This window comes from Budorcas taxicolor, chromosome 25, assembly GCF_023091745.1.
Source record: "Budorcas taxicolor isolate Tak-1 chromosome 25, Takin1.1, whole genome shotgun sequence".
In the NCBI taxonomy this organism is placed as follows: domain Eukaryota; kingdom Metazoa; phylum Chordata; class Mammalia; order Artiodactyla; family Bovidae; genus Budorcas; species Budorcas taxicolor.
Window position 1 is genome coordinate 27,400,700 of NC_068934.1, and position 121,896 is coordinate 27,522,595.

The 121,896-nt window shown below is 38.2% G+C and overlaps 4 protein-coding genes and 4 pseudogenes across 4 annotated transcripts; 4 read left to right on the forward strand and 4 right to left on the reverse strand.

Annotated features, from left to right (window-relative positions):
• Window positions 1-17,669: 17,669 nt before the first annotated feature.
• Window positions 17,670-29,497, forward strand: LOC128069124 (putative olfactory receptor 8G3; annotated as a pseudogene).
• A 13,005-nt stretch (window positions 29,498-42,502) lies between these two features.
• LOC128068700 (putative olfactory receptor 8G2) lies at window positions 42,503-43,450 on the forward strand. Its single transcript, XM_052661868.1, has one exon. It carries the CDS (start codon window positions 42,515-42,517, stop codon window positions 43,448-43,450), a length of 936 nt encoding a protein of 311 aa, XP_052517828.1. The 5' UTR covers window positions 42,503-42,514.
• Window positions 43,451-54,329: 10,879 nt separating this feature from the next.
• LOC128068745 (putative olfactory receptor 8G3) lies at window positions 54,330-55,289 on the forward strand. Its single transcript, XM_052661945.1, has one exon. It carries the CDS (start codon window positions 54,354-54,356, stop codon window positions 55,287-55,289), a length of 936 nt encoding a protein of 311 aa, XP_052517905.1. The 5' UTR covers window positions 54,330-54,353.
• A 13,878-nt stretch (window positions 55,290-69,167) lies between these two features.
• Window positions 69,168-70,142, forward strand: LOC128068877 (putative olfactory receptor 8G3). The gene has a single exon (XM_052662127.1). It carries the CDS (start codon window positions 69,207-69,209, stop codon window positions 70,140-70,142), a length of 936 nt encoding a protein of 311 aa, XP_052518087.1. The 5' UTR covers window positions 69,168-69,206.
• A 15,490-nt stretch (window positions 70,143-85,632) lies between these two features.
• LOC128069125 (olfactory receptor 8B3-like) lies at window positions 85,633-86,551 on the reverse strand (annotated as a pseudogene).
• Window positions 86,552-94,779: 8,228 nt separating this feature from the next.
• Window positions 94,780-95,701, reverse strand: LOC128068740 (olfactory receptor 147-like; annotated as a pseudogene).
• Window positions 95,702-104,513: 8,812 nt separating this feature from the next.
• LOC128069126 (olfactory receptor 147-like) lies at window positions 104,514-105,435 on the reverse strand (annotated as a pseudogene).
• Window positions 105,436-110,507: 5,072 nt separating this feature from the next.
• On the reverse strand, window positions 110,508-120,381 carry LOC128069140 (olfactory receptor 8B3-like). Its single transcript, XM_052662414.1, has 3 exons — window positions 120,368-120,381; window positions 114,990-115,909; window positions 110,508-110,530 (listed from the first exon to the last, which is right to left on the reverse strand). Exons 1-3 carry the CDS (start codon window positions 120,379-120,381, stop codon window positions 110,508-110,510), a joined length of 957 nt encoding a protein of 318 aa, XP_052518374.1.
• Between the last annotated feature and the right edge of the window lie 1,515 nt (window positions 120,382-121,896).

Consider the following 121,896-nt stretch of genomic DNA (forward strand, 5'->3'; position numbering starts at 1 on the left):
GACAAACCAGCAATGAGTTAAGATTACAGCCGCTTAATCGTACCCAGCATTTGTCACACTGGAGACCTTGGGGACGCCCAACTCCAGTCTGGGAGTCCCAGGAGGTCGATCTGCCTTGATCTGTCTATGGATCTGGTCCTCGGAAGCTTGTCACATCTCAACCTGCTCGGGGATCTGCCAGTCTAGGGGTCCTAGGAGGCTGACCTGCCTCGACCTGCCTGGGGATTTAATCTCCAGAAGGCTGTGATGCCTCAGCTTGCCTGGGAATCTGCACCATGACCCTGGGACACCTGGCTCTCAGATTGCAACAGTACTGGGTAGGATAGCTTAAAAAAGACTTACCCCTAAGGAAGTCCACCCATGGAAATAGAAGGAGGCCTATTAGTTTTTTTTCTTTTTTTCTTTTCCTTCCTGTCATGATTGTCTTTCAGATGGGAAATAATCAATCCACTTCCCAACAGATGCTCTTGAGATGCATCCTTGATAACTGGAAGCTATTTAATCCTCAAACTCTATGGAGAAGTTGCTTAAAACCCTTTTGTGTTACTGCATGACCATGGTATCCTCTGGGGGACAAGGAACGCTAGTCTGAGGATAGGAGTTTAAATTACAATACCATCCTGCAGCTAGACTTATTCTGCAAAAGACAAGGGAAATGGAGAGAGCTCCCCTATGTCCAAATTTTCTTCCAACTAAGAGATATGAAGGGACTCTGTTTTAAGTATGGGATTGTTGTCTGCCCTAAAAGTGAGCCTACTAGGCAAATGGTGCTAGGCACAGACAACACAGAGAAGGAAACACCCTGTGAAGGCTCACCTCCCATGGCTCCTGAGTTGGCTGGTGCTCCTTCCTTGTATCCAAATGTGCCCCAGTATACAGGAGCATCTCTTCCACAAAAGCCAACTCAAGTATGTCCCTTAGTTGAAACTGGAGGAGAATTTGGACCAACCAGGTCCATAAGCCTTTCTCCCTTTTAGAACTAGACAGATCAAACAAGACCTGGGAAGCTATACAGATGACCCAGGCAAATGTATAGGTACATTCCAACTGATTATCTTGGCCTTTGACTTGACATGGAAGGACATCATGGTCATATTTAGTTGAACTTTATCTGACCCTGAGCATGCTACGGTCTTAAAGGAAACCCAAAGGTATGCTATGGGACTTTACATGTCAAGCGATAAATATGCAGTGGGGGAAACTGCGGTCCCCTCCTCAGATCCTGATTGAAATTATAATGACCCTGAGCACATCTGGGAAAGGGATCATTTTCTGATCTGTGTAAAGGCAGGACTAAAAGCAGCCTAGCAAAAAGTAATCAGCTACACCTGGGTCTCAGCAGTAACTCAGAGCCCAAAGAGAACCCCATTGCCTTTCTGGAAATGCTAAAAGAGGCCCTTCAAAAGTTTACCAATCTGGACTTAGATTCTTATGAGGGACAGATGACTTTAAAGGACAAATTCCTGTCCCAGTGTGCATCAGACGTCAGGATAAAGTTAAAACAGTTACAGAAGCAGGACCCTGCTGCCCCTTTAGATGAGATGGCCCAGACAGTGGTCCAGTTATATCTTTTATAACAGAGAACATGAGAGGGAGGCCAAGGCCCAGGAAAGGGAGAAAAGAAAAGAGACAAGTCATGCCCAGATGATGGCCGCCTTCCTGGGAAGCCCTATGGCAAACCCCAAGTCCTTAAAGGACAAGGCATGAGGCAAATGACTATTCTGTAGACAGGTGGGAATTGGGCCAAAGAGTGTCCAAAACATGCCAAGTCTCCTAAAACGGCTTGCTACAAATGTCATCAACTGGGACACTGAGCAGCACTCTGCCCTGGGGACCCAAGAGCCTCAAGGTCAAGTGCCAAGCCTTTCCTCAGGATGGTTCAACAGGACTGAAGCAGCCTGCTCCAGCCAGCCTGCCTGTCACAGATAACCATCACGGGGCTGGAGCCATGGGTACAACTGGATATGGCAGGTAGGTCCAAGAATTTCTTGGTTAACCAAGGGGCTACCTACTCTGTCCTGACCTCCTACTCTGGAGCTTTCTCCTCCCAAACCTGTACCATTTTGGGTGCTACAGGAAAAAAAAAAGATTCACCTGAGCACTTTGCTGCTGGGATGGACAAATATTTTCCCACCAGTTTCTGGTGGTCCCTGAGTGTCCTATTCCCCTATTGGGAAAAGATCTTTCCCTGCCTTCGAAATCTTGCAGCTATTGCAGGCCTGATAGAAAATGCTTTAAAACTCTCTTTTTGGGGTAAACTAACTATTTTTACCAGCCACCAAGTGAAACAACTCCTGAATGGGAAAGGCCATTTATGAATGTCTGATCAAAGAATCCTCAGATATCAAGTAGTGCTGGAAAGTCCAGGCCTCATTATACCCCCTTGTGAGGTTCTTAACCCAGCTATCCTCTTGCCTGGTCCTGAGGACTCTCTCCCCTTTCACTCTTGCCTAGAAACCTTGGACCACTGGACAAAACCCTGAGAGGGATTGGAAGATCCTCTGTCCAGTCTTGAGGAAATCTGGTACACTGATAGAAGTATCTTTGTCATGGATGGAAAAGGAAGAGCCAGATATGTAGTAGTCTCATATTTTGAGACCATAGGGGCTAAAACTTTGCCACCAGTTACTTCAGCTCAATTAACTGAGCTCATAGCCCTGACTCGAGCTTTAGAGCTGGGAAAAGGAAAAGGAGTAGCCATTTACACTGACTCCAAGTATGTCTTTCTGGTGCTACATGCACATGGTGGTATTTGGAAAAACGTGGCCACTTGACTACCTGAAGTTCCCCAATCAAATATGGTGATCAAATCCTTAAGCTCTTGGATGCAGTCCATCTGCCCACTGAGGTTTCAGTCTCCCACTGTAAAGGACACCAAAAAGAGAGTATGGAAGTGGCATGAGGGAACCAAGCTGCAGATTAGGCAGCTAAGACAACAGCATTACAGAACAGTGCCCTAGTAGGGGTTGCCACCTTAGTTCTACAGACTAATTTGCCAGAAACTCCTTCATATATTGCAGGTGAGACTCTCAAAGCTAAGAGTGAGGGCTTTCAAGATCATATAGGGTGGTTCCAAAAGGAGGGACTCCTTTTTCTGCCTTGGAAACTCCAATGAAAGTTGGTTAATTCCTTACATGCCACCACTCATTTAAGGGAGAAGGCCCTTTAAAGATTACTAGAAAGGTCCTTCAGAGGACCAGGCCTCCAAACGACTATAAGGCAAGTGATCTCCTCTTGTCCCACTTGCCAATTAAACAACCCCCAAGGAGCTCAAAGACTCCAGCTGCCTCAGCCCATCCAATGACATGGGACCTATTCAGGAGAGGACTGGCAGATGGACTTCACCCAGATGCCAGTTTCTCAAGGGTATAAATACCTATTAGTCATGACAGATACATTCACAGGATGAATTGAAGGTTTTTCCACCCAGATGGAGAAGGAAGGAGGTGGTTAAAAAAAACTGCTCCATGAAATCATTCTGAGATTTGGTCTGCCCAAGTCATTACAAAGTGACAATGGGACATCATTTACTTCTAAGGCCACTCAAGGGGTCTCTAAGGCATTGGGCATTATTTATTATCTCCACTGTGCCCGGAGGCCTCAGTCTGCAGGAAAAGTAGAAAGAGCCAACCAATTCTTAAAATCAGAGATTAAAAAAAAAAAAAAATCCAGGAGACCTCTCTGCAATGCAAGAAAGCTTTAGTAAAGCTCTCCTCCACACCTGTATTGCCCCTAAGGAACAGGTTGGTCTTAGTCTTTATGAGATGCTATATGGGAAACCTTTTGTTTATGTCAATGACCTCTTCCTAGATCCAGAGGCTTAGACCCTCTGGTCTTATATCATGGCCATTGGGCAATTCCAACAGGATATACACTTGTGGGTATCAACCAGGACCCAGAAGATTCTAAAGAGCCACCACTATATGCTCCAGGAACTCAATTCCTAATTAAAGTCTGGAAAGATGGGTCCCTAAAGGCTCAACTCCAGTCCACATGGAAGGGCCCCTACCCTGTAATACTTTCTACCCCCACAGCAGTAAGGGTACCAGGACATGACTCCTGGATTCACTGCTCATGAGTCAAGTTGTAGAAGAAAACAGAAGAGGACACTCAATATACCTGTGAGCCCTGGGAGATCTCAAGTACCTATTCAGGACTGCAAATGAGTGCCATTCTAATAAACACCCCCAAAATTAAGTTTCTGGGGATATGGTTTCTTAGGATAGCTCTAAAGAGCAAACACAGCTGGCCAGGGGTTGTACTCCAAAATAGACAGGAGATAGATCTCCTGATCCCTGAACAAGGAGGGACCTCTATCCTGAATGAGACATGTTGTTTCTGGGTAAATACCTCCAGCTAAGTTAAAGAAAGTCTCACAGTCCTCAAGAAAACATCCAGGTCCTACTGGATCTCAAAGAAGAAGCTGGAGAACTTTCAGGGTGGCTACAATATCTCTTTGGGGGATCCTTTTCCTGTTGAGGGGAATTTGGGGTTGGCTATTGTCTCTACTAATCCCTGTTATCACCGTATTGATGCTGCTTATGATTGCTCTGTGTATTATCAATTATCTAACCCATTTTGTCTCTACCCAGGTCAACAAGCTACAACATGCAGTGCCAGTTCAACAAGGATATATAAAACTACACCTGACCAAGGAAAATATCACTCACTCTTAGGTGGACACCACTCTAAGGACTCTGAGGCTTGAGATTAGCAAGAGGAGGAGGCCCAATTCCCCTCACCATCCCAGTTCAGCAGGAAGTAGCCAGAGAGACCTCAACACCTCTATTCCCAAAGAATTGGGCCTCCCATCTCTTGAGGGGAGAATGTTAGGTAGTTAGAATAGGAAAAAAAAAAAAAAAAAGTCCATAATGGTGGTGGCTAAAAGGCAAAGAAAGGAAAAAGCCTATGAAAATAGAACAAAGGAAGGTCTAAGGACTGGAGTTAGAACCTCAGGTAAAACAAATAGCCCTTCTGGCTAGGCCAATTTATATCGGGGTGGCTCAGGAGGAGTAGAAAAAAAACATAAAAAGAGGAGCCAAATTTGAGCCAGGGGCTTCTCTTCTCTTCGTATCTTTTGGGTCAGCCTGACCCCATGCCTTGAGGATGTATTTTCCTTTCCTTGCCAAATAAAACTGAGCTGTAACACTGGTCCATCCATCACTTCAAATTTTTGCTGTGGTGAGACATAAGAAAGGAAATTACAAACTCCCCTGACAAAGCAAACTTTTCAATATGTGTATAATAATTTGCATTGCCTGGCTGCATCTAAATATCCAGCCTCTATTTTCCTCTTCAGCCCAAAATTACGAAGCTATTTGCCACTTCTCCAAAAGAAAATGCTGTCAAAATTTGATGTCTTTGGAGATGTTGTTACAAGTCTGAAATGCAATTCATTTCTATTTCATCTGCTAAAGTTCTACAAAAAGTCTGACCTAATTCCAACAAGATGACTTAAATTGTTTCCTTTGTTCTCTAACTTTATATCATAAATACCCTAATGCTACAGAGATTACATTATATTGTGTTTTCTAAGCTCCTTGGGCATTGTGGCTATATTTCTGATTTCTGTGTGTAATTCATATGTACTGGGTTCACAGAAGGAATTCATCAGTTGAGGGAAGAAGAATTGCGCCCACATGATCAAGTACTATGGATGTTGACAATAAACAGTGTATTTCAAAATTTTCACATAGTTAAATTAAAAATTAAGTTCAGTCCAGTTACTTAGTCGGGTCCAAATATTGTGACGCCATGGACTGCAGCACGCCAGGCTTTCCTGTCCATCACCAACACCCGGAGTTTACTCAAACTCATGTCCATTGAGTCAGTGATGACATCCAACCATCTCACCTATGTCGTCCCCTTCTCCTCCTCCTTTCAATCTTTCCCAGCATCAGGGCCTTTTCAAATGAGTCAGCTCTTTGCATCCGGTGGCCAAAGTATTGGAGTTTCAGCTTCAACATCAGTCCTTCCAATGAACACTCAGGACTGATCTCCCTCAGGATGGACTTGTTGGATCTCCTTGCAGTCCAAGGGATTCTCAAGAATCTTCTCCAACAACACCGTTCAAAACCATCAATTCTTTGGTGCTCAGCTTTTTTATAGTCCAACTCTCACATGCATACATAACTACTGGAAAAATTATAGCCTTGACTAGACGGACCTCTGTTGGCAAAGTAATGTCTCTGCTTTTTAATATGCTGTATAGGTTGGTCATAAATTTCCTTCCAAGGAGTAAGTGTCCTTTAATTTCATGGCTGCAGTCACCATCTGCAGTGATTTTGGAGCCCCCCAAAATAAAGTCTGTCACTGTTTCCACTGTTTCCCCATCTATTTCCCATGAAGTGATGGGACCAGATGCCATGATCTTCGTTTTCTGAATGTAGAGCTTTAAGCCAACTTTTTCACTCTCCTCTTTAACTTTCATTAAGTGGCTCTTTAGTTCTTCTTCACTTTCTGCCATAAGGGTGGTGTCATTTGCATATCTGAGGTTAGTGATATTTCTCCTGGTAATCTTGATTTCAGCTTATGCTTCTTCCAGCCCAGCATTTCTCATGATGTACTCTGCATATAAGTTAAATAAGCAGGGTGACACTATACAGCCTTGACGTACTCCTTTTCCTATTTAGAACCAGTCTGTTGTTCCATGTTCAGTTCTAACTGTTGCTTCCTGACCTGCATACAGATTTCTCAAGAGGCAGGTCAGGTGGTCTGGTATTCCCATCTCTTTCAGAATTTTCCACAGTTTGTTGTGATCCACACAGTCAAAGGCTTTGGCATAGTCAGTAAAGCAGAAATAGATGTTTTTCTGGAATTCTCTTGCTTTTTTGATGATCCAGTGGATGTTGGCAATTTGATCTCTGGTTCCTCTGCCTTTTCTCACAGCAACTTGAACATTTGGAAGTTTACAGTTCATGTATTGCTAAAGCCAGTGTAAAACTGAGTAGAATAAGAAGTACCACAAAATATGGTCATTTCAAATATATAATGAAATACCTTAAAGTTCACCCAAGAGAACACCAACCTAATAAACATAGATGGTTAATTTATTCATTTTTAAATATAGCAATGTGATATGATACTGTTTTACATCTAGTCTGTTTCAGTTCAGTTCAGTTCAGTCACTCAGTCACGTCTGACTCTTTGCAACCCCATGAACTGTAGCATGCCAGGCCTCCCTGTCTGTCACCAACTCCCAGAGTCCACCCAAACCCATGTCCATTGAGTCAATGATTTAAATAATTAAACTACATATTAACAAGCTATATATTAACTCTGCTGCTTTTGATAAGTGTAGAAGGTAATGGCAACCCACTCCAGTACTCTTGCCTGGAATGGCCCATGGACGGAGGAGCCTGGAAGGCTGCAGTTCATGGGGTCGCTGAGCGTCGGATACGACTGAGCGACTTCACTTTCACTTTTCACTTTCATGCATTGGAGAAGGAAATGGCAACCCACTCCAGTGTTCTTGCCTGGAGAATCCCACGGACAGGGGAGCCTGGTGGGCTGCCATCTATGGGGTCGCACAGAGTCAGACACGACTGAAGTGACTTAGCAGCAGCAGCAGCTTTTGGTAAGTAATCTGTATGAACTCATCTACAGGTAAACTTTATTGATTCATTCAATAAGTGTTTTCTGAGTATCAATTCTATATCCTGCATAGTGATAGGAGTTGGGCTGATGAGTCAGGTAAGACATTGATCCTGCCCCAAAGTAGTTTATTGCAATGACACATAAATACACAGTATTTTAAGAGAGTACCAAAGAGGGATATTTATTGCAAAATCGACAAGATGTCAGGAAAAACTTCCAATGCGGAAAGAAACATTAAATGGAATGTTAAGCAGAGACATAAGAATTAGTTCTGAAACCAAAATAGTTAAGGGATTAAGGAACAGAATTAGCAAAAGCACAGAGCTATAGATAAAAATAGCTCAATTTATTCACAGGCTAAACTTATTGGCTTAAAACATTTTTACATCCTCTGGAAAAACAATTTTATAATATAAATCAAGATAAATATGTTCCTATACAGTTGACTCAAAAAATCACGGGTTTGAACTGCCTATGTTGGCTTATATGGTTTTTTTTTCTTCCAGTAATAACTTACTAGGGTACTATATGACCTGAGGCTGGTTTATGAGAATGGAAGACTGATCGTAAAGTCACACCTGGATTTTTCAACTTCTCATGAGTCAGTATCCCTAACCTCTGGCATTGTGCAAGAGTCAACTATACTTTTGTCCAGTGAGCCTAATGTTGAGTGCATGTGGCAAAGACTATAGAGCAGAAATGCTGGAAAGTTCCCAATGTACAAATGTAACAAAACCATTTAGAAGCACAAAACAGGAACCATCAGTCAGTCCATTGCATCTAGGCAAGAAGACATTTTAGTTTCATATGCTGTTTCACAACTCCCCCACATTCTCCCCACTTCACTGTCGAGACGAATATAACTCGCCCTTGGAATTGACCTTCCAGGTCCAAGACTATCACCTGAGTGATCATCACTTTGAAGGCAAATGCTTAGATGCTTGAGGCATCTAGATTCATAGCACAGTGGACCTATCTTCCTTATTATTTTCATGGTCTTACATTTGATGAATCATTTCATCAATTTCTCCCTCTTCTACTGAACCAGCACTATCCAATAAAATTTTTGGAAATAAGTCTGATGTTCAATATTTGCCTTCTCCAATACAGTAACCATGGGCTAGGTGTGACTACTGAGTAATTAAAATAACAGAAAAAATGAATTTTAAATTTGATGTACTTTAGTTACATTTTGAATGGCTCACAAGAATAGTGGCTACCATGTTTGGGAGCTCAGAAGAGCACTAGACAGCAATCCTTCTATATTTAATTTGTTCACCATTATAATCTCAGCCCCAAATTATTTATAATGTCTTCATAAAACTTTCTATTCAGTTTTCCCATAGATTAAGTGAGAACAATTCCAGTATATATAAAACAAATGAGGATAAAGAGTACTTGAAATGCTATTTGACACAAAGTAAGTGATATGAGCTTCCCAGGTAGCTCGGCTGGTGAAGAATATGCCTGCAATGCAAGAGACCCTAGTTCAATTCCTGGGTCAGGAATTTCCTCTGTAAAAGGGATAGCTACCTACTCCAGTATTATTGAGCTTCCCTTGTGGCTCAGATGGTAAAGAATCCATCTGCAATGTGAGAGACCTGGGTTTGGTCCCTGGGTTGGAAAGATCCTATAGAGGAGGGCATGGCAACCAACTCCAGAATTCTTGCATGGAGAATCCTCATGGACAGTGGAGCCTTGGGGCTACATTCCATGGGGCAGCAAACAGTTGGACACAACTGAGTGATGAAGCACAGCACAAGTGCTATATAATTGTTTGCTATATATATGCATTAACTTCTATTGTAGACATATTTAAAAACATGCAGTTTGTATCTCTGAGTTTTTGTCCTAACACCTACTATGGTGTGTTGCATGTCTGCTGAATGAATAAATTATTGACTGTTTTAAAATAAATGTAATATATTAAATGCAATTATTTTATGATTGAACTGAACAGCAACTTACTATCATGATAAGCATGGGGAAATTAACTAATATTTCTGTGTCTCAGCTTCTTAACTTTTTAAGTATTACATTTTTGTTAGGTTTAATCATATAAAATTGCTACCTGATTCAACCTAATATTCAGGGTTTCCCTGGTGGCTCAAATGGTAAAGAATCTGTCTGCAATGCAGGAGACCTGGGTTCAATCCCTGGGTCAGGAAGATCCTCTGGAGAAGGGAATGGCTATGCACTCCAGTATTCTTGCCTGGAGAATCCATGGACAGAGGAGTCTGTGAGGCTATAGCCCATGGGGTCTCAAAGAATTGGAAATGACTGAACAACTAATACTTCAATTTTTCAACCTAAAATTATCTTCCACATTGAGCTATAATGAGAATTGAATGAGTTAGCAAATGTAACAAGAATAATATTAAATGTAGTGCATCGTAAGTTCTCAGTACATCCTGGCTATAAATAGTGGACTTCAGTTCAGTTCAGATCAGTCGCTCAGTCATGTCCAACTCTCTGCAACCTCATGGACTGCAGCATGCCAGACTTCCCTGTCCATCACCAACTCCTAGAGTTTACTCAAACTCACGTCCATTGAGTCGGAGATGCCATCCAACCATCTCACCTATGTCGTCCCCTTCTCCCGCCTTCAATCTTTCCCAGCATCAGGGTCTTTTCTAATGAGTCAGTTCTTCACATCAGGTGGCCAAAGTACTGGAGTTACAGCTTCAATATCAGTCCTTTTAATGAATATTCAGGACTGATTTCCTTTAGAATGGACTGGTTGGATCTCCTTGCAGTCCAAGGGACTCTCAAGAGCCTTCTCCAACACCACCATTCAAAACCATCAATTCTTCGGCACTCAGCTTTCTTCATAGTCCAACTCTTACATCCATACATGACTACTGGAAAAACCATAGCCTTGGCTAGACGGACGTCTGTTGGCAAAGTAAAATCTCTGCTTTTTAATATGCTGTCTAGGTTGGTCATAACTTTCCTTCCAAGGAGTAAGCATCTTTTAATTTCATGGCTGTAGTCACCATCTGCAGTGATTTTTGAGCCCCCCAAAATAAAGTCTGACACTGTTTCCACTGTTTCCCCATCTATTTCCCATAAAGTGATGGGACCAGATGCCACGACCTTAGTTTTCTGAATGTTGAACTTTGAGCCAATTTTTTCATTCCCCTCTTTCACTTTCATCAAGAAGTTCTTTAGTTCTTCACTTTCTGCCACAAAGGTGGTATTATCTGCATATCTGAGGTTATTGATATTTCTCCCACCAATCTCGATTCCAGCTTGTGCTTCATCCAGCCTAGCATTTCTCATGATGTACTCTGTATATAAGTTAAATAAGCATGGTGACAATAAAAGCATACAGCTTTCATGTACTCCTTTCCCAATTTGGAACCAGTCTGTTGTTCCATGTCCAGTTCTAACTGTTACTTCCTCTCCTGCATACAGATTTCTCAAGAGGCAGGTCAGGTGTCCGGTATTCCCATTTCTTTTAGAATTTTCCACAGTTTATTGTGATCCACATAGTTAAAGGCTTTGGCATAGTCAGTGAAGCAGAAATAGATGTGTTTCTGGAACTCTCTTGCTTTTGCAATAATCCAACAGATGTTGGCAATTTGATCTCCGGTTCCTCTGCCTTTTCTAAAACTAGTTTGTACATCTGGAAGTTCATGGTTCATGTACTGTTGAAGCCTGGCTTGGAGAATTTTGAGCATTAGTGTGTGAGATGAGTGAAATTGTGCAGTAGTTTGAGCATTCTTTGGCATTGCCTTTCTTTGGGATTGGAATGAAAACTGACCTTTTCCAGTCCTGTGGCCACTGCTGAGTTTTCCAAATTTGCTGGCATATTGAGTGCACTACTTTCACAGCATCATCTTTCAGGATTTGAAATAGCTCAACTGGAATTCCATCACCTCCACTGGCTTTGTTCATAGTGATGCTTCCTAAGGCCCACTTGACTTCATATTCCAGGATGTCTGGCTCTAGTTGAGTGATCACACCATCGTGATTTTCTGGGTCATGAAGATCTTTTTTGTATAGTGCTTCTGTGTATTATTGCCACCTCTTCTTAATATCTCCTGCTTCTGTTAGGCCCATGTCATTTCTGTCCTTTATCGAGCCCATCTTTGCATGAAAGTATCCCTAATTTTTTTGAAGAGATCTCTAGTCTTTCCCATTCTATTGTTTTCCTCTATTTCTTTGCACTGATCACTAGGAAGGTTTTCTTATCTCTCCTTGCTGTTCTTTGGAACTCTGCACTTAAATGGGTATATCTTTCCTTTCCTCTTTTACTTTCCACTTCTCTTCTTTTCACAGCTATTTGTAAGGCCTTCTCAGACAGCCATTTTGCTTCTTTGCATAGTGGACTTCTGTACATAAAAATAAAGTGTTTGAAAACTACATAGAGCACCTACAACTAATGGCTGACACATTACCTACTGTGCTAATGAGGCATTTACTACTAATAATAGATACAGCTAAGTATTTCCCCAAACCTCAAGTAAACAGAATAAGATTGAAATCATGACTTCAAATATTTCAGAAATTATATTCATATAGGAAGTTGTTTTCAAAGACTGCCTAAAGCAATGTCTGCAGGCTTTTATTTCTAGCCCTTAAACTAATGACTGTTTACTGTCTCAACATTGAGAATATTATACACAAGAGAGCTGATGATATTATCAGCAATGAATGAAAAAAGCAGATTTTAATTGTTTCTATACTCCAATAGCTCATCCCTGATGAAAGAAAATCTTGAGGGAGTTTCCAATAGCTTCCAACATGTTTTTGATATTATTAATACCTCTTATATATTGAAACCTTAGATAAGAGGATATCACTTTGTCAAGTGTCTCTGGTAGAATTATGAGGAAGCTACAATAAGGAGTCATGACTCTTCATTCAGAGTATCTCTACTAACAACTCAGGAATCAAGATTTGAATTTGAACACCGAGTAAAAGAGAGCATAGGAACTTCTATTTTGAACAGCCCCTACCTTCATCATTGAGATTTCCCTTACAGAGTACTTGTTCTAAAGCAGACATACATCCCAGTCTAAGGTTTCCAAGAAAAGGGTGAGTATCTGAACTCCATCTGTTCCAGAATTTTTTAATCTGAGAATATTAGAGTCTAACCTCTTCACACCATTACAGAGATTTCCTGAAAATGGTTGATAATCTAAAAATGGCTGCTCACTTCTTAATGCCTCTGAAGGCAGAAAACTATCTTTTTCATAATTCAACCTATATTATATTCAGACCATTTAATGGTTAGACAGCCTTGCTATTGAAACAGGTATCTTATGGGCTGCAGCTCTGTCCTTTAAGGTAACATACAATAAATCTAATTCCAACTCATGTTATTAGTTGTGTAGATACTTGGAGTAAATTATTTTTCTCCAAATATTGTTGTCTTGGATAATTACAACTTGAAATTCACCATCATAAATTATAGCCCCCAGAACTAAGCACAATTTATCAGATGTATTCCTTTTTTCTTGTGTGATTATCACTGCCTTAAATTTGGGTGTTATGTTCTTTTTAATGAATTCATTGGCAGTTTGAAGCATTTTCTCTTGATCAAGATGTTTTGAACACAGATTGGTTAGGCCAGTGCTTCCCAATTTTGAAAGTTTTTTTGCAGACCTGGCTTATTTCTACTTATTTCCTTCCAGATTCAGTTTGTCTCTTTTTTTGTGGGGGGGTGGGGGTGGTTGCATTGACCCCTACCTTGGGTTAGCACCATAGTCACCATGTTCTGGAGGATCTGTTTAATCATTTATCACATTGTCTGGTCTGCCCCCTCCACACTCTTTAGACTGTAAAACTCTGAAGAGCAGGGATTCTATCTTATTTATCTCTATATCCTAAATGTCCACAGCAAATTGTATTTACAGACTATTAAATTCTTTATAATATCAAAGGCTATCAGATCTACAGGCTAATAGTATCTTCTAGAATCATTATCATCACAAAAGTGTCTGTTATTCTTCTCTATGTTAACATCATCTACAAATTTCATAATGATTTCTTTTATAGTATTATCAGAGTTATAAGTAGAATATTTTTTCAATATAGGACTAAGTATACAATACCATGGAATAATTCTCAAAATAATATCTCAAAGTGCAAGTTCCACTTTTTTATTATTTTTTTAAAAATTTATTTTTACTTTATTTTACTTTACAATACTGTATTGGTTTTGCCATACATTGACATGAATCCGCCATGGGTGTACATGAGTTCCCAAACATGAACCCCCCTCCCACCTCCCACCCCATATCATCTCTCTGGATCATCCCTGTGCACCAGCCCTAAGCATCCTGTATCTTGTATCAAACATAGACTGGTGATTCGTTTCTTACATGATAGTATACATGTTTCAATGCCATTCTCCCACATCATCCCACCCTCTCCCTCTCCCTCAGAGTCCAAAAGTCCATTCTATACATCTGTGTCTCTTTTGCTGTCTTGCATACAGGATCATCATTACCATCTTTCTAAATTCCATATATATGTGTTAGTATACTGTATTGGTGTTTTTCTTTCTGGCTTACTTTACTCTGTATAATCGGCTCCAGTTTCATCCATCTCATTAGAATTGACTCAAATATAAGCAAGGTGAAAAGACAGCCTTCTGAGTGGGAGAAAATAATAGCAAATGAAACAACTGACAAACAACTAATCTCAAAAATATACAAGCAACTTATGCAGCTCAAGTCCAGAAAAATAAACGACCCAATCAAAAAATGGGCCAAAGAACTAAATAGACATTTCTCCAAAGAAGACATACGAATGGCTAACAAACACATGAAAAGATGCTCAGCATCACTCATTATCAGAGAAATGCAAATCAAGACCACAATGAGGTACCATTTCACACCAGTCAGAATGGCTGCGATCCAAAAGTCTGCAAGCAATAAATGCTCGAGAGGGTGTGGAGAAAAGGGAACCCTCTTACACTGTTGGTGGGAATGCAAACTAGTATAGCCACTATGGAGAACAGTGTGGAGATTCCTTAAAAAATTGCAAATAGAACTGCCTTATGACCCAGCAATCCTACTGCTGGGCATACACACTGAGGAAACCAGAATTGAAAGAGACACATGTACCCTAATGTTCATTGCAGCACTGTTTATAATAGCCAGGACATGGAAACAACCTAGATGTCCATTAGCAGATGAATGGATAAGAAAGCTGTGGTACATATGCACTTTTTAAAAAATATAAATAATTTATTTTAATTGGAGGCTAATTACTTTACAATATTGTGTTGGTTTTGCCATACATCAACATGAATTCACCACAGGTATACATGTGTTCCCCATCCTGAATCCCCCTCCTTCCTCCCTCCCCATACCTTCCCTCTGGGTCATCTCAGTGCACCAGCCCCAAGCATCCAGTATCATGCATCGAACCTGGACTGGTGATTCATTTCATATATGATATTATACATGTTTCAATGCCACTTTTTAAAAATATAAATTTGTATCTAAAAAGGTAAACAGTTTTACCTGCTGTTATCACTAAATTCTAGAAAAATAGCTTAAAAAAATCACAATTTGCAGTGTCCTGCTAGCTAAAGACTAAGAGGACCTTACTTCTGAAATGACAGTCTTCATAATCAGGACTGAAATTTATGCCTATGAATGAAAAATGTCAATAACAAGTGGGTGGCAGAAGTAAATGTTCATATCATGATTATAGGTTTTTTTGCTCTTATGCTCTTTGTATCTAGCATATGTTTTATGCATACTTTGATTTTGAGATAGTATTTCCAGAAGATATCCGTATTGACTCAAATCCTTAATTACCACTTTTATTTCATATGGCTATGTCAATGTTTTCAATCTGTACTATTAGGAGGTCATTATCCAGATTTATATTGAAGAACCACAGTCAAGGCTAACAAATCAACTGCTTCTGAATTTGTTAATAGCCTCTTCATTTATCTACTGGGCATAATACACTCATAAGGTTGCTGGGACACCATTTATAAAATGCCTTGGACAGCCAATGGTATGCTCTGAATAAATAGTAATCATTTTTGGTACACCAATAATCTCTGATGATACCTCTTGGGTCTCTTTTGAAGTCATCGCACTCTGCTGGGCATGGAATCATCAGCTTTCTTCCAAACCCATATCCCAGAGATGGAAAAATGTAAACATTCTTCCTGCTTTGGTTTCTTGTGTTTATGGGGGAGTGCTTTGGTTTGAAGGTGAGTTTGAAGGTGAGTGCAAAGACACCAAAACCACACCCATACTGTTGTTATAGCCTAGTTCAGTTCAGTTTAGTCACTCAGTTGTGTCCGACTCTTTGCGACCCCATGAATCACAGCAGGCCAGGCCTCCCTGTCCATCACCAGCTCCCGGAGTTCACTCAAACTCATGTCCATCGAGGCAGTGATGCCATCCAGCCATCTCATCCTCTGTCATCCCCTTCTCCTCCTGCCCCTAATCCCTCCTAGCATCAGAGTCTTTTCCAATGAGTCATCTTTTCACATGAGGTGTCCAAAGTACTGGAGCTTCAGCTTTAGCATCATTCCTTCTAAAGAAATCCCAGGGTTGATCTCCTTCAGAATGGACTGGTTGGATCTCCTTGCAGTCCAAGGGACTCTCAAGAGTCTTCTCCAACACCACAGTTCAAAAGCAGCAATTCTTTGGCGCTCAGCCTTCTTCACAGTCCAGCTCTCACATCCATACATGACCATTGGAAAAACCATAGCCTTGACTAGACAGACCTTTGCTGGCAAAGTAACATCTCTGCTTTTTAAATATGCTATCTAGGTTGGTCTTAGCTTTTCTTCCAAGGAGTAAGCGTCTTTTAATTTCATGGCTGCAATCACCGTCTGCAGTGATTTTGGAGCCCAAAAAAATAAAGTCTGACACTGTTTCCACTGTTTCCCCATCTATTTCCATGAAGTGATGGGACCAGATGCCATGATCTTCGTTTTCTGAATGTTGAGCTTTAAGCCAACTTTTTCACTCTCCTCTTTCACTTTCATCAACAGGCTTTTTAGTTCCTCTTCACTTTCTGCCATAAGGGTGGTGTCATCTGCATATCTGAGGTTATTGATATTTCTCCCGGCAATCTTGACTCCAGCTTGTGCTTCTTCCAGTCCAGTGTTTCTCATGATGTACTCTGCATATAAGTTAAATAAGCAGGGTGACAATATACAGCCTTGACATACTCCTTTTCCTATTTGGAACCAGTCTTTTGTTCCATGTCCAGTTCTAACTGTTGCCCCTGACCTGCATACAGATTTCTCAAGAGGCAGGTCAGGTGGTCTGGTATTCCCATGTCTTTCAGAATTTTCCACAGTTTATTGTGATCCACACAGTCAAAGGGTTTGGCATAGTCAAAAAAGCAGAAGTAGATATTTTTCTGGAACTCTCTTGCTTTTTCCATGATCCAGCGGATGTTGGCAATTTGATCTCTGGTTCCTCTGCCTTTTCTAAAACCAGCTTGAACATCAGGAAGTTCACGGTTCATGTATTGCTGAAGCCTGGCTTGGAGAATTTTGAGCATTACTTTACTAGCGTGTGAGATGAGTGCAATTGTGTGGTATTTTGAGCATTAGTAAGGAAAATAGTTGAGAATAATACAATTACTTTTTGTAGATTTATGAATCCTCTGTTAATTTATTAGAGAAAGCACGCACTACTCTTAAATATTCTCAGTGAAATAAAAATACAATGCCATTTTACACGAATATTATTAAGACATACATAAAGAACATGGGAAGAAAGAAAAAGTCCTCAGAGGTCTCAATAGTACTGCTCACTCTGATTTTAAAAATCTATGAGTTGGTGTTTTCTCTTAAAATGTTACGGAGTATCTTAATTACAAATTTCATGAAGTTTGTATATTTTTCCTCTGGTTCAACTAGGATCATTGTTTGTCTCAGAGGAGCAGGAGAGACTCAGGAGACCCCTGCATCATGAATCTCTTTTGATGAGGGATCAAACAATGATCTTCCCAGAATTGCTCTCCCCAGTACCCACTCACAGGAGCACACGTGCCCACAGACACTCACACACATGCACACATGGGCATAAAATCTGCTCATTTTCTCTTTCAACATAGGACTGATTGAGAAGATAATGGGCCCTGGAAATCACTCCTTAATGACTGAGTTCATTCTTGCTGGGCTTACAGAACAGCCACAACTCCAGCTGCCCCTTTTCCTCCTCTTCCTAGGAATCTATGTGGTCATGGTGATGGGGAACCTGGGCATGATCACACTGACTGGGTTCAGTTCACACCTGCACACCCCCATATACTATTTCTTCACCAGCTTATCCTTTATTGATCTCTGTCAGTCCACTGTCATTACCCCCAAAATGCTGGTGAACTTTATGACAGAGAAGAATGTTATCTCCTATCCTGAATGGATGACTCAATTTTATTTCTTCATCATTTTTGCTATTTCAGAAAGTGACATGCTGGCTGCAATGGCATATGACCACTATGTTGCCATCTGCAACCCCTTGCTTTACAATGTCACCGTGTCTTATCACATCTGCTTATAAACTTATGGGAGTTTATATTTTGGGCATCACTGGATCCACAATTCATGCAGGATTTATGTTGAGACTCCTTTTCTGCAAGAACAATGTGGTTAATCATTATTTCTGTGATCTCTTCCCACTCTTGGAGCTATCCTGTTCCAGCATCTATGTTAATGAATTATTGGTTATATTATTAAGTGCATTTAACATTTTAATTTCTGCCTTAGTTAGTTTGCTTCCTACATCTTCATCATCTCCAGCATCCTCCAAATCCACTCCAAGGAGGGCAGGTCCAAAGCCTTCAGCACCTGCAGCTCTCACATCTCAGCTGTTGCTATTTTCTATGGATCTACTGCATTCATGTACCTGAAGCCATAATCAGTCAGCTCTACGGACCAAGGGAAAGTATCCTCTGTGTTTTACATCATCACTGTGCCCATGCTAACGCCCCTGATCTACCCTCTATGAAATAGGGATGTCAGATTTGCACTGAAAATAATCCTAGACTGTGCAAAACATATATGAACAGAAACAATAGCATGATGGCATATCAGTTATTTGGACTGCCAAGAAATCCCAATTCATAATTATTTAGAATATATTTAATAGAAAAAACTCTATCCTTAATTGATCCCTTTGTAATAGGTGTTAATAACTTGTTTTCCAACAAATATATTATTCAAACTCTAAGAGGTGAATTCTTTGATGATTAGGTCAGAATAAGAAATAGAGAAGATAATTTGAAATTAATAAAAATTCCAAGATGTTGCAGCTAATGTTCCCTAGTTCTGAATCCATTAGGAGACCCATTCAAATTTGTATGTCTCTCTGTTGTTGTTCAGTTACTCAGTCGTGTCCAGCTCTTTGTGACCCCCAAGGACTGCAGCATGCCAGGCTTCTCTGTCCTTCACCATCTCCTGGAGTTTGCTCAGACTCGTGTCCATTGAGTTGGCAATGCCATCCAACCATTGACCATCTTGTCCTCTGTCATCCCCTTCTCCTCCTTACTTCAATCTCTCCCAACATCAGGGTCTTTTCCAATGAGTTGACTCTTTGCCTCAGGTGGCCAAAGTATGTTTCTCTGAGTTTACTCCAGTTTTATTTTCATATTATGTTTCATTATGTTAAGTGTTAGACCTCTTTAGTCCGAAGTTTCAAATTTCATGAGGTCTATAACTGTGATTTTGTAATTCTTTTATTCCAGTTTAAACATCATTGAGTGGTAAAATTCTTTCTTTTTAAAAAATTTAAATTTATTTATTTTAATTGGAGGCTAATTACTTTACAATATTGTATTGGTTTTGCCATACATCAACATGAATCCGCCACGGGTGTACACATGTTCCCCATCCTGAACCCCCCTCCCACCTCCCTTCCTGTACCATCCCTCTGGGGCTGGTGCTCTGGGATGACCTAGAGGGATGGTAAAATTCTTTCTAAACTCAACATTCAAAAAACTAAGATCTTGGCTACTGGTGCCATCACTTCATGGCAAATAGATAAGGAACAAGTGGAAACAGTGACAAATTTTATTTTCTTGGGCTCCAAAATCCATGTGGACAGTGACTGTGGCCGCAAAATTAATAGATACTTGTGCCTTGAAAGAAAAGCTATGATTAATCTAGACAGGAGACTACCCAGAGGGATGGTACAGGGAGGGAGGAGGGAGGGAAGTTCAGGATGGGGAACACGTGTATACCTGTGGCGGATTCATGTTGTTGTATGGCAAAACCAATACAATATTGTAAAGTAATTAACCTCCAATTAAAATAAATAAATTTATATTAAAAAAGAAGCATATATCACACATACATCTCTATATTTTTCCTCACCATTTCCCTTTTAGGAGTAGAGGAAAATAAAGTCATCAGTTTCCTAGCTAGTCTTTTTGGGGTGCCAATATCCAGCTGATGCAGACCACACATTAAATATTTTGAATATTAATATTAATATGTGTCAAGTCTTATGAATACATCCTAATGTCTAAATAGAATTAGCAAAGATCAATGAGAATAAAAAGTTTCAAATCTGACACACAAAGGTTTGCCCTTCTGATTTTCTACTTACTCCTTGTGGGCAATTACTTTAGAAAATTCCTTTAGTGTATGTCTTTAAAACTTCCTAAAGTTTGAACTTCAAATTAGCTTGACAGAGAAGTCCTTGGAGCTCAAACAAAATCTATCACATCCTTGTTTACAATACATAATCTTACAAAAGCAAGGTACCACATATATTAAACACTGGTGAGTCAATGGGGAAAAGAGAAATTTTGATTATTTCTGAAGAGTTGATACTTGTGAGACAAGATTTTAGTGGGAGATCATTATCATTATTTGTTCCTCATCAGACTCTTAACATCAGTACCAGAGAGTATAAAATCATCATTCATATCAACCAACCTTAACAGAAGGCTGCCAACATGTTCAGAGGTCAGGACTAATGATTCACAACAGAGGCTATTAGATCCTGACCCTCAACAACAAGGAGTCATGCAAGGTGAGGACTCAGCAGAATCACGAGAATAATTTTTTCCTTCAGAAAACTGGGGGAGAAAAATACAAGGTACTGATATCTTGGAAAGCAGCCATTCTGTGTCTGAATCCCAACCTTAACTATTAAAATTTAGAGTCCTTTAATTTGGCTTACTCCCACAGCACTTAGAGATATTCATAGTTATTTATCTATCTCTACCTGTCATCATTCTAATATTCACACTTCCTCATGAACAGAGATTTCCTCATTCATCTACTTGTTCCTGCTAATAAAATGATGGCAAAGGTTTCCTTGTTTACTCGCTTCAACTCAGGCAGTGTAAGCATTTCATTCACTTGTGTTTAGTCTGTAACTTATCTCCAAATTTCTTTCAATATTTTTATTAAAAGCGCATGTTTATGGTATTTGTTGTAAGTCAGGAACTGTGCCAATTACTGTATTGAGTTTACAGTCTAATACAAAAGAAAATCAACTAAAAATAAACATAATAAGTATATACTATTAAGAGTGTACTTACTGTAATCATAAGAAACACATTCATAGGCACAAAGAATAAGATCTTTTTGACTGTTACACTATTGAAGCCCTTAACTAAAGGGCCTTAACCATCAAATAGATTTCTTAGGATAAGGAGAACAGAATGAGAGAAAAGTTAAAGAAATATGATGAATCATAAATGAAAACCTCATTTTTTAAATTAAAATAACATAATGTGATATCTGTTGAAACATGAAAATAAAACACTTTTGTTTTTATTAGGTGATATATATCTTCACATAACAAAGAAAATCATTGTTTATTTGGAGACTATGGAAAATACCCATAATTTAGGAAGTTAATATTTGATTAAAATTTTTCAAATCTCTCATTTATTGTTTTTAATTGTGTAGAAATTGTGCTAAAGAAAGGAAAAAATTGAACTATGCCATAATTAATGGATGAGAATGTTGGCTAAGTAAAAGACAAAGATTAGAAAAATGAGAATATTGTTTAAGCAAGATAAAACAGAAAAACACAAGGAACTGACATTTTGGAGAGCAGGAGGGTTGTGTCTGAATCCTTGTGGCTCCCTCCTACAGCACTCAGAGATGCATATATTTCTTTATTTATCTCTATCTGTCATCAGTCTAATATTTACACTCAATGGAGACCCCAATGTTCATTGCTGCAGTATTCACAATAGCAAGGCCGTGGAAGCAACCTAGACTTCCATCAATAGATGAATGGATAAAGAAGCTGTGATACATTTATACAATGGAATATTACTCAGCCATAAAAAGAATACATTGGAATCAGTTCTTATGAGGTGGAAGAACCTGGAGCCTATTATACAGAGTGAAGTAAGTCAGAAAGAAAAACACCAATATGGCATATTAATGCAAATATATTGAATCTAGAAAGATGGTACTGATGATCCTATTTGCAGGGCAGCAGGGAGAGGCAGAGTTAGAGAACAGACTTGTGGACACAGTGGGGGAAGAGGAGGGTGGTATGAATTGAGAGAGTTACATGGAAACATACACATTACCATATGGAAAATAGATAGCTAGTGGGAATTTGCTGTTATGATGCAGGGGGCTCAAATATGGAGCTGTGTGACAACTTAAAAGAGGTGGAATGGGGTGGGTGGGAGAGAAGGCCAAGAGGGAGAGGATATATGTATACCTATGGCTGATTCATGTTGATGTATGGCAGAAACCACCACAATACTGTAAATCAATTATCCTCCAATTAAACATAAATAAATTTGTTTTTAATGCAGGGAAAAAAATTGTCATTGTTTAGTTCTTACCAGGAACCAGGAACTGTGCTACGCAACATGTAGGCAACAATTAATTTAGTTATCAAATGAAGCAGATATTTAAGTTTTTGCTTTTCAGAGAGTTAAAGAGTAGAACGGATTATCCCTAGGTCACACATCAATCATGAGGTTGAATTAAAGTTTTAGTTCATTACTGTCTAACTTAGTATCATAAACAATAAGAATTAAGAAATCATAAATTTGGGAACTGGAATAAATGTTAAAGAGAATTGGATTCAACCAGGTGCTTGTATCTTTGAACAATATTTGCTAAGCCACTGACCATTCAAGCTGACCACAACATTTTGACTATAAGATCATGTTGTGTCTGATGATTGGAATGTTAAACCTTTGCTGTGAAATCAAATATTTCTCTCTACAGTTTCAAACAGTTAATTTTACTTTAATCTCTTAAGACATACAAAGATATACCTCTAAAATAAGTCAATACATTTAACACTGAGATGACTGTCATATTCAGTTTTGCTCTGCTAAAAATATCTTCAGCTATTTCAGCCATTCTAAAATCACATATTTCTAGATCATTTTTTCTGAAGCTGTCTAATTTTTCCCTATCACATAAAGTATTTTACCTCAAATTGAGCACACTAATCCAACTGTTGCTTAAGCATTAAGTAAGAACATGAGTTTTCATTTTCTGCAATATAATAATTTTCTTTGTAAATTTAAACTAAAAACACATTGGTCTTAAAAAAATACTAACTAGTTAATGTAACTGTTATTGGTTAATGTAACCCATTGGTCTTTAAAAAATCACTAGCTAACTAATGTTGCCTAAAATTTCTACTTGTATTTTGCATATGCTCTACAAATTCATATCCCGACCATCTTTGAATTCTATGAAGAACGTATGCAAAAATGATTATTTTAAAAAAACATATTATAAATGACCCTTAGTGTTTGTCTTCAAAAAACATTATTATATTTTGGAAATATGAATAATTATCTGACTACCAGTACTTCAGCCATGAAGCTCGAATTGCCCAAACTATTCCTAGTGTACTGCTTCTGGGGTCAGAGTGGTGGAATATATGACTTAAATTTATGCCATTAGTTTATGTTCTCTTAGAGCTTTCAAATTAGAAATAGGAGGGGAATTGGTGGGACTTGGAAAAGCTGTTGAGATATAAATATGATGGCAGCTAAGCAGTTGTGTTTCTGAACTCCTGGTTCATGGTCTGGGCTGGAAGAAGGTGAGCACTAAAGCAACAGATATCAGGGGGAATGAAGCTGATAGTTGCCCAGTATTTCTGCAATTATAGGGCTTCCCTGGTAGCTCAGCTAGTAAAGAATCTGCCTGTAATGTGAAAGACCCCAGTTTGAGCCCTGGGTTGGGAAGATCCCCTGGATAAAGGATAAGCTACCCATTCCAGTATTCTTGGGCTTCCCTTGTGACTCAGCTGGTAAAGAATCTGCCCACAATGTGGGAGACCTGGGTTCTATCCATGGGTTGGGAAGATCCCAACCCAACTCCAAGATTCCCTTGAAGAAGGGAAAGGCTACCCACTCAAGTATTCTGGCCTGGAGAACTCAATGGACTGTATAGTCCATGGGGTCACAAAGAGCTGGGCATGACTGAGTGGCTTTCACTTTCATTTTTCTGAAATTCTGATTGGGTTTTCTGTAAGAAATATCTCAGACTAATACAATGACTTTTCATGGCCTTACATAACCTTTGTTTACAAAGTACAGAAAGTATACACTGCTATCACTTATTCTGAGTGAAATGAAAATACTGGCCATTTGACATGCATTATATTAATATAGACACATCGGGTATGAAAGGAAAAGACAAAGTCCTCGGAAATGAGTAGAATTGAAAAATCCAGAATTTGTATCTTCTTTTAAAATGTTATTAGATATCGATTATAATTTTCTTGAAGTCTATAATTTCTATTCTGGTACAACCAAAATCATTGTTTTTCAAGAGACCCCCACATTATGAACTTCCTCTGTTGAGGGGTAAAGTAATGATCTCTCCAGAATTACTCTCCCTCACACATACACATGTACAAACACACACACAGAGGAACAAAAAAGTACACTCATCTTCTCTTTTTATACACGAACCTCGGAGAGGATTATGGACCCTGGAAATCAGTCCTCAGTGATTGAGTTCATTCTCGCTGGGCTCACAGAAAAGCCATGACTCAAGCTACCACTTTTCCTCCTCTTTCTAGGAATCTATGTGGTCACGGTGGTGGGGAACCTGGGCATGATCGCATTGAAAGGGCTCAGTTCTCACCTGCACACTCCCATGTACTATTTCCTCAGCAGTTTGTTCTTTATTGACCTCTGTCAGTCCACTGTCATTACCCTCAAAATGCTGGTGAGCTTTGTGACAGAGAAGAAGACTATCTCCTACCCAGCATGTATGACTCAACTCTTTTTCTTCCTTGTTTTGGTTATATCAGAATGTCATATGTTGGCTGTAATGGCATAGGACCACTATCTTACCATCTGTAACCCCTTAATTTACAACATCTTCATGTCTTACCACATCTGCTTCCACCTCACAGTAGGACTTTATATTTTGGACTTAATTTGGTCTACGATCCATACAGATTTTTATGCTGAGACTCCTTTTCTGCAAGAACAAGGTTCAGTTAAGTTGTGTTCAGTCGCTCAGTCATGTCTGACTCTGTAACCCCATGAACTGCAGCACTCCAGGCTTACCTGTCCAAAACCAACTCCTGGAGCTTACTCAAACTCATGTCCATCAAGTTGGTGATGCCATCCAACCATCTCATCCTCTGTAATCCCCTTCTCCTCCAGTCTTCAATCTTTCCCACCATCAGCGTCTTTTTCAATAAGTCAGTTCTTCGCATCAGGTGCCCATAGTATTGGATTTCAGCTTCAGCATCAGTCCTTCCAATGAATATTCAGGATTGATTTCCTTTAGAATGGATTGATTGGAACTCCTTGCAAACCAAGGGACTCTCGAGTCTTCTCCAACACCACAGTTCAAAAGCACCAATTCTTCAGCACTCAGCTTTCTTTGGTCCAACTCTTACATCCATACATGACTACTGGAAAAACCATAGCTTTGACTAGATGGACCTTGGCAAAGAAATGTCTCTTCTTTTAAATATGCTGCCTAGGTTGGTCATAGCTTTTCTTCCAAGGAGCACGTATCTTTTAATTTCATGGCTTCAGTCACCATCTGCAGTGATTTTTGGATCCCAGGAAAATAAAGTCTCTCATTGTATCCATTATTTCCCCATCTATTTGCCATGAAATGATGGGACTGGATGTCATGATCTTAGTTTTCTGAATCGTTGAGTTTTAAGCCAACATTTTCACTCTCTTTTTTCACTTTCATCAAGAAGCTCTTTAGTTCTTCTTTGCTTTCTGCCATAAGGGTGGTGTCATCTGCATATCTGAGGTGATTGGTATTTCTCCCAGCAATCTAGATTTCAGCTTGTGATTCATCCAGCTCAGCATTTCTCATGATGTATTCTGCATATAAGTTAAATAAGCAGGGTGGCAATATATAGCCTTGACGTACTTCTTTCCGAATTTGGAACCAGTCTGTGGTTCTATGTCCAGTTCTAACTGTTGCTTCTTGACTTGCATACAGATTTTTCAGGAGGCAAGTTAGGTGGTCTGGTATTCTCATGCCTTGAAGGATTTTCTACAGTTTGTGGAAGGCTTTGGCACACACAGTCAAAGGCTTTGGCATAGTCAGTAAAGCAGAAGTAGATGTTTTTCTGGGACTCTCTTGCTTTTTTCAATGATCCAACAGATGTTGCCAATTTGATCTCTGGTTCCTCTGCCTTTTCTACATTCAGCTTGAACATCTAGAAATTCACAGTTCATGTACTGTTGAAGCCTGGCTTGGAGAACTTTGAGCATTACTTTGTTAGTGTGTGAAATGAGTGCAATTGTGTGGTAGTTTGAGCATTCTTTGGCATTGCCTTTCTTTGGTGTTAGAATGAAAGCTGACATTTTCCAGTCCTGTGGCCACTGTTGAGTTTCCCAAATTTTCTGGCATATTGATTCCTGCATTTTCACAGCATCATCTTTTAGGGTTTGAAATCGCTCAACTGGAATTCCACCACCTCCACTAGCTTTGTTCATAGTGATGCTTCCTAAGGCCCACTGGACTTCACATTCCAGGATGTCTGGCTCTAGGTGAGTGATCACACCATTGTGGTTATCTAGGTAATGAAGATCTTTTTTGTACAGTTCTTCTGTGTATTCTTGCCACCTCTTCTTAATATCTTCTGCTTCTGTTAGGTCCATACCATTTCTGTCCTTTATTGTGCCCATCTTTGCATGAAGTGTTACCTTGATAGCTCTAACTTTCTTGAAGAGGTCTTTAATCTTTCCCTTGCTATTGTTTTCTTCTATTTCTTTGCATTGATCACTGAGGAAGGCTTTCTTATCTCTCCTTGCTATTCTTTGGAACTCTGAATTCAATTGGGTATATCTTGCCTTTTCTCCTTTGCCTTTTGCATCTTTTCTTTAATCAGCTATTTGTAAAGCCTTCTCAGACAACCATTGTGCCTTTTTGCATTACTTTTTCTTGGGGATGGTCTTGATAACTGCCTTCTGGAAAATGTCTTGAATTTCTGTCCATAGTTCTTCAGGCACTCTGTCTACCAGATCTAATCTCTTGAATCTATTTCTCACTTCCACTGTATAATCATAAGAATTTGATTTAGGTCATACCTGAATGGTCTCAAGGTTTTCCCTACTTTCTTCAATTTAAGTCTGAGTTTGGCAATAAAGGGTTCATGGTCTGAGCTACAGTCAGCTCCCAGTCTTGTTTTTGCTGGCTCTATAGAGCTTCTCCATGCTACAAAGAATATAATGAATCTGATTTTGGTATTGACCATCTGGTGATGTCCATGTATAGAGTCTTCTCTTGTGTTGTTGGAAGAAGGTGTTTGCTATGACATGTGAGTTCTCTTGGCACAACTCTGTTAGCTTTTACCCTGCTTCATTTTGTACTCCAAGGCTAAATTTTCCCATTACTCCAGGTATCTCTACACTTCCTACTTTTGCATGTCTGTCGTCTATAAAGAAGAGGACACCTGTTTGGGGTATTAGTCCTAGATGGTCTTGTAGGTCTTCATAGAACCATTCAACTTCAGCTTCTTCAGCATTACGGGTTGGAGCATAGACTTGGATTACTGTGATATTGAATGGTTTGCCTTGGAGACGAACAGAGATCATTCTGTCGTTTTTGCGATTGCATCCAAGTACTGTATTTCGGACTCTTTTGCTTACTAGATGGCTACTCCATTTCTTCTAAGGGATTCTTACCTATGGTGGTAGATATAATGGTCATCTGAGTTAAATTCACCCATTCCAGCCCATTTTAGTTCGTTGATTCCTAAAATGTTGATGTTCACTCTTGCTGTCTCCTGTTTGACCTCTTTCAATTTGCTTTGATTCGTGGGCCTAACATTCCAGGTTCCTATGCAATATTGCTCTTTACAGCATTGGGCTTTACTTCCATCACAAGCCACGTCCACAACTGGGTGTTGTTTTTGCTTTGGCTCTGCCTCTTCATTCTTTTTGGAGTTAGTTCTCCGCTGATCTCCGATAGCATACTGCTCATCCACTGATCTGGGGAGTTCATCTTTCAGTATCCTATCTTTTTGCCTTTTCATACTGTTCACTGGGTTCTCAAGGCAAGAATACTGAAGTTGTTTACCAGTGACTGCTCCCGTGGACTGCATTTTTGCCAGAACTCTCCACCATGACCCGTTCATCTTGGGTGGCCCTACATGAGATGGCTCATAGTTTCATTGAGTTAGAAATGGCTGTGGTCCATGGGATAAAATTGGTTAGTTTTCTGTGATTGTGGTTTTCATTCTGTCTGCCCTCTGATGGATAAGGATAAAGAGGCTTATGGAAGCTTCCTGTTGGGAGAGACTGACTGAGTGGGAAACTTGGTCTTGTTCTGACTTCAAGATGGCAGACTAGAAGGACGTGCACTAATCTTCTCCTCTGAGAACTCCTAAATTGCAACTCATTGCTGAACAACCTTTGACAGGAGAATTTGAATCCCACAAAAAAGATACCCCATGTCCAAGGGCAAAGGAGAAGCCCCAGCAAGATGATAAGAGGGGTGAAGTCGCATTTAGAATCAACCCCATATCCACCAGAGATGCTTGGAGGGCTCAAACAAACCTTGTGTGCATCAGGACCCAAAGACCCCACAGAGTCTGATCCAGATCTGTATTTGTGTGTCTACTGTGGAGGTAGGGGTCATCATTGGACTGCTGCAGAGGCAGGGGCTCTGAGTGCAGTAGACCTGTGTATGGCATAAGCCCTCTTAGAGGAGTTCACCATTAACCCTGCCATAGAGCCACTGGAACTTACACAGGGCTGAGGAAACAGCCTCTTGAAGGGCACAATCAAAAGCTTTTGTGCACCAGGACCCAGGAGAAAGGAACAGTGGCCTCATAAGAGATTGACACAGACTAGCCTGTGAGTGTCCAAGAGTGTCTGGTGGAGCCATGGGTCGGCAGTGGCCTGCTGCAGGGTAGGGGGCATTGAGTGCAGCTTTGTGTGCATGGGACCATTTGAAGGGGGTCACGATTGTCTTCATTACCTCCACCATAGTTTGGCCTCAGGTCAAATAACAGGCAGGGAACACAGAACTGCCCATCAACAGAAAATTGGATTAAAGATTTACTGAGCATGGCCCTGCCCATCAGAACAAGAACAAAGTGGTTAACCATTACTTCTGTGATCTCTTTCCACTCTTGGAGCTATCCTGTCCCAGCATCTATATCAGTGGATTGTTGGTTCTAGTCTTGAGTGCATTTAACATCCTGACTCCTACCTTAACCATCCTTACATCCTACATCTCCATCCTCTCCAGCATCCTCCAAATCCAGCCACTGAGGGCAGGTCCAAAGCCTTCAGCACCTGCAGCTCTCACATCTCAGCTGTTGCTGTTTTCTTTGGATCTGCAGCATTCATGTACATGCAGCCATCATCTGTGGGCTCCATGGATCAAGGAAAAGTGTCCTCTGTGTTTTATACCTGCTTTTTTCCCCTGCCAAATCCTCTAATTTACAGTCTGCAGAATAAGGGTGGCAAATTTGTTCTGAAGAAAGTTCTGGGAAGAGGAAAATGTGTATGAATAGAATCAGTACCATGATGTCGTAGAAGTCCTTTGGTTTGCTTAGATATGCAGTGTGTTAGATTTACTGTTCAAAGTTTTGGAAATTTATTGGTATGTCTCTATATAATTGACCTCCAAAATTCTCCTCCTGGCTACTTCTTTGAACATAGTTTACAATGATTATATAAGGAGAAATACAATAATAGAATTTTAAAATTTCTTGAATATTAAAGGAGCTTAGTTTTATTTTTAATGATAGTATATCTAGGAAGAACAACAATGCTTATGATGATTATGATGAAAATCACCATATTACTGTATGGTGCATTCATATGTAATAGTAATGCATATTATCAAGATTTATGAAATATAAAGCACTATGCCCAGTATTTTAAATTGATAGCTGTATTTACTACATTCTTTCAGGACAAATTCTTGTATTATTTTCCCTTGGAGAGAAGAAATGGAAGGTTATTTCATTTGTTCATATGTCACAGTCCCCAACATAATAAATGATAGAGTAGACATACTTTTGCACAAGAAGATTGTGAGTAGGTCCAGTGCCTCCCTGAGAATTCCTTTCTGTATATCAAGCACCATCACTTTCCTATAAGACAGTGTTTCTTTCCTCTAGATGTCTACTATGCTATTTTTAGTTTTATTTCCTTTGAGATAATGAAAGTAATAAAAATCTTTCAAACTGTCCTGGTCAAAGCAAAAAATGCAAAAATGGAGATTTATTGCAGCATTTCACAGTAGAGAGTCATTAAAGAGATTCAAATTGTAACTGATATGAATGGATTTATAAAAGCAGCCAAAACAACATTGTCTTATCTTTATACCAATAATGCTATAAGCTATAGCAATTGCTATAAAGCAACTGTTCATGAAAGCCAAAATCCTGCTGTTATATCACTTTTATATGTTGTTTTATATGTTTATATGTTGTTTTATATGTTGTTAATGCTCTTTTGTCCCATAACTTATAGAGTTGCCATTTCATGTTCCCTTGAGTCACTCAGTCATGTCTGACTCTTTGCAATCCTATGGACTGCAGCAAATCAGACTTCCCTGTCTATCACCATCTCCTGGAAGCCTCTCAAACTCATGTTCATTGAGTACGTGATGCCATCAAACCATCTCATCCTCTGTCGTCCACTTTTCCTCCTGCCTTAAGTCTTTTCCACCATCAGGGTCTTTTCCAAGGAGTCAGTTGTTTGCATGAGGTGGCCAAAGTATTGGAGTTTCAGCTTCAGTATCAGTCCTTCCAATGAATATTCATAACTGATTCCGTTTAGGATTGACTGGTTTGATCTCCTTGCAGTCCAAGGGACTCTCAAGAGTCTTCTCCAACACCACAGTTCAAAAGTACCAGTTCTTCAGTGCTTAACTTTCTTTATAGTCCAAGTCTCACATCCATACATGACTGCTGGAAAAACCAAAGGTCTAGATGGACCTTTGTTGACAAAGAAATGTCTCTGCTTTTTAATATGCTGTCTAGATTGGTCATAACTTTTCTTCCAAGGAGCAAGTGTCTTTTAATTTCATGGCTGTAGTCACCATCTGCACTGATTTTGGAGTCCAAGAAAATAAAATCTCTCACTGTTTCCATTGTTTCCCTATCTATTTGCCATGAAGTGAGTGATGGGACTGGATGCCATGATCTTAAGTTTTTGAACTTTGAGATTTAAGCCAGCTTTTTCACTCTCTTATTTCACTTTAATTAAGAGATTTTTAGTTCTTCTTTGCTTTCTGCCATAAGGGTGGTGTCATCTGCATACCTGAAGTGATTGATATTTCTCCCAGTAATCTTGATTCCAGCTTGTGCTTCATCCAGCCCAGCATTTCGCATGATGTACTCCACATATAAGTTAAATAAGCAGGTGACAATATATAGTCTTGATGTATGTTAATGCCCTTATGTCTCATAATTCATAGAGTTGCCATTTCATGCTATGTTCTCTTTAAAACAACTCTTCTTTTCCCTCATACTATTGGTTTTTGATTGTGGGTCTTTATAATTATAAATTCTAATGTTATTCTAAATACTCAGTTATCGTCTCTCTTTTCCTAGTTTAAACCTTCCTATTCATTATTGCCATATCAATGTCCTTTAGATAGTATACTGTCTATTCACCAGATATAACAAATGGCAGTGTTTATTTATAGAATCCAAATATTGGACAAAATATATAATATAACTTTGTTGGTTTTTACTCACTAAGTTCTGTTCAGCTCTTTGCAATCCCATGGACTGTAGCCTGCCAGCCTTCTCTGTCCATGGGGTTTCCCAGGCAGGAATACTGGATTGGGTTACCATTTCCTTCTCCAGAGGATCTTTCCAGAGGATCTTCTCAGTGTATTGGAAGATGCATGTCTCCTGCTTTGGCAGGTGGATTCTTTACTGATGAGCCACCAGGGAAGCCCATAAATATAACTACCTCCTTGTATTTTATTAAACATTCATTCAATATCAGAAAATCATTTTCAAAGAACAATCATATTTATCATTTGACTTAATTTTCATCAGTCATATGGTCACATTTGCTTAGTCATATCTGACTCTTTGCAGCCTCGTGGAATGTAGCCCACCAAGCTTCTCTGTCCATGGAATTTTCCAGGTAAGAATAGTGGGGTGAGGTGCTATTTTTACTTCTGGGGATCTTCCCAAACCCTGATCTCTATCTCCTGCTTTGGCAGGGGGATTCTTTACCCCTAGAGCCACCTGGGAAGCCAGTCATATAAAAGAGGGGAAATGGCTACAGTCACAACTCCTGTCATAGGCATGATTCCTAGTCCAGTGCTTTTCCCAACAAGCACAAATGGATTAACAGAGGACAAATACTAAGGGTCCTGGTGGATAGATCCTTGAACTACCGGGGCTTCAGCTCCTATATAAAACACTGACTAAGTGACAGGAAATGGTCTCACTAGAGAAGAAAAGCCTACGCAGACCCACAAAAACAGGTCATATTTCACATGATATGATCATTCTACCAGGCTTGAAAAGTAAATACCAGACCATTCATGAATTGTGTGTGGATCACTTTAAAACATCACTCTTGTGTGTGTGTGTGTGTGTGTGTGTGTGTGTGTGTGTGTGCGCGAAGGGAGTTACTAAATGTTTTTTTAAATATGGAAGTGACACAGTTTTGAATGTCAATAATATCACTCTTAGGTTGTGTAGAGGACGGATGGAAAGACAAGGCTGAATTCAAGAAAACCACAGTCAGCAGCCACTTTTTTTATTCTAAACAAGATATTGCATGACTGTGATAAACTGATTATTTAGACATGACAGAGTGAAGTGAGTTGAAGGTTCAAGAAACCGTGAGGATAAATGCAAGTGCCTAGCTTACAATAGTAAATAAAAGAATGGATAACAGTGGAACTCTTACGATGAAGCTCACTAACTCTAGAATAGAAGCCATGGCAGAAACGGGTCACATAAGTCAGCATAAAACTGAAACTCTATGACTCTCTGTCTTTATCTTTGTGTCTGTGTTCTCATATATTTATATATACATGATAAATAAATGAATATGTATATATATATTTCTCCTGTCAATACATATACACTGATAGAATTGAAACAATAACTTCCATGAATCTCTGAATAATTTTTATGATCATATAATAATTTATAAAGGCCAGTTTATATTCTTTCCATTTCTGTCTTTACCCAAGCCCCAGCTCTCTTTCTCACTTCTTTTATTCAGCATAATGGAGTAACTGTCAATCACAGACTCCTTTCCTATAAGATACCACCCCAGAAACCTAGAACCCTTAATATCATCCCAGAATCCTTTGGCCACTGCGATTCCAAACCTAAAAGAAATTTTCTGATGTGTGTACATGGAGTCCCTGCTTGAATCTGAAAGAATTATAGTGGGAGAGGGTCGGGAGCCACGTTAGGCATTACTGACAAAATGGAGGCACTGCTCCAGGCCCCCTCTCCTCATTCCCACAGGATCCTGGGATGAAGGAATTAGGCCTTGTAATTCTGACTTGTCTTTTCCTCTCCTCGGCTGAGTTGACTGAAAAGGAATATTAAGGTGCTTATTGTTCTTGAGAGGACTCTGAGAAGGCACAAAGCCTTGTGCAGCTGTGCTCAGAAAACAATTCATAAAGTTAATCATTGACATTTGTTTAAGGACTTTTACAAAAGAGTGTTCCAGGATGAGCACATAGGCCATAGCTTGAGGCCATGGGAGGGATTGATATCTGAAGCCTATTTGTGAGGAGAGTGTTTATGGCAAAGGAGTTTACTGAACTTAGGGCTTAGAAATAATTAAAATAGTTAGCAGTTAGAGATTTAAGGAATGTTGTAAAATTAGCATATTTTACTATAGCTTATAGAAGTTATAAGTTATATAACTTATAGAAGTTAGAAGTTATAGCTTATAGAAGGGCTTCCCTGGTGGCTCAGAGGTTAAAGCATCTGCCTCTAATGCGAGAGACCTGAGTTCAATCCCTGGATTGGGAAGATCCCTTGGAGAAGGAAATGGCAATCCACTCCAGTATTCTTGCCTGGAGAATCCCATGGATGGAGAAGCCTAGTAGATAACAGTCCATGGGGTCGTGAAGGGTCGGACACGACTGAGCGACTTCACCTTCACCTTCACCTATAGAAGTTAGGAATTTTTAGAGATACTATAGCTAGAAGCCTTTTTAAGAGATAGCGACCTCAGGATGTTAGGGGCAAACAGGATTTAGGAACATAAGTAGTAAACTGAGGAATGTAGCATGAGTTACAATGTAATCACAAGTTAACTATAGGACACATTAGAAGAGGTAGATAATAGATGATAAGGCTGATTCCTAGAGAATCCCTGAAGCAGGAACTCTGTTTGAAGAGCAACAGTGATTTATGGAGGTAATAAATCTGGGAGAGGGGGAACTGAAAATGTCAAACCTCTGGCCTAATGTTTTTGTAATAGTATAAAAGAGAATCTTAAACTTGAAATAAACAGGCAGTCCAAAAGAAAAATGAGAGGCTGTCTCATTGCAGACACTGTTCATCTCTTCAGGTTGAACCCTGGCTGCTGGAGTTGGACTCCAGCAGGAGGGATTAAAAATAGGAGATCATATACAACCTTGTTTCTCAGAGTGTTCCATATACTGGCAAGGTAGAAACTGAAAGCTAGTAAAAACTGCATAATCTCAAGTAATATATGAGAGTGGCTAAATCAGAATCTACATTTAAACAAGATCACTAGGCTATTCCTGTGCACACTAAATTTTAATTGTTTTTTAAAATATATCTATTCGCAGATGAAACTTAAGGTTTTGAATCTATGATTTTGAATCAATTCATATGGGGTACAACTTGGTTCAGTTCAGTTCGGTTCAGTTCAGTCTCTCAGTCATGTCTGACTCTTTGCAACCCCATGGACTGCAGCATGCTAGGCCTCCCTGTCTATCACCAACTCCTGGAGTTTACTCAAACTCATGTCCATTGAGTCAGTGATGCCATCCAATCATCTCATCCTCTATCATCCCCTTATTATTGAGGTTTAAAAATATCCCCTGATGATTTAAAATATACAGCCATATTTGAGAAACACTATAAAAGTCAACTGTAAAGTCCTTCAAAAAGGACCAAGCAAATAGATTTAACCACATTTCATAAGAACTTCCTGATGTGTGTTTCCAGTTTAACTTGCTTGACTCTTGTTACAATCCAAGATTATTTCCAATTATTCCAGTTTTGGGGAAAAAATAAAAGTATACAAGAAAGAGACACATGCCCCCCAATGTTCATCGCAGCACTGTTTATAATAGCCAGGACAGGGAAGCAACCTAGATGTCCATCAGCAGATGAATGGATAAGAAAGCTGTGGTACATATACACAATGGAGTATTACTCAGCCATTGAAAAGAATACATTTGAATCAGTTCTGATGAGATGGATGAAACTGGAGACAATTATACAGAGTGAAGGAAGCCAGAAAGAAAAACACCAATACAGTATACTAACACATATATGTGGAATTTAGAAAGATGGTAACGATGATCCTGTATGGGAGACAGCAAAAGAGACACAGATGTGTATAACGGACTTTTGGACTCTGAGGGAGAGGGAGAGGGAGAGGGAGAGGGTGGGATGGTTTGGGAGAATGGCATTGAAACATGCATACTATCATGTAATAAACAAATCACCAGTCTATGTTCAATCCAGGATACAGGATGCTTGGGGATGGTGCACGGGGATGATCCAGAGAGATGATATGGGCTGGGAGGTGGGAGGGGGGTTCATGATTGGGAACTTATGTACACCCGTGCGGATTCATGTCAATGTATGGCAAAACCAATACAGTATTGTAAAGTAAAATAAAGTAAAAATAAAATTTTAAAATAAAAAAAAAGGAAGAAGAAGGAACTTGAAAGATAGGTCCCTAAAAAGAAAATATTTCATTAAATATACAGTTTAACAAGTAGAATTATTTTAAATGAATACCTGAAAAAAATCACATATTTGATTAATATTCTGAACTCTTACCCCACTACCCCAAATTCCAGTTTTATATAGATTTGACGTTTGAATCATTATTTACATTACTAATGTGTGCCTGCCAAGTCGCTTCAGTTGTATCTGACTTTGCAACCCCATAGACTGCAGCCCACCAAGCTCCTCTGTCCATGGGATCCTCCAGGCAAGAATACCTAAGTGGGTTGTGATGCCCTCCTTCATGGAACCTTACCAACCCAGGGATTTAACCCATGTCTGTTACATCTCCTGCCTTGGCAGGCATGTTCTTTATCATTAGTGCCACCTGGGAAGCTCCATGTTACCTGTACATAAGACAAATTAAATATAATTTTTTGCAATGAAGAAATATTTAATTTTTTAACATTTCTAGCCATATTAACAATAAGATGACTTGTCAGGGTATGTCTTGATCTTCTAAAACCTGCTATTCACACTGTTGACACTGAAGGGAAAGCATTGACTAGGAGCTTATAAGAAACAGAATCTCAAATCCCCTTCAGACTTGCTGGAAAGGATCTGCACTAAAAAAAAAAAAAGTCCTCAAGAGACCCTGTGAACTAATCTTTATCATGAATTGTTCAGAATTAACAAAGATTCCCTCTTGAAAGAAAAATTTTAACAGTTTGGGAAATGCCAACTGCAATTGCTTCTTTTCTCAAGAGCTTGTTCCCTGAGAAATGGAAATCCCTGGAGGGTATTTGACTCTGTTTTATTTATTGCCTCTAATATCTAGGACAAACCTCCACAGCACAGCAGTCATAACTTCTTAGGGGACTGTCCCGAGGATGTTTGCTTCACTGAAGCTGTAGAATAGCACACTGAAGACTGAGAATTGGAGATGCTGACTTGCGATGCAGACCAGCTTCAAAAATGGCTCTGACAACAGGGCTGGGCCTGCTCTCCCAGCACGAAGGACAAAAGAATTCTGGGTTCATATTACTCCCAACAAATAGTTAATTCTATTTTCCTCTGAAAGCAGAATGCCAAAGTAAAGAAAAATTGATGTTTAGTTTCCCAGGAGTAAAAAAGGTAAGTGTTTTGATTTCATACTTGTGTTATAAGATTATTAAGTCTGAAAGCCATCATCTTGGGAATTCAGGGCAATGTCTCATGATATCTTAATTCATCCATATTATTATTCATTTCTTCATAAAATATTTTTTTAACCTGCTATGATGTGCCGGATGTATGCTGTTTACTTGGATGCAGAGGACAGTTTAGTCTGATTTGGCCCATCCTCTGGCTTACAGGTTGCACTAGGGGAAAAGAATCCACCTGCCAGTGCAGGAGACAAAATAGGCATGGATTCTATCCCTGAGTTGGGAAGATCCCCTGGAGGAAAGCATGACAACCGACTCCAGTTTTCTTGCCTGGAGAATCCCATGGACAGAAAGCTTGGAGGGCTACTGTCCATAGTGTCGCAAAAAGTTGGACACAACTGAGGAGACTTAGCATGCATGCATTGGCTTACAGTGCAGATCAAATCTTAAAATTGTGGCTCAAAAATGAGTTTTCTGAGCATTCAGTAAGAAGGTCCAATTACTTGAAAGGAATTGGAGGTTCCCATTATGAAACCAAATATAAATGAAATTGAAAAAGAAATAAATATTTACCAGAAAACAAGAGATAAATGAGGTTGGTAAGGCTATTATTTCATGTGACAAGAAGAGCAAATACAGATAGTTTGAGAGAATGTAACCCATCTCAGAAAATGAAAATTTTCTGAAGTAGGAAGTAAAGTTTCTAAACACAAACAGAATCAAATGTGAGCTGAGTCTGGCAAGAAGTAGGGTATATATTCAGACTATCTCAAATGCGGTGGAGGAAATCTTTTCCCCACTGTCTCTGGAAGTGCATCAAATTTTGATGTATGGTTGAGTGTATTCAGTCATTAAGAATAAGTGCCTCACTTATTTCTAAGAATTCAAATTGTTATAATATTTTCCTTTTATTTCACAAAGCATATGTTTTTAGATCTCTCTAATACTGTACATAAATTCTATTTTCTCCTCTTTCTTTCTTTTCTTCTCTATATCTTTGAGATATATGATGATATCTGCTAATTATGCCATTACCTTAAAATATTTTCCAAGTTCAATATGTTTTATTTGCTTTCCATTTTTTCAATGCTCCTCCTTAAAAAGAATACCCCCTGATAGTTGCTCAGTCATATCTGACTCTTTTGCAACCCCATAGACTGTAGCCCATCAGGCTCCTATGTCCATGGGATTCCCAGGCAAGAATGCTGGAGTGGGTTGCCATTTCCTCCCCCAGGGGATCTTTCCAACCCAGGGATAGAACCCAGGTCTCTGCCTTGCAAACAATTTGTTTACTGTCTGAGCACCATGGAAGCCCTCCAGTATTTTCCAAGTTCAATAGTTTTTATTTGCCTTCCATTTAGTCAATGTTTCTCCTTAAAAAAGAATATCTATAACAAAACCCAGAACTACAGATGTAATTTAAGTGTAGCACAGTGCTTCCTAATCTTATGGCACTCTCAGAATATGGTCATATTTGTATGAGGTAGCAGGTTAAGTGGACAAGACAATGTGGCCAGTGGTGACCACCTAGGAGTTTATGGATGTCAGACTCAACCTGACTCCCTCAATGATGAAGACCAAGACCTCAGCACTGTTATAAGCTATTCATGACATTTTAGTTCCATAGAAGATAAAAAAGAAAAATAAAAACCGCCTGACAATTTTCAAAATGGTAAATGGCTTGCAATTTCAGTTAAGTAGAACAAAAAGGGAAGAAAAAAATCTGAAAAACTGATAGTGTTCAACAATTTCAACCTGTTATTAAAAACTTGACCATAAAGGACATCAGGGGCTTCCCTGATAGCTCAGTTGGTAAAGAATCCACTTGCAGTGCAGGAGACCCTGGTTCGATTCCTGGGTCAGGAAGATCCACTAGAGAAGGGATAGGCTACCCACTCCAGTATTCTCACACTCCCCTTGTGACTCAGCTGGTAAAGAATCTGCCCACAATGCAGGAGACCTAGGTTCAATCCCTGGGTTGGGAAGAGCCCCTGGAGAAGGGAAAAGGCTACCCACAGCAGTATTCTGGCCTAGAGAATATAGGCCATGGGGTTGCAAAGAGTCGGACACAACTGAGAGACTTTCATTTACTTTTCAAAGGACACCATAGGTCTAGATTGTGTCACTGGGAACACATCCAGACATTTAAGGTACTTTTTATACTCCAAGAATAGAAAGAGAACAATCATTTTCTAAATCTCTTATGTGGTCAAGAGGTTTTAGAAACAGTTCCAACAAGAACATTACAAACAAGAAAAATTAGAGATCCATCTTTCTTAAAATTATGGAAATTTAATGTTAGCAATTTGAATCTAGCCATACACAAACATCCACATACATATACATCATATGGCACACAGAGAAAGTGAATTTATTTTAGACATACATCAATATTTAAATTCTAAAATGAAATATTTTGTTATAAAAATTTACCTTCCAATACAATATTGTAAAGTAATTAGCCTCCAATTAAAATAAATAAATTTAAATTAAAAAGTTTACCTTCAAGCATTCAACTTAATGTCTAGAATTTGTATTTAATTTATTAATTTCTGAGACTTATCTCTATCACTTTTTTCTACCTACTCAGTCATATCACCTATACATAAGAGATTTATTTCTTCCTTTCCAATCCTTACTTTATTCTGATTGCCTTATTGAATTTGTTAGTATGTTCAGTAAAATAATGAATAGGAATGGAGACAGTAATTATCTTTGTCACTCTCACAGTGCCAGGGGACATATGTCATGTTCCACTATTAAGTTTGTTGCTTGCTACGCCTGTTCTTTAAACAATTTTAGAATTCATGATCTATTCTGCCTTTTCTACAAGGTTATTATTACTATCGGATGTTGTTTCCTTTTCTATCTTTTAGAAGGAAATCTGTAAAATTACTGTTGTTCCTTTCTTAAATTGAAGACCAGTGAAAACATTTGAAATGGTATTCTAGCTTGAATAATGAACCTGCATACAAATAATTTTGTGAAGCACATACAAATAATTTTTTTAAAGTTCTATACAAATAATTTTTTTTAAAGTTCTATGTGCTGTTAATAAGAATACATGTCATAGTATTGCTACATGCAATGGAATTATGCATAAATTACACATTTATACACATTTACAAATCTTGTTGAGATCCTCCTTAATCCTTTCCGATTTTTGTTTGATTTTCTATTTAAATTAATATTATTAATTTATTTTAAAACACATTTTGGTATATTAATATTTTTTCACACTCATAACAAGGTACAACTTTATCAAGATTACTTAAAGAATTCTGTACCCATTCTAAGAATAAATTTCACCTACAGGAGTTTTGATAGTTGCCTACACTGTGCACTGAAAGCAACATCTCAGTAATGACATGAAATGTTTTTAATCATCCTAAAATCTTTTATCATGGCCTTTGCCAGTTATTCTTCCATGCCCCATGCTGTCAGTTATTGGTCTATTTTTATCTCTTTATAGATTAGTCTCCTTTTCTACAACTTTATATAAATGAAAATCTGCATCTTCTCTTCTATGCATATTGGCTCTTTTTACTCAAGATAATATTTTCAAGATTAATCTGCATGTATCTGTGATTTGTTGCAATTTATTGGTGAGTAGTATTCTACTCTGTGTGCATACATATCACAATTCATTTTAGTTGGTTGAATACTTGCCTTATTTCGTGTTTTTGGTTGTTAATAACAAATACTCTATGCTCATTTTTGTACAAGTCATTATGTAGACATATATCTATTTTTATCTTGAGTAAAACACCAAAGATTAGAGTAATTAAATTATGTGTTATCTTGACTTTATAAAAACTGTCAATTTTCCAAATTCGTTGGACAGTTTTATACCTTTTTAAGCTATCTGTATTTGAGACCTCTGGTTGCTTCACATTGTCTCAAAATTTTGGGTTGTAAGTTTTCATTTCTCTTTCTTTTCTTCTCTCTTTTTTTTGTAGATGTGTAGTGTTTTTTCATTCATGTTTTAGTTTAGTTTTCATCTCCCTGATGAATAGTAATTTTAGTATCTTTTCATATGCTTATTAATTATTCTTTTATCTTCTGTGATAGTATTTGTTCAAATAGTTTTCTTATTTTTTAATTTGCTTGTCTTCATATTATTGTCTTTTCAATATTAATTTATATTTTCAGTAACAGTCTGTAGTGAGTGGCTTGCTTTTAATGTTCTAATAATTTCTTCAAACACTTTGAAGAACAATTTTAAATTTGGATATAATAGAATTGATCAATATTGTACAGTTAGCAGGTGTTCTAATACATACTAACTATACAATATTATAGTTTAGTACTTAAACTATAGTTTAAACCATATTTTAGTGTTTTTTCCAGAAGTTTAATAGTTTAGTTTTTTGCTTAGAATTAAGATTCATTTCAATTATATTTTTATTTAGCTGTGAGGTAGAACATTGGGAGTTTGTTTCTTCTTTTTAGTTTTTATTCAAGTGGAAATTATTTTAATATACTTTGATCAATAAACAATAAAATAATCTGTTTATTATTTAATAGAATAGGGAACTGGATCTATTATTCTATATCTTCTAATTTTATGACTGTTTTTATACCCTCTTAGTTAATGAAAGACAAAAATGGCTTAAACATTATAACTGATTTTTCTATGTATTTTGAAGTGTATAATTATCTCTTATTTTTGATTGATAACATATCATAACAATAATTATTACCATTTTCAGAGTGCTAAACCTTGCTAATTAAGTAATTAATTTATTTTACTTTTCCAGGTTTATCAACTGTAAATGATGGGTCAGTAGAAGAACACATACACTTGGACTTTAAGGCATATTCACTTAAGCACTATATTTCTTCTCTCAAGCAAAGACAGAGGCATTTGGACCACAAGCAGGTTAAAGGTGAGACAATTCAGGTATCACATCTGCATAATGAATGTTGTCTGTGTTATTTTAATTCAATAACAATATTAAAAATCTGATAATTTTATGTAGAAACCCAAATTTCTGATTTTCAGAAAAATAATTCTGAAATCTAGTAATAATGTGTCTCTTTTCACCCCTGGCAGAAATCAGTTGCTGGTGAATAAAAGATTTTGCATTTATATGGGATTTGCTCTTCCTAGGTTGATGCTCAATCAGCTTCTGTCATTTTCAATAGGTCTTTTAAATTTTCAAGTCTGCAAACCACTCTTTAGAAAAAACCATTTAAAGATAAATGAAATGTTCAAACTAGGGAGTAATCACTCAAAAACCTAAACTGATAATAAGCCAGAGGCCTGAAATACTTTTAAATTAGATAATTTAATACCTTTAATATAAAGGTGCAAAAACATTTAATTAAGAAAGTATTACTTAGGTAAACTTATCCAGAGTTAAAATTATTCACAGAAACCAAGAGAAAATTCAAATGATTAATTTTCTATGCAATTTACCATTAATAGGGGGCATAGCAAAGTCATGAGTCTAAAAACTGTCCCTTACTCTCTCCTTTTCAGAGACTACCCAGAGAGAAATGCCTGCAGGAAATCACTCCTCAGTGACTGAGTTCATACTTGCTGGGCTCACAGAACAGCCACAACTCCAGCTGCCCCTTTTCTTCCTCTTCCTAGGAATCTATGTGGTCACGGTAGTGGGAAACCTCGGCATGGTCACACTGATAGGGCTCAGTTCTCATCTGCACACCCCCATGTATTATTTCCTCATCAATTTATCCTATATTGACCTCTGTCATTCCACTGTTGTCACCCCTAAAATGCTTGTGAACTTTGTGACAAAGCAGAACATCATTTCCTATCCTGAAAGCATGACTCAGTTGTATTTCTTCATTGTTTTTATTATTGCAGAGTGTCACATGTTGGCTGCAATGGCATATGACCACTATGCTGCCATCTGTAACCCCTTGCTTTACAATGTCACCATGTCTTATCACATCTGCTTCCGCCTCACAGTGGGAGTTTATATTTTGGCCATCATTGGATCCACAGTCCATACAGGATTTATGTTGAGACTCTTTCTCTGCAAGAACAATGTGGTTAACCATTATTTCTGTGATCTCTTCCCACTCTTTGAGCTATCCTGTTCCAACATCTATATCAATGAATTATTGGTCATATTCTTGAGTGCATTTAACCTCCTGACTCCTGCCTTAACTATCCTTGCCTCCTACATTTTTATCCTCTCCAACATCTTCCAAATCCGTTCCAACAAGGGCAGGTCTAAAGCCTTCAGCACCTGCAGTTCCCACCTCTCAGGTGTTGCTACTTTCTATGGATCTCCATCATTCATGTATCTGCAGCCATCATCTGTGAGCTCCATGGACCAAGGGAAAGTGTCCTCTGTGTTTTATACCATCCTTGTGCCCATGCTGAATCCCTTGATTTATAGTCTGCGGAATAAAGATGTCAAGTTTGCTCTGAGGAAAATTCTGGACAGTAGAAAACATTCATGAACTGAATCTGTATCGTGATGTCATAGTAATAATTTGCCGTGAGTTAGATTTGTTATTTAAATATTGATAGTTTCAGCGACACTTCCCCATATAACTCATCTCTAACATTCTCTTCTTGGACACTTCTCCAAAGGTATATTACAAAGATTATGAATGGAGAAATGGAAGAATAAAATAAAATGTTCTTGAGGATTAACAGAGCTTTTGTTTTATTTTTAATGAACTACAATAAAGCAAGAACTACAGCAATGATGATGATGAAGAAAATTATAGTAATATATTTTATTATGTTTCTATTTGTAGAGATGTGGAAGAACCTAGAATCTGTCATATAGAGTGAAGTAAAGCAGAAAGAGAAAAACAAATATCATTTGTTGTAAAGGAAAAACTAACATTGTAAAGCAATTATACTTCAATAAAAATAACAAATAATGAATGATTTATGAAATATAAACACTATGCCCTATCTTCGAATGGGTAACTGTTTACCATATTCTTTCATGGCAAACTCTAGTATAATTGAAGCTTATTTCATTTGAGTAAATGATTGAGTTTTTTGACAGTTTCAATGTGGAAAAATGATTGAGAGGCACTGTGTCACTCAACTGTAAATCTTTTAAAACTAATTGAACCTAATACATTTAATCATATTTTATTTTTTTTTAATTAATTTATTTTTTATTGAAAGATAATTGCTTTACAGAATTTGTCTGTTTTCTGTCAAACCTCAACATGAATCATCCATAGGTATACATATACCCCCCGCCTTTTGAAAATCCCTCCTACTCCCTCCCCATCCCACCCTTCTAGGGTGATACAGAGCCCCTGTTTGAGTTTCCTGAGACATACAGCAAATTCCCATTGACTATCTTACATAAGGTAATATGTTTCCATGTTACTCTTTCCATACATCTCACCTTCTCCCCTCTCCCAATGTCCATAAATCTATTCTCTATGTGTTTCTCCATTGTTGCCATGTAAATAAATTCTTCAGTACCATTTTTCTGGATTCCACATATATGTGTGTTAGAATACAGTATTTATCTTTGTTTCTGATTCACTTCACTCTGTATAATAGGTTCTAAGTTCATCTAACTCATCAAAACTGACTCAAATGTGTTCATTTTTATGGCTGAGTAATATGCCATTGTGTACATGTACCACAACTTCTTTATCCATTCATCTGTTGATGGACAACTAAGCTGCTTCTATGTTCTCATTCAGTTCAGTTCAGTTGCTCAGTCGTGTCCGACACTTTGTGACCCCGTGAATTACAGCACGCCAGGCCTCTCTGTCCATCACCAACTCCTGAAGTTCACTCAGACTCACATCGATCGAGTCGGTGATGCCATCCAGCCATCTCGTCCTCTGTCTTCCCCTTCTCCTCCTGCCGCCAATCCCTCCCAGCATCAGGGTCTTTTCCAATGAGTCAAATCTTCGCATGAGGTGGCCAAAGTATTGGAGTTTCAGCATCAACATCAGTCCTTACAATGAACACCCAGGACTGATCTCGTTTAGAATGGACCGGCTTCCTAATGTGAGTTTCCAATTTATCTTACATCATGCTAAAATCTAAGACTGCTTCCAGTTATTTCAGCTTTGGAAAAAAAGCAAAAATATATTAAAGAAGAAGGATTATGAAATATAATCACCTAATAACAAACTATTTCATTAAATATACAATTTAACAAGTAAAATTATTATTAGTGATATTATTATTAGTTAAATTATTATAATAATACAATTATTATTTTTATTTAAAACCCTCAAATACTGCATCAATATTCTGAATTCTTGCCCCATAATTATAAAATTCAATTATTTATAGATTTCATTTTTTAATCAATTATTTATATCACCTATTTCTATAAAAATTAAATATATTTACTACATAAAAATGATTTAAGTTCATTAGTAAAACTTTCTGGCTTTATTAACAGTAAGGTAAATTGTCAGAATATGCCCCAATACTCTAAATCTGCTATTCGCAGTTTGGACCGTGAATCCACAGCACTGGTAGGAGCTTGTAAGAAATGCAAAATTTCAGATCCGACTTAGACTGGCTGGATCAGGATCTGCATTTTAACAAAATCCTCAGGAGATCCCGTGAACAAATCTTCATCATTAATTGGTAAGTTCAGGATTGACAAATAATACCTTTTGAAAGAAAATGTTGGATAACTGGGGAATGTCACCTGCAATTACCTCTTTTCTCGAGAGTCAGTCTGTTGAGAAATGAAAATCTTTGGGGAGTATTTGACTCCATGTTATTTATTGTCTGGTATATCCAAATCCAGTACAAACCTCATAGTATGGTGATCACAAGAGCTCAGGGGAGAACTGAGAAAGATCAGGATGTTTGCTACCCTGAAGCTGAAGAAACAACACTGAAGACTTAGAATTGGAGATGCTGATCTGTGATGCAGAACAGCTTCAAAAGTGACTCTTAAGCCAAGGCTGTCAGACCTGCTCTCCCAGCAGTAAAGACAGCAGAACGCTGGGTACCTATCACTCCCCACACTAACACTCATGCTATTCTTCCCTGAGAACACATTGTGAAATAGATTTGGCATTGGGATTTCCAGAAACAAAGAAAGGTGAGTGTGTTAATTTTGTACTTGGTATTTGAGACTTCAAATATGAAAGTAATAATCATTGGCATTCAGGCAAATATTCCACAACATCTTCATTCATATAGTTATCAATTTATTCATAAGCCATGTTTTAAAACTTGCTATGATGTGCCAGATGTGGGTTATTCTCTTGGATAGAGAGGAGAATGTCAGATTTGTTCATCATTTGACTTATAGTACAACTGGAGTCTGAAAATGTGCTGTTTAGAAGTGAAAGATTCTTAAGCATGTAGTAAGAAAATAATCAGTTAGAAGGAGTCTAAGGTTTTCTGCTTTTCTGATGGCTCAGGTGGTAAAGAATCTGCTTACAATGCAGAAGACCTGGGATTGAGACTTGGGTTGGGAAGATGCCCTGGAGAAGAAAATGGTGACCCACTCCAGTATTCTTGCCTGGAGAATCCCATGGACAGAGGAGCCTGGTAGAGACCATGGGGTTGCAAAGAGTCAGACATGACTGAGAAGCTAACACTATTGCTACTATGATGACATTAGTTGTCAATGAGATAAGTAAAGAAAACCTGTTTAGCAGATAATAGAGATGAATGAGGTGGTGAGACTTATTTCTTGTAAAAACATGAGCAAGTAAAAATCTAGACAAGCTGAGAGAATTTGACTTATTCCAGATTTGAATGTAAGTTTCTGAAACTGGAAGGAATCAGATGTGAACTGAGTCTGTTTGAGTGTATTCAGTGATTAAGAATAGACTTTTGCTTTGGATGACCCAGAGGGATGGTATGGGGAGGGAGGTGGGAGGGGGGCTCAGGATGGGGAACACGTGTACACCCCTGGCGGATTCATGTTGATGTATGGCAAAACCAATATAATATTGTAAAGTAATTAGCCTCCAATTAAAATAAAGAAATTTTTATTAAAAAAAAGAACTCAAAGGTTTAGAATATTTTCCTTGTATTCTTGGATCTTTCAAATGCCATACATAAAATGTCATTTGTCTCTTTAGAGTCCCTTGAGATATATGATGAAATCTGTTAATTATCCCATCACCCTCAAATATTTTTCAAGTTTTATATGGCCTTTACTTGCATTTTATCTTGTCAATATCTCTCCTTAAAAAGGATATCCATAACTAAACTCCAAACTCCAGAAATAATTAAAATGTAGCACAGCACTTCCTAACCTAACTGCACACATAGAAAATGGTAATTGTGTGAAATGACAGGTTAAGTGAATCAGGCTGCATGTGACTATGATTATCAGTTTAACATATGAGGAAGTATTGGTTCATTCACACTTCCTCATATTTGTGGCTTAGTATTAGAAAATCATGTTATTGGATTTGTTACTGATCATACTCTAGACATTGTGTTTCTCCAAGTGCAATCTGAAACTAATATCATTATTAACCAGTCACTTACTTTGTGAGTTTTATTGAGTTAAAAAAGAATTGATACCTTATTCATTTCAAGTGAATTACACCCAAAGCTATGTCCAGTTTACAAACAATTAGGTCTTTTAAAATCTAAATTTTAAACATAAATACTCTTTGCTTTGCTAAATTTCAACTTGTTTGTTTCAACTGTTTTCAGTGTATCTACTCATTTTTCCAGTTGCTGTCACTCTCAGGGTCTAGGTTGTACAAACTTGAAAGGTTTTGCTGATCACAGAGTCTGCACTAATCAGGGGGCATTGGCAATTTTCAAGCCCAAGCTTCACTGAGAAAAGAAAAATTTGAAAGAAAGAGAGTCTGCGTCCCAACTGCTCTTTTCTAATTGTACTCGTTCCTATCCTCATTAAAAGTCAAATAAGCTAAAGGCCAGTAAGAAGTACCTTTGTCATTTTTAATGTTCAGTGATTTCATCTTATATTCTGATAAATGACTTAAATCTGACATAAACAGAGTTTATGTCATTGCTATATACACTTAGATAGCATATTCAAAACCAGAGACATTACTTTGCCAACAAAGGTCCGTCTAGTCAAGGTTATGGTTTTTCCAGTAGTCATGTATGGATGTGAGAGTTGGACTGTGAAGAAAACTGAGTGCCAAAGAATTGATGCTTTTGAACCATGGTATTGGAGAAGACTCTTGAGAGTCCCTTGGACTGCAAGGAGATCCAACCATCCATTCTGAAGGAGATCAGCCCTGGAATTTCTTTGCAAGGAATGATGCTAAAGCTAAAATTCCAGTACTTTGGTCACCTCATGCAAAGAGTTGACTCATTGGAAAAGACTCTGATGCTGGGAGGAATTGGGGGCAGGAGGAGAAGGGGACGACAGAGGATGAGATGGCTGGATGGCATCACCGATTCGATGGACGTGAGTTTGAGTGACCTCCAGGAGTTGTTGATGGATAGGGAAGCCTGGCGTGCTGCAATTCATGGGGTGGCAAAGAGTCAGACATGGCTGAGCGACTGAACTGAATTCAACTGATATACACCTAATTCTTACATAAGGTGTATAAGGTGGACCTTGGATCAGGACTAATAAATAACAGAAGACATTTTGAAACAAAAATTACAAAATATTCAGCTCCCTTGCTCTGAATCCATTAGGAGACCTGCTCAAATTTGCATGCCCCTCTGAGTCTTCACTCCAATTTTATTTTCATATTATGCTTCTTTATAATGAATATTCAGTTCAGTTCAGTTCAGTTGCTCAGTCGTGTCTGACTCTTTACAACCCCATGAATTGCAGCACGCCAGGCCTCCCTGTCCATCACCAACTCCCGGAGTTCACCCAAACTAATGTGCATCGAGTCGGTGATGCCATCCAGCCATCTCAACCTCTGTCGTTCCCTTCTCTTCCTGCCCCCAATCCCTCCCAGCATCAGGGTCTTTTCCAATGAGTCAGGTCTTCGCATGAGGTGGCCAAAGTATTGGAGTTTCAGCCTCAGCATCAGTCCTTCCAATGAACACCCAGGACTGGTCTCCCTTAGGGTGAACTGGTTGGATCTCCTTGCAGCCCAAGGAACTCTCAAGAGTCTTCTCCAACACCACAGTTCAAAAGCATCAATTCTTCGGTGCTCAGCTTTCTTCACAGTCTAATTCTCACATCCATACATGACCATTGGAAACACAGTAACATTGACTAGATGGACCTTTGTTGGCGAAATAATATCTCTGCTTTTCAATATGTATCTAGCTTGGTTATAACTTTCCTTCCAAGGAGTAAGTGAAACCAATACAGTATTGTAAAGTAAAAAATAAATAAATAAATAAATAAATAAATAAAAATAAGTAAATAATTTCATGGCTGCAATCATCATCTGTGGTGATTTTGGAGCTTAGAAAAATAAAGTCTGACACTGTTTCCACTGTTTCCCCATCTATTTCCCATGAAGTGATGGGACCATATGCCATGATCTTCATTTTCTGAATGTTGAGCTTTAAGCCAACTTTTTTACTCTCCTCTTTCACTTTCAAGAGGCTTTTTAGTTCCTCTTCACTTTCTGCCCTAAGGGTGGTGTCATCTGCATATCTGAGGTTATTGATATTTCTCCCGGCAATCTTGAGTCCAGCTTGTGCTTCTTCCAGCCCAGCGTTTCTCATGATGTACTCTGCATATAAGTTAAATAAGCAGGGTGACAATATACAGCCTTGACCTACTCTTTTTCCTATTTGGAACCAGTTTGTTCCATGTCCAGTTCTAACTGTTGCTTCCTGACCTGCATATAGGTTTCTCAAGAGGCAGGTCAGGTGGTCTGGTACTCCTGTCTCTTTCAGAATTTTCCACAGTTTGTTGTGATCCACACAGTCAAAGGCTTTGGCATAGTCAATAAAGCAGAAATAGATGTTTTCTTGGAATTTTCTTGCTTTTTTGATGATCCAGGCAATTTAATCTCTGGTTCCTCTGCCTTTTCTAAAACCAGCTTGAACATCTGGAATTTCATGGTTCACGTATTCCTGAAGCTTGGCTTGGATAATTTTGAGCCTTCCTTTACTAGTGTGTGAGATGAGTGCAATTGTGCAGTAGTTTGAGCATTTTTTGGCATTGCCTTTCGTTGGGATTGGAATGAAAACTGACCTTTTCCAGTCTTGTGGCCACTGCTGAGTTTTCCAAATTTGCTGGCATATTGAGTGCAGCACTTTCACAGCATCATCTTCCAGGATTTGAAATAGCTCCACTGGAATTCCACCACCTCTACTAGCTTTGTTTGTAGTGATGCTTTAAAGACCACTTGGCTTCACATTCCAGAATGTCTGGCTCTAGATGTGTGATCATACCATGGTTATTATCTTGGTCGTGAAGCTCTTTTTTGTACAGTTCTGTGTATTCTTGCCACCTCTTCTTAGTATCTTCTGCTTCTATTAAGTCCATCATTTCTGTCCTTTATCAAGCCCATCTTTGCATGAAATATTCCCTTGGTATCTCTAATTTTCTTGAAGAGAAAATCTTATATCTTTCCTTTTCTCCTTTGCTCTTGTCTTCTCTCCTTTTCACAGCTATTTGTAAGGCCTCCTCAAACAGCCATTTTCTTTTTTGCATAGACCTCCTTAATATCAAGTTTTGAATTTCATGAGGTTAGTAACTGTGTTTTTGCAATTTTTATACTCTAGACTAACCTTTATTTTGTAGTAAAGTGCTGTTTTAGCACTTTTTGCTAAATTAATGAAGAAAGAATTAAGGAAGAGTGTAGGGAAAGAAGGATGAAAACAAGGAAAGGGAAGAAAGGAGTAAAAAAAATAAAAACATAAAAGGAAAAGAAATGAGAAAAAAATTTCCCAAGTTCTCCGCCTAAAACATGCTGTTACATGAACTTTTTATCACTCACTGGTACCCCAAACTGGCTAATCATCAGAATTACATTGCAGCTTTGCTGGTTTATTTGTTTTATATTATTTTGATTATCAGATGTAATATCTTTAAAATCTTCCAAGATTCTAAAAACTTTTAAGAACATTTTTAAAGATAATGATCAACTAAGAAAAAGATTTTTTAAAAATATAAGCATCAAATATTAGACTAAAAAGGAAGCAGTGTTAATAATTTAACTAAAGTTCAGTTCAGTTTAGTTCAGTTGCTCAGTCATGTCCAACTCTTTCGACCCCATGGACTGCAGCATGCCAGGCTTCCCTGTCCATCACCAACTCCTGGAGTTTACTCAAACTCATGTCCATTGAGTCAGTAATGCCATCTAGCCATCTCATCCTCTGTTGTCCCCTTGTCCTCCTGCGTTCAATCTTTCCCAGCATCAGGGTCTTTTCCAGTGACACAGTTCTTCTCATCAGGTAGCCAAAGTATTGGAGTTTCAGCTTCAGCATCAGTCCTTCCAATGAATATTCAGGACTGATTTCTTTTAGGATGGATTGGTTAGATCTCCTTGCAGTCCAAGGGACTCACAAGAGTCTTCTCTAATACCACACTTCAAAAGCATTCTTCAGCACTCAGCTTTCTTTATAGTCCAAGTCTCACATCCATACATGACTACTGGAAAAACCATAGCTTTGAATAGATGGACCTTTGTTGGCAAAGAAATGTCTCTGCTTTTGAATATGCTGTCTATGTTGGCCATAAGCTTTCCTCCAAGGAGCAAGTGTCTTTTAATTTCATGGCTGCAGTCACCATCTGCAGTGATTTTGGAGGCCCCCCCCCAAATAAAGTGTGTCACTGTTTCCCCATGTATTTGCCATGACATGATGGAACGAGTACCATGATCTTCGTTTTCTGAATGTTGAGTTTTAAGTGACTTTTCCACTCTCTTTTTTCACTTTCATCAAGAAGCTCTTTAGTCCTTCTTCGCTTTCTGCCATAAGGGTGGTGACATCTGCGTATCTGAAAGTGAAAGTGAAGTAGCTCAGTTGTGTCCAACTCTTTGCGACCACATGGACTGTAGCCTACCAGGCTCCTTGGTCCATGGGATTTTCCAGGCAAGAGTACTGGAGTGTGCTGCCATTTCCTTCTCCAAGGGATCTTCCCTACCCAGGGATCAAACCAAGGTCTCCTGCATTGCAGGCAGATGTTTTGCCATCTGAGCTACCAGGGAATATGAGGTTAATAATATTTTTCTGGAAATCTTGATTCCAGCTTGTGCTTCCTCTAGCCCAGTGTTTCTCATGATGTACTCTGCATATAAGTTAAATAAGCAGGGTGACAATATACAGCCTTGACCTACTCCTTTCCCAATTTAGAACCAGTCTGTTGTTCTATGACCAGTTCTAACTGTTGTTTCCTGACCTGCATACAGTTTTTTTCAAGAGGCAGGTCAGGTGGTCTGATATTCCCATCTCTTTCAGAATTTTCCACAACTTATGGTGATCCACGCAGTCAAAGGAGTTGACATAGTCAATAAAGCAGAAGTATATGTTTTTCTGGAACTCTCTTGCTTTTTCAACGATCCAATGGATGTTGGCAGTTTGATCTCTGGTTCCTCTGCCTTTTCTAAATCCAGGTTGAACATCTGGAAGCTCACAACTCATGTACTGTTGAAGCCTGGCCTGGAGAATTTTGAGCATTACTTTGCTAGTATCTGAGATGACTTTAACTGTGCTAAAGTTTGAGCATTCTTTGATATTGCCTTTCTTTGGGATTGAAACAAAAACTGACATGGATGTCACCAGATGGTCAATAATGAAATCAGACTGATGGAGCCAAAGATGGAGAGGCTGTATACAATCAGCAAAAACAAGACTGGGAGCTGACTGTGGCTCAGATCATGAATGCCTTATTGCCAAATTCAGACTTAAATTTAAGAAGGTAGGGAAAACCCTAGACCATTCAGGTATGATCTAAATCAAATCCTTTATGATTATACAGTGGAAGTGACAAATAGATTCAAGGGATTAAATTTGTTAGTGTGCCTGAACAACTATGGATGGAGGTTCATGACATTGTACAGGAGGCAGTGATCAAGACCATCTCCCAGAAAAAGAAATGCAAAAAGGCAAAATGGCTGTCTGTAAAGGCCTTACAAATAGCTGTGAATAGACGAGAAGCGAAAGGCAAAGGAGAAAAGGAAAGATATAGCCATTTGAATGCAGAGTTCCAAAGAATAGCAGGGAGAGATAAGAAAGCCTTCCTCAGTGATCAGTGCAAAGAAATAGAGGAAAACAATAGAATAAGAAAGACTAGAGATCTCTTTAAGAAAATTAGAGATACCAAGGGAACATTTCATGCAAAGATGGGCACAGTAAAGAACAGAAATGGTATGGATCTAACAGAGGCAGAAGATATTAAGAAGAAGTGGCACGAATACATAGAAGAACTGTGCAAAGAAGATCTTCATGACCCAGATAATCACGATGGTATGATCACTCACTTAGAGCCAGACATTCTGGAATGCGAAGTCAAGTGGGCCTTAGGAAGCATCACTATGAACACAGCTAGTGGAAGCAATGGAGTTCCAGTTGAGCTATTTCAAATCCTGAAAGATGATGTTGTGAAATTTCTGCTCTCAATATGCCAGCAAGTTAACTAAAGTAACAGCATAGACAATAAAATAGAAATTTGATAAAATGTTCATGGTTGATAATTCTGGAAGTACCAAGATTTATGAATTATTTAGAGCTGTAGAGGCAATCTTTTGAAGAATAACCAGAAACAAAAATCATTTCAGAGCTGTTCTAAAGAGATTAATCTATCCCTGAAGTAAAGAATGTTAAGGATGATGATTCAGGACTTGTAGTTTTAATTATGATGTATTTACATTTTTACACTCATTATTTTTATAAATATTGTAATCTCTCTAGGTGACTGTGATGATCAACCATATTGGGGAATCCTGAATCAACAGACATTCTTCGTGTTCGGATATGTTCTTTTACATCTGACTATAAAGTGACCAGCCCACAGAACTCCATGTTACCCACAAGCATATCATGAGATCCAATTCCACTTGACTATGTGAAGTGATGATAAGTTGTGTCTATATCATGTTCATGCTCATAAACTTAAAATCTTGGCCTTGATGTAAAATCCTTCTGACTTGAAATAGGTTGGAATCCAGAAATTTGGAGTAAAGAAGAGCTCTCAAATCAATAGTAGAATTGTTCATTTTGACTGACTTTAAAAGTCCAGAAATCAGTGTTTCTCTTAACCTTATGAAATATCTCAACTATAAAATTCTTGAAGTTTATAATTTCTATTCTAGTTCAACCAGAATCATAGTTGTCCTAGAGTGGCAATAAATGCTGAAGAAATCCCCAGATTATGTATGTCCTCTGATATCCAATAAACAATGATCTCAGCAGGGTTACTCTGCTGCACACACACACACACACATACATAAGTCCAAAAATCTCTCTGTCTCTCACACACCTTAACAGAAAAGTACACTAATTTCCTCATTTTTAAACCTAGAACCTGCTGAGAAGAAAATGAACCCTGGAAATCACTCCTCAGTAACTGACTTCATCCTCGCTGGGTTCACAGAGAAACCAGAGCTCCAGATTCCCCTTCTGGTCTTCTTCCTAGGAATCTACTCAGTCACAGTGGTGGGGAACCTGGGCATGATCACACTGATAGGGCTCAGTTCTCACCTGCACACCCCCATGTACTATTTTCTCACCAATTTGTCCTTTATTGATTTCTGTCTTTCCACTGTCATTACCCCCAAAATGCTGGTGAACTTTGTGACAGAGAAAAATATCATCTCCTACCCAGAGTGTATGACTCAGCTCTATTTCTTTATTGCTTTTATTATTGCAGAATGTTATATGCTGGCTGTAATGGCATATGACCGCTATGTTGCCATTTGTAACCCTTTGCTTTACAATGTCATCATGTCTTATTATAGGTGCTTCCAGCTCACAGTGACAGTTTCTATTTTGTGCATCATTGAATCTGCAATCCACACAGGATTTATGTTTAGACTCTATTTCTGCAAGGCCAAGGTGGTTAACCATTATTTCTGTGATGTCTTCCCACTCTTGGAGCTATCCTGTTCTTGCATTTCCATGAATGAATTACTGGCTCTAGTCCTTAGTGCTTTTAATATCCTGATTCCTGTTTTAACCATCCTTGCTTCCTACATTTTCATCCTCTCTACCATCCTTCAAATTCACTCCACTGAAGGCAGGTCCAAAGCCTTCAGCACATGCAGCTCCCATATCTCAGCTGTTGCGGTTTTCTATGGATCTGCAGCGTTCATGTATCTGAAGCCTTCATCTGTGAGCTCTATGAACCAAGGGAAAGTATCTTCTGTGTTTTATACCTGCATTGTACCCATGCTAAACCCTCTGATCTACAGTCTGCGGAATAAGGATGTCAAATTTGCTCTGAAGAAAATTCTGGAGAGTGGAAAATTTAGATAAACAGACAATGTCATAGTGTCATATAAGAAATATGCCTTTGTATATTTTTGAGATTAGTTGTTTGTCAGTTGTTTCTTTTGCTATTATTTTCTCCCATTCAGAAGGCTGTCTTTTCACCCTGCTTATGTTTTCCTTTGTTGTGCAGAAGCTTTTAATTTTAATTAGATCCCACTTGTTTATTTTTGCTTTTATTTCCAGAATTCTGGGAGGTAGATCATAGAGGATCCTGCTGTGATTTATGTCGGAGAGTTTTTTGCCTATGTTCTCCTCTAGGAGTTTTATAGTTTCTGGTCTTACATTTAGATCTTTAATCCATTTTGAGTTTATTTTCGTGTGTGGTGTTAGAAAGTGATCTAGTTTCATTCTTTTACAAGTGGTTGACCAGTTTTCCCAGCACCACTTGTTAAAAAGATTGTCTTTACTCCATTGTATATTCTTGCCTCCTTTGTCAAAGATAAGGTGTCCATATGTGTGTGGATTTATCTCTGAGCTTTCTATTTTGTTCCATTGATCTATATGTCTGTCTTTGTGCCAGTACCATACTGTCTTGATGACTGTCGCTTTGTAGTAGAGGGGTGGGAGGGGGGTTCATGTTTGGGATCGCATGTACACCCGTGGTGGATTCATGTCAATGTATGGCAAAACCAATACAGTATTGTAAAGTAAAATAAAGTAAAAGTAAAATTAAGAAAAAAAAAGAAATATGCCTTTGGTTTGCTGAGATAGGCAATGTTTTAGTTTTATTGTTCAAATTTTTGGAAACTCAGAATCATTTTCTCATGTAATACCTTTCCCAAATTCTCTCTGGGACACTTCCATTGAAACTGTGTTACAGTAACTATGTATGGAGAAACAACAAGAATAAAGTTACAGATTCTTAAGAATTAAAGAAGCTCCAATACAATATTGCAAAGTAATTAACCTCCAATTAAAATAAATTTATATTAAAAAAAGAGCTCCAGTTTGATTAAAAAAAATGCAAACTATGATGATCATCATAAAATAATAATACATGATTAAGATAGTATAAAATATCAAGCAGAAAGCCCAGCACTTTAAAGTAGATGACTTCATTTAGCATTTACAGTTTTCTCTCAGGGCAAGCCCTAGTACTGTTTTATTTTGAAAGCTGAATAAACTGACACTTATTTAGTTTCAGTAAATGTCCATGTTGCCAAGCATAATAAATGACAAGAATCTGGAATATCTGGCTCCAGGACCTGTGATTTTAGTCAAAATATATTGGCCCCAAGTAAATGTGGGTAAGTCTAAGGCCTTACCAGTTATCTTCTTCTACACTTTAATATAGTGTTTCTTATAAGACTGTGCTGCTTTCTTCTCTCGCTCCAATCCTAGTATCACTTTTGTTTCATTTGATATAATGAAAATAATCGAAATATTTCAAACCTGTCCTGATGAAAGGGAAAAAAAAATCAGTTGGAGAGTTACTGCAGAATCTTATGATAGAGTCTCACTAAAGAGATTAAAATTTCTATGCTCAACACCAACAAGTTTTATAAAAGTGGCCCAACGCATTTTTTTTTCCTTTATACTAGTGCACCCCACTCCAGTATTCTTGCCTGGAAAATCCTATGGATGGAGGAGCCTGGTGGGCTGCAGTCCATGGGGACACTAAGAGTCAGACACGACTGAGCGACTTCACTTTCGCTTTTCACTTTCATTTATTGGAGAAGGAAATGGCAACCCACTCCAGTGTTCTTGCCTGGAGAATCCCAGGGATAGAGGAGCCTGGTGGGGTGCCGTCTATGGGGTCGCACAGAGTTGGACACGACTGAAGTGACTTAGCAGTAGCAGCAGTAATGCTGTATTATTAATGGAACAGCTACTTATAGTAGCCAAAAAACAATAATATACAAACAATTGCCATTTTATGTCAGTTTCATCTTAGAATCATTTTTTCTTTCCTTTCATATGATTCCTTATTTGCTTCTGAGCATTTTGTCATTGGGTTACTATAAATCTGGGTCTTCTCTGGTGCCTCAGTGATAAAGAATCTGCCTGCCAATGCAGGACAAGTGGGTCCAATCCCTGATCCCTTGGAGAAGGAAATGGCAACCCTTCCAGTATTCTAGCCTGGGAAATTCCATGGAAAGAAGAGCTTGGTGGGCTACAGTCCAGGGGCATCAAAATAAAGTCGGGCATGACTTAGAGACTAAGTAACAACAACTATTAATTCTTATGAAATTCTAAATGCACAGCTGTCTTCTGTCTCTTCTCAGTTCAAACCATTGTACTCATTACTGACAGGTCAATGTTCTTTCAGTTCAGTTCATTTCAGTTGCTCAGTTGTGTCCGACTCTTTGCGACCCCACGAATTGCAGCACTCCAGGCCTCTCTGTCCATCACCAACTCCTGGAGTTCACTCAAACTCATGTCCATCGAGGCAGTGATGCCATCCAGCCATCTCATCCTCTGTCGTCCCCTTCTCCTCCTGTCCCCAATCCCTCCCAGCATCAGAGTCTTTTCCAATGAGTCAACTCTTCGCATGAGGTGGCCAAAGTATTGGAGTTTCAGCTTTAGCATCATTCCTTCCAAAGAACACCCAGGACTGATCTCCTTCAGAATGGACTGGTTGGATTTCCTTGCAGTCCAAGAGACTCTCAAGAGTCTTCTCCAACACCACAGCTCAAAAGCATCAATTCTTTGGCACTCAGCTTTCTTCACAGTCCAACTTTCACATCCATACATGACCACTGGAAAAACCATAGCCTTGGCTAGATGGACCTTTGTTGGCAAAGTAATGTCTCTGCTTTTGAATATGCTATCTAGGTTGGTCATAACTTTTCTTCCAAGGAGTAAGCGTCTTTTAATTTCATGGCTACAGTCACCATCTGCAATGATCTTGGAGCCCCCCAAAATAAAGTCTGACACTGTTCTCACTGTTTCCCCATCTATTTCCCATGAAGTGATGGGAGCAGATGCCATGATCTTAGTTCTCTGAATGTTGAACTTTAAGCCAACTTTTTCACTCTCCTCTTTCACTTTCACCAAGAGGCTTTTTAGTTCCTCTTCACTTTCTGCCATAAGGGTGGTGTCATCTGCATATCTGAGGTTATTGATATTTCTCCCGGCATTCTTTGGATAGTGTTTAAACTTATTCACCTGTAGTGTCTAAGTATAGAACAAAAATACATATAACGTAATATTATTTACTACCCTTGTATTTAATTATCCATTCATTCATGGATGTCAGACATTCATCTTCCAAGTACTCTCATATTATTTGCCTTAGTTTTCATCAGTAGTATAAAAGAAGGTAAATGGCTACAATTAAAATTCCTATCCTATCAATTAAAATAAATTTTAAAAAAGATTAAAAAAACTATCATAGTCATAATTCCTACTCTGTTATATATATAATTTAGAATACATATATACATGTATTTATATATGTATATACATATGTACACGTACATATATTCCTTCTAATGAATATTCAGGATTGATTTCCTTGAAGATTTACTGGTTTGATCTCTTTGCAGTCCAAGAGACTCTCAAGAGAGTCTCTCCAACACCACGGTTCAAAAACATCAAGTCTTTGGTGTTAAGCCTTTATGGTCCAACTCTCACATCCATACATGATTACTATAGAAACCAAAGCTTTGACTAGATGGATCTTGGTCAGCAAACTAATATCTCTGCTTTTTAATATGGTGTTTTGTTTGGTCATAGCTTTTCTTCCAAGGAGCAAGTGTCTTTTAATTTCACAGCTGCAGTCACCATCTGCGGTGGTTTTGGAGCCCAAGAAACTAAAGTATGTTGCTATTTCCATTGTTTCCCCATTTATTTGCCATGAAGTGATTGGACAGGATGCCATGGTCTTAGTTTTTTGAATGTTAAGTTTTAAGCCAGGCTTTTCACTCTCCTCTTTCACCCTCATTAAGAGGCTCATTAGTTCCTCTTCTTTTTCTGCCATGAGGGTGGTGTCATCCGCATATCTGAGATTATTGATATTTCTTCCAGCAATGTTGGTTCCAGCTTGTGCTTCATCTGGCTCAGCATTTTGCATGATATACTCTGCATACAAGTTAAATAAGTTGACATATACAGCTTTGAACTTTACCAAACTCCAACTCTCTTTCTTGCTTTTTTTTTACTCAGCACACTGAAGTAGCTGTAAATCATAGTCTGCTCACCTATAAGGTGGAATTCCAGACACACATATTTCCCTTCAAATATCCCAGAATCCTGCAGCCACAGAAAATCCAGTGCTAAAGAAACTGTTTAATGCACAGATGTGGGGCATCTTGCTTGAATCTGAAAGAACTCTAGGGAAGGTGTTCAAAACAAGAGGTCTTCTACCCTTTTTTTTCCCCAAGTGGTCCATAGATGAATAGCAGTGACAAGATCTGAGAGATTTTATCTAAAATGCATAATTTCAAATCCATTTATAAGACTTACTATCAGAATCTGCTTTTGATCAACATCCTTAGGTTATTCCTGTTTACATTAAAGGTTGAGAAGTTTTCAAAAAGTACTGATATTTTACATTATCCTCTAAAAATTTGACTTTATTGACATATGGTGTACCCTGGGTATTGAAAAAAAAAAAAAACCTCCCATGTTTACTTGAAATGAATATTCAAAATTGAGAAACACTAACGCATGCAAGTGTAAACTGATAATAATAATTAAACTGATATGTTTTAACTATAGTATCTTTCCACACTTGAGTGTCCAATTTAATTTGATTCAGTTAAATGTTAGACTATTTCCAGTTTTCTGATTTTGGAACAAAAAATAAAAATATACAAGAAAATACAAAATGGAATATGAAAATAGAAGGAATAAGAAACAAAAGTGCCTAATAAAATGTTTCTTTATATATGTAACCTAGCAACTAGAGTGTTTAATACTGAGGATCTCAAAAATTAATAATTACATCAATATTCTGAATTCTTACACCAAAACTTCAAATCAACTATATATAGGTTTGACTTTTGAATCAATATTTATATTTACTATTTACAATTAAAATAATTGTATTTTTATACATGGTTAATTAATTTTAATTCATTATTTTAAAATCTGTTGTCCTAGTAACATTAAGATAATTAGGGCAGAAATAAATGAAAGAGAAACAAAGGAGACTATAGCAAAAATCAGCAAAACTAAGAGCTGGTTTTTGACTTGTAAAAGAACACTTTCTAACACCATACACAAAAATAAATTCAAAATGGACTAAAGATCTAAATGTAAGACAAGAAACTGTAAAACTCCTAAAGGAGAACATAGGCAAAACACTCTCTGACATACATCACAGCAGGATCCTTTATGACCCACCTCCCAGAATATTGGAAATAAAAGCAAAAATAAACAAAATGGAACCTAATTAAAATTAAAAGCTTCTGCACAACAAAGGAAACTGTAAGCAAGGTGAAAAGACAGCCTTCAGAATGGGAGAAAATAATAGCAAATGAAGCAACTGACAAACAACTAATCTCAAAAATATACAAGCAACTCCTGCAGCTCAATTCCAGAAAAATAAACGATCCAATCAAAAAATGGGCCAAAGAACTAAACAGACATTTCTCCAAAGAAGACATACAGGTGGCTAACAAACACATGAAAAGATGCTCAACGTCACTCATTATCAGAGAAGTGCAAATCAAAAACACAATGAGGTACCATTTCATGCCAGTCAGAATGGCTGTTATCCAAAAATCTACAAGCAGTAAATGCTGGAGAGGGTGTGGAGAAAAGGGAACCCTCCTACACTGTTGGTGGGAATGCAAACTAGTATAGTCATTATGGAGAACAGTGTGGAGATTCCTTAAAAAGCTGGAAATAGAACTGCCTTATGACCCAGCAATCCAACTGCTGGGCATATACACCAAGGAAACCAGAATTGAAAGAGGCACGTGTACCCCAATGTTCATCACAGCACTGTTTATAATAGCCAGGACATGAAAGCAACCTAGATGTCCATCAGCAGATGAATGGATAACAAAGCTGTGGTACATATACACAATGGAGTATTACTCAGCCATTAAAAAGAATACATTTGAATCAGTTCTAATGAGGTGGATGAAACTGGAGCCTGTTATACAGAGTGAAGCAAGCCAGAAAGAAAAACACCAATACAGTATACTAACGCATATATATGGAATTTAGAAAGATGGTAATGAAACCCTGTATGTGAGACAGCAAAAGAGACACAAATGTATAAAACAGTCTTTTGGACTCTGTGGGAGAGGGCAAGGGTGGGATGATTTGGGAGAATGGCACTGAAACTTGTATAATATCATATGTGAAACAAATCGCCAGGCCAGGTTCGATGCATGATACAGGATACTTGGGGCTGGTGCACTTGGATGATGCAGAAGGATGGTATGGGGAGGGAAGAGGTAGGGGGGTTTAGGATGGGGAACACGTGTACACCCGTGGTGAGTTCCTGTCGATGTATGGCAAAACCAATACAATATTGTAAAGTAATTAGCCTCCAATTAAAATAAATAAATTTATATTAGAAGGCTAGTTTTTGGAGAGGATAAATAAAATAGAGAAGCCATTAGCCAGATTCATCAAGAATTAGGAATGAAAATGGAGAAATCACGACAGATAACACAGAAATACAAAGGATCATAACAGACTACTATCAGCAACTATATGCCAATAAAATAGACAACTTGGAAGAAATGGACAAATTCTTAGAAAAGTATAACCTTCCAAAACTGAACCAGGAAGAAATAGAAAATCTTAACAGATCCATCACAAGCACTGGAATCGAAACTGTAACAAAAATCTTCCAACAAACAAAAGCCCAGGACCAGATGGCTTCACAGGTGAATTCTACCAAAAGTTTAAAGAAGAGCTAACACCTATTCTACTCAAACTCTTCCAGAAAATTGCAGAGGAGTGTAAACTGTCAAACTCATTCTATGAGGCCACCATCACCCTAGTACCAAAACCAGACAAAGATGACATACAAAAATGAAAACTATAGGCCAATATCACTGCTGAACATAGACGCAAAATTCTAGCAAACAGAATCCAACAAAATATTAAAAAGATCATACATCTTGACCAAGTGGGCTTTATCCCAGGGTTGCAAAGATTCTTCAATATTTGCAAATCTATCAGTGTGACACACCACATTAACAAATTGAAAGATAAAAACCATATGATTACCTCAATAGATGCAGAGAAAGTCTCTGACAAAATTCGATATCCATTTATGGCAAAAACCCTCCAGAAAGAAGGCAGAGAGGGAACATACCTCAACGTAATAAAAAGCCATATATGATAAACCCACAGCAAATATTATCCTCACTGGTGAAAAATTGAAAGCATTTCCCCTAAAGACAGGAACAAGACAAGGGTGTCCATTCTAACCACTACTATTCAACATAGTTTTGGAAATTTTAGCCACAGCAATCAGAGAAGAAAGAGGAATAAATGAAATCCAGATTGGATAAGAAGTAAAACTCACTGTTTGCATGTGATATGATCCTCTACATAGAAAACCCTCAGGACACCACCAGAAAATTACTGGAGCTAATAAATAAATCTGATTTCAGTGTTTACCATCTGGTAATGTCCATGTATAGAATCTTTTGTGTTGTTGGAAGAGGGTGTTTGCTATGACCAGTGCGTTCTCTTGGCAGAACTCTATTAGCTTTTGCCCTGCTTCATTCTGTACTCCAAGGCCAAATTTGCCTGTTATTCCAGGTGTTTCTTGACTTTCTACTTTTGCATTCCAGTCCCCTATAATGAAAAGGACATCTTTTGGGGGTGTTTGTTCTAAAAGGTCTTGTAGGTCTTCATAGAACAGTTCAAGTTCAGCTTCTTCAGCATTACTTGTTGGGGCATAGACTTGGATTACTGTGATGTTGAACGGTTTGCCTTGGAAAGGAACAGAGATCATTCTGTCATTTTTGAGATTGCATCCAAATACTGCATTTCAGACTCTTTTGTTGACTATGATGGCTACTCCATTTCTTTTAAGGGATTCCTGCCCACAGTAATGGGGCATCTGAGTTAATGGTTATCTGAGTTAAATTCACCCATTCCAGTCCATTTTAGTTCGCTGATTCCTAGAATGTCAATGTTCACTCTTTCCATCTCCTGTTTGACCATTTATAATTTGCCTTGATCCATGGACCTAATAGTCCAGGTTCCTATGCAACAGTGCTTTTATAGCATCAGACCTTGCTTTTGTCACCAGTCCCATCCACAACTGGGTGTTATTTTTGGTTTGGCTCCATCCCTTCATTCTTTCTGGAGTTATTTCTCCACTGATCCCCAGTACGATATCGGGCACCTACCGACCTGCGGAGTTTTTCTTTCAGTGTCCTGTCTTTTTTTTTGCCTTTTCATACTATTCACGGGGTTCTCAAGGCAAGAATACTGAAGTGGTTTGCCATTCCCTTCTCCAGTGGACAACATTCTGTCAGACCTGTCCATCATGACCTGTCCATCTTGGGTGGCCCCACATGGCATGGCTTAGTTTCACTGAGTTAGACAAGGCTGTGGTCCATCCGATCAGATTGGCTAGTTGTCTCTGATTGTGGTTTCAGTCTGTCTACCCTCTGATACCTTCTCTTACCACCTACCGTCTTCCTTGGATTTCTCTTACCTTGGATGTGGGATATCTTTTCATGGCTGCTCCAGCAAAGCTGCTTATTTAACTTATATGCAGAGTACATCATGAGGAACACTGGGCTGGAGGAAGGACTAGCTGGAATCAAGATTGCTGGGAGAAATATCAATAACCTCAGATATGCAGATGACACCACCCTTATGGCAGAAAGTGAAGAGGAACTAAAAAGCCTCTTGATGAAAGTGAAAGAGGAGAGTGAAAAAGTTGGATTAAAGCTCAACGTTCAGAAAATGAAGATCATGGCATCCGGTCCCATCACTTCATGGGAAATAGATGGGGATACAGTGGAAACAGTGTCAGACTAATTTTGGGGGCTCTAAAATCACTTCAGATGGTGACTGCAGCCATGAAATTAAAAGATGCATACTCCTTGGAAGAAAAGTTATGACCAACCTAGATAGCATACTCAAAAGCAGAGACATTACTTTGCTGACTAAGGTCCATCTAGTCAAGGCTATGGTTTTTCCAGTAGTCATGTGTGGATGTGAAAGTTGGACTGTGAAGAAAGCTGAGTGCCGAAGAATTGATGCTTTTGAATTGTGGTGTTGGAGAAGACTCTTGAGAATCTCTTGGACTGCAAGGAGATCCAACCAGTCCATTCTGAAGGAGATCAGTCCTGGGTGTTCTTTGGAAGGAATGATGCTAAAGCTGAAACTCCAATACTTTGGCCACCTCATGTGAAGAGTTGACTCATTGGAAAAAACTCTGATGTTGGGAGGGATTGGGGGCAGGAGGAGAAGGGGACGACCAAGGATGAGATGGCTGGATGGCATCACTGACTCTATGGACGTGAGTCTGAGTGTACTCCGGGAGCTGGTGATGGACAGGGAGGCCTGGTGTGCTGCAATTCATGGGGTCGCAAAGAGTCAGACACGATGGAGTGACTGAACTGAACTGAACATCCCTGTCCCCATCCTGACCATCCTCAGCTCCTTCATTTTCCTAATTTCCAGCATCATCCACATTTGGTCCACAGACGACAGGTCCAAAACCTTCAACACATGCAGCTCGCACATCTCAGCTGTTACTATTTTCCATGGATCTCTAACATTCATGAATCTGCATCCATCATCTGTGAGCTCCATGGACTAAGGGGATGTGTCCTCTGTGTTTCATCCTATTGCTCTGCCCATACTGAATCCCCTGTTCTCCAGCCTCAGGGATACCGATGTCGATGTTGCCGTGACGAAAATCCTTGAGAGAAAGTTTTTGTGACCAGACATAACATAAGCATGCTATTTTAGATCTAGTCTTTTTTTATTACATTGTTGGATGTTTGGTTCTCTTACTTCAAAATCCTTACCAGAGCTTAAAATCTGAGTTAAGAACCCCTTAATGCTTTTTTCAGTTCAGTTCAGTTCAGTTGCTCAGTCTTGTCTGACTCTTTGCGACCCCATGAATCGCAGCACGCCAGGCCTCCCTGTCCATCACCAACTCCTGGAGTTCACGCAAACTCATGTCCATCGAGTCGGTGATGCCATCCAGCCATCTCATCCTCTGTCGTCCCCTTTTCCTCCTGTCCCCAATCCCTCCCAGCATCAGAGTCTTTTCCAATGAGTCAACTGTTCGCATGAGGTGGACAAAGTTTTGGAGTTTCAGCTTTAGCACCAGTCCTTCCAGTGAACACCCAGGATTGATCTCCTTTAGAATGGACTGGTTGGATCTCCCTGTAGGCCAAGGGACTCTCAAGAGTCTTCTCCAACACCACAGTTCAAAAGCATCAATTCTTTGGTGCTCAGCTTTCTTCACAGTCCAACTCTCACATCCATACATGACTACTGGAAAAACCATAGCCCTGACTAGATGGACCTTTGTTGACAAAGTAATGTGTCTGCTTTGGAATATGCTATCTAGGTTGGTCATAACTTCCCTTCCAAGGAGTAAGCATCTTTTAATTTCATGGGTGTAGTCACCATCTGCAGTGATTTTGGAACCCCCCCCCCAATAAAATCTGACACTGTTTCCACTGTTTCCCCATCAAAATCAATTAAATTTATGTTTAAAGAGTTCTTCTAAGATCTGCAATAAAACTGATGATATCCTAAATTATTTCTATACAAAAATTTAGAAGCATGAACTTAAGTAGCTTCTGTCTCAAACCCCAGTTAGGTAATATAACTTGTGAACACCTTATTTCTTAAGTCATTAAATAAAGTCAACAACCCAATATCCTTGAAAGAAAATGCTTGGTTTCAAACATGTAGCATACATGTGTTAAAATATAATATGTATATTTGTTATCTGATGGGGCAACATAACAAATCTGGAGATACAGTGATATCTAAAACTTGAAAACTCCAGTCTAGAATACCATGGTTCCCATACCCAGAACAGAAAAGCACTTCACCTCTATTGACATTGAGGAAATTCTTGCTATGTTGAATTTTACCACATGTAAATTATAGTTCAATAAATTTGGTTTCAAGATAAGGAGAAAATATGACCTATATTGTTGCAGTCAGAGTTGCAGATCTTCCTAGATTGCCTCCTTGAACCAGAACATGATTTTTTTATTACTCTGTACTTTAAGCAAACAATATCTAGTAAACTTTTTTTAATAATAAGTGACATCTATATATTGTTCCTCAATATTTCTTTTATTTATAGAGTTAGTTAAAGTCATCAACTTATGATATTTCTTCAGGAACTATTCATGGGGTTATGCTAATAACCAGTTACATGTTAAAATATTTCAAGTACTACTGTTTTATAAATACATCATGGCACCTAAATACAGTTAATATAGGTCAAAGAGAAAATAATAGTTCAAATATTGCACACAAAGATTTTTTTCCTGATTTTTTATTGATTGCTTGTGTGAAATCACTTTAGAGTGTTACTTTAATGCATGTCTTAAAAATTTCCTAAAATTTTGAATTCTTAGATAGCTTCACATGAAATTCACTGGAGCTCTAATGAGATCTATCACATCCTTGTTTCCAACCAATAATCTAACAAAAACAATAAATTGCAACTATATGACACTATTAAACATCTGAGAGTCCATGGGAGAAAAGGGAATTGCTATTGTAACTTTTCCCAAGAGTTGATACTTGTGGGTTTTATCCTAACTGGAGATCATTAGCATTATTTGTTCCTCATCTGATTCTTAGCATCAATACTCAGAGTATAAATCTCCATTTATATCAACCAACCATTGCAGAGGACCATCGACTTCAACAGAGGTCAGGACCAGTGATTCAAAATTGTTACCACAGACTCTTCTAGGTTATGACCCTACGACAACAAGGAGTCCAGCAAGGTTAGTACTCAGAACTGTCTACCAGCATCACCAGAACCATTTTTTAAATAGAGCAGAAGATGTTTTCGGAGCAAGAGGGATGTATTTGAATCCCAGTCCTGGACTTTAAAAGGTTGGATCTCTATCTCTGTTTTAGCTTCCTCACAGTGCATTAAGAGATGCGAGTAGCTATTTTTCTGTCTCTATCTGTCCTCACTCTACTATCAACACTCCCTGAGGAGCAAAGTTTCCCTTACCATCTCTCTGTCCCCACTGGATAAATGTATGGCCAGTATTTATTTGTTTACTCACTTCAGCTCAGGCAGTGTGAGAGAGCTTCTTTCACTTGTGTTGGAGTCTATGTTAAATTATCACTACAATCCTTTCAATAATTTTATTAAAAATCATATTTATTGATAACTGTATGTAAGATATTGTGCCAAGCATTGCACTGAGTTTACAGTCTAGTACAGAAGAAAAGCCAATAAGTAACTCATAATAATTGATAAAGAATTAAGCATGTTCTAAATGTAAACATAAGAAGGGTATTCCTCAGCACATAGAAAATGGTCTTATTAACTGGGTTTTCATTATTAAAGCCCTTAACTTAAGGACCCTAACTATTGAATAGATTTCATCAGATACACTGGGAATGTGTGAGAGAAGATAAAGAAATATGATGAGTGATAAAAGAAATTCTATCAAATGCTGTTTTGTGTCATCAATAAATCATGTGATACCTGGTGGGATATAAAAATAAAAGATTTTGTTATTGGGTGAAATAAATCATTGAATGACAGACATTTATTCAAATTTTATTTGGCAACCTTGGAAAATATTGTATTTAAGAGATTAATATTTAATAACAATTTCAAATTTCTGTATGGTAATGTATTTAGGTAGAAAGGAGAAACAAGAAAATGTCTTAATGAAAAAAATAAAAAAATCCCAGCCATCATAGAAGGAATGAAAATGCCACTGAGACAAAAGATATAATGGAAAGCAACTCAATAGATTAAAACTAAAATAACATTGACAGAATCCAGTTCTTACCAATGGTATGGGACTGTGGTAAGCACCTCATAGGAATCATTTATCTGAATTTACACAGAAGGTGGATTTTAGCATACCTGTTTTTTCAGAGAGTTGAAGAGTAGACATATTGTCTCAAGAGTCCATAGCAAGAATGGGGTTGAGCTAAGGATTTGATCCCCTATTGTCTAACATAATCAGGATCCATTAGAATGAAGATATTAGAAGTACATTGAATCCAACTACCCATTAGATGTGTCCTAAAGAATATCTGCTATGTACGTGGTTATTCAGTCTGTGCTTCCACTTTTATGACTGTCAGCTCAGGGTGGGTCTGATGATAGGGATGTTTGTCTTTGTTGTAAAAGGTATATTGAGATATAAAATGTCTGCCAAGCAGTTATATTTCTGCCTTCTTGGGTCAAATTCCAGGGAAAAGGAAGCTCAGACATTAAAGCATCAGATCTCAGGTGAAATGAAACTATTTTTCAGATATTTTCAGTTGAGATATTACTAAAGAAGACAATCCCAGCTAATATAACTACTTTCCACAGACTTGTGAATCCTCTCTGCATTAATTATAGAAAGTATACATTACTATTACTTATTATAAATGAAAGGAAAAATCTACACTCTTCGACATGCATGATATTAATATATAAACATAGAAACTTGGAGGAAAGATGAGTACTCAGAAATAATACTAGAACATTCCTTTTGGCTGACTTTAAAAATTCATAAATTCTTGTGTCTCTTAAACATTATGAAGTATCATAATTATAAAGTTCTTAAAGTTTACAATTTCTATTCTAGTTCAACCAGAATGATCGTTTGTCCTACAGTAGCAGGATATACTGGAAAATTCCCTTCATTATGTTTGTCCTTTGATGAGGGATAACGAATCCCTGCAGAATTACTCTCTGCCTCTCACACCCACAAACACACACACACACACACACACACACACACACACACCCTCATTTTCCTTTTTTCTTTAAACTTAGAACCTGCTGAGAAGATAATGGACCCTGGAAATCACTCCTCAGTGACTGAGTTCATTCTTGCTGGGCTCACAGAACGACCACAACTCCAGCTGCCCCTTTTCCTCTTCTTCTTAGGAATCTACGTGGTCACAGTGGTGGGGAACCTGGGCATGATCATACTGATTGGGCTCTGTTCTCTCCTGAACACCCCCATGTATTATTTCCTCAGCAATTTGTCCTTTATTGATCTCTGTCAGCCCACTGTCATTGCTCCCAAAATGCTGGTGAACTTTGTGACAGAGAAGAACATCATCTCCTACCCTGAATGCATAACTCAGCTCTATTTCTTTCTTCTTTTTATAATTGCAGAGAGTTATATGTTGGCTGAAATGGCATATGAACGCTCTGTTGCTATCTGTAACCCCTTGCTCTATAATGCCATCATGTCTAATTATAGGTGCTTCCAGCTCACAGCAACAGGTTATATCTTGTGCTTCATTCATTCGACATTCCATATTTGCCTTATGTTGAGATTCTATTTCTTCAAAGCCAATGTGATTAACCATTATTTCTGTGATGTTTTTCCACTTATGGAGCTATCCTGTTCTAGCATCTATTTCAACAAATTATTGACTCTAGTCCACAGTTCTTTCAACGTCCTGATTCCTGCCTTAACTATTCTTACCTCCTACATCTTTATCCTCTACAAAATCTTCCACATCTACTCCACGAAGGGCAGGTCCAAAGCCTTCAGCACTTGCAGTTCCCACATCTTGGCTGTTGCTGTTTTCTATGGATCTGCAGCATTCATGTACCTGCAGCCATCATCTGTGAGCCCCATGGACCAAGGGAAAGTGTCTTCTGTGTTTTATACCTGCATTGTGCCCATGCTAAATCCTTTAATCTACAGTTTGCAGAATAAGGTTGTCAAGTTGGCCCTGAGGAAAATCCTGTACAGTGGAAAATGTAGATGAATAGATCAGTGTCATGGTCTCATATTGGAAGTAAAAGTTTGCTTCTGCAAGTGCTGAAGGCTTTGGATACACAATGTTTTAGTTTTACTGTTCAAATTTTTGGAAATTCAATGTAATTTCCCCATACAATAATTTCCCCAAATTTTCTGCAGGCTAATTCCTTTGAGTTCGTGTTATATTGACTATATATGGAGAAATATCAAGATTAAAGTCAAAGACTTTGGGGACTGGAGAAAGATGGCGGAGGAATAGGACGGGAAGACCACTTTCTCCCTCACAAATTCCTCAAAAGAACATTTCAACGCTGAGCAAACTCCACAAAACAACTTCTGTAGGCTGGCAGAGGTCATCAGGCATCCAGAAAAGCAGACCATTGTCTTCAAAAACAGGTAGGAAAAAATATAAAAGACGAAAAAGGAGACAAAGGAGGTGGGGAGGGAGCTCCGTCCCGGGAAGGGAAGCCCGTCCCGGGAAGGGAATTTTAAGAAGAGAGGTTTCCAAACACCAGGAAACACTCTCCCTGCTGAGTCAGTGGCGAATCTTGGAAACACAGAGGGCAACATAACAGGAAGGAAAAATAAAGAAATAATTAAGACCAAGAGATTACAAGCCCAACAGTAACTCCCCCAGCGGAAAAGCAGCACAGACGCCTGCATCCGCCATTGGGAAGTGGGGGCAGGGCAGGGACGCGCGGGAGGCGCAGGCTGCAGTGCTTTGTAAGAATCGGGCAGGAATGCCCCACACGCAACCAGAACGATCTAACTTGGGCTAGCAAACCAGACTGTGGGATAGCTACCGCCTGAAAAGCTCGAACATAAGACACTGCCAGGACCGAGCACAGAACAAAGGACGGAACGGAAAAAGCTGGCTGCAGACCATCCCCCACCGGGGACAGGCAGCCAGAGCCGTAAGGACTGGAAAGGGGCAATTGCAGACCCGGAGAGACTTTACTTACCTAACTGCAAGCAGGCCTCTTTGCTAAGACTTCTGGGGGTGCTGGACACTCACAATCTGCCTCACGGGGGACACCAGCGGTCCACCCAGAAAGCTGAGCAGCAGCGGCAGAGAAGGTGACACGCCGCGGCGATCGCGCTCGCCAAACTCCTGAGCTACTCGGACCTGGGAAGGGCACAAAGCGCAGTCCCAGCCGAATCTGTGCCTCTGAGGGCGGCCTGAGCGGCTTGGACCGGGGAAGTGCACGCAGCCTAGGGCCGGCCCCAGACGGTTCCCGGCTGAGCATCGTAGAGCCGGAGCGGTTTGTACGCCGCAAGAAGGGACAAGTCAGGCGGGGCTGAGACACTGTGCACACGACAGTGCTATTTGTTTGCAGCATCCCCCCTCCCCACAGCGCGACTGAACTAGTGAGCCTAAAAAACCAGCAAACAGAAGAAGTTAAACAGAGGGAACCACCTTGGAAGTGATCCCACACGGCCCAAAACATCAGAGAACGGCCAGATATATTTTTAATAATTTTAAAATCATTCCTTTTTTTTTTTTCTTCTTTTTTTTCTAACTATTTTTTTAATTGTTAAGTCTTCTATTTATCCTCTAATTTTTATTTCTATAACCTACTATTACTATTTAAAAAAAAAAAAAGACTTTTTTTTTTTTTTTTTTTTTTTTTAAGGCAAACACCATATATAGCCTTTGGATGGTTGGTGGTTTTTTGTTTTTTTTTTTTTGGTTTGTTTTGTTTTTTTGTTTGTTTGTTTTTTAAATAATTCTTGTGTGTTTTTTTTCTTTCTTCCTTTTTCCTTCTGCTTCTTTTCTTTAATATTGTATTTTTTAAAATCCAACCTCTACTCTAGATTTTTAATCTTTGCTCTTAGGTTTCTGTTGTCAATTTTGTACATTTAAAAACCCAAACTTCACTACCCAAGTTTACCTGAGAGCGAGATTACTGGCTTGACCACTCTCTCCTCCTTTGGACTCTCCTTTTTCTCCACCAGGTGGCCTCTGTCTCTTTTCTCCCCCATCTCTTCTCTATCCAACTCTGTGAATCTCTGTGTGTTCCAGACAGTGGAGAACACCTAAGGAACTGGTTACTGGCAGGATTTGTCTCTCTCCTTCTCATTCCTCTCTCTTATCCTCCTGGTCACCTCTGTCTACTTCCTTCCTCTCCTCTTCCCCGTATAACTCCGTAAATACCTCTGAGCGGTCCAGACTATAGAACACACATAAGGAAGTGACTACTGGCTAGCTTGCTCTCTCCTCTTTTGATCTCACCACATCTAATTCCAGTTACCTCTAACTACCCCCTCCATCTTCTCTTCTCCTTGTAACTCAGTGAACCTCTCTGAGTGTCCCTCAATGTGGAGAAACTTTTCATCTTTAACCTAGATGTTTTATCATCGGTGCTGTATAGATGGAGAAGTCTAGAGGCTACTGTAAAAATAAAACTGAAAACCAGAAGCAGGAGGCTTAAATCCAAAGCCTGAAAACATTAGAGAACTCTTGAATTCAGGGAACATTAAGCAATAGGAGCTCATCAAATGCCTTCATACCTACACCGAAACCAAGCTCCACCCAAGGGCCAACAAGTTCCAAAACAAGACATACCACTCAAATTCTCCAGCAACACAGGAACACTCCCCTGAGCTTCAATATACAGGCAGCTCAAAATTATTCCAAAACCCTTGATGTCTCATAACCCATTACTGGTCACTCCACTGCACTCCAGAGAGAAGAAACCCAGCTCCACCCACCAGAACTCCAACACAAGCCTCCCTAACCAGGAAACCTTGACAAGCCACTGATAGAACCCCACCCACAGTGAGGAAGCTCCATAATAAAGAAAACTCCACAAACTACCAGAATATAAAAAGGCCACCCCAAACCCAGCAATATAACCAAGATGAAGAGACAGAGGAATACTCAGCAGGTAAAGGAACAGGAGAGTTGCCCACCAAACCAAACAAAAGAGGAAGAAGTAGGGAATCTACCTGAGAAGGAATTCCGAATATTGATAGTGAAAATGATCCAAAATCTTGAAATCAAAATGGAATCACAGATAAATAGCCTAGAGACAAGGATTGAGAAGATGCAAGAAAGGTTTAACAAGGACCTAGAAGAAATAAAAAAGAGTCAAAATATAATGAATAACGCAATAAATGAGATCAGAAACACTCTGGAGGCAACAAATAGTAGAATAACGGAGGCAGAAGATAGGATTAGTGAAATAGAAGATAGAATGGTAGAAATAAATGAATCAGAGAGGAAACAAGAAAAACGAATTAAAAGAAATGAGGACAATCTCAGAGACCTCCAGGACGATATGAAATGCTCCAACATTCGAATTATAGGAGTCCCAGAAGAAGAAGACAGAAAGAAAGATCATGAGAAAATCCTTGAGGAGATAATAGTTGAAAACTTCCCTAAAATGGGGAAGGAAATAATCACCCAAGTCCAAGAAACACAGAGAGTTCCAAATAGGATAAACCCAAGGCGAAACACCCCAAGACACATATTAATCAAATTAACAAAGATCAAACACAAAGAACAAATATTAAAAGCAGCAAGGGAAAAACAACAAATAACACACAAGGGGATTCCCATAAGGATAACAGCTGATCTTTCAATAGAAACTCTTCAGGCCAGGAGGGAATGGCAAGACATACTTAAAGTGATGAAAGACAATAACCTACATCCCAGATTACTGTACCCAGCAAGGATCTCATTCAAATACGAAGGAGAAATCAAAAGCTTTACAGAGAAGCAAAAGCTGAGAGAATTCAGCACCACCAAACCAGCTCTCCAACAAATTCTAAAGGATATTCTCTAGACAGGAAACATGAAAAGGGTGTATAAACCCGAACCCAAAACAATAAAGTAAATGATAACGGGATCATACTTATCAATAATTACCTTAAATGTAAATGGGTTGAATGCCCCAACCAAAAGGCAAAGACTGGCCGAATGGATACAAAAACAAGACCCCTCTATATGCTGCTTACAAGAGACCCACTTCAAAACAAGGGACACATACAGACTGAAAGTGAAGGGCTGGAAAAAGATATACCACGCAAATAGAGACCAAAAGAAAGCAGGAGTGGCAATACTCATATCCGATAAAATAGACTTTAAAACAAAGGCTGTGAAAAGAGACAAAGAAGGCCACTACATAATGATCAAAGGATCAATCCAAGAAGAAGATATAACAATTATAAATATATATGCACCCAACATAGGAGCACCGCAATATGTAAGACAAATGCTAACAAGTATGAAAGGGGAAATCAACAATAACACAATAATAGTGGGAGACTTTAATACCCCACTCACACCTATGGACAGATCAACTAAACAGAAAATTAACAAAGAAATGCAAACTTTAAATGATACATTTGATCAATTAGACCTAATTGATATCTATAGGACATTTCACCCCAAAACAATGAATTTCACCTTTTTCTCAAGTGCTCATGGAACCTTCTCCAGGATAGATCACATCCTGGGCCATAAATCTAAACTTGATAAATTCAAAAAAATCGAAATCATTCCAAGCATCTTTTCTGACCATAATGCATTAAGATTAGATCTCAATTACAGGAGAAAAACTACTAAAAATTCCAACATATGGAGGTTGAACAACACACTTCTGAATAACCAACAAATCACAGAAGAAATCAAAAAAGAAATCAAAATATGCATAGAAACTAATGAAAATGAAAACACAACAACCCAAAACCTGTGGGACACTATAAAAGCAGTGCTAAGAGGAAAGTTCATAGCAATACAGGCATACCTCAAGAAACAAGAAAAAAGTCAAATAAATAACCTAACTCTACAACTAAAGCAACTAGAAAAGGAAGAATTGGAGAACCCCAGAGTTAGTAGAAGGAAAGAAATCTTAAAAATTAGGGCAGAAATAAATGCAAAAGAAACAAAAGAGACCATAGCAAAAATCAACAAAGCCAAAAGCTGGTTCTTTGAAAGGATAAATAAAATTGACAAACCATTAGCCAGACTCATCAAGAAGCAAAGAGAGAAAAATCAAATCAATAAAATTAGAAATGAAAATGGAGAGATCACAACAGACAACACAGAAATACAAAGTATCATAAGAGACTACTATCAGCAGTTGTATGCCAATAAAATGGACAACGTGGAAGAAATGGACAAATTCTTAGAAAAGTACAATTTTCCAAAACTGAACCAGGAAGAAATAGAAAATCTTAACAGACCCATCACAAGCACGGAAATTGAAACTGTAATCAGAAATCTTCCAGCAAACAAAAGCCCAGGTCCAGACAGCTTCACAGCTGAATTCTACCAAAAATTTCGAGAAGAGCTAACACCTATCCTACTCAAACTCTTCCAGAAAATTACAGAGGAAGGTAAACTTCCAAACTCATTCTATGAGGCCACCATCACTCTAATACCAAAACCTGACAAAGATGTCACAAAAAAAGAAAACTACAGGCCAATATCACTGATGAACATAGATGCAAAAATCCTCAACAAAATTCTAGCAATCAGAATCCAACAACACATTAAAAAGATCATACACCATGACCAAGTGGGCTTTATCCCAGGGATGCAAGGATTCTTCAATATCTGCAAATCAATCAATGTAATTCACCACATTAACAAATTGAAAAATAAAAACCATATGATTATCTCAATAGATGCAGAGAAGGCCTTTGACAAAATTCAACATCCATTTATGATAAAAACTCTCCAGAAAGCAGGAATAGAAGGAACATACCTCAACATAATAAAAGCTATATATGACAAACCCACGGCAAACATTATCCTCAATGGTGAAAAATTGAAAGCATTTCCCCTAAAGTCAGGAACAAGACAAGGGTGTCCACTTTCACTGCTACTATTCAACATAGTTCTGGAAGTTTTGGCCACAGCAATCAGAGCAGAAAAAGAAATAAAAGGAATCCAAATTGGAAAAGAAGAAGTAAAACTCTCACTGTTTGCAGATGACATGATCCTCTACATAGAAAACCCTAAAGACTCCACCAGAAAATTACTAGAGCTCATCAATGAATATAGTAAAGTTGCAGGATATAAAATCAACACACAGAAATCCCTTGCATTCCTATACACCAATAATGAGAAAGTAGAAAAAGCAATTAAGGAAACAATTCCATTCACCATTGCAACGAAAAGAATAAAATACTTAGGAATATATCTACCCAAAGAAACTAAAGACCTATATACAGAAAACTATAAAACACTGATGAAAGAAATCAAAGAGGACACTAATAGATGGAGAAATATACCATGTTCATGGATCGGAAGAATCAATATAGTGAAAATGAGTATACTACCCAAAGCAATTTACAAATTCAATGCAATCCCTATCAAGCTACCAGCCATATTTTTCACAGAACTAGAACAAATAATTTCAAGATTTGTATGGAAATACAAAAAACCTCGAATTGCCAAAGCAATCTTGAGAAAGAAGAATGGAACTGGAGGAATCAACTTGCCTGACTTCAGGCTCTACTACAAAGCCACAGTCATCAAAACAGTATGGTACTGGCACAAAGACAGACATATAGATCAATGGAACAAAATAGAAAGCCCAGAGATAAATCCACACACATATGGACACCTTATCTTTGACAAAGGAGGCAAGAATATACAATGGAGTAAAGACAATCTCTTTAACAAGTGGTGCTGGGAAAACTGGTCAACCACTTGTAAAAGAATGAAACTAGATCACTTTCTAACACCGCACACAAAAATAAACTCAAAATGGATTAAAGATCTAAATGTAAGACCAGAAACTATAAAACTCCTAGAGGAGAACATAGGCAAAACACTCTCAGACATAAATCACAGCAGGACCCTCTATGATCCACCTCCCAGAATTCTGGAAATAAAAGCAAAAATAATGGGATCTAATTAAAATTAAAAGCTTCTGCACAACAAAGGAAAATATCAGCAAGGTGAAAAGACAGCCTTCTGAATGGGAGAAAATAATAGCAAATGAAGCAACTGACAAACAACTAATCTCAAAAATATACAAGCAACTTATGCAGCTCAATTCCAGAAAAATAAATGACCCAATCAAAAAATGGGCCAAAGAACTAAATAGACATTTCTCCGAAGAAGACATACGGATGGCTAACAAACACATGAAAAGATGCTCAACATCACTCATTATCAGAGAAATGCAAATCAAAACCACAATGAGGTACCACTTCACACCAGTCAGAATGGCTGCGATCCAAAAATCTGCAAGCAATACATGCTGGAGAGGGTGTGGAGAAAAGGGAACCCTCCTACACTGTTGGTGGGAATGCAAACTAGTACAGCCACTATGGAGAACAGTGTGGAGATTCCTTAAAAAATTGCAAATAGAACTCCCTTATGACCCAGCAATCCCACTGCTGGGCATACACACCGAGGAAACCAGAATTGAAAGAGACACATGTACCCCAATGTTCATCGCAGCACTGATTATAATAGCCAGGACATGGAAACAACCTAGATGTCCATCAGCAGATGAATGGATAAGAAAGCTGTGGTACATATACACAATGGAGTATTACTCAGCCGTTAAAAAGAATTCATTTGAATCAGTTCTGATGAGATGGACGAAACTGGAGCCGATTATACAGAGTGAAGTAAGCCAGAAAGAAAAACACCAATACAGTATACTAACACATATATATGGAATTTAGAAAGATGGCAATGACGACCCTGTATGCAAGACAGGAAAAAAGACGCAGCTGTCTATAACGGACTTTTGGACTCTGAGGGAGAGGGAGAGGGTGGGATGATATGGGAGAATGGCATTCTATCATGTATACTATCATGTAAGAATTGAATCGCTAGTCTATGTCTGACGCAGGATACAGCATGCTTGGGGCTGGTGCATGGGGATGACCCACAGAGATGTTATGGGGAGGGAGGTGGAAGGGGGGTTCATGTTTGGGAACACATGTAAGAATTAAAGATTTTAAAATTTAAAAAAAATAAAAATAAAAAAAAAAAATAAAGTCAAAGACTTTGAGAATTCAAGAAGCTCCAGTGTGGTACAAAAAATACAGACAATGACAAGGACAATTATGATGGCGATCATAGAATAATAACATGTTATTATTGAGATAGTATAAAAAAATCAAACACTGTGCCCAGCACTTTATATTAGGTAACTGTCTTTAATATTTATGCTATTCTCTCAAGGCAAGCCCTAGTATTGTTTCCGTTTGAAAGATGAGTCAATTGAAGCTCAGTTTACTTGGAGGAAATGCACACAGTCCCAAACATAATAAAGACAGAGGCTAGAATGTCTGGCTTCAGGAACTGTGATTTTACTCAAAGTAGTATATTGCCTCCAGGTAATTGTGGGTATGTGTAAGGCCTTCTCAGCAATTTTCTTCTACACATTAAGCTTCTACCTTTCCTGTGAGATTGTATTACTTTCGGCTAGATCTCTCCAATGCTATTTTCACTTTCATTTCATTTGATATAATGAAAATAATAAAAATATTTCAAACCTGTGTTGATCAAACAAAAAGACCAAATGGAAAGTTACTGCAGAAACTTATGATAAGATTCATCAACAAGATTCAAATGATCATGTTCAATACCAACAATTTTTATGGAAGCAGACCAACACATTTTTATCTCTATACCATTAATGCTATACTGCTTATATAATAAAGACGAGTTTCCCTGGTGGCTCAGCAGTAAAGAATTCAGCTGCTGATGCGGAAGACTCGGCTTCACTTCTTGGGAGGAGAACATTCTCTGGAGGAGGAAATGACAACCCACTCCAATATTCTTGCCTCGGAAATCTCATGGACAGAGGACCCTGGCAGGCTATAGTTCATGGAGTTGCAAAGAGTCTGACAGGACTTTGCCACTGCTGCTGCTGATTTGCTTCAGTCGTGTCCGACTCTGTGCGACCCCATAGACGGCACCCCACCAGGCTCCCCCATCCCTGGGATTCTCCAGGCAAGAACACTGGAGTGGGTTGCCCTTTCCTTCTCCAATGCATGAAAGTGAAAAGTGAAAGTGAAGTTGCTCAGTCGTGTCTGACTCTTCGTGACCCCATGGACTGAAGCCCACCAGGCTCCTCTGTCCATGGGATTTTCCAGGCAAGAGTACTGGAGTGGGGTGCCATTGCCTTCTCCGGGACTTTGCCACTAAGCTGCAACAAATTTATGTATTAACTACACAGAACAGCCCTAAATTCTGTAAGTTGTATCACTTTCATGCAGTTCATGGTCTTTCGTCATACAAGTTATACATAATTGCCATTTCTTGTCAGTTTTATCTTGGAAACATCTTGCTCATATTGCTCCTTTTTCTGCTTCTGAGAATTTAACATCTGGTAACTATAGATTCACATAAAATTTTAAATATTCAATGGACACATGTCTGAGCAAGCTCTGGGAGATGGTGAAGGACAGGAAGGCCTGGCGTGCTGCAGTCCATGGGGTCACAAAGAGTTCTCTAATTAAAAATAATAAAAAGCCTTATATAATATGGAAAGAGAAGTATCCCCTGTTTACCATTAACTTAAGCATAGTGATATATAACAGACTTCAAGTCTAGGCACTAGGATTGTGCACTGATTTTTCTCTCTCCACAGACTGGTGGAAATTCTTAATTGGGTTGGGAAAGAGGAGACTCTCTTCCCTGGACTGGTCTGGTTAACTTTATATGTGTTCACTTTCCTCTTCTGGTTTCTTCTATGTGACACATTCTGTCCAAAGATTATTTCACATACTTGGGCCTTTCTTTCTTCTCAGTCTTCATATGTGGATGAAGTTAATGTTCAGGAGAGCACTGGTCAATGTTTTATAACCTTATCATGAAATTTAACATAAATTAATATATAAAGTATATGAAAATACTTGCATGCCCTGCAGAAGATGTTTTGATTTCACAAAGCAGAAGATTTGAAGGCCACCTGTGTATGTCTATCTCTGTGTTTGTTTATAGGGAGGTTGTGTAAAAGAGTGGGGGACGGAGTTAATAAAATTAGTAAATTTTCTTTCTGGTTTTTGTAACTACCCAGACAGCCCATGCTTTCACACTGATTTGGGTGGAGGGGAGGGGAGGAAAAAAGTGTTAGTCACTCAGTCATGTCCAACCCTTCAACCCGATGGACTGTAACCTGCCAGGCTCATCTGTCCATGGAATTCTCCAGACAAGAATATTGAAATGGGTTGCCGTTTCCTTCTCCAGGGAATCTTCCCAATCCAGGGATCGAACTCGTTATAATCTGAGTGATCAGGGAGAAGCTCTCCTGTTACACAGACACAGGAGAAACTCTCAGCTTGCCTGTTTAACTCTCAGTAGTACAACTTCAATAGAATTATCCTTTCTCTCATAATTTCTTTAGTGCATAACACAAAAAAGCAAACACTATTTTTTTGGAGCCCCAAAAAATAAAGTCTGACACTGTTTTCACTGGTTCCCCATCTAATCCCATGAAGTGATGGGACCAGATGCCATAATCTTAGTTTTCTGAATGTTGAGTTTTAAGGCAACTTTTTCACTTTCCTCTTTCACTTTTACATGTGTTACACATGTAAACACTCTACCTTGATTCCCTCTTCTTTTTTCAGTGAGGTCCAAACAGACATTTCATGGCTCAGACAGTAAAGAATCTGCCTGCAATGCAGGAGATGCACGTTTGATCCTTGGGTAGGGAAGATCCCTGGAGTAGGGCATGGCAACCCAATCCAGTATTCTTGCCTAGAGAATCTCATGCACAGAGGAGCCTGGCAGGCTATAGTCCATGGGGTCACAAAGAGCTGGACATGACTAAGTGACTAATATGAAGAAATATACAGAGCTTGCGTTGTTAACTGAAAATGAGAACTAAGTTATTTCTTCTAAACTTTTCCAAATGCAAAATTTACAGTGGTATGCAAATTTTAAAATTATTTTGTCCTTCAGTTCAGTCACTCAGTCGTGTCCAACTCTTTGTGACCCCATGAATCTCAGCACGCCAGGCCTCCCTGTCCATCACCAACTTCCGGAGTTCACCCAGACTCATGTGTATCGAGTCAGTGATGCCATCCAGCCATCTCATTCTCTGTCATCCCCTTATCCTGCCCCTAATCCCTCCCAGCATCAGGGTCTTTTCCAATAAGTCAACTCTTCTCATGAGATGGCCAAAGTACTGGAGTTTCAGCTTTAGCATCAGTCCTTCCAATGAACACCCAAGACTGGTCTCCTTTAGGATGGACTGGTTGAATCTCCTTGCAGTTCAAGGGACTCTCAAGAGTCTTCTCCAACACCACAGTTAATACTTTGGTGCTCAGCTTTCTTCACAGTCCAGTTCTCACATCCATACATGACCACTGGAAAAAATATAGCCTTGGCTAGATGGACCTTTGTTGTCAAAGGAATATCTCTGCCTTTTAATATGCTATCTAGGTTGGTCATAACTTTCCTTCCAAGGAGTAAGTGTCTTTTAATTTCATGGCTGCAATCAGCATCTGCAGTGATTTTGGAGCCCCCAAAAATAAAGTCTGACACTGCTTTCACTGGTTCCCCATCTATTTCCCATGAAGTGATGGGACCAGATGCCATAATCTTAGTTTTCTGAATGTTGAGTTTTCAGGCAACTTTTTCACTCTCCTCTTTCACTTTCATCAAGAGGCTTTTTAGTTCCTCTTCACTTTCTGCAATCAGCTTTCTTTAAACTTAGGTTTCATTCTTTCAGATTATTTAAGGTCCTTAAATATACTTCTGCCTCTGAAATATATCTAAATAAGACAATAATAATTACACAATTTGGGGACTTTTGTAGGCATTGCAGAGGTCCATCTATTCCATTATATGTTTTATCACTATTTGAGGTGCCAAAATTTGTTAAAAGATGGCCAAAAATTTTTCATTCAAGAAGCCTCAAAATAAAAATTAAATTTGATTCCTTTTTAGAAACAATAAGCTTTCTTTAAACTTAGGTTTCATTCTTTCAGATTATTTAAGGACCTTCTCTCAAACAGGCAATGATATATATAGACAACACATTATGTACAGGACTGGGTGTGCAAAGGTAAGAAAACCCTTTGCCATATGAAGTATAATGTGTGAAGTGTTTACAGATGCAAAATGGGATATACTAAGCAGTCATTATAGGACCATCTCAGGCACAAAGGAGAAATAAGTATTCTTGTTCAATGAAGGCTAGAGAGAGAGGAAAATCAAATATTTTCTGATTTGTACTTCTAATGACAAGAGACAGATAAGACATCCCCAATGACATTATGTCAGTCTAATGTTGCCTAATTTCATCATCTATAAAACAGTCTTCTATTTCCAGAGAGAAAAACATTCAAAATGACAAAGAAAAAAACTCAGAGATATTACTTTTCTCGTTACTAGTATGCAGTTCAGTTCTGTCGCTCTTTGCGACCCCATGGACTGCAGCACCCCAGGCTTTCTTGTCCATCACCAACTCCTGGAGCTTACTCAAACTCATTTCCATTGTGTCGGTGATGCCATCCAATCATCTCATCCTCTGTTGTTCCCTTCTCCTCCTGCCTTCAATCTTTCCCAGCATCAGGGTCTTTTCAAATGAGTCAATGCTTTGCATCAGGTGGCCAAAGTATTGGAGTTTCAGCTTCAGCATCAGACCTTCCAAGGAATATTTAGGACTGATTTCCTTTTGGATTGACTGGTTGGATCTCCTTGCAGTCCAAGGGACTCTCAAGAGTCTTCTTCAACAACACAGTTCAAAAGCATCAATTCTTTGGTGTTCAGCTTACTTTATAGTCCAACTCTCACATCCATACATGACTACTGGAAAAAACCATAGCTTTGACAAGACAGACTTTTGTTGGCAAAGTAATGTCTATGCTGTCTAGGTTGGTTATAGCTTTTCTTCCAGGGAGCAGGCGTCTTTTAATTTCATGGCTGCAGTTACCATCTGCAGTGATTTTAGAGCCCCCCCCCCCCCCAAAAAAAAAGTCTCTCACTGTTTCCACTATTTCCCCATCTATTGCCATGAAGTGATGGGACCACATGTCATGATATTAGTTTTCTGAATGTTGAGTTTTAAGGCAACTTTTTCACTCTCCTCTTTCACTTTCATCAAGAGGCTCTTTAGTTCTTCGCTTTCTGCCATAAGGGTTGTGTCATCTGCATATCTGAGCTAATTGATATTTCTTCCGGCAATTTTGATTCCAGGTTGTGATACATCCAGCTGGCATTTTGCATGATGTACTCAGCATATTAGTTTAAAAAGCAGGATGACAATATACAGTCTTGATGTACTCTTTTCCCGATTAGGAACCAGTCTATTTTTCCATGTCCATTTCTAACTGTTGCTTCTTGATCAGCATACAGATTTCTCAGGAGGCAGGTCTGGTGGTCTGGTATTCCCATCTCTTTCAAATTTCCTACAGTTTGTTGTGATCCACACAGTCAAAGGCTTTGGCATAGTCAATAAAGCAGAAGTAAATGTTTTTCTAGAACTCTCTTGCTTTTTCAAAGAGCCAACAGATGTTGACAATTTCATCTCTGATTCCTCTGCCTTTTCTAAATCCTGCTTGATCATCTGGAAGTTCACGGTTCACGAACTGTTGAAGCCTTGCTTGGAGAATTTTGAGCATTACTTTGCTAGCATGTGAGATGAGTGCAGTTTTGCAGTAGTCTGAATATTCTTTGATATTGCCTTTCTTTGGGATTGGAACGAAAACTGACCTTGTTTAGCCCTGTGACCACTGCTGATTTTTCCAAATTTGCTGGCATATTGAGTGCAACACTTTCACAGCATCATCTTTTAGTATTTGAAATAGGTCAATTGGAATTCCACTACCCCTACAAGGTTTGTTTGTAGTGATGCTTACTAAGGCCCTCTTGACATCACATTCCAGGATCTCTGCCTCTAAGTGAATGATCACACTACTGCGGTTATCTGAGTCATGAAGATCTTTTTTGTATAGTTCTTTTGTGTATTCTTGCCACCTCTTCTAAATGTCTTCTGCTTCTGTTAGTCCATACAATTTCTGTCCTTTATTGTGCCCATCTTTGCTTGAAATATTCCCTTGATAGCTCCACTTTTCTTGAAGAGATCTCTATTCTTTCCCATTGTTGTTTTCCTCTATTTCTTTGCATCAATAGCTGAGGAAGGCTTTCTTATCTCTTCTTGCTATTCTTTGGAACTCTGCATTCAGATGCTTATATCTTTCCTTTTCTCCTTTGCCTTTAGCTTCTCTTCTTTTCACAGCTACTTGTAAGGCCTACTCAGATAACCATTTTGCCTTTTTGCATTTCTTTTTCTTGGGGATGGCCTTGATCACTGCCTCCTGTATGGTGTCATGAACCTCCATCCATAGTTCTTCAGGCATTCTGTCTATCAGCTCTAAACCCTTGAATCTATTTGTCACTTCCACTGTATAATTTTAAGGTATTTGATTTAGGTCATACTTGAATGGTTTAGTGGTTTTCCCTACTTTCTTCAATTTAAGTCTGAATTTGGCAATAGGGAGATCATGATCTGAGGAACAGTCAGCTCCTGGTCTTGTTTTGGCTGACTGTATAGAGCTTCTGGATCTTTGGCTGCAAAGAATATAATCATTCTGATTTTGGTAGTGACCATCTGGTGATGTCCATGAGTAGCGTTTTCTCTTGTGTTGTTGGAAGAGGGAGAGTTCTCTTGACAAAACTCTATTTGCTTTGCCCTCCTTCATTCCATATTCCAAGGCCAAATTTGCAGGTTAATCCAGATATCTCTTAACTTCCTACATTTCATTCCAGTCCCCTATAATGAAAAGGACATCCTTTTATGGGTGTTAGTTCTAGAAGGTCTTGTAGGTCTTCATTGAACTGTTCAACTTCAGCTTCTTCAGCATTACTGGTTGGGGCATAGACTTGGAGTACTGTGATATTGAATGGTTTGTGTTGGAAATGAACAGAGATCATTTTATTGTTTTTGAGATTGCATCCAAGTACTGCATTTCTGACTGTTTTGTTGACTATGAGGGCTACTGCATTTTTCCTAGTAGATTCTTGCCCACAGTAGTAGATATAATGGTTGTCTGTGTTAAATTCACCCATTCCAGTCCATTTAAGTTTGCTTGTTCCTAAAATATCGATGTTTACTCTTTCCATCTATCTTTTGACCACTTCCAATTTACCTTGATTCGTGGACCTAACATTCGAGGTTCCTATACAATATTGTTCCTTACAGCACCAAACTTTACTTCCATCACCAGTCACATCCACAACTGAGTGTTATTATTTACTTTGGCTCCATCTCTTTATTCTTTCTGGAGTTATTTTTCCACTGTTCTCTGGTATCATGTTGAGCACCTACCGACCTGGGGAGTTCATCTCCCACTTACTAGTATACTAAGTGGGAAAAGAGGAAAGGAAATTGTGCAAATGGTGTGAAAAGAGAGAAGACCTACTCTACAAAAACTGAAAATAAATTGAGAAGGTTCAAATTTTCCTCAACATGGTGAGATAGAAATAAGATTGTCAATAAAATTATTTTAATTAAACACAGAACCTTCCTGCCCTGTGACTAATTGCACAGAGAGATAGTTTCTAATCAAATCGGTCTCCTGCTCGGATTTTTTCTCAGAGCAGTTTTCACATCTTTATTTCTCAAGCTGTAGATTAAGGGATTCATCATGGCAACCACAGTGGTGTGAAAGAGAGAAGAGATCTTTCTCATTCATAGACCCAGCAGAAGATTGTTTGAGATACATAAATATACATGATGCAAAGATCAGAGAAACAGCAATGATGTGGGAACTGCAGTTGTTGAAGACTTTCTTCCTTCTGTGGAGCATATGTGGAGGATGTTGGTGAGGATGAGAGGGTGAGAGACAAAGATGTTGAGATTGGGTGCAATGATGTTAGTGCCTGCCACAGTGAAAAGTTCCAGGTTGTTGATGTAGGTACTTGTGCAGGAGAGCTGGAACAGAGGGTGGATGTCATAGAAGTAATGGTTGATGGTGTTTGCATCTTAGAAGGTCAGTCTCAACATGCATTCAGTGTGAGCAACGGCTCAAGAAAATGCCACCAAATAGGAACCAAGTATAAGGCTGGAACATATTTTAGAGGACATAACAACATTATACAAAAGTGATCACAGATGGCCACATAGTGATCATAGGCCATTGATATCAGCACATAGATCTCAGAAATACAACAACAACAAAACAGAAAAAGTAAAGCTGAACATGCACTCTATGTAAGAAATAATATTCTTCAAAGTTAATCACCATTTTGGGTATAAACACAGAAGAATAACAGAGATCTATGAAGGACAAGTTAAAGAAGAAAAAGTACATGGGGGTGTGTAGGTGTGAACTTATCCCAGTTAGAATTATCAGCCCCAAATTTCCCATCACAATGACCATATACATAACCAGAAATAGGAAAAATAGGGGAAGCTGGAGATCTGGGTGGTCTGTTAATTCCAACAGAGTGAATTCGGTCACAAAAGAGTAATTTCCAATCATTCTTCTCTAAAGGAATCTGTGGACTCATGAGAAATGAGTAGCATTAGAAAACAACTCAGTTCTTCTCATAATATTTCATCCTACAGCAGAGTGTATACACTGGCAATGCATGAGCTTAGACCCTACCTAGACCCATGGAGTTTACCTTTACCATTATCATGATACAGAGTGAAATGGACTTTCACTTTATCAGAGCTTTTGTAAGCTGATATAACAAAGACATCACAAACTTAGCCTACAGTGGGAAGACCACAGGCAAAGATGACACTGGAAAACCAAGGGAGAAGAACTATTGATCAGGACAGGGGTGTATTACTTTCCTCTCAACGTTTCCTCATTCACTTCAACCCTTCCCTCACCAGGAAAATTGGAGGCAGCGTTCCTAGCAACCTGGTGCTAGCTTGCAATGCAGATTAGTCTTGACTGGTAGGAACCAAGAATTCTGCTTCTAATACAAAATGAAGGCACCAGAATCTTCATGAGGTTAAGTTACTTCCCCTGCCAGAGAGTAAAATCTACAAAGGTAGAAGACTGAGAGTTCCGCCTACTTAGGGGAGACTTCCTGATTGATATACTCTTTGAGCCCCTGAATGACTCTGAATATTCTCTGACCAATCCCCTGAAGAGATTTTCCCACAAACTTCACTTGAGCTCAGAAGTACACAAAATGGGAGAGAATGGGCATATTTGCATCCCTGGATTTTCATCTCAAAACAAGGATTATATGCTGTAAATTGAATTCAGAAATTTACCCTCCTTAGTTCAGAAAACCTCAGGGCTGGCCCTCTTGTCAGTGGTCTCTACCCAGTTGATCCTGGAAATTCATTTTCAGATTGTTGAGGCTTAATTCCTTTAATTCTAAGGGAGACAGCCTAGACTTATGTCAACATATTCCTTGGAAATTTTTCCTAACTAATATAAAATCTGATAATTATTTTCAGTCCTTTCAAGCAGCGGGGAGCGGGGGGGTGGGGGGGGGAAGCCTTTTTATTATTATACTTGTTACCTGGTTAGACATAGAAGATTTAATGTGTGTTTAATGATGTGATGCATTTGGTTAAAAATAAGCTAGAAGCTTGTTCAGTCTTTTCTCCAGGGTGTAGATTATATGCACAAATGGGAATAAGGCAATTATATATCTTGGATCATGACTTGTCTTTTGTTTCTTGCAGGCTCACTGCTTTACTCCTCTTCATTTTAGGTATTGTACATCCCTCAGTGTAGATCTGAAGTAAATTCTCATCTCCTCAGTATGCTCATCTCTGAAGGAAAAGCTACTAAATATTTAATTCCCTCTTTATTCCCATTTCCCAAATTTATATATTTTCTGTAAGGCTCTTATTTCCAGGTTTCCTTATTTCTTTATCTGAAAATTTTCAACTCATTTCACTTCTTCTCTCTCTAGAATATCTCTGAAATAATTTGCAATGTTGCATATTCCTTCTATGGGGCTTCCCCAGTGGCTCAGTGGTAAAGAAACTGCCCGCCAATTCAAGAGACACAGGTTTGATCCCTGGGTCAGAAGATCTCCTTGGAAGGAAATGGCAACCTATTCAAGTATTCTTACCTGGGAATCCCCCTATTCGAGTATTCTTATCTGGAAATCCCATGAACAGAGGAGCCTGGTGGCTTACAGTCCATGGTGTCACAAAGAGTCAGACATGGCTTAGCAGTTCAACATTTTCCTTCTATAGTTTATACTCTTAAAAACACTTACTTGAAATTTCTACCTGATTCTCCCACTGGGTCATTATCTCTAACATTTCAAACCTTAAGCTAACCGATGCATTTTTCTTATGGAAATGTTTGTCTTTAGTCAGTTCAGTTTAGTCGCTCAATTGTGTCTCACTCTTTGCGACCCCATGAATCGCAAAGATTCAGCCAGGCCTCTCTGACCATCACCAACTCCCAGAGTTCACTCAAATTCAAGTGCATTGAGTTGGTAGTGCCATCCAGCCATCTCATCCTCTGTCATCCCTTTCTCCTCCTGTCCCCAATCCCTCCCAGCATCAGAGTCTTTTCCAATGAGTCAGTTCTTCACATGAGGTGGCCAAAGTATTGGAGTTTCAGCTTTAGCATCAGTCCTTCCAGTGAACACCCAGGACTGATCTTAAGAATGGACTGGCTGGATCTCCTTGCAGTCCAAGGGACTCTCAAGAGTCTTCTCCAACACCACAGTTCAAAAGCATCAATTCTTCAGTGCTCAGCTGCTAATGTACTATGTATTTACTCTGTCTTCAAGTTGATTCCTGGAGAAGGCAATGGCACCCCACTCCAGTACTCTTGCCTGGAACATTCCATGAACAGAGGAGCCTGGTGGGCTGAAGTCCATAGGGTCGTTGGAAGTCAGACATGACTGAGCAACTTCACTTTCACTTTTCACTTTCCTGCATTGGAGAAGGGAAATGGCAACCCACTCCAGTGTTCTTGCCTGGAGAATCCAGGGACGGGGGAGCCTTGTGGGCTGCTGTCTATGGGGTCACACAGAGCTGGACACGACTGAAGCGAATTAGCAGCAGCAGCAGGAAGTTGGTTCCACCTGACAAACCAATATGTTATACTCATATGGTTCTCCTAATCTGTGTTAATTAAACTGTGTATTTGTATGGAAATCTGCCTTTCTTCAAAATTCATGTCAATCATTTTATGGCCTGGGATGCCAATGTTGTCTCAATGCATGTTGTGGGTGAGGGCCCTGTTGCCATTCTCTGAGTTTTGAGATATTTCCTTTCTTTAATTAGCAAATTGCTAGTAGCTATATAACATCAGGCTAAAGACTAGCAAGGGGTACTCTTTTGCCCCCTTCTGATGTCTATGTCAGAAGCTTTCTCTATCTCTTTTATACTTTAATAAAACTTTATTACACAAAAGCTCTGAGCAATCAAGCCTTGTCTCTGGCCTTGAATTGAATTCTCCTCCAGAGGCCAAGAATCCTCGTGTCTTTTGTGATTCAGCAAGAACCTTTCAGTTCTCCATTACTCACTTGAAAATTCAAGCAATATAACAAAAATATACTTCTCAAAATTATGATTAAATCTTGGTTAAAACTAAATAAGAGATTGAGTCACAGTTACTTTGATGAGAAGCTATAAAAAGACCAGTCTGATTTATGAAGTACTTTGCACAAATTAGCTATTGTTCAAAATTTAACCTTTTCAAACACCTAAAAAAAGAAAATTGGAGAATGTTTACTTTTCTGAGACAATGCAATTGCTTTGGGAAGTTCAACCTATTTTAGAAATATCTATGTGTTTGTATGTGAAAAATAAACATTTATAAGTCTATATACACACATTGCTTACATTTAATGTAAGGAGGGGAAGATTATAATTTTACAATCTCTTATGAGTAGAAAAGCATCAAACTCTAAAAAAAATCTTCAAATTGTTAAAAAAAAAAAGTAGTTTCCCCACTCACAAAACAGTAACTTTTGCCACTAAAATTGAGTGATTTGTTTATTTATTTATTTTCATAGCAACTCCTAAGAGAGGGAAGGAAAAGACCAACAGGCACAGACTTTCTAACGAATAAAAATTAAGAGTATGCCATTTAAAATTTTGGGTTTTTCTGAAATTTTTCCATAGCTCCCTATCTCTTGTTTCGAATCTTTCTAATATATTGTATAATATTTAAATCTACTAGTCTAACTAAATTAGGTAAGAGAAGGTATGATTCATGATGTAGCATTTTGGAAAAGAATCCAATGTAAAGAAAAAATGACTAATTATATGAACAGAGGTTAGAAATGCCCCCCAGGAAACTTCAAAATTGCTTATGTTATTAATATTAAATAAGAGACACTAGGCTCTCTTCAGGGAAATCCTTGTACCAGTCCTGGCTCTCCATCTCAAAGAAAGTCTGATTATACACAGTAAAGATCCCAGTGGAAGTTATGATGTATTAAAAGCTGACTAAGCTGACTGTATTTCTCAGACCCTAAATAAAGATAATCAAGCAGAAAAAGGACCTGTCAATCCATGATTCATATGATCAGTGCTCACTTTTCATGTCCTCTTCAGAACCAAGTGACCATATCTGAGTGCCCTTTCATTTCCTCAAAAAAATTCCATAGCCAGAGATTTCTGAACGGATGAAAGAATGAAAAATAGGATGGAGAAATGTGTCTTAACAAATCCCACAGTGTAACAGTGCATGCGTTATTTGAAAAGTGAGTTAATCTGGGGTTTATGCTATTTAGGATATCAACTACCCTATCAATGAACCACTTACAGGAAAAGTTTCTTGCCTCTGAGATCTGTTAGATTATGACTTCTCCAAACAGTCTACAACATAATAGATGATAGATGAGAAAAAAGAACATTGGGTCTAAAGATCTTTTTCCTAAAGTGGAAAAGAAAGCCTTACTAATTTCATCTGTCCTAAAAGTAACAATCTTCTTCTGAATGAAAACTACCACAGTGTGAAAAATCAATATCTGATAACTCTTCCTGTGAATTAAGGAGGAATGTTATTTGTCTCTGAGTAGGTCCTTGTCAGAGAATGGGGATTTTATCATTTGGAAATGTTTTGGAAGAATTTTAAAATGTTATCAAGATAATCTAAGTAACCAGCTTCCATTGGTGGGAATTTTTGACTTGGATAAGATTTGAAATAATTAAGAAAAAAAAATTCTTTAGGAATTTCCCAGATGAGGGTTCTTAAGAAAAATACTAAAAATCAGATTATGATCCTGGAAATATACACCCAACATTTTTAACTGCAGAAAACTATAATACTAAGGGAGAACAAATTGGCAATTATTTTACAATCTACTTTCACCTCCTCTTATCTCACTCTGAGAAGACTGAGTTCTTTGGAGGAAGTTGATAGGTAAGGAAAACTTTCTAACTCATTCTATGAGGCCACTAAGACCTACTACCAAAGCTAGACAAAGATACGACACACACAAAAAGAAAACTATAGGCCAATATTATTGATGAAAAATAGATGCAAAAATTATCAACACAATCCTAGTAATCTGAATCCAACAATATTTTAAAAAGGTCATACACCATGATCAAGTGGGATTCTTCCCAGGGAAGCAAGGATTTTTCAATATCCACAAATCAGCATTGTGATACACTACATTAACAAACTGAAGAATAAAAACAATATGATCATCTCATTAGATGCACAATAAACTTTTGACAAAGTTCAGCACCCATTTATGATAAAAAAAAAAAAAAAACCTCTCCAGAAAGTGGGCATGGAGGGTACATACCTCAACATAATAAAGGCCACATGCAACAAACTTCTGGCAACCCACTCCAGTATTCCTGCCTGGAAAATTTAATGGACAGAGGAGTCAGTAGGCTACAGTCCATTGGGTCACAAAGAGTAGGACACAACTGATCCACTGTGCAGAGTGACTTAAGCATTTTAGAGTAACAATTTCCCCATATTTTCTCAACAGGAAAGTGATCTAACATCCTAAAAGACAGTCATAACTTGAGCTACTCCCATAATATTTTTTTCAAATTATCATTCTCTAACAGCAATTTGAGGATTTTACATCTTAAAATCCATGACGAAATAGCCAATAGCCATCACAAGCAGAAGTGATTTAGTTTTGCCCATGTCACACACAGTGATGGAAGTTAATGACTTTAGTTTTTTAATTATCAAACCACGCTGGACTGGAAGAAACACAAGCTGGAATCAAGATTGCTGGGAGAAATATCAATAACCTCAGATATGCAGATGACACCACCTTTATGGCAGAAAGTGAAGAGAAACTAAAAAGCCTCTTGATGAAAGTGAAAGAGGAGAGGGAAAAGTTGGCCTAAGGCTCAACATTCAGAAAATGAAGATCATGGCATCCGGTCCCATCACTTCATGGAAAATAGATGGGGAAAGAGTGGAAACAGTGTCAGACTTTATTTTTTTGGACTCCAAAATCACTGCAGATGGTGACTGCAGCCATGAAGTTAAAAGATGCTTACTCCTTGGAAGAAAAGTTATGACCAACCTAGACAGCATATTCAAAAGCAGAGACATTACTTTGCCGACTAAGGTCTGTCTAGTCAAGGCTATGGTTGTTCCAGTGGTCATGTATGGATGTGAGAGTTGCACTGTGAAGGAAGCTGAGCGCCGAAGAATTGATGCTTTTGAACTGTGGTGTTGGAGAAGACTCTTGAGAGTCCCTTGGACTGCAAGGAGATCCAACCAATCCATTCTGAAGGCGATCAGCTCTAGTTTTCTTTGGAAGGGATGATGCTAAAGCTGAAACTCCAATACTTTGTCCACCTCATGTGAAGAGTTGACTCATTGGAAAAGACTCTGATGCTGGGAGGGATTGGGGGCAGGAGAAGAAGGGGACGACCGAGGATGAGATGGCTGGATGGCATCACCGACTCGATGGACATGAGTCTGAGTGAACTCCAGGAGTTGGTGATGGACAGGGAGGCCTGGCGTGCTGTGATTCATGGGGTTGCAAAGAGTCAGACATTGACTGAGCGACTGAACTGAACTGAACTGAAGTTTTTATCCTACCCATAGAAATCCTGTGATCTCCTTCATATTTCTAGGTCTTCAGAAAAAAGAGAATCATTTAAAAGAGGCTTTTATTTAAAAAAATTTATTTCCTAGATTCCTTACCCCTAATTTGAGTTTTAATCACTAATAATTATTTTATCTTCTGAAAAAAGTCCTCTTTTTCCTCATATGTAACCACAACTTTTCTACCTTCATTTCAAAAAACACTACTATTGATTGGTTGCTGTGTATCATAAGTTTATGAAAGCTTTATGGACTAGATAGTTAATGTACTAGATGGAATAAGTAAAAACCCATGTTTAAATATAATTCCTAAGCCTCATGAGAACTCCCCACAAAAACCTCTTATTTGTTGACAATGTGGCTTGTTAAACCTTGGGCTCATGACAGGATTCTGGACTCTTTAATCTCCCATAGCCTTGTTCCTTGCATTAAAAACACTTGCAAGTGTTCCATTTATTTTTCTTTCTTTTTTTTGGAAGAAATAACATCCTTACTTAAGCCAGTCATCTCCCCAATATTCAGATTCATAAGGCCTCCCATTTCCCAACAACAATAATAACAAAATAAACTATTTTCATAAACAAAAAAACAACTAAAAAATACCCATCCTGAGAAAAATTCATGTACCATCCAGGGACAAAACACAGTAAAATTTCAAATTAGAATATTTTCTTCTATGCCATGTTTACCGAAACAAAAATAATGAGATAAAGTATAAGCAAAGTATACTGAGATTAATAGATTTTAAGTCACAAAATTGAATTTAGTCTAGATGTTTTCATTAAAAGATATACAACTGTAATAAAGCAATAACTACTCTGAGCTATACTTCCCCATCCAGGCAGTATATGTTAACAATCTGTTATGTGAAGGACTGGCTGTATAAAAGTAAGAAAATTCTTTGTCAAAAAAGCAAAATGTGTACTGTTAACAAAAGCAAAATTGTTTATACTTAACAATTTTGTTAAGTATTTATGTAACAGTCATTATATAACCTTATACTTAGGGATTAAGTGAAATATATTCTTGCTCAAGGAAGACAGGAAGGAAGAGAAGAGAAAACATTGTCTGATTCATGCTTCCAATGGCAAGTTGTGGATAAGATATCCATGAAGACACAATGTAAATCTCAAGTTCCCCAGTTTGGTCATCAGTAGACCTGTCTGTTATTTCTACAGGGAAAAACATTCAAACTGAAAGAAAAAACAGATTTAATAATTTTTTTGAATAATATTAATAAAGGGGAGAAAGTGGGGAAAGGAAGTTGTGCTAGTGGGCAAGAAAAAAGAGACCTATTCTGTCTGAAAAAGTGGAAATAAATTGAGAGATGACTCAGATATCCTGCCACACGGTAAAAAAGAATTAAGAATATTGTCAATAAAATTACTATGCTGCTGCTGCTAAGTCACTTCAGTCGTGTCCGACTCTTTGTGACCCCATAGACGACAGCCCATCAGGCTCCCCTGTCCCTGGGATTCTCCAGGCAAGAACATTGGAGTGGGTTGCCATTTCCTTCTCCAATGCATGAAAGTGAAAAGTGAAAGTGAAGTCTCTCAGTCGTGTCCGACTCTTTGCGACCCCATGGACTGCAGCCCACCAGGCTCCTCCATCCATGGGATTTGCCAGGCAAGAGTACTGGAGTGGGGTGCCATCGCCTTCTCCAATGATTAAACAAAAAACCTTCCTGCCTTTGACCAACTGTACAGAGAGATACTCTAGTCTATTCAAAATTATCTCCTACTTAGAGTTTTTCTCAAAGCAGTTTTCACAACGTTATTTCTCAAGCTATAGATCAAGTGGTTCATCATGGTAACCGCATTTATATAAAAGATTGAAGAGAACTTTTTCCTCATCCATAGACCCAGCAGAAGATGGTTTGAGATATATAAATGTACATGATCCAAAGAAGAGAGAAATAGCAATGATGTGGGAACTGGGTGCTGAGGGCTTTAGACCTGCCCTCTGTGGACTTGATTTGGAGGAGATTGGTGAGGATGAGACCGTAAGAGACAAAGATTGTGAAACTGGGCACAATGATGTTGATGCCCACCACAATGAAAACTACAAGCTCATTGACATAGGTGCTTGTGCAGCAGAGCTGGAGCAAAGGGTGGACATCACAGAAATAATGGTTGATGGTGTTTGCATCACAGAAGGTCAGTCTCAGCATGTATCCAGTGTGAGCCATGGCACCAGAAAATGCCATCAAGTAGGAACCAAGCATAAGCCTAGAACACACTTTAGGGGACATAACAACATTATACAAAAGTGGGTTACAGATAGCCACATAGTGATCATAGGACATTGATGTCAGCACATAGCATTCAGAAATGACGAAAAACAGAAGTAGAGCTGAGTGATGTACCTCATGTAAGAAGTATTATTCTTCTTTGATGTGAAGTTAATCAGCATCTTGGGTGTAAATACAGAAGAGTAATGCAGATCTATGAAGGGCAAGTTAAAGAGGAAAAAGTACATGGGAGTGTGCAGGTGTGAATTCAGTGCAATTAGGATTATCAATCCCCAATTTCCCAACACAGTGACCATATACATTCATAGAAAGAGGAAGAATAGAGGGAGTTGGAGATCTGGTTGGTCTGTTAATCCCAATAGAATAAATTCAGTCATAAAAGAGTAATTTCCAGGAGCCATTCTTCTCCAAGGGAATCTGTGGACACTGGAGAAAGGGCTACATTAGAGAACAACTTGGCTCCTCCACAGTATCACATCCTACAAAAGAGCACTCTTGTTTTTCTTGTTTAGTCACTGAGTTTTGTCCAATATAGCAAAGTACATCACAAACAGAGGGAAGCCCAGTCCTGTCATATGCAAGCATACCTGCTGGAAAATCCAAGGGGAAGAGGGATGGATTAGGATACCATTGTTCTACTGTCATCTCAACATTTCCTCATTCACTTGAACTCTTCCTTCACCAGGATAACTGGAGGCAGTGACCTTAACAACAGCCTGGTATTTTCTTCTAATGCAGATTAGACCTGATGTGGTAGGAACCAAGAGCACTGTTATAAACCAAGATGAAGGAACCAGAATCTAGGAGAAATATGTTACTCCCCTTGTCACAGAGCAAAAGCCATACAGGTAGGAGAGAGTTACACCTACTTAGAGGAAACTTCCTGACTTAAATGTCATTTCTGTCCCCTCATGTCTCTGAATATTTTCTGATCCCTCTCCAACAGATGCTTCCACTAGTTTCACTTCATTCACAGAACTGGACAAAATGAGAAAGAGTGGGAATATATCAGGTCCCTGGGCTTTCTTCTCAAAAAGGGGAATACATTACTATAAACTGGATTCAGAAACGCACACTCCTTAGTTCAGAAAACCTCAAGGTTGGCCCCCTTATCAGTTGTCTTTACCCAGTTGATACTGGAGATGCAACTTCCAGTTCCTAAGGCTTGATTTCTTTGATTCTCTGATGAGATGGCATCGACATATGCCCTCGAAATCTCCGTGAACTACTATGATCTCTGATAATCGTTTTCAGTCCTTTCACACAGTATAGAAAAATTAAGCCTTTTGTTTTTACACTTGCTGTTTGATTGGACACAGAAGATTTAATGTGAGTGTAATGATGTAATGCATTTGGTTGAAAACAGGCTAGATGCTTGCTGAGTCTTTTCCCCAGGGAGTAGATTAGATGAAAACAGGGAATAAGAATATTGATCCCCATTCATGATCTCTTTTTAGTTCCTTATGGACTCATTCTTTTACTCATTTTTCACTTCACTCTAGGGATTGTGCATCCCTTAGGTGCATCAAAGTATATTCTCAATCTCCCTATTATCTTCACCTCTGAAGGGAAAGTTACTCTATTGCTTCATTCTCTCTTTATGCCCATTTACTAAGTGGACATATTTTCTGCAAGGGTCCTAATTCCAGAGTTCTTTATTTCTTTTTCTAAAATGCTTCAAATGTTGAAGTAACTCATTTCTGCTGTTCTCTCTCATTTCTGAAATTATTGATATTTCTGAAATTATTGGTAATGTTATATATCCTTTCTAGTGTTTATCTTAATATATACCCAACATTTCTACCTGATTCTTCTGCTTGGTCATTTTCTGTAACATTTCAATAACTAAAGTTACCAGTCTTTTCTCATCATAGAAAAGAGCAGGGGCCTATGGAATTAGAGAGTGTTGTCAATCTTGTCTTCCTTCTTCCACTCTTACTAACTACAACACTTGGAACAATTTACTTAATCTCTCCTTTCAAATGTTTAAAATAGGGATGGTAAAGAGAACACCTCTTTCATTGGGCTGGTGTGTTAATAGATGAAAAATACCTAAGTGAAATGGCGCTGTACCCGGCATATGGTGAATAGTCATTAAGTGCCAGCTGTCATTATTTATATTACCATCAATTCCAGTAGTGTCTCCCTTATAACATTCAACAGACTTCTTCCTTTAATTCCTGTGTTCCTCTATAAATTGTAAATTCTCTAACAAACATTTATTCTACCATGTTTACTATTTTGCTAATGAATCTCAGAACAGTGCAGAGTACAGAGAAAAAACTCAATGGCTCTTTCTGAAAAGCAAGTTCTTTTTTGCCTGAAACCCTCCAGAATATATTCAACATTTCTCTTATGCTGAGCCACAGCATCTACAATCACAGTGTCCATCCATGTCCGTCAGCCACCACATGACTTCCGGATTTCATGTTTAAACTGAATTATAATGTTGAACTACCGTGGCCACTATTATTCTAGCATTTTCCCAGCTACTTACTCTTATTTAGTCATGGACACTGCTGCTAGAATAAGGTCTGAAATCACAGCTCTGGCCCTCCCTAGTTCATGAATTTTCAATGGTTCTCCATTACTCACTTGAAAACTGAACCTATGGAGTAAAAATACAGTTCTTAAAATGATGATTAAGTCTTTGCTAAAACTAATGAAGAAATTGAGTCAGAGTTATCTTTGATGAGAAGCCATGAAAATACCATTTTGATTGATTGGAATATATTTTACACAGATTAAATATTGAACAACCTTTTAGCCTTCTCAAAAATATAAGAATGTTGGAGGACGTTTAAATTTGAATTGCCTTGAGAGCTTCAAGTCATTTTAGAAATACGTATGTATTCTAAATTTAATTTTTTGAGGAATCTTCATAATGTTTTCCATTGTATTGCTACCAGCAGTGCACAAACGTGCCCTTCTCTTCACATTCTCATTAATACTCCATTTTATTTTTGATAATGGACATTCAGAGTGTTGAAGTGATATCTCACTGGGGTTTGATTAGCCTTTCCCTGAGATCAGTAAGCTGAGCATGTTTCCATGTAAAAATGTCTATCCAGTTTCTTTGCCCATTTTTTTTTTCTTTCCAGTATTTCTCAAATATTAATATCTGAAAAGGGATATATATCCAAAATATGTAAAAATTCTTTGCCCATTTTTAAATTGGGTTGTTTATTTTCTTGATATTGACTTCTATTTGTTATTTCTATATTCTGAAAATCAACTCTTTATCAGCTATGTCATTTGCAAATCTTCTTCCATTCAGTGTGCTGCCTTTTCATTTTTAAAAATAATTTTATTTATTTATTTATTTGTGGCTGTGCCAGGTCCTTGCTGTTGTTCAAGCTTTTCTCTAGTTACAGAGTGTGGAGGCTACTCTTCATTGCAGTGGCATCTCTTATTGAGGATCAGGGGTCTCTATGCCACGAGAGCTTCAACAGTTGCAGCACTTGGGTCAGTAGTTGCAGCTCCCAGATTTTAGAGCACAGGTTCAGTACCTGTGGCACATGGGCTTAGTTGTTCTGCGGCATGTGGTATCTTCCCAGACAAGGGGTCGAACCTGTGTCTCCTGCATTGGCAGGCAGATCTTTACCACGGAGCCACCAAGGAAGCCCTGCCTTTACATATTGGTAACAGTTTCCTTTACTATGAGACAGTTTTTCAGTTTGAATAGTTCCCTTTATTTATGCTTTTATTTCTCTTGGCCAAGAAGACATAGTCAAAGAAATACTACTAATTCTAATATCAAAGAGCATTTGGTTTATGTATTCTTCCAGAAATTTTATGTTCCAGATTTTATCTTCCAAATTTTATGTACCTTTAATTTTTAAATCCATTTTGTATGAGTTTCTTTTTTATGTGGTGTGATAGTGGTACAGTTTCTTTTGCATGTAGCTGTCCAGTTTTTCCAAAACCCTCTATTAAAAGCTATCTCTCCCCACTTTGTATTCTTGATTCTCATTTCATAGATTCATTGACATGCAAGTGTGGGTTCATTTTTGGACTCTTTATTCTGTCCAGTTGATCGGCATGTGTTTTGTGCCAATACTATGCTGTTTTGATCCCTATAGCTTTGTAGTATTGTTTGAAATCAGGAAGTGTGATATCTCAAGGTCTGCTCTTCTTCTTTAAGACTATTTAAGCTATCTTGATGAAAGTGAAAGAGGAGAGTGAAAAAGTTGGCTTACAGCTCAACATTCAGAAAACTAAGATCATGGCATCTAGTCCCATCACTTCATGGGAAATAGATGGGGAAACAGTGGAAACAGTGTCAGACTTTATTTTTTTGGGCTCCAAAATCACTGCAGATGGTGATTGTAGCCATGAAATTAAAAAACGTTTACTCCTTGGAAGGAAAGTTATGACCAACCTAGATAGCATATTCAAAAGCAGAGACATTACTTTGCCAACAAAGGTCCATCTAGTCAAGGTTATGGTTTTTCCAGTGGTCATGTATGGATGTGAGAGTTGGACTGTGAAGAAAGCTGAGCACTGAAGAACTGATGCTTTTGAACTGTGGTGTTGGAGAAGACTCTTGAGAGTCCCTTGGACTGCAAGGAGATCCAACCATTCCATCCGCAAGGAGACCAGTCCTGGGTGTTCATTGGAAGGATTGATGCTAAAGCTGAAACTCTAGTACTTTGGCCATCTCATGTGAAGAGTTGACTCACCGGAAAAGACTCTGATGCTGGGAGGGATTCGGGCAGGAGGAGAAGGGGATGACCGAGGAGGAGATGGCTGGATGGCATCACCAAATCAATGGACATGAGTTTGGGTAAACTCCGGGAGCTGGTGATGGACAAGGAGGCCTGGCATGCTACCTTTCATGGGGTCGCAAATAGTCGGACACGACTGAGTGACTGAACTGAACTGAACTGAAGCTATTTGTTTTTTCGTGTGTGTGTTTCCATACAAATTTTAGAATTATTTGTTTAAGTTCTATGAAAAATGCTATTGTAAGGATTGCAAGAAATTTCCTTGGGTGGTATGGTCACTTTAATAATACAGATTTTGCCAAACCATGAGCAAGGTATATCTTTCCATTTCTTAGTGCAATCTTCAGTTTCTTTCACCAGTGTCATCATTTTCTGAACATGGGTCTTTCACTTCCTCAGTTATGTTTATTCCTGGGTATTTTGTTGTTTTTAATGCAATTGAATGTTTGATTGTTCTCTCAAACTATCTTTCTGATAGTTTATTACTTTAGAGAGATGCAACAAATTGCTGTTTGTTCAGTTTTGTTACCTGCACATTTACTGAATTTATGAATGAGTACTAATGGTTTTTGGTGGTTTCTGTAGGATTCTATTTTTTCTACAATCATGTCTGCAAACAGTACAAGTTTTAGCTTTCCCTTTCCAATGTGGATGCCTTTATGTCATTTTCTTATCTGATTTCTATGGCTAGGACTTCCAATACTATGTGGACTGAAGCAGTGATAGTGAGCATCCTGGTCTCATTTCTGATCTTAGAGGAAATGCTTTCTGCTTTTCACAATTGAATATAATGTCAGCAGTGAGTTTCTCACATGTGGACTTTACTATGTGGAGATGCTTCTTTCTGTGGCCATTTAGTGAGAGATTTATGAAAAACAAATATTGAACTTCCTCCAAAGATTTGTTTTGCATCTATTGAGATGATCATATGACTTTTTATTTCAATTTGTTAATGTAGTATATCACACTGATTAATTTCCATTTATTGAATCATCCTTGCATCTCTGAGATATATCCCAATTGATAATGGTATATAAGCCTTTTAATGTATTGGTGAAATCGATTTTCCTGTGTTTTCTTTAGAATTTTTGCAGCTGCATTCATCAGTGATAACGGCCTGTAAACATTTTGTGGTATTTTTGTCTTGTTTTTATATCAGGATGAGGCTGATCTCAAATTATGAGCTTGACATTGCTCTTTTCTCTGAAATTTATTGGAATAGTTTGAAAAGGATACCTATTCTCTCTTTTTAATTGTTTGGTGGAATTCACCATTGAAGCCATTTGGTCTTGGACTTTTTAAAAAAATACTGAATCAATTTCAATACTGACAAGTGATCTGTTCATATTCTACTTCTTTTCAGTTCAGTCTTGGGAGACCGTACATTTCTAGGAATTTGTCCATTTCCTCTAGGTTGTCCATTTTATTGTCATATAATACTTCATATAATCTCTTATGATCCTTCTTATTTGTGTGGTGTTGCTTGTAATGCCTCTCTTTTCATTTTTATTTTATTTTTGGAGCCATCACTCTTTTGTCTTGATAAGTCTGGCAGAAGGGTTATTGATTTTGTTTATCTTTTCAAAGAACATAGTCTCATTGACCTTTCCTATTGTACTTTTCAGTCTCTGTTTCACTAATTTCTCCTCTTTTCTTTATAATTTCTTTCCTTTTATTAATTTTGGGTTTTGTTATTTCTACTCTTTATATTTTCTTTAAATACAAAGTAAGGTTCTTTATTTGAGATTTATCTTGTTTCATGAGGTAGGTTTTTTATTGCTATAAACCTTGAAAGAAAGGTCATATCTAAATTACTTATTTCCACTTTAATTGTATAAGTATAGCTAACTTCCACTTTCAAAAATAAATTTTTTTTTCACAATAATCTGATGGAATGAAACTTAACTTGAAAGTTCACTTTTTCTAAAAATGAAACAAATTTAATTTCTATTTTGAGGCTTCTCAAATGGAAGATTTGTGACCAACTGTTGCACATTTTTGGCACCTCAAATAATGGTAAAATAGAGAACAGAGTGGGTGTACCTGTGCATACCTACAAAGGTTATAAAGAGTGTAATCATTATTGACTAATTTAGATACACTTCTCTGTATATAAGGAAGACAATTTTATAAAAAAAGATAACAGGTAAATGAAAAAAATACCAGTCTAGGTCAACTGTTTTATATAAAAAGATCTTTTTAAATGAAAATCATACATATTGATATTGCGATCAGGGGATGTGGTATGAGTGAAAACTACATTGAAAACTACAAATCAAGGATATAGCAAGGAGTTAAAAAAAATTAAGGGTTTGTATTTTTTTATTTTTATTTTTAGAGTAACCATTTTCCTTATTTTCTAGAAAGAAAAATAACTCAACATCTTATTCCAGAAAAGACACTGTTACAATTTATCCACAAAATGTTTCTGTCAAATTATCATAGTTTTAACTGCAGATTGACTTATTTTATATCTTAAAATAAATAAGGAAGAAGCATATGGAAGTCAACAAAAGCAGGAGTGGGTCAGTTGTACTCAGGTTACAACAAAGGAATGGAGACTTGTGAATTTAACTTTTTTAATATCAAAAGTTTAAAATTTTATCCTATCCAGATAAATCCCAGGATCTCTATAGTATTTCTCAGTTCAGTTCAGTCGCTCAGTTGTGTCCGACTCTTTGCAACCCCATGAATTGCAGCACACCAGGTCTCCCTGTCCTTTAGGGCTGTCCAAAAAAAGGAGGAGACTCATAAATACAGGTTTTTGTTTTCTACTATTTTTTCTAAATTCCTTCATTCTTATTTGAGCTTTAGTCCCTACTCACCATTTTATCTCATGAAAAAGTGTCTTATTTCTACTAGGATTACCCAGTTCTGGCCATAGCTTTATTTCCTTTATTCCCTTCAAATTCATCTTTATTTCCCCAAGCAGTACTACTGTATAGTCACTGTGCATTATAAGATTAGAAAAACTTTATGGACAGGATACATTTCCTTCACTAGATGGAACAGAAAAAAACTTCCAGATCAAAGAGCAGGTCCTAAGCCTCATGCCCACACTCCACAGGGGACCTCTTATTTATTGGCCATATGTCTGTTGAGGTCCAGCCTCATGAGAGGTTACCAGGCTCACTTCTCTCCCATGCCCTGTTCTCAGAAATACAAACACTTGAAAGCATTCCCAAAACTATTTATTTTTTTAAATTTTGTGAAAAAAAGGAATGTTCTTCCTTGACCAATCACCTCCCCAATAAACTAGCCCAAGAGGTATTCTCTTTCCAATAAACTACATTAAAAAAAAAAATGCCCCTGACAAACTGTTTTCTTAAAAAAAAAAATTAAATAGCAAAGGAGCAATCAATACCCAGCCTGAGAGAAATTCATGTACCACCCTGAAACAAAGCACAGTCAGCTTACAAGCTAGAATCGTTTTTCTTGGACCATATTTACTTAAGCAATATTAAAGAGATAGAATAGAAGCAAAGGATACTGAGATTAATCGACTTGAAATCAGAAACAAATTTATTCTACACTTTTTCATTAACACATATGACTGTAAATACATCATTAACTATTCTGAGCTTTATTGTACCACCCATATAATGAATACATTTTGACAACCTGCAATGATTTGCAGGTGACAAAATCCTTTGTCAAAGGAAGCATAATGCAGTGTTTACAGATGCAAAATGGGTTACACTTAACAGTCACTATGAAGTCTTCCACCACAGAAATTAGGTGATACAGTCTTACTCAATGAAGCCTGGAAAGATGGGAACAGGAAACATTCTGAGTCATGTTTCTGATGGCAATAGGCAGATAAGACATCTCCAGCAACATAAGGTCACCCTAATGTTCCCTGATTTGATCATCTGTTGAGGAGTCTTCTATTTTCAGAGGAAAAGGGAAGTTCAAACTAATAGAGAGAAAAATGTATTCTAGAAAAGAATACAATAAACACACAAAATGTATTCTAATAAATACACAAAATGTACTACAATAAATAGTAATGTGCATTCGTGCTCAGTTATGTCGTATCTGACTCTTTATGACCATATGGACAGTGTAGTCCACCAGGCTCCTCTCTCCATGGGATTTCCCAGGCAAGAATACTGGAGTGGGTTCCTGTTTCCTCCTCTAGGGGCTCTTCCTGACCCAGGAATTGAACCTGAGTCTCTTGCATTGGCAGGAGGATTCCTTACCGCTGAGCCAACTAGGAAGCCCATAGATAGTAAACAGGATAGTAAATGTCTTTCTTAATAGTATTAAGAAATAAGAACATGTAAGAACAGGAAATTATGCAAGTGGTGAATAAGGAGAGAGGTCCTCCTATATGATAAGTATAAATAAATTGACACAAATCTCAAATGCCTTTCAATATGATAAAATAGAAATAGGTTAAGAAGATGCTAATAAAATTATTATAGTTGAAAAGAGAATCTTGATATTTTGACTATCTGAACAGAGACACTGTTGCTAGTCAAAACTATATCCCACTTACAGTTTTTCTCAGAGCAGTTTTCACATCTTTATCTCTAAATCTGTAGAATAAGGGGGTCATCATAGCAACCACATTGGTGTAAAAAACAGAAGAGATACTTCTCTCCTCCATACACCCAGCAGAAGATGGTTTGAGATACACAAAAGACATCGATCCAACGAACAGAGAAACAGCAATTATGTGGGAACTGCAAGTCCTTAAGGCTTTGGACCTGCCCTCTGTGGAGCTGATGAGGAGGATGTTGGTGAGAATGAGACCATATGAGACAAAGATGGTGAGACTGGCCACAATGATATTGATGCCTACCACGATGAACATTTCCAGCTCACTGACATAGGTACTTGTGCAGGAGAGCTGGAGCAGAGGGAGGATGTCACAGAAATAATGGTTGATGGTGTTTGCATCACAGAAGTCCAGTCTCAGCATGCATCCAGTGTGAGCCATGGCACCAGAAAATGCCATCAAGTAGAAACCAAGCATAGGGTGGAACACACTTTAGGGGACATGGCAACATGATACAAAAGTGGCTTAGAGATGGCCACATAGATGTCATAGGCCATTGATGTCAGCACATAGATTTCAGAAATGACAAAAAAACAGAAAAAGTAGAGCTGAGTGATGTGCCCCATGTAAGAAATAATCTTCTTTGATGTGAAGTTAATTAGCAATTTTTGTGGAAACAGAAGAATAACAGAGATCTATGAAGGACAAGTTAATGAGGAAAAACCACATGGGGGTATGTAGATGTGAATTTAGCTGAATTAAGATTACCAAGCCCAGGTTCCCCATCACAGTGATCATATGCATTCTTAGGAATAGGAAGAAAAGGGGGAGTTGGAGATCTGGTTGGTCTGTTAATCCCATCAGAATGAACTGAGTCAGGAAAAAACCCATTTCCAGGAGCCATTCTTCTCTAAAGGAATCTGTGAACACAGGAGAAAGGGTTCCATTAGAGAACAACTCAGCTCTTCCACTGTTTCTCCTCCTATGAAACAGGATACACACTGTGAATGCCTGACACTATCCCAACCTGGTCCCATAGAGTCTGCCTTTTCCATGATCAGGATACAGAGTGATGTGGACTTGCCTTTATTAGAGCTTTTATAAGCTAAATATAATGAAGGACATCATAATCATTCTAGAGAGGGAAGGCAAGTGCTGCCATATGCAAACATACCTTCTTGGAAAACCCAGGGAAAGAAAGGATGGACAAGGATGCAATTCTTGTGCTCTCATCTCAGCTTTCCTTCATTTCTGTGAACTCTTCCCTCATCAGTCTTCTCGTTGCAGATAGACTTTATGTGGCAGGAACACTGTTTCTAAGTCAAGATGAGGGGACCCGAGTCTAGGAGAATTAAGTTACCAACCTTGTCACAGAGTAAAAATCATACAGGTAGAAGAATGAGAGATCTACCTACTTAGAGGAATCTGCCTGACTGTTATGTCCTTTGAGCCCTCTAATATTCTCTGATTCCTCTCCAACAGATCCTTCCGCTAGTTTCACTTTGGACTCAACAGCACAAAATGAGAAAGAATGGTCCATGGACTTTCATCTCAAAACAAGGAATACGTATTGTAAATTAAATTCAGAAACTCACTCAACTGTGTTTAAAACTTCAGGTCTGGCTTGCTTACCCTAGGTCTTTACCCTGTTGGTTCTGGAAATGTCATTTCACGTTCTCCTTTTGATTTTAGGGGAGAGGAGATAGACATTAGTTCACCTATGCTTTGGAAATCTTTTGAACTTCTATAATTTCTGATATTTTCAGTGTTCTCAAATGACAGAAGAAAATAATTTATTATCATACTTGCTACTTGATTAGACACAGAAGATTTGTGTGAGAATAATGATGTAATGCACTTGGTGAAAAGCAGGTTAGAGGCTTGCTTGGTCTCCTCTCCAGGGTGTAGATTATATGTATAATATGGAATAAGGAAATTATGAATTCTGGTTCACGTTCTGTCTTTAGCTTTTATGGACATACTCTTTTACTCATTTTTTCTTTATTCTAAGGATTGTACATTACTCAGGTAGATACAAAGTGAATTCCCATCTCCTCATTGGGGAAGCTACTAAATTGTCTCATTCCCTCTTTATTCAGATTTAATAAATGGACATGATTGTGTAAGAGATCTACTTTCAGGTTTCTTTATTATTTTTTTTTTAATCAGAAATTCTTCAAATGTTGTAGTGACTCATTTCAGTTGTTCTCTCTGAGATGTCTCTGAAAGACTCTGCAATATAGTACATCCCTTCTATAGTTTATGCTTTTAACATATACCTGAAATTCTTGCTTGACTCTTCTACTGGCTCATTTTTTGTAATATTTCAGTTATTAATTTTTTCTCATCATAGAAAAGAATAGGAGCCATGGATTTAGAGTATTGTGAATCCCACTTTCCTTCTTCCTCTTTTACAAGCTACATCATTTGGGAAAAGTTATTTACTCTCTTGTTTCTCCTATGTAAAACAAGGAATGCTAAAATAGCATCCTTTTCATTGAGCTGTTGTGTTAACTAAATGAAAAAAAAAAAACTTAAATGGTTTGGACACCATCTGGCATATGATAGTCAATAAATGTCAGCTGTTATTATTCATGTTCTCATAACTTTCACTAGATTCTGTTTCATAACAGTCATCAGACTTCTTCCCTTTGTGTTCTCTATAAACTGTAAATTCTATAAGGACAAACATTTATTCTATCTTGTTAACTCTTTGGATCCTGGATCTAAGTCATATTAATTTTGTCTAAGAACTTTCAGAATATACTCAAAACTTCTCTCATACTAAGCTATAACACGGAGAAGGCAATGGCACCCCACTCCAGTACTCTTGCCTGGAAAATCCATGGATGGAGGAGCCTGGTAGGCTGCAGTCTATGGGGTTGTGAACAGTCAGACACGACTGAGCGACTTCACTTTCACTTTTCTCTTTCATGCATTGGAGAAGGAAATGGCAACCCACTCCAGTGTTCTTGCCTGGAGAATCCCAGGGACGGCGAAGCCTGGTGGGCTGCCATCTATGGGGTCGCACAGAGTTGGAGACGACTGAAGTGACTTAGCAGCAGCAGCAGCAGCAGCAGCAGCAGCAGCAGCAGCAGCAAGCTATAACATCTACAACCACAATGACCTCATCCATGTCCCTTAGCCACCACACAATTTCTGAATTTATCTTTAAACTGGACTACTGTAATGTTGAACTGTAGTGGCTCCTAACTATTATTTTTATCATTTTCCCACATATTCACTCTTATTTGGTCTTGAACATTACTGCTAGAATAAGTTCTGAAAACAGAGATCTGTCCCTCCCTAGTCCAAGAACTTCCAATGGTTCTCCTTTACACACTTGATAAATGGAGCTAGGTAGTAAAGATATAATTCTCAAAACTATGATTTAGACTTGGTTAAAACTAAAGACAAAATTGAGTCAGAGTTATCCTTGATGAGAAGCCATGAAAGTACCATTTTGATTGATCAAAGTATTTTGCACACATTACATATGGTACAAAATTTTAACCTTCTCAAAACATATAAACAACACTGTATAATGTTTACTTTTCAGAGACCACTCAGTTCTCTTGGGAGATTCAATACATTTTAGAAATATACATGTTTGTGTTTGAAAAATGAACCTACATGGGTCTATATTAAAAAATGCTACTTATATTGAGTGGAAGAAGGGAGAAGAATATCATTCTATGATTAAAAAGAGATACAATATTGTAAAGTAATTAGCCTCCAATTGAAATAAATAAATTTAAATTAAAAATAAATAATGCTCTAAAAAAAGAAGGTCATCACAAACAAAACAATTATTTGTGTTTCCACAATTATAGGATTTGTTTTTGTTTTTGTTTTTGTTTTCCCTGGTAAGGTGATTTAGTTGCTAAGTCATGTCCAACTCTGCAACTCCATGGACTGTAACTCACCAAGCTCCTCTATCCATAGGATTCTCTGGGCAAGAATACTGAAGGGGAATGCCAGTTCCTTCTCCAGGGGATCTTTCCAAGACAGGAATTGAACCTGAGTCTCCTACATTGCAGGTAGATATTTTACCAACTGAGATACAAGGGAAGCTCATTTTTAGTATGGCAATCTTTAAAAGACAGAGCTGGTGTGTGGATTTATCTCTGGGCTTTCTATTTTGTTCCATTGATCTATATTTCTGTCTTTGTGCCAGTAACATACTGTCTTGATGACTGTGGCTTTGTAGTAGAGCCTGAGGTCAGGCAGGTTGATTCCTCCAGTTCCATTCTTCTTTCTCAAGATTGCTTTGGCTATTTGAGGTTTTTTGTATTTTCATACAAATTGTGAAATTATTTGTTCTAGCTCTGAAAAATACCGCTGGTAGCTTGATAGGGATTGCATTGAATCTATAAATTGCTTTGGGTAGTATACTCTTTTTCACTATATTGATTCTTCTGATCCATGAACATGATATATTTCTCCATCTTAGCATCCTTTTTGATTTCTTTCACCAGTGTTTTATAGTTTTCTATATATAGGTCTTTAGTTTCTTTAGGTAGATATATTCCTAAGTATTTTATTCTTTTCATTGCAATGGTGAATGGAATTGTTTCCTTAATTTCTCTTTCTGTTTTCTCATTGTTAGTTTATAGGAATGCAAGGGATTTCTGTGTGTTGATTTTATATCCTGCAACTTTACTAAGTCTACAAGCAATGAATGCTGGAGAGGGTGTGGAGAAAAGGGAACCCTCTTACACTGTTGGTAGGAATGCAAACTAGTACAGCCACTATGGAGAACAGTGTGGAGATTCCTTAAAAAACTGGAAATAGAACTGCCTTATGACCCAGCAGTCCCACTGCTGGGCATACACACCGAGGAAACCAGAATGGAAAGAGACACGTGTACCTCAATGTTCATCGCAGCCCTGTTTATAATAGCCAGGACATGGAAGCAACCTAGATGTCTATCAGCAGATGAATGGATAAGAAAGTTGTGGTACGTATACACAATGGAGTATTACTCAGCCATTAAAAAGAATACGTTTGAATCAGTTCTAATGAGGTGGATGAAACTGGAGCCTATTATACAGAGTGAAGTAAGCCAGAAAGAAAAACACCAATACAGTATACTAACGCATATATATGGAATTTAGAAAGATGGTAATGATAACCCTGTATGCGAGACAGCAAAAGAGACACAGATATATAGAACAGTCTATATATCTATAGAACATTCTAACAATCCTTTGGCGGATTCATGTTGATGTATGGCAAAACCAATACAATATTGTAAAGTAATTAACCTCTGATTAAAATTAAAAAAATAAAATAAAAGACAGAGCTGAGAGACTGCTCAGCCCTGATGAGTGATGATGAATGAAAATTAAAATTATGTCCTGTGAAATTTTGTATGTAGGCCTAATTTGAAATATCTTAGTTCTCCATTTCTTGTTTAGAATCTTCCCAATAAAATATAAGAAAAAGTATATAAATGAGGTAGCATTTTGAAAAAGAATCCACATTTCACACCAACTTAGAGAAAGCTGTATCCTGGTTCATGGGCACAGAGAAACCCTGGGCTTATGAGATTGACTTTAAGCTTTAATACCTGTAACTTCCCTTAACACTCTTCAGTGCCAATCACGTAATTCAAGAAAGCGAAAAGTACTAAGGATAACTGTGTTATGTGTGTAAAAATACTCTGATTTGATCCCCCATCCACTTAAAAGTCCAAATAGAGAGATACACAGTTTCATTGCTAACTAAAACATGATTTAGTTGCCTTCTTTAGCATGTTACCATCTGCAGTTATTTCAAACTGTATTCTAAGTTGGGCTTCCCTTGTGGCTCAGCTGGTAAAGAATCCGGCTACCCACTCCAGTATTCTGGCCTGGAGAATTCCATGGACTATACAGTCCATGGGGTTGCAAAGGGTCATACACAAGTGAGCGACTTTCACACTGTATTCTATGTTACTTACAATTTTTCAAGTTAGCCAAAGATAAAAATTACTCATTTTAAAGAGCAGTTCTTTTATGCAAATGAACCGGTTTCATACTAGTTTTGAGGTTCTCGAAAGATTAGTGACCGGGCTCAACTCACTTTGGGGATATTCAAATCATTATAAAATACATAACAGAGTAGATGCAGCTGTACTCAGTAGGTTTCCAAATGGCCCAGTTACGTCCACTTGTTTAGAGACACATTTGTTTCTATTTGAAAAACAAGTTTATATAGGGAAATTCTAGTTTAAACAAACTCTAACTGATATTGAACATTTTATATTTTTAAGAGAAAATCAATCATGTTCATATTGCAGTCAGGTGATGGAATATGAATGGTCATTGAAAACCATCAGCCAAGGATTTCTTTGTGCTGGACATCTAAAAACAAACCAGTCAAAAATCAACTTTGGCAGATTTCAAAATGCACAAATACTGACTGGAGATTAAGAAAGCTTTAAATAAAGGATATTATTCAAATTACCTTAGAAAATGTTTACATTTTCACTGATACAGCATATTGAGGAGTTTTAAAGTAGCACATTTTTGCCTTAAAAATTAATTCAACATCATCTCTCATATGAACAAAGTGACTCAGTTACATATATATATTCTTTCCATATTCCTTTACATTGTAGTTTATCATAGGATGTTGAATATAGTTCACTGTGCTATACAGTAGGTCCGTGTTGTTTATCCATCCTATATGTAGGAGTTCTACTAACCCAGACTCCCAATCCTTTCCCACTCACCGGGTGTCCTTTGCTTTCATGAAATCTGTCTTGATTCCATGCCCTCCAGAGGAGGAACACAGTAGAACCTGGTTTATTTCTTTCACGTTATCATTATTATCCAAGCTGCAATTTGATGTTTCTGCACCTAAAAATCTATATGAGTATAGCCTCATAAAATAAAAAAAACCACATAAATAATCTAGTTATTCAAAGGTCATCTAGCCCTGTTGATTTAACATTTTAAATCTTAAATAACTTAAGCTTTCACCCTATCTAGAGAAATCTGGGGATCTAGAGAATATTTCTAGGGCTATCCACAAAGAGTGGATCCATAGGTAAGCATTTTCATTACCCAACATAGTTCTGTATAAATTACTTCTTTCTTTCTTGATGCAATTACTCCTCATGATTTATCTCCTATAACTGATGCTCTCTATCTACCCACTTTTATTTTTAAACTTGTGAAGACTTTATGTAAGTCATTATCCACTCTTGGCTTCCCTTTCCCATCCATGCAAAACATATATTTTGATGATCAGTTATGTGTCAACTTGATTGACAAAAGTAAAAAATAAAACTCCTTGTCAAAAGGAGTTTACACTAAACAATTACAGATGCAAAATGGATTATCCTTGATAGTCTTAGAGCCTTCAATCTCTGGCATTTAAACAAGATATATTCTCCTCAAGTGAAATATGGAAAATTAAGAGTGAAAACAGAGTATCTTATTCATCCTTCTCATTGCAAGTGACAGATAAAAACACTTCCAGTGATATGTTTTCAGTCTCAGTTCAGTTCAGTTCATTTCAAGGGCTCAGTCCTGTCCAAATTTTTGCAACACCATGAACTGCAGCGTGCCAAGCGTCCCTGTCCATCATCAACTCCCGGAGCTTTTGAGTGTGTATTAGTTGCTCAGTCGTGTCTGACTCTTTGCGACCCAATGGATTGTAGTCTGCCAGGCTCCTCTGTCTATGGAATTCTCCAGACAAGAGCACTGGAGTGGGTTGCCATTTCCTTCTCCATACAACTACCTCTGTGTGTGCATGTGTGTGTGTGTTAGTTGCTCAGTCATGTCCAACTCTTTGTGACCCCAGGGATGGTAGCCCACCAGGCTCTTCTGTCCATGGGATTTTCCAGGCAAGAGTACTGGAGTGGTTTGCCATTTCCTTCTCCATACAACTCAAACTCATGTCTGTTGAGTCGGTGATGCCATCCAACAATCTCATGCTCTGTCTTTCCCTTCTCCTCCTGCCTTCAATCTTTCCCAGCATCAGGGTCTTTTCCAGCAAGTCAGATGGCCAAAGTATTGGAGTTTCAGCTTCAGTATCAGTCCTTCCAATGAATATTTAGGACTGATTTCCCTTAGGATGGACTAGTTGGATCTCCCTCCTCTCCAAGGGACTCTCAAGAGTTTTCTCCAACATCACAGTTCAAAAGCATCAATTCTTCGGCGCTCAGCTTTCTTTATAGTCCAACTTTCACATCCATACATGACTACTGAAAAAACCATAGCTTTGACTAGATGGACTTTTGTTGACAAAGTAATGTCGCTGGCTTTTAATATGCTATCTAGGTTGTTCACAGCTTTTCTTCCAAGGAGTAAGTGTCTTACTTTCATGGCTGCAGTCACTATCTGCAGTGATTGTGGGGCCCCCCAAAAAGTCTCTCACTATTTCCATTGTTTTCCCAACTATTTGCCAGGAAATGATGGGATCAGATAACATTATCTTAGTTTTCTGAATGTTGAGTTTTAAGCCAACTTTTTCACTCTCCTCTTTCATGTCCATCAAAAAGGTCTTTAGTTCTTTGCCAGAGTTCAACTCCAGCAGCCAGGGTTCAACCTGAAGAGATGAACGGTGTCAGTGATGAGACAGCCTCTCATTTTTCTTTTGGACTGCCCTTTTATTCCAAGTTTAAGATTCTCTTTTATACTTTTACAAAAACATTAGGCCAGAGGTTTGACATTTTCAGTTCCCCCTCTCCCAGATTTATTATCTCCATAAATCATTGTTGCTCTTGGAACAGAGTTCCTGCTTCAGGGATTCCCTCGGAATCAGCCTTATCATCTATTATCTATCTCTTCTAATGTGTCCTATAGTTAACTTGTGACTACATTGTAACTCATGCTACATTCCTCAGTTTACTACTTATGTTCCTAAATTCTGTGTGCCCCTAACATCCTGAGCTCACTATCTCTTAGAAAGGCTTCTAGCTATAGTATCTCTAAAAATTCCTAACTTCTATAAGCTATAGTAAAATATGCTAACTTTAAAACATTCCTTAAATCTTAACTTGTAACTATTTTAATTATTTCTAAGCCCTAAATTCAGTAAACTCCTTTGCCATAAACGTTTTCCTCACAAATAAGCTTCAGATAGCAATCTTTCCCATGGCCTCAAGCTATGGCCTATGTGTTCATCCTGGAACACTCTTTTGTAAAAGTTCTTGAACAAATGCCAGTGATTAACTTTATGAATTGAACTTCACCTTCTGAGCACAGCTGCAGAAGGCTTTGTGCCTTCTCATGCTTCTCTCAAGAACAATAAGCACCTCAATATTCCTTTTCAGTCAACTCAGCCAAGGAGAGGAAAAGACAAGTCAGAATTACAAGGCCTAACTTCTTCATCCCAGGTCCATGCCTGCAGAATGAGGAGAGGACTGGGGCCATGCCTCCACTTTGTCAGTAATGCCTAACGTGGCTCCTGACAGTTCTTCTTCACTTTCAGCCATAAGGGTGGTGTCATTTGCATACCTGAGGTTATTGATATTCCTCCTGGCAACCTTGATTCCAGCTTATGATTCATGTAGTCCAGTATTTTTTCATGATGTACTCTGCATATAATTTAAATAAGCAGGGTGACAATATACAGCCTTGACGTATTCCTTTTCATATTGGAACCAGTCTGGTGTTCCATGTCCAGTTCTAACTGTTTCTTCTTCATCTGCATACAGATTTCTCAGGAGGCAGGTGTGATGGTCTGGTATTCCTATCTCTTGAACAATTTTTACACGTTTTTGTGATCTACACAGTCAAAGACTTTGGCATAGTCAATAAAGCAGAAGTAGAACTTTTTCTGGAACTCTCTCACTTTTTCAATGATCCAACGGATGCTGGATCATCCGTTTATCTCTGGTTCCTCTTCCTTTTCTAAATCCAGCTTTAACATCTGGAGTTCATGGTTCATGTACTGTTGAAGCCCGACTTGGAGAGTTTTGAGCATTACTTTGCCACCGTGTGAGATGAGTGCAATTGTGTAGTAGTTTAAGCATTCTTTGGCATTGTCTTTCTTTGGGACTGGAATGAAAACTGACCTTTTTCATTCCTGTGGCCACTACTGAGTTTTCCAAATGTGCTGGCATAGTGAGTGCAGCACATTCACAGAAACATTTTTAGGATTTAAAATAGCTCAACTAGAATTGTCTAGTGTTTTGAAATGCATTATTTGGAGAGTATTCATCTTTTCCCAGTGAAAAAATAATTTAAAAATGACAAAGAAAATAAAGAGATAACATAGTTACTATTTAATGACATAACTCAGCAGGAAATACAGATGATATGTAATTTGAAAACAGTAGGGAAAGCAAAACTTATATAAAAATGTAAATTATTCAAGCAGGACTCAAATTTCTTTATGGTACTAGGTAAAAAAAGATAACAGAAAGAATATGGTAAGAAAGCTGTCACTAAAATTAAAGAGATCTCACTGTCCTTTAACTCATGCATATAGTGAGTGTTTCTAATCAAAACTGTCTCCTCCTCAGGGTTTTTTTCAGAGCATGTTTGACATCTTTGTTCCTCACACTGTAAATTAATGGGTTGAGGAAGGGAACAGTATTGGTATAAAAGACAGAAGAGATTTTCCCCTCATCCATAGACACAGCAGAAGATGGTTTGAGATACATAAATGCCCCTGATCCAAAGAACAGAGAAACAGCAATAATGTGGGAAGTGCAGGTGCTGAAGGCTTTGGACCTGCCCTCCGTGGACTTGACATGGAGGATGTTGGACAGGATGAGACCATAGGAGACAAAGATTGTGAAACTGGGCACAATGATGTTGATGCCCACCACGATGAACATTTCCAATTCATTGATATAGGTACTTGTGCAGGAGAGCTGGAGCAGAGGGAGGATGTCACAGAAATAATGGTTGATGGTGTTTGCATCACAGAAGGTCAGTCTCAGCATGCATCCAGTGTGAGCCATGGCACCAGAAAATGCCATCAAGTAGCAACCAAACATAAGGCTGGAACACACTTTAGGGGACATGATAACGTTATACAAAAGTGGCTTACAGATGGCCACATAGCGGTCATAGGCCATTGATGTCAACAGATAGCATTCAGAAATGACCAAAAAACAGTAAAAGTAGAGCTGGGTCATGCATCCCATATAAGAAATAATGTTCTTCTTTGATATGAAATTACTTAGCATTTTTGGTGTAAACACAGAAGAATAACAGAGGTCTATAGAGGACAAGTTAAAGAGGAAAAAGTACATGGGAGTGTGCAGATGTGAATTTAGCACAATTAGGATTATCAAGCCCAAATTCCCCAGCACAGTGACGATATATATTCCTAGAAATAAAAAGAATAGGGGGAGTTGGAAATCTGGTTGGTCTGTTAATCCCAACAGGATGAATTCAGTCACAAAAGAGTCATTTCCAGGAGCCATTCTTCTTTAAGGGAATCTGTGGACACAGGAGAAAGTGTTCCTTTAGAGAACAACTCAGCGCTTGCCACAGTGTCTCATCTACAGGGGAGGGTAAACACTGGGAATGTCAGATACTAGTCCTACCTGGTCCAACAGAATCTGCCTTTATCTTTGTCAGGATATAGAATGGTGTGGACTTATATAAGCTAAATGCAGCAAAGGAAATCACACACTTCAGAGTTAAGGCCAGTACTGTTATATGCAAATACATTTCTGGAAACACAAAGGGCGAGAAGGATAGATCAGGACAGAGCCGCCTAATGTCTCTAAACATTCTGTGATGACCCTCTAACAGATTCCTGTGCCAGTTTCATGTAAGTCTCAGATCTACACAAAATGACAAACAATGGGCATGCATTCAGTCACTGTACCTTCATTTCAAAACAGGGAATAAGTATACAAATTGAATTCAGAAACTAACCTGAGTTCAGAAAACCTCAGGGCTCACTCCCTTATCGTTGGTCTTTACCCAGTTGGGGCTGGAAATGAAATTTCAGATTCCTGAGGCTTGATTTCTTTTATCCTGAGAGGTACGAGCCTAGACATATGGCTGAGAAGTCTTTCTGCACCACTATGATTTCTGATAGTTATTTCAGTCCTTTCAAGCAGCAGAGAAAATAAAGCCTTTTAATTATCACACTTGCTACTGGATTAGACACAGAGGATTCACAGTGAGTGTAATGATGAATGCACTTGGCAAAAACAAGCTAGAAGCTTCTCAATCTTTTCCCTAGGGAGTAGGTCATATGTATAGAAGGGAATATGGAAATCATATATCCTGGATCATGATCTGCCTTTAGTTCCTTTGGGACTCACTCTTTTGCTCTTTTTCATTTTAGGTATAGTGCATCCCTCAGTGTAGATCCACAGTAAATTCCCATCTCCTCATTGTCTTCACCTCTGAACAGAGGCCACTACATTGCTTCATTCCCTTTTTATTCCAGCTTCCCAAATGGACATATCATCTGTAAGGCTCCTATTTCCAGGTTTCTGTGTTTTTTCATCAGAAAATTTTCAAATGTTTCAGTAACTCACTTCAGCTCTTCTCACTATGAAATGTCTCTGAAATAATTTGCAACATTGTATATTCTTTCTATAACTTATTTCTTAAATATAAATTTATTTATTTTAATTAGAGGTTAATTACTTTACAATATTGTATTGGTTTTGCCATACATCAACATGAATCTGCCACAGGTATACACGTGTTCCCCATCCTGAACCCCCTTCCCCCCCACTCCCCATACCATCCCTCTGGGTACTTTAGGAAAAAAAAGAAAAAACTTGTAATTTCTATCTGATTCTCTCACTGGGTCATTTTCTGCAACAGGTCAGTAATTGGAGTTATCAATTTCTTTTCATAGAAATGAGTAGGGACTATGGAGCTAGAGAGAGCATTGTGAATCTTAATTTACTTACATCCTATAATTCTTTGGGAAATCTATTTAATCTTTCAGTTCAAAGTTGTAAAATTGGATGGTAAAAATGCTATCTCTTTTATCATGATGCAGAGTTAACTAAATGAAAAATATCTAAGTAAAATGGCTGAGTCAGTGCCTGGCATATGGTAAATAGTCAATACATATCAGCTGTCGTTATTCATGTTCTCATAAATTCTACTAGGTTCTCCATCATAACACACATCAAAGTTTTTTTTTTTTTCTTTCTTCCCTGAATACCTGTGTTCCTTAATAAACTCTGAATTCTATAAGGAAAAATATTTTTCCTATCTTGTTTACTGTTTGGCTCCTAGATCTAAGCACAATGTAGAGAACATGGAAAGAACTTAATAAATATTTATGATAATCATGTTGTTTTTGTCCGAGAATGTATTCAACATTTTTCAAATGCTAAATCATAGCATCTAAAACCATAATGACCTCCACCCATGTACCTCAGCCACCACACAACTTCTGGCTTTTTGTGTTTAAGCTGAACTACTGTAATGTTGAATTATAGTGCTTCCTAATGATAATTTTAGTATTTTCCAAGATACTCCTATTTAGCCCTAAACACTGAGATCTGAAATCACAGCTCTGTCCTTCCCTAGTTCAATACTTTCAATGGTTCTCCATTACCCATTTGAAAATTGAAGCATGAATTAAAAGTATAATTCTCAAAATTATGATTAATCCTTCATTATAACTAAGGAAAACATTGAGTCCATTTTATCTTTGATGAGAAGCCATGAAAGTACCATTTTGATTGATATATGTATTTTGTGCAGATTAACCTTTGTAAAAATTTTAACCTTCTCAAAAATCTAAATAGAAAATTGGAGAATTTTTACTTTTTACTTGTCTTAAAAAAAATTCTTTTTAACTTGTCTTGGGAAGTTCAACCTAGTCTATAAATATATGTGTGTTTGTGTGTGAAAAATAAAAAATATATGTTTATATTTACACACATTGCTTATATATATTGGAAAGAAGGTTAAGAATACTACTCTATAATAAAATAGGGTTCTCTTCTTAGTATAAAAGCATCGAACTCTCAAAAAAGTTCTTCAAACTGTTCATAAAGAAGGAGTTTCCTCCACAGCGACTTGTGCTATCATGATTATGTGATTTATTGATTTATTTTTTTGCATGGCAATGCCTAAGAGAGAGAGATGGAAAAGACCAATAGGCACTACATTTCTGATGAATCAAAATAAAGATAGTGTTATTTGAAATTTTAATTTTTGGCTTCTTTGAAACTTTACATAATTCTGTATTACTTATTTTGAATCTTTCCAAAATATTGTATAATATTTAAATCTACTAATCAAACTAAATCATGTAAGGAGCTGTATGATACATGATGTAGCATTATGAAAAAGGATTCAATGTAAAGATAAAATTACTAATTATATGAATTGAGGTTACAAATAACCCAGGAAACTTCACAAAAGCTTATAATATTTAATGAGAAGCTAGACAATAAACTGTGAGAAATTCTTAAAGGGATGGAAATACCAGACCACCTAGCCTGCCTGCTGAGAAACCTGTATACAGGTATACAGGTCAAAAGAAGCAACAGTTAGAACTGGACATGGAACAACGGACTGGTTCCAAATTGGGAAAGGAGTACGTCAAGGCTGTATATTGTCATCCTACTTATTTAACTTACATGCAGAGCATATTATGCAAAATACTGGGCTGAATGAAGCACAAACTAGATTCAAGATTGCAGGGAGAACTATCAACAAACTCAGATATGCAGATGACAACATCCTTATGGCATAAGTTGAAGTGGAACTAAGAAGTCTCTTGATGAAGGTGAAAGAGGAGAGTGAAAAAGCTGGCTTAAAACTCAACATTCAGAAAACCAAGATCATGGCATCTGGTCCCATAACTTCATAGGAAATAGATGGGAAAACAATGGAAACAGTGGCAGACTTTATTTTTTGTGGCTCCAAATCACTGCAGATGGTGATTGTAGCCATGAAATTAAAAGACGGTTGCCTCTTGGGAAAAAAGCTCTGACCAACCTAGACAGCATTTTGAAAAGGAGAGATATTACATTGCTCACAAACATCCATATAGCTAAAGCTATGTTTTTTACACTAGTCATGAATGAATGTGAGAGTTGGAACATAAAGAAAGCTGAGTGCAGCATAATTGATGCTTTTAAAATTGTTGTGTTGGAGAAAACTCTTGAGAGTCCCTTGGACAGCAAGGAGATCAAGCTAGTCAATCTTAAAGGAAATCAGTCCTGAATATTCATCAGGCCCTCTATCTATCAGATCTAGTACCTTAAATCTATTTTTCATTTCAACTGTATAATCATAAGGAATTTGATTTAGGTCATACCTGAATGGTCTAGTGGTTTCCCCTACTTTCTTTAATGTAAGTCTGAATTTGGCAATAAGGAGTTCATGATCTGAGCCACAGTCAGCTCCTGGTCTTGTTTTTGCTGACTGTATAGAGCTTCTCCATCTTGGCTGCAAGGAATAAATCAATCTGATTTTGGTGTTGACCATCTGGTGATGTCCCTGTGTAGAGTCTTCTCTTGTGTTGTTGGAAGAGAGTGTTTGCTATGACCAATGCATTCTCTTGGCAAAACTATTAGCCTTTGCCCTTCTTCATTCTGTATTCCAACGTCAAATTTGCCTGTTACTCCAGGTGTTTCTTGACTTCCTACTTTTGCATTCCAGTCCCCTATAATGAAAAGGACATCTTTTTTGGATGTTAGTTCTAAAAGGTCTTGTAGGTCTTCATAGAACCCTTCAACTTCAGCTTCTTCGATGTTACTGGTTGGGGCATAGACTTGATATTGAATGGTTTGCCTCGGAAACGAACAGAGATCATTCTGTCATTTTTGAGATTGCATCCAAGTACTGCATTTCAGACTCTTTTGCTGACCATAATGGCTACTCCGTTTCTTCTAAGGGATTCCTGTCCACAGTAATAGATATAATGGTCATCTGAGTTAAATTCACCCATTCCAGTCCATTTTAGTTGGCTGTTTCCTAGAATGTCAGAGTCAGGGGCAGTGGCCAGGAGGAACTACCCCATGTCCAAGGAGTGGTGGCTGTGCGGGTGCAGGAGAGCCTAGAGGAGCTACTCCACATTCAAGGTCAGGAGGGGCAGCTATGAGGAGATACCCCTTGTCCAAGGTAAGGAGCAGTGGCTGCGCTTTGCTGGAGCAGCTGTGAAGAGATACCCCACGTTCAAGGTAAGAGAAACCCAAGTAAGATGGTAGGTGTTGCGAGAGGCAACAGAGGGCAGATACACAAACCATAATCACAGAGAACTAGTCAATCTAATCACACAGACCACAGCCTTGTCTAACTCAGTGAAACTAAGCTATGCCGTGTGGGGCCACCCAACATGGGCGGGTCAGGGTGAAGAGGTCTGACAGAATGCGGTCCACTGGAGAAGGGAATGGCAAACCACTTCAGTATTCTTGCCTTGAGAACCCCATTAACAGTATGAAAAGGCAAAATGATAGGATACTGAAAGAGGAACTCCCCAGGTCAGTAGGTGCCCAAATTGCTACTGGAGATCAGTGGAGAAATAATTCCAGAAAGAATGAAGGGATGGAGCCAAAGCAAAAACAATACCCAGCTGTGGATGTGACTGGTGATAGAAGCACAGCCCGATGCTGTAAAGAGCAATATTGCATAGGAACCTGGACTGTTAGGTCCATGATTCAAGGCAAATTGGAAGTAGTCAAACAGGAGATGGCAAGACCATTCAGGTATGACCTAAGTCAAATCCCTTATGATTATACAGTGGAAATGAGAAATAGATTTAAGAGACTAGATGTGATAGACAGAGTGCCTGATGAACTATGGACGGAGGTTCGTGACATTGTAGAGGAGATAGAGATTAAGACCATCCCCATGAAAAGAAATTCAAAAAAGAAAAATGGCTGTCTGAGGAGACTTACAAATAGCTGTGAAAAGAAGAGAAGTGAAAAGCAAAGGAGAAATGGAAAGATATAAGCATCTGAATGCAGAGTTCCAAAGAATAGCAAGGAGAGATTAAAAAAAAAAAAAGCCTTCCTCAGCAATCAATGCAAAGAAATAGAGGAAAACAACAGAATGAGAAAGACTAGAGATCTCTTCAAGAAAATTAGAGATACCAAGGGAACATTTCATCCAAAGATGGGCTCGATAAAGGACAAAAATGGTATGGACCTAACAGAGGCAGAAGATATTAAGAAGAGGTGGCAAGAATACACAGAAGAACTGTACAAAAAAGAGCTTCACAACCCAGATAATGATGATGTTGTGATCACTCACTTAGAGCCAGACATCCTGGAATATGAAGTCAAGTGAGCCTTAGAAAGCATCACTATGAACAAAGCTAGTGGAAGCGATGAAATTCCAGTTGAGCTATTTCAAATCCTGAAAGATGATGCTGTGAAAGTGCTGTACTCAATATGCCCCCAAAAAGGGGAATCTCAGCAGTGGCCACAGGACAGGAAAAGGTCAGTTTTCATTCCAATCCCAAAGAAAGGCAA

What these genes read in the sequence shown, in the direction of transcription:
- LOC128068700 (XM_052661868.1), top strand. Translation starts at nt 42,515, where the DNA reads ATGCCTGCAGGAAATCACTCCTCAGTGACTGAGTTCATACTTGCTGGG.
- LOC128068745 (XM_052661945.1), top strand. Translation starts at nt 54,354, where the DNA reads ATGAACCCTGGAAATCACTCCTCAGTAACTGACTTCATCCTCGCTGGG.
- LOC128068877 (XM_052662127.1), top strand. Translation starts at nt 69,207, where the DNA reads ATGGACCCTGGAAATCACTCCTCAGTGACTGAGTTCATTCTTGCTGGG.
- LOC128069140 (XM_052662414.1), bottom strand. An exon ending in TGCTCTGAAAAAAACCCTGA is followed by an intron (nt 110,531 to 114,989) that starts GGAGGAGACAGT and finishes GTTCATTTGCAT; the next exon opens with AAAAGAACTGCTCTTTAAAA.